We start from the raw sequence: 121,896 nt of genomic DNA, 5'->3' as shown, positions 1-121,896 counted from the left end.
AAAAGGGGCGGAGAAATACGTACGCGCGGGGGTAAAGTGGTTAAAAACAGTTTTCAAAAGTTTGTTTATAAACAAACAAAATGGCCACCAAAACAGGAAGTAGGTTGATGTAAAGTATGTCCACACATAGAAAATACATCCATACACAAGCAGGCTGTATACAGCCTTCCTTTTGAATCTCAAGAGATCATTTGTGTGTTTCTTTCCCCCTGCAGCTTTCATCCACTGAAGTGACAGGCTGTTTCTTCCTGCAGAGTGCAGACAGCTCTACCCGTCTGTAATTCCCCAGTATGTGAAAGCCCAGCCAGCTCAGAGGACGATTTATCCAGCTTGTAAAAGATAAGAGAGCAGAGAGAAGCTGCCCTAATCTAAATAACACACAGGCAGTGTGCATAGAGGGGCCAGGAGGGAAGAGATGCATCACAGAACCACAACACTGAAGAACTTGGCAGCCTTCCAGACACAGGGTGACAAGTCCGACAGGGGAAAGATAAGCTGATTTATTACAGAGATGGTTATAGTAGAAAGTGCTGTAGTAAGCCAGAGCATATTAGGATAGGTTTTGGAACTTGTAGAATGGTAGAAAACAGGATGAAATTTTTGTTACGGAGTCTCTTTAAGGTCGCATAACGTGCCCCTAACGCAACGCCTGGTGGTGTTGGAGCAGGACGCTACCAAGAGCCGCGTTACAAGCAGCTCTTGGTGCGCCTGCTCTGTCGGAGGCACTGCGGAGACCACGTGAGTGGAGCTCTCCGCATCACGTGGTCCCGCCAGCCAATCAGCGGGCGCTCCAAGAAGAAAACACTGCAAGTGCAGTGAATATTAAGTAGCCATGTGCCTAGCTACGTAGCGGCCTCTCCCCGCCTCCTCTCCGCCCCCAAAATAAAAAAACCCACCCGTACTGAGCATGTGCAAACAGTCTAACGTGTAAAGTACAGCATGCAGTACGTTATCAGGATGTGCTGCGTTACAATGTAACGCAACGTGGGCCCTGTGAACAGCCCAATGATTTTTCATTGCTGTGCATTGGGGTGCGTTACAGGCTGCTCTAACGTGCGCCTGTAACGTCCCGATGTGAAACCAGCCTTAAGGGGCTTTGCCCAACATTTACACCTTCTTCGCCCTCCATCTCCCCCCTGCTGTGGTCATATAACAAGTGTGGTCACCATGATTATTGGGGTTGGGTAATTCTAGCCCTCCTGTGGTTGCTCCCTCCCTGTATGAAGCCCCCACCTTTGACAGTAACGCTGTTTTAAAAATGTAGAGTTTCTTCCACTAAAGGTGGCCACTGATGAGCCAATCTTTTTCATCCAATTTTTACCAAATCTGTATAGTGTAAATTGAGTGAATACAATGAATGGATAATTTAGGCAGTTCCCTTATATTACACAGAAATGGTAAGATTGGATGAAAAAGATTGGATCATTACTGGCCACCTAAGGATCTTCTCCCCATCTGGTCTGGATTTTCTTTTGATGGTCTACTGGAAGTTGGAAAGATTTTGCATCCCCTATCAGGTCAGAAAATAGCGGGGGTTGCTGAGAAATAAGTGGACGGAGTCCGCAGTCATTCCCACATTTGCAATAAGAACTTTTCTGTTGCAAAATGCAATAATAAATGCCGCCCTTGTTGTTGGCGCTGCATTAACCTGTAATCGCAGAAAGTCTTAATTGTGTTCTGATATGACCCAATGCAACAAACTTGCTACTTCGATATTTTTGTTTTAACCAACCAGTCCAACATTACTCATGTTGTATTACCTCCTGCAGCTACCAGCAAAAAAAATAAAAAAATAGAATTACAGCTTCAAAGTACTCCTTAAGGGCTCGTTTCCACTATTGCGGTGCGGAATCGCCTGGATTCCACCGCTGACGAAATCGCATGCAGGTGCGTTTTTTACGCGTTATTTTACGCGATTACGCATGCAATTTCGCATAGGTTAGGCTATATGCGTTTTTAACCATGTCACTGCCTGTGTTAATTTACATTGGTTCCTATGCGGAATCGCACGCGTAATCGCGTAAAAAAACGCATGCGATTTCCCTATTAAATACATTGCATGCGATTCGCATGCATTCCACTCTCAGGCGAATTCGTTGGCTCTTTTGTGCGTTTTTTCACCGCTCAAAAAAACGCACATCACCAACGCAACAGTGGAAACAGGCCCATCCACTTGTATACCATGTGCGAATCTGCATGCATTGGACGCATGCGGATTCGCGATAGTGGAAACGAGCCCTTAAGCAGAGTTCCCCACCCTGTCCTCAAGGCCCACCAACAGTGCAGGTTTTGTGGAAATCCACAGAGGTAGTTAATCATCTCTGCTGAGACACTAATTACCTGTGTAGGTTTGTGGTTTCCTGCAAAACGTACTATTGGTGGGCCTTGAGGACAGGGTTGGGGAACTATGCCTTAAAGTACCCCTTACATAGTTACATAGTTATTTGTAACTAAATTGAACCAAGCTCTCAGTTCACATGCTTTTAATAATGTTTTTTGTGCGGTGCTGTGACATATGTCATAGCACCATCCTCACAGTCCAGTGCCCCATGCGGTCCCTACACTGCTCTGCTGTACAATGTAATTCAGAGGTAAGTCTATTATGGGTGGGGATAAAGTATTAGTTCTCCTCCTCGCACTCCATCCTGAGGAACAGGGCACTCACTCCCTGTTTGTGGTTCCCGATATACTGTGAGGCCCCATTCACATTAGAGCATTTGCAGGCGATTTTGGCAAAACGCTCAAGCGCTAGCACTTTTTAAAGCGCTAGTGCAATAATAACCTAAGGGCCTGTTCTCACTTAGGCGATTTGCGTTAATCGCTCCCAAAAATTTTTTATCCTGCACCATTTTCAGGCGATTTCCCGACGATCACATTTAGTGCTATAGAAGCGCTAATCGCCATCGTGGAAAATCGCTCCAAGTGTGAATGGCAATCGCCAAAAAACACCAGAGCAAAACGCTAGAAAAAGCGCTAGCGTTTTATAAGTGTGAATGGGGCCAGACACTCCTCTCTGTGCAGGAGAGCTGTGATGTGTGTGGGTTTGGGGAGATTGAGCTTGGAGGCTGTACACCATCGCTACGAGACTCTAAGCTCAATCTCCCCAAGGCCACACACGTTGCAGCTCCCCTGCGTACCGTGAGCAGTGACGCGGTAATATCGTGAACCATAAACGGGGAGTGAAAGGGGCGTTCCAAGGGACCGACAGAGGAGGAGAACTAATACTTCATCCCCGCCCCATAATGAACATTCCTCTGAGTTGAATATTACGGCAGTGTAGTGCAGGGACCACAACTGGACTGAGAGGAACCATGTTGGTGTTACAGCACCACCCTCAGAGTTCAGTATTACAGCAGAGCAGTGTAGGGACCACATGGGGCACTGGACTGTGAGGATGGTGCTGTGACATAAGTCACAACACTGCACATAAAACATTATTAAAAGCGTGTAAACTGAGAACTAGGTTCAGGGGTATTTTAAGTCAGATGTGGTTTGGCGGCATTATGCATCTTCTGTTGCTGACATTACTCTAGTAAACGGTATATTGCTAGTTTTTTTTTATAGCTTGCAGCTTGGGGCCAGGCTGACTGTGACTAATGTCAATACTACCCACTTCTACAAGAGCCAATCACCGGCCATTTACTGGTTTAGGGCAGTTCAGGACAGAGTTAAAGGATACCCGAAGGGACATGTGACATGATGAGATAGACATGGGTATGTACAGTGCCTAGCACACAAATAACGATGCTGTGTTCCTTTTTTTCTTTCTCTGTCTGAAAGAGTTAAATATCAGGTACGTAAGTGGCTGACTCAGTCCTGACTCAGACAGGAAGTGACTACAGTGTGACCCTCACTGATAAGAAATTCCAACTATAAAATACTTTCCTAGCAGAAAATGGCTACTGAGAGCAAGAAAGAGATAAAAAGGGGAATTTTTTTTTATCAGTGAGGGTCACACTGTAGTCACTTCCTGTTGGAGTCAGGACTGAGTCAGCCACTTACCTACCTGATATTTCACGCTTTCAGGGCTGGTGCACACCGAGCGGCTTTTTGGGCGTTTTCAGATCCGCTTGCGGCTGCGGATCCGCTTGGTCAATGTATCTCAATGGGGTGGTGCACACCGGAGCAGGCGGCGTTTTGCAGAAACGAAAAATGCCTGGGTGAGGCATTTTTTGGATTTCGGATGCGTTTCTGCCTCAATGTTAAGTATAGGAAAAACGCAAACCGCTCTGAAAAACGCCTGTTCAGAGCGGTTTTGCCGGCGTTTTTGTTACAGAAGCTGTTCAGTAACAGCTTTACTGTAACAATATATGAAATCTACTATACTGAAAACCGCAGCAGCAATCCGCAAAACGCTAGCAAAACGCCATAGAAAAATAAAAAAAAGCGTTTAAAAATCTGCTAGCATTTTGCGGATCTGCTTGCGGTTTTTGGTGTGCACCAGCCCTCAGGCAGAGAAAGAAAAAAAGGAACACAGCATAGTTATTTGTGTGCTAGGCACTGTACATACACATGTCTATCTCATCATGTCACATGTCACTTCGGGTATCCTTTAAACGACACCTGAACTGTGAGGTATTGCCATGTATATTTCCTTTTAAACAATATCAGTTCTCTGGCTTTCCTGCTGACCCTCTGCCTCTAATATTTTTAGCCACCCTGAACAAGCATGCAGATCAAAGGTTTCTGCCTAACGTCCGACTTAATCTAGTCTGACTTCAGTTGCGAGCTGCATGCTTGTTTCAGTTGTGTGATTCAGATACTTCTGAGGCTAAACAGATCAGCAGGACTGCCAGGCAACTGTAATTGTTGAAAAGGAAATAAATAAAATAAATCCCTCTCACTTCAGATGTCCTTTAGTGTAAAGGGGAACTGAAGTAAGAGGTATACAGAGGCTGCCATATTTATTTCCTTTTAAGCAATACCAGTTGCCTGGCAGCCCTGCTGGTCTATTTCTCTGCAGTAGTGTCTGAATAACACCAGAACAAGCATGCAGCTAGTCTTGTCAGATCTGACAATGTCAGAAACACCTGATCTGCTGCATGCTTGTTCAGGGGCAATGGCTAATAGTATTAGAGGCAGAATTTCAGCAGGAGGGCCTGGCAACTGGCATTGCTTAGATGGAAATAAATATGGCAGCCTCCATAAACCCCTCACTTCAGTTGTCCTTTAAGTCAGACCTCTGCTGAAGGCAATGGGAAAGTGGAGGCCATCATTGCGGATTGTGTACTTCTTGGCAGGTCTGTAATCTGTATTATTTCTAGAGTATAGACTACCGAGAACAATACCAGATAATTACCTGCATGGAACAGGAGCCCTGTTATCCACACCTGGAATAATCCAGTGATTGGTTGGTGGCTTTAACATGATTTGACAATCTTCGTGGGGAACAACGTGGAATGGCTGTGCTTTGTGCTGTTGCGTTTTTTTTTATCTACAAAAGTGGAAATTGTTTTCAGAGGGACCCTGAGTAGGAGGAAAGTGAGGCGCCGCGGCCATCTTTAGTTCTTTTCATAAAAAGCTGATCCTTTTGGGTGCACATTTTTTCCATTGAATGAAGGACCACATGGTAATGTCTTGTAGCAATTGTGGCCACCAGAGTGCGCTGTTGCTCTGGTCTTGCTCTATCTTGTACACAATTATAGGTTTCTTATTTACTATGGTATCTCCAGTGTTCTTATGCTAGGAACACACCATACAATTTTGTGTTAGATAGATGGTTCGATCGAAAATAATATCAGACATGATGGAAATTATCGTTTTTCTGGTCGATTTTCTCATAGAAGTGAATGGAAATTGATAAGAAAACATAAGAGACTCAAGAGGAAAATCGTATTGAAAATCGGAGGAACCTAAAATCGACCAAAAAAACGCATCGTGTGTTTCTAGCATTAGAGGATTCCCAGTAGATAGGTTTAGTAAAAGCAGTTTCAGCTTACGGTCAGTTTGGGAAATTATCAGCTGGTTGCAAGTTGAAAAGGTGCATTTTAAAAACATCAAATTAAAGACTTGTAAATATCTTTGTTTATAGCAATTGGTACTTTTCCGTTAGCCGGGTGCATCCGCTAGGTGGCAGCAGAGTTACATCACATCTTTCCCTACTATCCATGGTGGCCTGGAGGGAGAATAGTAATGAATGCCATGGATAGTAGGGAAAGATAGCGATCGCTGAGGTGGCGTTAATTACTATTCCCCCTCCAGGCCGCCATGGATAGTAGGGAAAGATGTGATGTAACTCTGCTGCCACCTAGCGGATGCGCCCGGCTAACGGAAAAGTACCTAGCAATTTCAATGATAGCAAACTATTGTTAGGGCTCAATCCCACTAGCAGTCTTTTCTAAGCGCTAGTGATTTGAAAAAGCTCTTGCTAATGCAATGCTATGGGGGATTTTATTTAAAATCACATCCATCTAGCGGAAACACACCGATAGCATTACATTAGCAAGAGCTTTACAAATCACAAGTGCTTAGAAATGGCTTAGTAATGTACTGCTTGTGGGTTCCAGGCCTTAAAGGATACCCGAAGTAACATGTGACAGACATGTGTATGTACAGTGCCTAGCACACAAATAACTATGCTGTGTTCCTTTTTTTCTTTCTCTGCCTGAAAGAGTTAAATATCAGGTATGCAAGTGGCTGACTCAGTCCTGACTCAGACAGGAAGTGACTACAGTGCGACTCTCACTGATAAGAAATTCCCCTTTTTATCTCTTTCTTGCTCTCAGAAGCCATTTTCTGCTAGGCATTTGTATCAGTGAGGGTCACACTGTAGTCACTTCCTGTCTGAGTCAGGACTGAGTCAGCCACTTGCATACCTGATACTTAACTCTTTCAGACAGAGAAAAAAAAAAGGAACACAGCATAGTTATTTGTGTGCTAGGCACTGTACATACCCATGTCTATCTCATCATGTCACATGTCACCTCGGGTATCCTTTAATGATGAATGCAGTTGCTGAATGACGTATGAAATTCCCACTGGAGACATCTTTGGGGAGTGCTCAGTGTGTCTTTTAAAGCAGTAGGATGAGCCATACTATTCCAAGGAAAAAAAAACACATATATAAGTAGATAAATACTTGATCTACTTGCATAACATGTATTATACTGTCTATGTTTTGATTTCAGTGAATGTTATATAGTAAATTACGAGAATTCTGTTACTGGTGGGGGCCATGTCTTTTGCCCACAGTTAAGGCTAACTCGTGATGTCATTTCTGCCCTTTACTTTTTTCTTGTCTCCTCCAATCGCTGAGTCGCCTCAGCCTTGCTTGTAAACAAGTGAGTAGGGGATCAAATTTTAGATAAGAAGCTGGCAGGGAAATAAAGGGAAGAGGAGGAATATATTATAGATAAAAAGAACCCCCAGCATGCAATTCTTTGGCACTGACTACTAAAGAGCCAGTGCTCCTAAGGTATATGATAACTCCAAATCATCACAGCAGAAAACGTTTTGAAAGTTTTGAATGCAGGATTATCATCGTTATCACTTAATACACTCAGACCAGTTGCTGTTGAAATTTGATTTTTATGGTGACGATACCGCTTTAAGCAAGCTGTACACTTATAGATTGCCACCCAATGTGGTAAAATGATCGATCACCCTCCAATAAGAAATCTGATTAGAGAAGAATTTATTCATTCCACATTCCACAGACATCAATATTCAGTAGATTGCAGCAGGAAATCTATGCAAACTCGATCGAACTGCAGCATTGCACTGTTCAATGCAGTGCAACGCCATGGCCTATTGATCAACACCCACTTTCTCTCCTCCCACAATCTAGTTTAAATTGATCAATATTTGATTAACCCCATTATCCCTTTAAGGACCAGAGACTTTCTTTCTCCTTTCACTTGAAAACCAATGAATTTGGCTCCTGACCATGTTACAGAACTCTTTAGACAGCGGAGTTCTGTTCCAGCGGAGCCGCATTATTGCGTCCACTGCACAGGATTGGGTGGCGTTAAAACTATGCTACATCAGGCTTAGGCAGCCACAAGTTTTAACTGCAGCTGGGCCTGTTAATCCGAGCTGGACCTGTTAATCAGATATATTAGGGCAATAGATTTCTGTCCGATTCATTCAGAGACATTGAATCTGCCAGAAATCGGAAAAGAATATTGATGTGTATAGCCACCTTTATGGTCTGCTATTTTGCAGAGACAAATAGGTGCTAGTCTAGTTTAGGGGACCCAGCAGGAAACCTCATAGAAAACAGTTCTCCAACCACAGCATCCTCTGCAGCACAAAGCATTGTGGTTGGCCGAAGAGTGTGGGCGTAGTTTACTACAACCTATATGAAACCTAGCAGTTCCAGAGGGTGCCGTCCACCCAATCACGTTAGCTGAATTTCCCAATTAGATTTCCTGATGGGTCCACTAAACCAGGGATGCTCACCTGAGCGGGTGGGCGAGAGGGAGTTAAACTTACCCAGCAGGCATCTTCTTTAACCCGTCCCACTCTGCGTTCTAAGGTGCGGTCACATGATTACAAACCCTTCCTCCTTCCAGGTTGAAGGAGGAAGCGTAGTAGTCACGTGACGCTGCGTGGAACGACAAACATTTGTGAGGTAGAATGTGGGTGTAAAATCCAATATCATTTTTTTTCTGACAGAGAGAATAAAGTAAACAGTCAGGCTGCACTTACCAGTCATTTAGTTTATTAGAAGGTCTTCAAATAATCCAACACACATTTATTAAACAGGATGCAAGTACAACAAAAACAGAAAATCAGCTTTTATCCCTTTCCCCAAACTTGAAAAATAGGACTGAGTAGCATTTGCCAGCAAAGATGATGAATGAGGTGCAAATAACGCAGAATGGCTAATTCCAAGCTGCATACAAATCTGCATGCAAATCACATGCAGCTCCTCCCATCTAGGCTCAGCTCCAAGCTGCATACAATTTGCAACCAGGAAATATTAGCATTTTGTTGACCACCTCTATTTGCCATTTACAGAGCTACTTTCAAAGGGCCTGAAGAGAGATTTTATAAAAGACTTCCTCCTGCTGGATCAACCTAAGCAGCTGACAAAAAGACAAGGAGATCTCATCCGTACAGACCACTAGTGATGGCTCAGCAACTGACAAGGGGACAGAGCCAGGAGCTATGGCAAGGAGATCTCATCCATGCAGACCCCTAGTGATGGCTCAGCAACTGACAAGGGGACAGCCAGGAGCTATGGCAAGGAGATCTAATCCATGCAGACCCCTAGTGATGGCTCAGCAGCTGACAAAGAGACAGAACAAGGAGCTATGGCAAAGGGATCTCATCCATGCAGACCTCTGGTGATGACTCAGCAGCTGACAAGGGGACAGAGCCATAAGCTATGGCAAGGAAATCTCATCCAAGCAGACCCCTAGTGATGGCATAACAGCTGACAAGGGGACAGAGCCAGGAGCTATGACAAGGAAATCTCATCCATGCAGACCCCTAGTGATGGCTCAGCAGCTGACAAGGGGACTGAGCCATAAGCTATGGCAAGGAAATCTCATCCAAGCAGACCCCTAGTGATGGCTCAGCAGCTGACAAGGGGACAGAGCCAGGAGCTATGACAAGGAAATCTCATCCATGCAGACCCCTAGTGATGGCTCAGCAGCTGACAAGGGGACAGAGCCAGGAGCTATGGCAAGGAGATCTCATCCATGCAGACCCCTAGTGATGGCTCAGCAGCTGACAAGGGGACAGAGCCAGGAGCTATGGCAAGGAGATCTCATCCATGCAGACCCCTAGTGATGGCTCAGCAGCTGACAAGGGGACAGAGCCAGGAGCTATGACAAGGAGATCTCATCCATGCAGACCCCTAGTGATGGCTCAGCAGCTGACAAGGGGACATAACCAGGAGCTATGACAAGGAAATCTTATCCATGCAGACCCCTAGTGATGGCTCAGCAGCTGACAAGGGGACAGAGCCAGGAGCTATGACAAGGAGATCTCATCCATGCAGACCCCTAGTGATGGCTCAGCAGCTGACAAGGGGACCGAGCCAAGAGCTATGACAAAGAGATCTCATCCATGCAGACCCCTAGTAAAGGTTCAGCAGCTGACAAGGGGACAGAGCCAGGAGGAGCTATGGCAAGGAGATCTCATCCATGCAGACCCCTAGTGATGGCTCAGTACCTGACAAGGGGAAAGCCAGGAGCTATGGCAAGGAGATCTAATCCATGCAGACCCCTAGTGATGGAATAACAGCTGACAAGGGGACAGAACCAGGAGCTATGACAAGGAAATCTCATCCAAGCAGACCCCTAGTGATGGCATAACAGCTGACAAGGGGACAGAGCCAGGAGCTATGGCAAGGAGATCTCATCCATGCAGACCTATAGTGATGGCTCAGCAGCTGACAAGGGGACATAACCAGGAGCTATGACAAGGAAATCTCATCCATGCAGACCCCTAGTGATGGCTCAGCAGCTGACAATGGGGCAGAGCCAGGAGCTATGACAAGGAGATCTCATCCATGCAGACCCCTAGTGATGGCTCAGCAGCTGACAAGGGGACAGAGCCAGGAGCTATGGCAAGGAGATCTCATCCATGCAGACCACTAGTGATGGCTCAGCAGCTGACAAGGGGACAGAGCAAGGAGCTATGACAAGGAGATCTCATCCATGCAGACCACTAGTGATGGCTCAGCAGCTGACAAGGGACAGAGCCAAGAGCTATGACAAAGGGATCTCATCCATGCAGACCCCTAGTGATGGCTCAGCAGCTGACAAGGGACAGAGCCAAGAGCTATGACAAAGGGATCTCATCCATGCAGACCCCTAGTGATGGTTCAGCAGCTGACAAGGGGACAGCCAGGAGCTATGACAAGGAGATCTCATCCATGTAGACCCCTAGTGTTGCCTCAGCAGCTGACAAGGGGACAGAGCCAGGAGCTATGGCAAGGAGATCTCATCCATGCAGACCCCTAGTGATGGCTCAGCAGCTGTCAAGGGGACAGAGCAAGGAGCTATGGCAAGGAGATCTGATCCGTGCAGACCCCTAGTGATGGCTCAGCAGCTGTCAAGGGGACAGAGCAAAGAGCTATGACAAGGAGATCTCATCCATGCAGACCCCTAGTAATGGCATAACAGCTGACAAGGGGACAGAGCCAGGAGCTATGACAAGGAGATCTCATCCATGCAGACCCCTAGTGATGGATCAGCAGCTGACAAGGGGACAGAGCCAGGAGCTATGACAAGGAGATCTAATCCGTGCAGACCCCTAGTGATTGCTCAGCAGCTGACAAGGGGACAGAGCCAGGAGCTATAGCAAGGAGATCTAATCCGTGCAGACCCCTAGTGATGGCTCAGCAGCTGTCAAGGGGACAGAGCAAAGCGCTATGACAAGGAGATCTCATCCATGCAGACCCCTAGTAATGGCATAACAGCTGACAAGGGGACAGAGCCAGGAGCTATGACAAGGAGATCTCATCCATGCAGACCCCTAGTGATGGCTCAGCAGCTGACAAGGGGACAGAGCCAGGAGCTATGACAAGGAGATCTCATCCGTGCAGACCCCTAGTGATGGTTCAGCAGCTGACAAGGGGACAGCCAGGAGCTATGGCAAAGAGATCTCATCCATGCAGACCCCTAGTGTTGGCTCAGCAGCTGACAAGGGGACAGAGCCAGGAGCTATGGCAAGGAGATCTCATCCATGCAGACCCCTAGTGATGGCTCAGCAGCTGACAAGGGGACAGAGCCAGGAGCTATGACAAGGAAATCTCATCCAAGCAGACCCCTAGTGATGGCATAACAGCTGACAAGGGGGCAGAGGCAGGAGCTATGGCAAGGAGATCTCATCCATGCAGACCCCTAGTGATGGCTCAGCAGCTGACAAGGGGACAGAGCCAGGAGCTATGACAAGGAAATCTCATCCATGCAGACCCCTAGTGATGGCTCAGCAGCTGACAAGGGGACAGAGCCAGCAGCTATGACAAGGATATCTCATCCATGCAGACCCCTAGTGATGGTTCAGCAGCTGACAAGGGGACAGCCAGGAGCTTTGGCAAAGAGATCTCATCCATGCAGACCCCTAGTGTTGGCTCAGCAGCTGACAAGGGGACAGCCAGGAGCTATGACAAGGAGATCTCATCCATGTAGACCCCTGGTGATGGTTTAGCAGCTGACAAGGGGACAGAGCCAGGAGCTATGGCAAGGAGATCTCATCCATGCAGAACCCTAGTGTTGGCTCAGCAGCTGACAAGGGGACAGCCAGGAGCTATGGCAAGGAGATCTCATCCATGCAGACCCCTAGTGATGGCTCAGCAGCTGTCAAGGGGACAGAGCAAGGAGCTATGACAAACGGATCTCATCCATGCAGACCCCTAGTGATGGCTCAGCAGCTGTCAAGGGGACAGAGCCAGGAGCTATGGCAAGGAGATCTAATCCGTGCAGACCCCTAGTGATGGCTCAGCAGCTGTCAAGGGGACAGAGCAAAGAGCTATGACAAGGAGATCTCATCCATGCAGACCCCTAGTAATGGCATAACAGCTGACAAGGGGCCAGAGCCAGGAGCTATGACAAAGGGATCTCATCCATGCAGACCCCTGGTGGTGATGGCTCAGCAGCTGACAAGGGGACAGAGCCAGGAGCTATGACAAGGAGATCTCATCCATGCAGACCCCTAGTGATGGCTCAGCAGCTGACAAGGGGACAGAGCCAGGAGCTATGGCAAGGAGATCTCATCCATGCAGACCCCCAGTGATGGCTCAGCAGCTGTCAAGGAGACAGAGCAAGGAGCTATGACAAAGGGATCTCATCCATGCAGACCCCTAGTGATGGTTTAGCAGCTGACAAGGGGACAGAGCAAGGAGCTATGACAAAGGTATCTCATCCATGCAGACCCCCAGTGATGGTTTAGCAGCTGACAAGGGGACAAAACCAGGAGCTATGACAAGGAGATCTCATCCACGCAGACCACTAGTGATGGCTCAGCAGCTGACAAGGGGACAGAGCCAGGAGCTATGACAAAGGGATCTCATTCATGCAGACCCCTGGTGATGGCTCAGCAACTGACAAGGGGACAGAGCCAGGAGCTATGACAAGGAGATCTCATCCATGCAGACCACTAGTGATGGCTCAGCAGCTGACAAGGGGACAGAGCCAGGAGCTATAACAAGGAAATCTCATCCAAGCAGACCCCTAGTGATGGAATAACAGCTGACAAGGGGACAGAGCCAGGAGCTATGGCAAGGAAATCTCATCCATGCAGACCCCTAGTGATGGCTCAGCAGCTGACAAGGGGACAGAGCCAGGAGCTATGGCAAGGAGATCTCATCCGTGCAGACCCCTAGTGATAGCTCATTAGGTGACAAGAGGACAGAGCCAGGAGCTATGGCAAGGAGATCTCATCCGTGCAGACCCCTAGTGAAAGCTCCGAGGTGACAAAGGGACAAAGCCAGGAGCTATGGCAAAGAGATCTCATGCATGCAGAACCCTAGTGTTGGCTCAGCCTACCAAGTGTCACCTAGTAGATTGAACCTTTAAGGGTCCTTTGACACTTGAGGCCCATACCCACTACGCAACTTTTCTGACTGGTGATTTTATGGGCGAAGAGCGATAGTTTCCACAATCTCGCGAATTCATGGTCGGATCTTTAAGATCCGACGACTCCTGTACAAAGTACCACGATCGCTTGAACTCTGTTTAGTCGGGGAACGCTTGTCGTGGGACATCGCTAGGATCCATCTTCCTGCACTGTTAGGGGAGTATTCAGCATTACTGCGTTGCGCCACGGTACTCTCTCCTACCGCAGCTCATCGCAATGGCCATTACAAGCAATGGAACATGACACACTGCCTGCATTGTGACAGTAGAGCACAAGCTGCAGTGAGTTATCGTGCGACTTCCATGGTAATCCTGAAAGTTCACTGGAAGTTACAGGTTATTTCCTTGCTTTTTTTTGGGTCGCACCACGGCTATAATGTGTGGTGTGACTTTTTGCATCTGGTGGGGTGCAATTATTCCAAATAGCATCGCACCACTGTAAGAGGAAACGCAAAGACACCTGTATAGATAGATATGATGGTGGCTATCGTTATACAAATGCTACTTGACTGAATAATAGTCAGCCAACCACTATCGTAGTTACCAAGGCTACCCGCTTCATCATCCTATCTCCCCCTCTCTCCACACCAACTCAACAAAATAGACAGCACATATGTATACCAGAGCCAAGGGTAAACTGTCACCAGAAGCACTCACAAAATACGGTGTCAACATTTATCCAGTGTGTAGCTTTATACTGATCCAGAAGCAGTATGCAGATCAGGTGACCGCACATTTGTTCTCAGTGTGACTACGGAAGCCAATAGGTCTGCATGACAGATAGGCAAGAAGGATAGTCAATGAGATGCAAATAGTTCTGAGTTGATGCAGTATAATGCAAATTATGTATGCTGAATTATGCAGCTTTAAATTGGACCAAGTCAAGTCACACCACAGTGGAATTTGATTTTTCCATGCTTCATAAATTTGTATGCAAACTTTGAAAAATCCTGCATCAACCCAGAGCAATCCCATTGACCATGCCTTGTAGGCAACTAGCATGTTTTATAAGGGGGGAATAATAGATATTGTGTCCCTCCATATCCCTCTCACTAAAGTCTTACAGGTTGGTAAAAAATGAAAACTACATTAAGGCTTCTTTTCCACCAGGACGTTGCGTTTTAGGGGACGTTATAGGTCGCATAATGTTCCCCCAACGCAACGGCTGGTGGTGCTGGAGGACGCTGCTACCAAGAGCTGCGTTATGCAGCTCTTGGTGCGCCTTTTTTGTGCTGTGCGATGCGTAGACCACGTGATCCGCATCACGTGGTCCCGCCAGCCAATCGCCGCACAGAGCGGCCGCTCCAGAAAGTAAACACTACACGTCACAGTGCAGTGAAGATTAATTAGCCATGTGGCTGGCTGCGGAGGAGGAGGGGAGACCTCCTCCTCCAACATCACTGAGCATGTGCAAACTGTCTAACACGGCTTATAACGCACAGCATGCAGCACTTTCTTTTAACCTGCTGCGTTACAATGTAACGCAACGTGGGCACTGTGAACAGCCCATTGATTTTTCATTGCTGTGCGTTGGGCTGCGTTACAGGCTGCACTAACGTACGCCTGTAACGTCTTACTATGAAAGCAACCTTAAACCTATAAATTACAGTTGATATGTACATTCCCGCATGAACTGAAAAATACTTTAAAAACATAAATTACAGTTGATATAAACAGTTCCACATATATGTTGATGCTTCTGGGATGCTGTAACTAAAACAGTTTTGGTCCTTGGAAGAAGAAAATTTCCAGCTTACAGCAGACTTCCTGTTCAGCGGTTGCTATGAAACACCCAGCATCACCTTCTCACATCTTCATTGCCAGTTAGGACTGTTGAGTAACCTAGAAACAACCAATAGAAAGTAAAATTGGTGACAGAGCTTTATTATACTAAACTGTATCACTCAGCATCACGCATAGCTCCCAACTGTCCCTCTTTTGGAGGAGGGAACCCAATCCTCCTGTACCTCTTTTTTCCTCATGCGTCCCTCTTTCAGGACTGATATACAGATCTTTGTAAATCTATATATTTTTCTACTGAAAAATATGTTTAATGGACTCTAAACTTTATTCCCATTGCGAAAACCTCTGCTAAAAACTGAAGCTGTACTGGGCAGGGGGGGCATAATCAAATACTTACCGTGCCTCCCATTCCCCTCCACCCCCCGCTGCTCTTCTCCAGTTCGTCTGGTTGTCCCGGGCAACTTCGGCGGCTCCAAACCCGGACATACTCCACCACGTAGTGATGTCACAGGACAGGAGCACACTTGCTCCGGCATCCCAGCGTGAGAACATGATTGGAGACGCAGGGGGAGCGAGCATGCTCCTGTCCTGTGACATCACGTGGCGTGTCCACAGGGGAACAGAACGGATATACTGGACATTCGAGGAGCTGGATGTCCGGGTTTGGAGTCACTGAAGTCGCCCAGGAGGACAACAGAATGGACCAGAGAAGAGCGGAGGTGCGGTGAGTATTTGATTATGTCCTCCTACCCAGTACACCTTCAGTTTTTACCTGAGGCTGTTACATCGGGTATCCTTTAAAATTGATATATTTCTATCTTTCTTTTATCTTCAAAAGTTAATATAAAGGAAAATAAATAGAGTATAGAACGGACCACTTTGGTTTGAATTATAAAACATTTTTCTTATGAAATCTTTATGTTTTGTGTGACTAAGTGTGTGCCAGGGGCGTGTCTTAAGTGTCTCGCTTTCTCATCTCAAAAAGTTTGGGAGGTATGGCATCAGAAATTAAAAGGGCTGGCTATGTGCTAGATTTATACTTTTCACCCTGTGCTAAATTTCTTGCCCGTCGTTCCCTTTCCATGTCCAGACTCCCTTTCACGTATGACAGCATTCCCATGTGCAGCAGAAGCTTCACTTCCAAGTGCTCCCCACAAAAAACTTCCAACACTTTGCGAGGCCGTCCTCTACTGCGCCTGCGCCACTGTCAATCAAGTCTTTTGACTCAGGTTTGAGGTTTGAGCTCTTAGGGAACCAAATCCCTCTTTCCCTCTTTTTTCCCTCATTTGTCCGTCTCTCAGTAGAGAACTGTATAAATAGATGTATTTTTCTCTTGAAAAATCTTTCAAATTGACTCTAAACTTGATTCTCATCGTTTAAATTAATATATCTCTTACTTTTAAATGTTATTATGAAATAAAACTAACCGATGATAGATAGGACCTTCGTGGTTTGAATAATAAAACATCTCTTGCTTTTGTTCTTTGTGATTTGCGTGACTAGGGGTGTGGCTGGGAGGGATTAGAGGTGTGGAATAGGTGTGTCTTAAAGTGCCCCCCCCCCTTCTTTCGTGAATCAAAAAGTTGGGAGGTATGCAGTATGTGCCCCCCCCCCCCCCCCAACAATAGGGATGGTCAGCGAGATGGAAATAAGTGGATTGAGGATTATGCAAATTTTGTATGCAAATATATTCAGCTTGAAAATGGCCTACTTAAATCCTGCTGAGGTAAAACTCGATTGGTCCATTTCCAAGCTGCATAAATTTGCATAATCCTGCATCAACTCAATTTCTTTTTGCATCTCATTGACCATCCCAACCCCCAATACTGTCCATAGTTAAATAAATTCTGTTCCTCTCCAAAAAAAAAAGTAAATGCCATGGGTCCTCGCCTCCACACTCCACAGTACACGCTGCTCTTCTCCTGCTCCCCTCTTTAGTACATTATATGTTGCTAATCCACACACTCCCCTCCCTATAGTAAAGTACATGCTACTCCTCTCCACCCTCCCCTCTTCATTGTATAGTACATGCTACTCCTCTCCACCCTCCCCTCTTCATTGTATAGTACATGCTACTCCTCTCCACCCTCCTTTCTTCATTGTATAGTACATGCTACTCCTCTCCACCCTCCCCTCTCCATTGTATAGTACATGCTACTCCTCTCCACCCTCCCCTCTTCATTGTATAGTACATGCTATTCCTCTCCACCCTCCCCTCTTCATTGTATAGTACATGCTACTCCTCTCCACCCTCCCCTCTTCATTGTATAGTACATGCTACTCCTCTCCACCCTCCCCTCTCCATTGTATAGTACATGCTACTCCTCTCCACCCTCCCCTCTTCATTGTATAGTACATGCTATTCCTCTCCACCCTCCCCTCTTTATTGTATAGTACATGCTACTCCTCTCCACCCTCCCCTCTTCATTGTATAGTACATGCTACTCCTCTCCACCCTCCCCTCTTCATTGTATAGTACATGTTATTCCTCTCCACCCTCCCCTCTTCATTGTATAGTACATGCTACTCCTCTCCACCCTCCCCTCTTCATTGTATAGTACATGCTACTCCTCTCCACCCTCCCCTCTTCATTGTATAGTACATGCTATTCTTCTCCACCCTCCCCTCTTCATTGTATAGTACATGCTACTCCTCTCCACCCTCCCCTCTTCATTGTATAGTACATGCTACTCCTCTCCACCCTCCCCTCTTCATTGTATAGTACATGCTATTCCTCTCCACCCTCCCCTCTTCATTGTATAGTACATGCTACTCCTCTCCACCCTCCCCTCTTCATTGTATAGTACATGCTACTCCTCTCCACGCTCCCCTCTTCATTGTATAGTACATGCTATTCCTCTCCACCCTCCCCTCTTCATTGTATAGTACATGCTACTCCTCTCCACCCTCCCCTCTTCATTGTATAGTACATGCTACTCCTCTCCACCCTCCCCTCTTCATTGTATAGTACATGCTACTCCTCTCCACCCTCCCCTCTTCATTGTATAGTACATGCTACTCCTCTTCACCCTCCCCTCTTCATTGTATAGTACATGCTACTCCTCTCCACCCTCCCCTCTTCATTGTATAGTACATGCTACTCCTCTCCACCCTCCCCTCTTCATTGTATAGTACATGCTACTCCTCTCCACCCTCCCCTCTTCATTGTATAGTACATGCTATTCCTCTCCACCCTCCCCTCTCCATTGTATAGTACATGCTACTCCTCTCCACCCTCCCCTCTTCATTGTATAGTACATGCTACTCCTCTCCACCCTCCCCTCTTCATTGTATAGTACATGCTATTCTTCTCCACCCTCCCCTCTTCATTGTATAGTACATGCTATTCCTCTCCACCCTCCCCTCTTCATTGTATAGTACACGCTACTCCTCTCCACCTACTATATTGCAGTATGTGCTTCTCTCCAATCTCCCCTCACCAGAGAAGGATTTAGGCCTTTTTTCCACAAACTGTTGAGCTATGTGCTCAGCAAGCAGTTACCAGGCAGCAGTGAGCAGTTGAGAGAGTTTGAGAGGCATTTACAGCCTATCAACAGTTCGTGGAAAGGAGGCCTAAGATGTACTGTAGCTCTAGGCAAGGTAGTAGATTTGGCACGCCGTGAGGTCCTTTTGGTACGCGGAAGTGGAGAAAAGTCAGAGAAGGGGGCAGGTGAACCCCTTGATACTAGCTAGGCCCCAGGCATCTGCTTAGGTTGCCTGGTGGATGATCTTGGTCAGCTCTCGCTATGGTTCTCTCCTCCCATAGTACAGTACATGCTGCTCCTTTGTATACATACACTCATACTTGGGCCAGTTTTGGGTAAATGTGGCCCTGGGCAAAAATGAGCGAGGGAGCTTTTCATACTGAAGCTAATGTGAACCTGTGACTTTTACAGTCACTGTCTTGTGGGGCCCCCGACAGCTTGGTTCCCTGAGGAACCGCCCAGTTTGACCGAATGAAAACCCTCTCCGTGACTTGGCCAGAAGCCAACTACTGTAAGTCTCAAGTCTGCACTAAAGTACTACAGAAATATTTACGGACATTTCACACGCAATGCCATAGAAATACTGTAGGTGAATGCTCTAATTCAGTGCAACACCCATTTCTCACCTGTGTTCTTGGGAGATCCGCATACTCCACGGTTTCCTTCTGACCGTGAATTACTAAAATTAAAGCAACAGCAATTACAACACAAAGTGCACAGTTATATCTATAATATAGAGGAAATAATCTATACAAAGAAGCCAGCCATCCTCTCTACTTGTGTGCACACTATTCTGGCAGTTGGACTGAGCAACTCCCATTGAGTAAGCTGGTTTTGAAAGAAACAAAAAAAACCTGAGAATCGTCCCTAAAGGTGGCTCAAGTTAAACATTATATGTAAAGAAAAAGATGAACTTGCCTGCTGTCTTTTTCTGATTTTGTGATCTGTAGATTTTGTAACTTGTGTAATTTTCTAACATTTGTTTATAGGAGCAGAGCACTAAAATAAAAAATCGGCACTTACCTGGGGCTTCCCTCTAGCCCCCTGTAGCCCCTGAGGTCCTTTGGCTTCCCTTCAGGTCTCTTCCGTGGCATCGATAGTGCGGCAACTTCAGACGAAGTTGTCCACAACTGCACATGCTCGGCCCAGTCTGCCCTCCCGGCTCGATCATGCGTACATCACCGTAAGCCTCCGGAGCATGCGCAGTTCAGTCTCTTGAGAACTGCGCATGTGCACGAGGCTTACATTGACGCTCACGTGATCAAGCCGGGACCACAGCTGGGCTGCACATGTGCAGTTGCGGACGACTTTGGTTGAAGTCACCACACTAATGGGGTCGCCAGCGGGACCACGGAGGGGACCTAGAGGAACTTCACGGGCTATGTGAGGCTGGAAGAAGACCCGGGTAAGCGCAGATTTTTATTTGAGTACTGTGCTCAGGGTTCTTTTAAGGAGTCCCTCAGAGCATGTGGAAATCACAGTTGGGAAGCAGCAAAAAGTAATCGGAGGAGCCAACAATCATTGCCGTTTAAAAAACCGTAAAGATTTATTACATTTACCAGCAACAAGATCTCTCTCTAATGCCTAGTACACACCATGCAATTTCCCATCAGATTGACGGTTGAATCAATTTCCAGCAGTTCCGATCCAATCACTTTTTTGATCGATCACCTCTATACAAAATTGAAATTGTAACTGGAAATCAGATCGGACCCGTCGAAAATTATCGATTCGACCACCAATCTGATGAGAAATTGCATGTTGTGTACCAGGCCTCAGCAAACACAAGCTGCCCACAAGCACCATCCGGGAGCAATTAAAATGGCAGCATTTGTAACTCGTCAGTGCTTGATACATCGTTGGCTTTACCCAGCGGCATGGAACCGTGACATTAAAGGGGGAGCGCATGTCCAGCATTGTTACAGACCGCGAGCAAGCACCCGGCTGATGCAAGAGAGCTGACAGGCAATGAATTCACCTCTGTCAGCTGCTCATCTGAAAGAGGCTTAATAATTTTCTATGCATGAGGCCCTAGGTAAGAGTCAATGAACATCTTCATAAAATACTAGCTGCTGGCCCGGCGTTGCCCGGGTATGCATTTGGCTGGTGTTGCTCTGCCCACTTTTTCTAACCCTAACACACAATTACTCAATGACCAGGTTTGTGAGCTTTGGGGTCCTTGGCATCCATAATTTGTATTTTCCCATTGAAATGAAACAAATCTGATTGGCTGTTTGTGGCTCCACCCCCTTTTCTGAATTTGGACCCCAGCCACCCAATGACCAACTGTACCAGGTTTGAGGCTTGTGCCATTAACAGTGCAAGAGTGGCAGCAATTTAAATATTCTCCTTTAAAATCAATATTGATTGGCATCTGTAGGCTCCACCTACTTCTTAATATTAATCCCAGTCACCCAGTGACCAACTGTGCAAACTTTGAGAACCCTGACATTAACAGTGTAAGAATGGCCGCAGTATACATTTTCCCAGTGAAATTTGTATTTGTCTCCAACCACTTTTTGTAACCTTGACACAGTCACTCAATGACCAAGTTTGTAGGCTTTCAGGTTCCTGGCATCAAAATTGTATGAATGGAAGCAGTATATCCAGCAAAGAAATCTGGCTGCTTGTGGCTCCACCGCCTTTAATGAATTTAGTGAACTCAAGTCACATGATTGACTGTAGCAGGTTTGAAGCCTCTGTCTTTGGCTGTTGTAGATATTAATTGTTGATATTAATCCCAGTAACCCAGTGGCCAACTGTGTCAAGTATGAGAAATCTGGCATTAATGTAATAGATAGCGGAGAGGCCGCCGCGGCGGTGAGCGGCATGGCGGCCGTTTCCACGTCTCAGCCGGCGGCCTCCGCCGCGCAGTTACATGTTGGAGTTTTGCCTGGTCCCTCAGTTGCACATAGACTGAGGGCTACGCTCGCGCCAGGCGACAGGACCTTTATGCAATTAGAAGGGGAGTCAGCTGATCAGCCGGTCAGCTGACTCCAGTAGTGCTCCGGATTGGCTGAGTGACTGGGGCGGCACTGTGGAGCGCTCTGAGTATATATAGGACCTGCCTGTCAGTTGCTCCTCGTCTGCTGTTGCAAATGCTACGTGCTAGCACTCAGACCTTAGTCAGATCCCAAAGTGTGCTAGAACCAGCAGGAGCTGGGGATCCACACTTAGCCAGATTCTGTTGATAGCTTAAAGTACTAATTGAATTGTATTATTTGTTATGACCCTCTGCTAGCCTGGACTACTCTTCTGCCTACTGATTCTGTGCCTATGCCTATCTGATCTAGTTGCCGACTCAGCTTATAACTTACTCTGATTCAGTCTTCTGTCTTTGTACCGTATCTGTCCATGTGTTGCCGATCCTGCTTGTCTGACTCTCCTACCCACACCAGTGAGCTTAGTCCTGGTGAGGGATTCTCAGTTTAGTAATCACCTGCTCCTCCGGTTGATAGCTGCAGTACAGTCTTAACCACCTGCTCCTCAGGTTGATAGCTGCAGTACAGTCTTAATCACCTGCTCCTCAGGTGGATAGCTGCAGTACAGTCTTAATCACCTGCTCCTCAGGTAGATAGCTTCAGTATTATCTGAATCACCCGCTCCTCGGGCGATAAGTACCTTCTGTTCTACTGTGCATCACCCGCTCCTTGGGTGAACCGATCACTAATTCATCTGCGTCTCCAGCCTGCTGGAGTACTGATTCCAGTGTTCTATAGAGATACCTCCCTCTACCAGCTCCTCTGGGATAGTGGGTATCTCTAGCTATATTACTGTTGCACCAAACACTTATCTTACACCTGGTTGTCCTGTGTCTTGCTATACTTGCATTATTGGTGATTCTGCAGATCACCACATAATCAGGTATAACATCTGTATTATTGGTGATACTGCAGATCACCAATAATCAGAACATCTGTCCTTGCTGACACCAATCGTTACAATTAACAGTGTAAGAATAGATGCAGTTTATATTTTCCCATGTAAAAAAAACAAAATATTTGTTTGTTCTGCCAACTTTTTCTAACCTTGACACACAGTCACTCAATGACCAAGTTTGTGAGCTTGGGGTCCTTGACATCAATAATTAAAATTTTCCCTCTGAAATGAAACAAATCTGATTGGCTGCTTTTGGTTCCGCCCCTTTTCAGAATGTGAACCCAGTCACCCAATGACAGACTGAACCAGGTTTGAGGCCTCTGCCATTAAGAGTGAAAGAATGGCAGCAGTTAAAATATTCCCCTTGAAAATCAATTGGTTGAATTTTGATTGGACGTTGTAGGCTCCACTTTCCTGAATATTAACCCTAATCACCCAGTGACCAACTGTGTCAAGTTTAAGAATTCCACCATTAACAGTGTAAGAGTGGCTGCAGTTTATATTTTTCCATGTAAAAAATTTAGTTGGCTCCATCCACTTTTTCTAACCTTGACATACAGTCACTCACTGACCAAGTTTATGAGCTTTGGGGTCCTTGGTATCAATGATTTGTATATTGCCATAGAAATTAATCAAATCAGTTTGGCTGTTTGTGGCTCCACCACCCTTTCCAGAATTTGAAACCCAGTCACCCAGTGACTGACTGTACCAGATTTGAGGCATCTGCTATTAGTGTAAAAATTGCAGCAATTTAAATATTCCCCTTGAAAATCAACAGGTGAATTTTGAAGGCTCCACCCACTTTCCTGAATATTAATCACAGTCACCCAGTGACTAACTGGGCAAAGTTTGAGAACTCTGCCATTAACAGTGTGTCAGGATCTCTCCTGTAGCATGTTCTGTCGCTTGCAGTGGAGCTGCAACCGGGCACTTCTGACTTGTCTGTGTAAGGGATTGCGGAGATGCCGCCGCATCAGAGAGTGGCATGGTGGCTATCTCCGCGTCTCAGCCGGCGGTTTCCGCCACGCGGATACATGATGGAAATATGTCTGAGATTGTGGGGAATGAGGAGGAAGCCGCCGCAGCGGCGAGTGGCATGGCGGCTGTCTCCGCGCCTCAGCCAGCGGCTTTCGCCGTATGGTCGCATAGTGGAACTTTGCCTGCTCCTTCAGTCGCACATAGACGGAGGTCTACGCGTGCGCGCACAGACAGGATCTTTATGCAAGCAGAAGGGGAGTCAGCTGATCAGCCGGTCAGCTGACTCCAGCACTGAGCCTGATTGGCTGAGCGACTGGGGCGGTGTTTAGGAGCGCTCCCAGTATATATAGAACAGGCCTGTCAGTTGTTCCTCGTCTGCTGTTGCATATGCTACGTGTTAGCACTCAGACTCATAGTCAGATCCGAAAGTGTGCTAGAACCAGCAGGAGCTGGGGATCCACACTTAGATTCTGTTGATAGCTTAAAGTACTAATTGAATTGTATTATTTGTTATGACCCTCTGCTAGCCTTGACTACTCTTCTGTCTTGTGATTCTGTGCCTTTGCCTATCTGATCCAGTTGCCGACTTGGCTATCCCTCACTCTGATTCTGTCTTCTGCCTCTGTACCGTATCTGTCCGTGTGTTGCCGAACCTGCTTGTCTGACTCTTCTGCCCTCACCAGGGAGCTAGTCCTGGTGAGGGGTTCTCAGTTTAGTTATCACCTGCTCTTCAGGTTGATAGCTGCAGTATAGTCTGAATCACCTGCTCCTCAGGTAGATAGCTGCAGTATAGCCTGAATCACCTGCTCCTCAGGTAGATAGCTGCAGTATAATTTGCATCACCTGCTCCTCAGGTAGATAGCTGCAGTACAGTCTTAATCACCTGCTCCTCAGGTGACTAGCTATCATTATATGCTGTCTGCGTTCCCTGCCTCTCAGGGGGATCACCTGTTGCAGTACATTCTGAATCACTCGCTCTTCGAGTGATCTCGCTACATTGTCTTACTGTGCATCACCCGCTCCTCCGGTAAACCTATCATTACTCCTCTGAGTCTCCAGCTTGCTGGAATACTAATTACTGTGTTGATTAGAGATACCCCTTCACCAGCTCCTCTGGACAGTGGGTATCTCCATCTATATTTACTGTTGCACCAAACACCATCTTACATCTTTGTATCCTGTGTGTCTTGCTTTACTTGTATTATTGGTGATTCTGCAGATCACCACATAATCAGGTATCACATCTGTATTATTGGTGATACTGCAGATCACCAATAATCAGAAAATCTGTTCTGGCTGACACCGATCGTTACAGTCTGCAAATGACAATGATGCTTATTGCGAATGCAAGCAATCACTCTGCAGTTCAGGGCAGCTCAGGATGCTGTCATCATTCCACCAATTGCTTGCTGCAGCTGAACTAAAGCCAGATTACTTTGGACTTCCTGCATGCATGTTGTTGCATAATACTGCATGTATTTGTTATGGAAGTCCTTTGCATTCACAGTCAGCTAGCAGATCAGACCAGCTCAGGATTTAGTAATTACCATTCAGCTCTGTGGGAGTTTGCATGTCTGCTTCCTTTGGCTGATGGCCACATAAAAGTCTGCCTCCCATTTCAGACTCTGCCCGACATAGCGGTCAGTACGCTGGTCTGAATTTTTAAAAACAGAAATCGTACACAAATTCTGTCCTGTGTGGTGCCCAAGAGCCTGTTTTCAGTGGGTGCCGCATCCGTTTCCGAATCGGACGTGAAACCCGTGCTGCTGCGAAGCCACAGCCGTTTCGCTGTAGCTGGCTATAGGGATTCAGTTGTCGTCTGTGTAAGACCACAGGCAGCTCCATTTTTGGTGGCCTCGCGCAATTCAGATGCAGCCTATTGTTTCAGATGCAGATAATGGTCGCGATTCGTAGCTAGAGGAAATAGGCCCTTATTCTCACATTCACTGAAGAACTCTGATGCAGGGTGGTAGTTCCGGTGCTAGTCTACTTTAGGGCAGAGTTTCCCAACCCTGTCCTCAATGCCCACCAACAGTACATGTTTTGCAGGAAACCACAAACATACACAGGTGAGGTAATTAGTGTCTCAGCAGAGCTGATTAACTACCTGTGTGGATTTCTACAAAACATGCACAGTTGGTGGGCCTTGAGGACAGGGTTGGGGAACACTGCTTTAGGGGACCCAGCAGGAAACCTCATAGGGAAATTCCACTAACGTGGTTGGTTGGACGGCACTCTTTTGAACTTGCAAGGTTTCCAATAGGTTGCAGTAAATGATGCCCAAACTATTTGGGCAATCACAATGGTTCGTACTGTAGAGGGTGCTGTGATTGGAGTACAATTCTCTATGAGGTTTTCAGCTGGGTCCACTAAAGTAGACTAGCACCGTAGTTCCTCCTGACAGCGCAGAATTGTGAGAAATATCAAAGAACAATTAAACCAGCTACAGACTGCAATAAATAAATATGAGTAAATAAAAGTCAGCAGTGTTAGCCCTTATTACTCACATCTGTATAGGTATTTAACCTGCAAAATAATTCCTGATTCAGATTTACCAGATTTTACTCCAGATACGAGAAATGCCTTCACCAGAAAGCTAGGTGTTACAGTGTTACAGTGTCTGTTTTTCGCTTACCTCCGTTTCCTTCTTTCAGGACTACTGAACAGTATTGTACATCGTCCTCCTCACTCTGCATTTTTTCTAAACAATTGAAGAGGAGACGTGATCATTAATATTCACCAGTACAGGTCTGTTTTTTTTTTAAGCTTAGCGGCAAATTTTTTAAAGCAAATATTCCGTTTTTTGTTTAATTTAACTTAGTACTAAATATTTTTGAAACTTTTTTATTAGATTTTTTTTTTAATCAACATCAAGGTAAACAACAGCTTAAAATGATGATAAAAAAAATAATAATGTTGTGAGCATTTGCCTTGTGTTTCAGCATTGGTTACTTGTTTTACAAACAGACTGTTGACAGGCGTTTGTCAGCCACTCACAGAAAGATGTAAACTGGGAGGTAAGAGGCACCCCAAAAAGATGATGACTAGGTAAACAATAAAATAGGAACAATAAAAAAGAGGCTTACCCGAGTACAGTGGACCACTAAACCAATAAATTCAATTTTTTAAATTAGCACTGAAAACATCACGTTTCATGGGTCACAGCCCTCTTCATCAGGTTAAAACAGTATCTCTAAAACAAAAGGATCCGTCTGTAGGAACACCTGATGAAGCAGGCTACGACCCGTGAAACCCGTTGTTTTCAGCGCGAAGAAAATTGCATTTATCTTGCACTTATCTTATTTATTTGTCTAGTGGTTTACTGTCCTCAGGCAAGCCCTTTTTTTAATCATACCTATTATGTTGTTTACATAGTTTGGGGCGGACTGGCCTGGGGGGATGGGAGGCGTTTGCCCCCCGGGCCGCCGCCTGCTCACACATGGAGGGCCGGTGGGGCAGCATTAGTCATCACAGCTGCCACTGCCCCCGCTGGTAGTATTTACAATACCAGCGGATCTGCAGCGTCCCTGCTGTTGCGATGGCTACAGAGCAGAGAAGTGTAGGGGGCGGATGCTTCCAGTCGTCCGGGATCACATGGGGCCGGGCAGCCAATGAGGAAGCAGAGCCTCTCATACCACGTGATCAGAGGGCTCCGTAAGCTGGAGTCGATTGGCTTGTGTGCTGTCCTGCTCTCTCTCTCCCTGGCGCGATATTTAACACTGTGGCCTGACAGGGAGAGAATGTGAAGAGCAGCAGCAGCAGCCTCGCAGAGAATTCCTGGCAGCACAGACCACAGAGTGCAGCTTGTGCTGCTGGAGTCAGGCTGGATTGCACAGGGAGACTGCTGTGAATACACAGCACGTCTGAATCCTGTGTGTAGGAGACAGGAGTTCGCTATAACTGCAAGGATGTGCAGTGAAGGCTGGTGATAAAGTTGTCATTCTTCTGCTTTTTTTTCTCCCCCTTTCATCTCCTGCTCTGTCTCTCCACCCCCCTCTGTTTTCATACCCCCCCCCTCCATCTCGTGTTCTCTTTTCCTCCCCCTGTGTTTTCATAGCCCCCCTTTACATCTCTACAGCACACTCTCCCTCCCCCTCTTATCCTATACATAGTAATATGACTCCTTGTCTTCAGAGGAGCTCACACTCTAACCCTACCATAGTCATAGCCTAATGTCCTACCATATTATTATTATGTATTTATACATCACTGACATCTTCTGCAGCACATTACAGAGTACATAGTCATGTCACTGACTGTCCTCAGAGGAGCTCACAATCTAATCCTACCACAGTCATAGTCTAATGTCCTACCATATTATTATTATGTATTTATATAGCACTGCCATCTCCTGCAGCACATTACAGAGTACATAGTCATGTCACTGACTGTCCTCAGAGGAGCTCACACTCTAACCCTACCATAGTCATAGTCTAATGTCCTACCATATTATTATTATGTATTTATATAGCACTGACATCTTCTGCAGCACATTACAGAGTACATAGTCATGTCACTGACTGTCCTCAGAGGAGCTCACACTCTAATCCTACCATAGTCATAGCCTAATGTCCTACCATATTATTATTATGTATTTATACAACAGTGTCATCTTCTGTAGCACTTTACAGAGTACATAGCCATGTCACTGGCTGTCCTCAGAGGAGCTCACACTCTAATCCTACCATAGTCCTAGTCTAATGTCCTCCCATATTATTATGTATTTATACAGCACTGACATCTCCTGCAGCACATTACAGGGTACATAGTCATGTCACTGACTGTCCTCAGAGGGGCTCACAGTCTAATCCTACCATAGTCATAGTGTAATGTCCTACCATATTAATATTATTATGTATTTATACAACAGTGTCATCTTCTGTAGCACTTTACAGAGTACATAGCCATGTCACTGGCTGTCCTCAGAGGAGCTCACACTCTAATCATAGCATAGTCCTAGTCTAATGTCCTACCATATTATTATTATTATGTATTTATATAGCACTGATACCTTCTGCAGCACTTTACAGAGTACATAGTCATGTCACTGACTGTTCGCAGAAGAGCTCACAATCTAATCCTATCATAGCCATAGTCTAATGTCCTACCATATTATTATTATTATTATTATTATGTATTTATATAGCACTGATACCTTCTGCAGCACTTTACAGAGTACATAGTCATGTCACTGACTGTTCGCAGAAGAGCTCACAATCTAATCCTACCATAGCTATAGTCTAACGTCCTACTATATTATTATGTATTTATATAGCACTGATACCTTCTGCAGCACTTTACAGAATACTTAGTCATGTCACTGACTATCCGCAGAGGTGCTCACAATCTAATCCTACCATAGCCATAGTCTAATGTCCTACCATATTATTACTATTATTATGTATTTATATAGCACTGATACCTTCTGCAGCACTTTACAGAATACTTAGTCATGTCACTGACTATCCGCAGAGGTGCTCACAATCTAATCCTACCATAGCCATAGTCTAATGTCCTACCATATTATTACGATGTATTTATATAAATAGCACTGACACCTTCTGCAGACTTTACAGAGTACATAGTCCTGTCACTGACTGACTTTAGTCAATTTAATCTTTGTAATCTTGTAATCAGTAATCGTAACCTGATACTTAATTTCATCCGCTTTTCTATAATTCTGCTCTCAAATTCCTAGCATCACCCTAAGTTGCCCAAAAGCCTAGCCTTTAATCTTTTCTAACCGCCTTTATGTTTCTTTTACCTAACTTTAACTCCCTTTTTTTTTTGTAAATGCCTAACCCTGATCTATCAGTTTCCCTAACCTCCCCCCCCCCCCTTCTGATGACTGTATCCTAACCCTGCTGTTGTCATGGGGTGGCTGGTGATAGTGGTACAAATCTGGCCCTACTGCCGGTAGGCACACAGGGATCCTTCACAGCATGCCAGCAAGCCAGCCCTGAGCCCAGCATCACTGCCAGCTTGGCCTGCATCATTGCAGCATAACCACCAGCCAGGCCGCAGCATAACTGCCAGCCAGGCCAGCACAGCATCACAGCCAGGCCAGGTAGCCCAGCAAGCACAGCATCACCACAAACCTAGCACAGCATAACTGCCAGCCGAGCACAGCGCCCAGGCCAGCTGAGGATAAGACAGAAGCCAGGTGAAAAAAGTCTACCTATTTTAAATACTGCGTATTTATCATATTTAAGTTACACCATTGCTAGGTTCATGTATATTTGACCCCACCCATGACCACTCCCACTTTCTTGCTGCATAACCATGCCCATTTTTTTGGCGCGCCGCACGCTTCCTCTCCCTTCGTGCCCAGGATCTTCCAGGATCCTAGCAACGCCCCAGCAGTGAACCTGGGCACTCTGGCTGTCGCTCAGTTCAATGGGGGGCATAAGGCCACCACCCCTTTTCAAGCAAAATATTTGATTTCACTGGAAATTTTATTTAAAATATGATTGAGCAGCAATGATGGAGCATCAGTTTCCAGCAGATTTGATCACAGTGATCGAATCTGCTGTGGAAAATCAATTAGTGTATGAGCAGTGCACTATATACATTTGGGCTCCAGAAAGATATGGATTGGGGCTGGGACTACCGTGAAAGGGCCTCTAGGTTGTGTTTCCCCCCAGGCCAAAAGGTCCCAGTCCTCCCCTGGGGGCACCTCATGTCTCCCAGTTTATCCCCCACTCCCCAAGTAATTACTTGGAAGGGGTAGTTAAGTCAGAGTCCTTTAGACATCTTAACCATACATTCTTCAAGGTAGCGACCCAATTGTTGACGGACAATTATAAAAGACCCAAGTGAGGAGGGGATCTCTTCACCTGCTTGATACTGTGGCTGCTGGTCTTGCAACACACATTTGTGAGTAATATTTATATATTATGCACACACCTTGTCTTACATGCTACACCATAAGGGCTCCTGTGTTGTCTTTGTGTTTTTCTCTCTGGAAGGTCTTTTGGAACCTCACCAGATGTTCATCAGCATAGAAAGAAGAAGGCTGCTCCAGATTGTGTCACCAAAGTGGATTCCCTAGCGAACACACCTGTATTGCTAGCGCCTAATGCGTATCTGTGCTAAGTTCATACTGTATTTCAGCAGGATAAGAAATTAAAAACAAGCATGAAATGTTAAATCACTGCATATCCAGCAAGGGGTTGCTGAAACTTTTACATCCCCAGGGAACTGTTAATTGCATTTTGGAGCTTCTCAACCCTTTAAAGCAAACTTGAGTGGAGAAAAGGTTTGTTAGATATTTGCCTACGGGATACAGGGACTGGGATAAATGTGTTTATGTTAAGAGACAAAGTTAAGAGACAAAGAACTGGTTAAGACAGAAAGCAAAGAGTGGTGTTAAACAGGTCATATTCAAAATGGGAAACTGTTAGCAGCGGGGCCCTGTAAGGGTTAGTAATAGGTTCCAACCTTTTTACTCCATTAATGATATAGCAGATGGAATACAGACTAATAAACTTTGCAGATTATGCAAAATCATGCAGAATTATAATCACTAGGCAGGATAGTGACATTTTACAACAGGGTCTCAATGGCATGGCTATATGGGCAGAGAGATTATTATTATTATTATTTATTGTATTTATAAACCGCCAACATATTACGCAGCGCTGGACATTAGTTTAGGTTACAGACAATATTTAGGGGTGACATACAGCAATATGACAATACAGGAATACAAGAAAGACCAGATCACACAGCACAGTATGAGTACCAGGTAATGCTTAGTCATTCACTGGAGGGGAGCATGGAGATTAGGCAAGTTAGATGACAGATAAAATTTAATTTGAATAAATTTAAGGTCATGCACCTTGGACGGGTCCAATGGTGGAGCAACATAGAAGATAAAAATGGCATACATTTGGAACATCAGACTTAAGGTCCGTACACACGCCGGACTTTAGGAAATGACGGGTCTGTCGTCACCTCCCGCTGGGCGGGTTTTCAGTAGACAGTCCGGCGTGTGTACAGTCTGTCGGCAGACTGATACGGCTGTTTCTGAGCGCTCCGCCGGGCGGATCGCTCAGAAACAGCCGTATCAGTCTGCAGACAGACTACACACGCCGGACTGTCGCTGGAACGCCCGCCCAACGGGAGGTGACGACGGACCCGTCGTTTCCTAAAGTCCGGCGTGTGTACGGACCTTTAGACTAGATTTGAGAATGCTGGTTGCAGGTATTCAATGCCAAGCAGCAGCTAAAGCAAACACCGGTAAAATTCTAGGATGCATAAAATGAAAAATAAAATCATGAGATGCTAGTATACTATGTCCTGTATTAATCACTTGCAAGGTCACATCAGGAAGGGCACAGTTTTGGGTACCACACTATAGGAAGGACATGGACATACTGTACTAGAGCAGGTACAAAGACGGGCCACTAAATTCATCAGATGAATGAAAGGTCTCACTTGTCAAGAAATGTTAGAAAAAATGAGTTCCTTTAGCTTGGAAAAAACCTCACAGGTTTGTCTAGATAGGAGATTTGTCTTTACCGGTAAGTATTCTCTGGTCTAGAGACAGTGGCTACTGACCTCTTTTTCCTTCTTTCAGAACCACGGAGCAATACTCTACATCTTCTGCCTCATCTTGCATTTTCTCTGAACAGAGCATAAAACAGGCCTATTATTCACCAGCACAATTTATTTTTTATTCATTAGCAGATTTTGTGTTTTAAAAAAGGACATGTACAGAATTTTTTTAATTTGTCTTCATACTAAAAATACTTTTTTTCAATGTGGATTTAAAAAAAATAAAATAAACAAATAACATAAAAATAAACAGCAGTCAAAACTATGGCCCAAGGTGTAAAAACATCCAGCGACCACCAGTGCCCTAAAGGTAATAAACTATGTATTAATAGAATGAAAATAAAGGGGCACGGAAAATGTCTGGAAAGGGGAGGGCCCCAGTGGTGTATGTTGCCCCCCCCCAACACAGGACAAAAGAGCAAGACCACACAGAGGCAGCAGCAGAGCGAGACCCATTAGACGGGCAGAAAATTGGCATCGCTCACTTGCTCATTGAGGCCAGGTGAAGTACAGGCCTTAAAGGAAACATCCAGGCAAAAAAAACAAACAAAAAAAAAACAAAGATCCACTTACCTGGGGCTTCTTCCAGCCCATCGGGGCGGTACTGCGCAGGCGCATAACTACTGCGCCTGCGCAGTACAGTCCCGATGACGTCGGCCGGACCACGTGACCCGCACCGTGGAGCACAGAAGACACCGACCCAGAACCCGACCTGCGCCACAGAAGAAGACCGGGAGCCTCCGGAGCTGCAGCGAGGGCACAGGACGGCTGCCACGGGCTGGAAAAAGCCCCAGGTAAGTGGATCTTTGTTTTTTGTTTTTTTTGCTTGGACACTCCCTTTAGAGGGATATGGGTGCTGCCATATATATTTCCTTGAAAAGAAAGCCAGTTCCCTGGCATCCCTGTTGATCTTCTAGCATAAGCAGTGCCCGAGTCAAAACCCTGTAACAAACTGTCACGGACGGTTGCGGGGCCGCAGACGCGTCCTGGAACCGCCCGTGAAGAAAAAGCGATCACACTCGATTCTCTGCATCGATTGTGCTTCAGATCGATAGAATCTGGATTGATTGTGTAGGAGCAGCTGAGTCTTTTCCCTGCAGGGAGATAGCATCAGCTTAACTCCAGGATGGCTCTTTTGATATGCTAATGAGCCTGGGCCAGGCCTGTGTCCAGGAGGATGTTTGTTCTCAATTACCTCCATTTGGTGATCCTTTTCATACAGGGAGATCCCAGGAAGCTAGTCACAGCTTGACACCAGCCAGCCTGGCTGCAGCCTCACCAGGAAGAAATGAATGTTTTATATAATTTTTTGCCTATTTACAGAATACAGTAAATAGGGTAGTTATGAGAGCGGTATCATTGGATCCGTAGGGTCATGCTGAATCTCTTGATACCAGTCGAGAGGGGCCCGGGGCCCCTACCACCCAGGTATGAATCTTCTCAGGAACCTGATCCGCTGCACTAGCTATGTCTGATGATATATTAATCAGTAGGTTCTGGGGATCGATAATATGTAATTATTATTTGTGTGCCGGCCGCGTAGGTCAACCTAGGGAACATGTCAGGATTATGGGGCTGCTGAAAGCCCCTGCCCAGATGTGATTACCATAATCCGGCCTGGGGGCCGACTCTGGAAGCCCGCCTCTGAACTCCGCTCCATTAAAAGTGAATGAGCTGCCCGGGCAATTCAGTCCTCCAATTCCATCCATATGAGAACATTCTGCTGCCAGCCAGAGGACACATGGCTGGCGGCCATCTTGCTGAACTTTGAATTGCGCTCTGAAACAAAGGGCACATGGCTAGCGGCCATCTTGTCGGAACTGAACAAAGGGCATCTTCCATATTGCTTGGATTTTAAACTTTGCTGAACTGAACAAAAGGAACTCTACAAGTTTTCCCACTAAAGGACATCTTTCCAGGAACTAAGTATTTTTTCTCCCTTCTTTTATTTTTCATACTGGCTATTACTGTTTTAATAATTGTTGATTTGAATAATTGTCTGTATATATTAATTATTTATATTGCTTTCAATAAACCGACGCTATCGTCAGTTGTTGTTCTAGCTCCCCTACTATTCAGCACACACACAGAAACTGATCCCAAGTCTCTGGAGAGACGCTACTACTATTGTTTGTTGCTGGCTAGACAGAATGGAGTGTGTTTAACCGTTTTTATTCGCAGGACTAGTCAGTCAGCGGGCTCCTCGGGCCCATGGTAACCAAGGTGGTGGCAGTTATACCCTGAATCGTGTGTAGGTTGTAATTACCGTACCTCACAGGCTCCCTTCTGGTTTGTCTGCGGCCAATTCCCCAACGGTTCCTGCGCTTTGACTGCGACCAGAGTTCACACGATCCGTGCGCTGACACTGTTTGGAAGGCAATTTGCGGTCTGACCACGAGGGCCTCTTGTGACAGTGTTTGGCAGCGGTTGGGACCTGTGTTGTGCTGAAAGTATCTAAGATAGCGCTAGCGCTATCCAGAAACGAACTAATTTGTTGGTGTAGCTGGAAGGCAATATATTTTTTATCTATACAGAGAGACTGTGTAGCCAGTACCCCTCTCCAAAAGTTTTATCTTATTTGGCATGGAAATGTCAGGGAACTACCAGAACATGTGCCTGTCAGACCTACAAAATCTTTGCCAAGCGAGAGGCATTGACGTCGGCCGCAGGAAACAACAGGACCTGATAGCAGACTTGTCCAGATGGGATACCCAGCAACTGCGGGAGCCGGGAGTGTCCGCTGAAGTGGATACCAGCCCATTTGACAATCGAGGGGAACCAGAGACTGAGAATCCTGACCGTACAGAGGTTGTGCATCCTGAGGGCCCTGCATTAACAGTTACGCAGGAGAATGTCAGTATGGTCCCCAATCCCAGAGTTTCTGAAAGTACTCGCCCGGAACTGGCCAGTACTGGACTGTCCATGGGTGCTGACCCGGTAATGCAGCAGGCATTACGAAAGCTGATGGAGACTGACCTGGAAAAGTACATGCAGTACATGGAAGCATGAGAGGAACGGGAGCGCCAATCTGCAGAACGCAAGGCTGCTGCTGCTGTTGCAGAACGCCACGCGGAGAGGGCTGCTATGGAACGGGAGCTCCAACGACAGCATGAGCTAAACTTGGCAAAAGTGCAACAGGCCAGTCGGAGTTCTTCGCCCAGCCTCCCTGCGGAAGGAGCTGCATCACCCGTAAGTGCAAAATTTAAATTTGCTACTATTGAAAAAGACACAGACATTGACTTGTTTTAGTGATCTTTTGAAAAAGCGTGCCGTCAGTATCGTCTGTCCCAAGACCAGTGGGCCAGACATCTGACACCTTTGCTGCGCTACAAAGCGCTTGATGCTTTCGCAGAATTGCCTGCGGAGAAAGATAATGATTATGCAGCTATAAAAGACGCTATCATTACTAAGTACCAGCTGACGCCAGAAGCCTATCGCAAAAAGTTCAGGGCCTGGCAGAAAAAGTCTTCTGATTCGTACCGAGATGTGGTCAGCAGCTTGTTCACCACACTCCGCCAGTGGACTCTAGGCCTCACCAAAGGGTCTTATGGTGTCCTGGAGGACTTGATAGTCCTGGAACAAATTCTGAACATTTGCCCTGCTGAGGTACGACAGTTTGTGCTAGAGCGCAAGCCGGCGTCAGCAACTGTCGCTACAGACCTCGCTGAGACTTTTGCGACTACCCGGGTGCCTGATGCACGCAGAAACGCACCATCCAGCTGGAGGGGAGGTCAGCCCAATACCTCGGCAGACCCTCCTGCCCCTGTGAGCCATCAGCCACAGAGGCCACTCAGCGCAGCTGCTGCATCCAGGTCTGCAGCCCCTGGAGAGGTCACCTGTCACTACTGCCGCCAGCCCGGACACATGAAATTCGACTGTCCGGAGCGGAGACAGACACCACCAGCACCTGCAGCACCTGTATCCCCTGCACCTCACCCACAGCAGAGGCAACCCGCCAGCGAACCACAGCCTGGATCCTCGGATTTTGTGCTGTTTGCCCGCGGAAAGGAAATCCGCAACCGAACCGACCAGCAGCAACTTGTTAGAGTGAACGACAAAGTTGTCACCGGATTCCGAGACACCGGAGCTGACATCACGTTAGTTCACTCACACCTTGTGCCAAAGGAGAGCATCAGCCCCAGCCGATCCCTTGCCCTTACTGGAGTAGAGGGCACCCTTTTTCACATAGCCCATGCGAGAGTGAAGATGGATTGGGGGGTGGGAATCCAAGAAAGGGTTGTTGGGGTTATGAAGGATCTCCCAGTCCCTGTGTTGCTGGGGACTGATTTGGGCAAGCTTGTGTCCTACTACGAACCTGCCACGACCGCCTTGTCGCTCACGGAAGGAGACGGACTCTCCACCCACCACCAGGTACTTGATACACTTGGGGGAGCACCAGGGGGAGGTGGGTTGAATGTGCCCAGTTCAAGGGTACCCGGTTCAATAGTGCCTGCTTCAAAGGCACCTGACCTGAGTTTGATGTACAGACTGTCTGTTGTGATGATGATGTAACTGTACCTGAGTTTACTGTACAACCTGTCTGTAATGAAAAAATGTCTATACCTGTCAATGTCATTAATGCATGCAACGATGATTTGAGTAATGCCCGTCTGTGCCCTTCTGAAGGTGTACCTGTGCTAGCAGTACCGCGCAGCTGCACTGCTCAGAACCCGAGCTCAGAACAGGTGGAGGGGGTTCCGGCCTCCTCCCCCTCCTCTGACTGCAGGGATGAGACCTTTCAGCCGCTGGCCTCGTGTGACATGAGCAAGTTGGCTGAAACTGACAGTGTCCTCACAGCAGCACTATAAAGCGACCCAAGCCTGGAGGTGCTCAGGCAGCAAGCCTCTGAGTCCCTCGCAGACGGGGCCGCTTTCAAGGTGTAATGGGAAGGTGGGAGACTGTACAGCGAGTCTGTACAGCCCCCTACAGGTAAGCCGCAGGCGAATACCAAATGGCTTGTGGTCCCGAGTGCGTTCAGGGGACATGTGCTGAAATCCGCACATGCTAATCCTCTGACAGGGCACTCGGGTGTCCACAAGACACTTGCCTGTATTCGGAAACAGTTGTATTGGCCCGGGATGAACAGGGATGTAGCCAAATACTGCAAAGCATGTGCCATCTGTCAGGAGCGGGGGAGGTCCAGGGATTCCCGCGGGGTTCCCTTAGGTCCGCAGCCACTTCGCAGGGAACCCCTGCGTGGGCTGGCTGCTGACCTACCCAAACCACTGCCCGTTGTCAGCAGTCCTGGCAGACGCCCCATCCGAACGCAGTGGCGCAAACGCCCTGGCCGGAACGGTCCATGTCGGGTCAAGCCTGAGGGTAGCGGACCACGACCTGTCCAGGAGAACCGAGCCGCCGGTTCCAACGGGTTTTCCCGCCGTACCGGCAACCCGAGACCCGTCAGCCAGGTTAGCGGCGCCGCCACACATCTTGCGGGTGTGTGGCTAAGCCACAGACAAGAGGGGGGGGGGCTGTCCCGGACGGTTGCGGGGCCGCAGACGCGTCCTGGAACCGCCCGTGAAGAAAAAGCGATCGCACTCGATTCTCTGCATCGATTGCGCTTCAGATCGATAGAATCTGGATTGATTGTGTAGGAGCAGCTGAGTCTTTTCCCAGCAGGGAGATAGCATCAGCTTAACTGCAGGATGGCTCTTTTGATATGCTAATGAGCCTGGGCCAGGCCTGTGTCCAGGAGGATGTTTGTTCTCAATTACCTCCATTTGGTGATCCTTTTCATACAGGGAGATCCCAGGAAGCTAGTCGCAGCTTGACACCAGCCAGCCTGGCTGCAGCCTCGCCAGGAAGAAATGAATGTATTATATAATTTTTTGCCTATTTACAGAATACAGTAAATAGGGTAGTTATGAGAGCGGTATCATTGGATCCGTAGGGTCATGCTGAATCTCTTGATACCAGTCGAGAGGGGCCCGGGGCCCCTACCACCCAGGAATGAATCTTCTCAGGAACCTGATCCGCTGCACTAGCCATGTCTGATGATATATTAATCAGTAGGTTCTGGGGATCGATAATATGTAATTATTATTTGTGTGCCGGCCGCGTAAGTCGACCTAGGGAACATGTCAGGATTATGGGGTTGCTGAAAGCCCCTGCCCAGATGTGATTACCATAATCCGGCCTGGGGGCCGACTCTGGAAGCCCGCCTCTGAACTCCGCTCCATTAAAAGTGAATGAGCTGCCCGGGCAATTCAGTCCTCCAATTCCATCCATATGAGAACATTCTGCTGCCAGCCAGAGGACACATGGCTGGCGGCCATCTTGCTGAACTTTGAATTGCGCTCTGAAACAAAGGGCACATGGCTAGCGGCCATCTTGTCGGAACTGAACAAAGGGCATCTTCCATATTGCTTGGATTTTAAACTTTGCTGAACTGAACAAAAGGAACTCTACAAGTTTTCCCACTAAAGGACATCTTTCCAGGAACTAAGTATTTTTTTTCCCTTCTTTTATTTTTCATACTGGCTATTACTGTTTTAATAATTGTTGATTTGAATAATTGTCTGTATATATTAATTATTTATATTGCTTTCAATAAACCGACGCTATCGTCAGTTGTTGTTCTAGCTCCCCTACTATTCAGCACACACACAGAAACTGATCCCAAGTCTCTGGAGAGACGCTACTACTATTGTTTGTTGCTGGCTAGACAGAATGGAGTGTGTTTAACCGTTTTTATTCGCAGGACTAGTCAGTCAGCGGGCTCCTCGGGCCCATGGTAACCGAGGTGGTGGCAGTTATACCCTGGAATCGTGTGTAAGTTGTAATTACCGTACCTCACAGGCTCCCTTCTGGTTTGTCTGCGGCCAATTCCCCAACGGTTCCTGCGCATTGACTGCGACCAGAGTTCGCACGATCCGTGCGCTGGCACCGTTTGGAAGGCAATTTGCGGTCTGACCACGAGGGCCTCTTGTGACACAAACATATGGCTAATCCAGTGAAACCTGGGTCAGCTGAGTCAGACTACCTGATCTGCTGCATGCTTGTTCATGGTCTATGGCTAAAAGTATTAAAGACAAAGGATCAGGAGAACTGCCAGGCAACTGGTATTGTTTGAAAGGAAATAAATATGGCAGCCTCCCTATCCCTCTCACCTCACGTTCCCTTTAAGTTCAAAAAATAAGTGTTATATTCTCTAGTCTAGACAGTGGCTGCTTACCTCTATTTTCTTCTTTTAGAACCACAGAGCAATATTGTACATCTTCCTCCTCACTTTGCATTTTCTCTGAACAAGAGGATAAAATATGCCTATTATTCATAAGCACAGATCATTTTTTTTATTCCTTAGCAGATTGTGTGTTTTAAAAGGACATGTGTTGTATTTTTAAAGTTTAATTTGTCTTCGTACTTAAAATACTTTTTTGAACATTGATATAAAAAAAAAAAAAAAAAGATAGCATAAAAATGAACAGCAGCATAAAAAGATAATAAATAATTTAGTGAACATATGCCTTGTAGCATCTTTACAATCGGTACTTGTGATTAAGTTCAGTTAGCAGTCTAGAGCAGTGTTTACCAATCTGGTTTGCAAGTACCACCACCACTGCATGTTTTGTGGAAATCCACAGTGGTACAGTAGATTAGCAGGACTCCTGACACACCAAACCAATTACCCCACCTGTGAATCCTTGTGGTTATTCTGTAAAAACAAATACTGCTGGTGGAATTTGAAGACAAGGTTGGGTCTCAGTAACCCATAGCAACAAGATGAGTAGAGATAACTGTTTGGTCTGACAACCTTATCTAGTTCCAGAAATATGGTACTTCCTCCCACAGTTTCCTCTTCTTTTTTTTTTTTCAATTAAGATATTATTAAAGCAAGAAGATAAATTTGAACACTGTCAAACAATTTCAAACAAAACGACAATGATGCAAATTCAATGCACATAAACATACACTTAATTCAGTAAATACTGTATGAGGTAGGCAGAAGATAGAATGCTTCTTATTCAATTTCTTGGTACATCATTGTAGTAAAATACAAAAATGCAAGCTATATAACGCTATTAAAGCAGAATATAACCCTGCATTTCAACTTTGCTCTAAAACATTATTTACAGTATATTATATGCAACCAGCATTTTTTTTTTCACTAGACCAGCATTGGAAGGGTTACACAGGCCTTTAAAGTTCCTGGAGATTTCTGCAGACGCATCCGAAGCTAACATAGATACATTTTGTTTACATAAATGTATCTAAGTGTTGAATGTAACTCACTCTCTCTCACTGAGAAGAGCTGGAGGACAGCCAAAGAGTGTGTAACATTTCTCAATAGATACATTTAACTAAATAGAATGTAACAATCTGAACTTCTGCATATCTCTCCACAGAACTTTAAACCTCTGTGTTTAACCCTTCCAATGCTGGTCTAGTAAAAAAAAAAAATGCTTTTTGCATATAATATGCTGTAAATAATATTTTAGAGCAAAGTTGAAATGCAGGGTTATATTCCGCTTTAAGGAGTTTCCTCTCTTCTGCCCCTGGTACTTCCCTTCCTCCCATAGTGCACCCTTTGAGTCTGGTCCTTCCCTTCTATCCACGGCGTACCTTCCTCTACTTCTGGCTCTCTTATCTGACAAGGGTTTCCCCTTTGGCTTTGGTCTCTTTCCTTCCTCCATAGTCTCCAGGGGGAGAAGAAGGCGCACATTTGGCAAGGGGCAGGTGAGGGAACATGGGCCCATATGGTCATGGCTTGAAGACCCTCTCCTAGGCACTGAGGATTGCTACAGTGGTTCCTATGCCACTGACAACAAAAACTACCACTAAAAACAAACAAACAAAACAAAAAACATTCACTCTTACCCATTTCCTTGGCCTGTACAGTCTCATAAATGCATTGTGGTTGTACGGTTGCTTGTTGTTTCGTCGAATAGCACCTTCGTCCTAATGGAAAAACATCAACAGATTATTGCATGGTGGTAGCCAACTGCTAGAGCACATCCCCTACCCATAGCTCCCAACTGTCCCCTTTTCAGAGGGACAGTCCCTCACTGGGAACTAAATCCCTCGGTCCCTCTTTCTTACTCATGTGTCCCTCTTTCAGGACTCATGTACCGCTCTATGTAAATACATGCATTTTTCTACTGAAAATGTGTTTAAAGGGAACCAGATTGATAGCTTGTAAAGAATAAATGCTCTACCCGATAATTTCACCACTCTGGTGTGCCTTTTTGAGTGCTTTTTATCCATTATTGCTCCAGGAAATATCCAATATGGCCGCCGGCTCATATCCCTTCTCCTTCCAGGTTATGAGGTGTTCTGGATGTGCTGTCTAGGCTATATGAGACTATAGACAAGCAGGGCTGCAGCTGCAGCATTCCATCTGTGTGCTTTCAACTTCATATTCTGGTATGCTGTGTGACTGCCTGTAGGAAGTGTCTCTCATAGTAATGAAACTGCATACAGTAGATAATAATGATGACTGGCTGCACAGACAGAGCACACAGATCACACTAGTGATGGGTCGTTCGCGAACGAGCCGGCTCTAAGAGCCGGCTCTTTGCTGTGAACGACAAGAGCCGGCTCTCAGTTTTAAAAGAGCCGATGCCTCAGCCGCCCCACACAGCTCTAATTTGCTATGTAATAAAGGGCGCTGAGGCATGCTGGGAGATGTAGTCCTCCTCTTGCAGCTTGTAGGAGTGTATGGGGCGGAGCAGAGCAGTAGCAGGAGTGATTGCCCCAGTCAGCGAAGCACTCTGGAGTTGTTATGGAGACGGGGGCGGGGCTTTTACTCCGATTCTGAGTGGTGTCCAGTAATATTTAATGAAGAGCCGATTGAGAGCCGTAAGAGCCGGCTCTTTAATGGGAGCCGATTCAGAAGAGCCGATTCTCTGAGAAGAGCCGGAATTCCCATCACTAGATCACACGGCCACACTTGTCTGATAGACAGAGATTTTTCCTGCAGCAGCAGCCCGTCCCATGTCATCAGAGCTCTCAGTATGTAAAGCAGGAAATCTGATCCAGAAGGGGGAAGGCTTGGGCTTGAAAAGACTCCACAAAAGAGAGACTCAGCTATAATGATTCCAGGTCAAACCTCGACTGACTCAGTCAGGGATTCTTATCACAGCGGATTATAGACAGATTAACCAGAGAAGATTTAAACTAAAAGCAGGGTAGGTGTTTACTGTCATGTTCCCACTGATAAATGAGGGTGCTTCCTCTCTGGTTCTCTTTAATAGACTCAATGTTATTTCTGTCATTTAAGTTTATTTATTTTTTATTTTTAAATGTTAAAATGAAAGAGAACTAATGATAATAGAGAGGACTTCCAATGTTCACCTGTCACACACCTTGTTAGGCCTACGTCTAGGCCTCCGTGCCGGTGCTCGCCTCCTGCAGGTACACCACTCCTGCCTCAGTGCAGTACAATCGAACAAACGGAGACAGCACACAAATGGCTTCAGTCAAATAACTGTATTGAATAGCATGCAGAGGCACACATACGACATGTTTCGGGCGGAGCCCTTCCTCAGGTGTGCCACACCCATCATCAGTAACACCTAAATACCCACCCAACAGGAAGTCATGTGACTAACACAATCACATGACCTTAAAGTGCAATTACAATATAATAACATAATACAATATCCTTCTGGGGAACTACACAAACCAGTGTCTACCCCAGCTAACTGAGGAATAGATCACCCAGATACTGTCATAAAAAATATGAGCATATTACATATAAGCAAAATCACATTATTGCATTTCATCTCATAACGATACCAATCTTGCAAAAAGTCCTGTTTCAGATTCACTATGCGGACAGTTTCACCCTAAGAGAGGAAGACATCACAGAAAACATCTTAGGCTCAGGTTTTCATTTAAACCATGCGGGCATACACAATTGAATTTCCTTATCCATTTAGCTTCGCATTGGAGCAACAATTTCTTCCTATTACCACCTCTAGCTAGTTTAGGTACATCTTCAATCACAAACCATCTAAGTTGACTTGCTCTATGGCGAGTTTGCAAAAAATGTCGTGAGACCGATGTTTCATATTCTTTCTTGCCTAGTGCCAAGTTTGTGATATCTCTCTTATGTTCTTGTATTCTTTCTTTTACCTGTCTTTCAGTTTTACCAATGTACACATACCCACAGGGGCACTTGAGCCCGTACACCACATACGTGCTCAAGCAAGTGAACCTGCCCCTAATGGGCATGCTAGCACCAGTAGAGGGATGAGAAATGTTGCTACCCTTTATAATTGCACCACAGCAGTTACAATTTAGGCAAGGAAACGTACCTTTCTTTGTACTAAAAGAGACACCTCTCTTATGGATAGCAATGTCGGACCTGCATACCCAATCCTTTATTGTTTTACCCCTCCGGTATGCAAATACGGGGGGGATATCGTCGGATATTGCGGATTATGATGAAGCAGCCGAAGGTCTGATTCAGAAAATGGTTGATAAGGGTTATGATAGGCATGCTCTTCAAAGGGTGAGTGGGGAAGTGAGATCCCTTACTAGGAAGGAACTGCTGGCACCAAAGGTTAAGCGAGAGTCAAATCGATTACCTTTTGTGTGCAATTATGGGTACATGTCTGAACAGATTCGATCTGTGGTACGGAGACTTTGGCCTGTATTAAAACAAGATAAACAGTTTGGTAAACTATTTGTTGACCCCCCCGTATTTGCATACCGGAGGGGTAAAACAATAAAGGATTGGGTATGCAGGTCCGACATTGCTATCCATAAGAGAGGTGTCTCTTTTAGTACAAAGAAAGGTACGTTTCCTTGCCTAAATTGTAACTGCTGTGGTGCAATTATAAAGGGTAGCAACATTTCTCATCCCTCTACTGGTGCTAGCATGCCCATTAGGGGCAGGTTCACTTGCTTGAGCACGTATGTGGTGTACGGGCTCAAGTGCCCCTGTGGGTATGTGTACATTGGTAAAACTGAAAGACAGGTAAAAGAAAGAATACAAGAACATAAGAGAGATATCACAAACTTGGCACTAGGCAAGAAAGAATATGAAACATCGGTCTCACGACATTTTTTGCAAACTCGCCATAGAGCAAGTCAACTTAGATGGTTTGTGATTGAAGATGTACCTAAACTAGCTAGAGGTGGTAATAGGAAGAAATTGTTGCTCCAATGCGAAGCTAAATGGATAAGGAAATTCAATTGTGTATGCCCGCATGGTTTAAATGAAAACCTGAGCCTAAGATGTTTTCTGTGATGTCTTCCTCTCTTAGGGTGAAACTGTCCGCATAGTGAATCTGAAACAGGACTTTTTGCAAGATTGGTATCGTTATGAGATGAAATGCAATAATGTGATTTTGCTTATATGTAATATGCTCATATTTTTTATGACAGTATCTGGGTGATCTATTCCTCAGTTAGCTGGGGTAGACACTGGTTTGTGTAGTTCCCCAGAAGGATATTGTATTATGTTATTATATTGTAATTGCACTTTAAGGTCATGTGATTGTGTTAGTCACATGACTTCCTGTTGGGTGGGTATTTAGGTGTTACTGATGATGGGTGTGGTACACCTGAGGAAGGGCTCCGCCCGAAACATGTCGTATGTGTGCCTCTGCATGCTATTCAATACAGTTATTTGACTGAAGCCATTTGTGTGCTGTCTCCGTTTGTTCGATAATAGAGAGGACCACTGTGGTCGGAAATATAAAACTGCGTCTTTTGCTTCTGAATTTTTTCTTTTATCAGTGACTAGGGGTGTGATGGGCGTGATTAGGCAAGTCTTAAAGCAGGATTGTCACCTTAAAAATCAAATTTCAAAAGCAACTGGTCTGAGTGTGTTAAAGCGGACCCAAACCAAACATTTTTTTAATTCAAAATCTTTAGTTGCACCACTCTGACACATACAAAGATAAATAAACACTCCTTCAAGCCTATGAGCATTTCAGTGCATGCTTTTCACCCACCTCTTTGCATAACTAGGGTTATACAGGTGGCAGCCATTAGCAATTCCTCCATTGTCGGACACCATCTACTCCACCAGTTTGCCGGATTATTTGCCGGCAATATGAAAGGAAGGGGAGGGATCCTCCAATAAATGTAAAATATTTTATATTTGTCATCATGCAGCTGAAAAAAGGCTGCTATTTATTGTTATAATTTATAAAATAGATTTTATTTCTGAAATCTTGTATTTTTAGTTTGGGTCCACTTTAAGTGATAAAGATGCTAATCCTGAAACTTTCAAAACTTTTTCTACTGTTATGGGTTTGAGGTATCTCATACCTTAGGAGCACTGGTCCTTTAAGTGCCATTGCCAAACAGTTGCATGCTCGGGGGGGGGGGGGGGGGGGGGTCTTTTTATCTATAATATATTCCTCCTCTTCCCTTCATTTCCCCCTCCTTCTAATGATGTAAGACAGTGCACTTCCTAGTATAGACTTCATTGGGAGTATCTGAAGACTCTGGGAGGAGGGCGGGTAACGAATACACAATTAGCAAGAGGAGAAAAAAAGTGAGGGATGAAATGTCAGGAGGGCAAAGGTAACAAAGATGGAAAGTGCCTAGAATAGGATTCTCTGCTTTTCCTTTATAAAATTCACAGGAATCATAACGTGGACAGTACAATACATGTGTAAGTGGAACTAATATTTACCTACTTATGTATGTGTTTTTTTTCCAGGATAGTATGGGTGTCACTTGTTCTTTAAAGTGTCCTTCCTTCAGATCTCAAAAAAAGTTACCTGATACCTTCACAGCTTATGCGTTTGTGTCTAAACACTTCCCCACGTTATCAAGCTAGACAACCGTGAGAGCAGAACAGGGAACCTCCCCCAATGCATCATGGGAGCTGAGCTTATTCTTCTGGTTCAGAGATTAGTTTAGCAAGCAGTTCTAATTTGACTAGCTGCATGGGCGCCCCTCTAGCCATTTTGTCACTCCAGGTGAGAAAACCTTTGGCGCCCTCCTACCTCCCGCCCCTCCCCCCCGCCAGCGTCATACCCAAAAAATAATCGGAATGCGGCAGCGTTTCACCAGAAAATAATTGTAATGCAGCAATGTTTCACCAGAAAATCATAATGTGGCAGTGTTTCACCAGAAATTACACTTATTGCAGCAGCGTTTCACCAGAAAGTTACACAAATTCGACAGAGTTTAACCAGAAAATATGGAATGCGTGCGTTTCACCAGAAAATACACATAGGTAGGGCTCCACTTTCATGAGGCACAAAGGGGGACAGAAGGAGGAAAGGGGGACTGAAGAAGGCACATAGGGGGACACGGAGGCACAGGGGGACAGAAGGAGGCATGAGGGTCAGAAGAAGTAACAAAGGAGGACAGAAGGAAGCACACTGGGGGACAAAAGGAGACAGTGGGGGACAGAATGACACACAGGAGGAGAGGAGGAGGTAAATAGAGGGGCAGTGGGAGGTACAGGGGGACAGAAGAAGGCATGAGGGCCAGAAAAGAGGACAGAAAGTGGCACAGGGGGACTAAAGGAGGCACACAGGGGGACAGAAGGAGGCACAATGGGGGACAGATTGAGGCACAGGGGGAAAGAAGGAGGCACAGGGGGAAAGAAGGAGGCACAGGGGGAAAGAAGGAGGCACAGGGGGAAAGAAGGAGGCACAGGGGGACTGCAGGAGGCACACACGGGACAGAATAAGGCACAAAAGGGGCAGAAGGAGGCACAAAAGGGGCAGAAGGAGGCACAATGGGGAACAGAAAAAAGCACAAAGGGGGCAGAAGGAGGCACAGGGAGACAGTAGGAGGCACACAGGGGACAGAAGAAAACAAAGGGGGGATGTAACGATCGGTATCAGCACGCAGAGAGAATCTGATTATTGGCGATCTGCAGTATCACCAAGAATGCAGATATATACCCGATTATTGATGATCTGCAGTATCACCGATAATCCGATATATTGCTAACCTCTGGGCACCAGCAAAAAGAACACAATAAAGACAGTAATATAAATCACAGGAGTGTGGAAATATCCACCACGCGGCGATTCCTCAGAGGTGTGGTTACTTCTGAATGGGAACCCCATGCGTGAGATCCTCTAACCAGAGTGAGGAATCTCGACCCCTAGCAGTAATCGTCTGCTTGGGGCAGGCGTCTCGGAGAGGCAAGCCTCAGAGATAACCCTCCAGTGGGAGACGTTCCACTGAAGGGAGAATGGTCAGACAGGCAGAGGTTCAGCAACAGAGATGACAGATAAGGTACAAAGACAGAAGGCTGATTCGGTATCCAAGGCAAGCAGGGTCTGGCAACGGTAAATCAGATATGCGAGGTACCGAATCAGAAGACAGAGGGTTAGTCAGAAAAGCAATAAGTCATAACAGATATCAAACAATGCCTAGTCTGAGTGCGAGGTCCTTGGTCTCAGCACCCTGGAACTAATCTGAATAATAACACAGATTAACAGTACAAGTAAACTGGCTAAGTGTGAATTCCCAGGTCCACCTGGTTCTAACACACTGTAGGATCTGACTAAAGGTCTGAGTGCTTCCACATAGTGATCGCAACGGCAGACAACCAGCAACTGACAAGCAAGCTGTACATATAGTTGCAGGACTCTGCCGTCCCCGCCCGAACCACTCAGCCAATCAGGAGTCCAGCAGGAATCAGCTGATCATCCTGATCAGCTGACACATCTCCTGCTGGCATAAAGGTCCTGACTTCTGGCTCGCGCGTGCGTAGCTCTAAACCTGTGTGAACTAACAGGCTCAGCCACACCAGCTGCACGCTGCTGCGTGCAAACCGCCGCGCTGGACGCGGAATCAGCCGCCTGACTGTTGTTGCATGTGGCGGCTTTTCCGCGTCCCGCTCTGCCGCCAGACACACGCTTCCCGCGTGCAAACCGCCGCACTGGACGCGGAATCAGCCGCCCGCTCAGTAGCACTCGCGGCGGCTTTTCCGCGATCTCTCACAGGGGATTTAAGGAGGCACAGGGAGAAAGAAGGAGGCAGAGGGGGACAGACAGAGCCATAGGGAGACAGAAGAAGGCCTGTACTGCCTATGCCTAAAAGCGCCCCTGGCTAGCTGCAGCATGCCAAGGAGGAGTGGCCTCACACATAACTCTTACTTGCTGTAATGATCTGCTCTGCTGTCTACACAGGCAGACAGCTTTTTGACCATTTTTTAGGTCTGAGTGCTGCAGGTCCCTGGAAAAGAGACCTTTCTTCATTCTGCAAGTTTCAGAGTTGCTGTTCTGGTGAGGAATTTGCATCCACTTGTCATGCAAATTGCTTAGCTGCTTCCTTTGATGGCTTGCAGTATAAATACCATTTCCTCCCAGAATTCCTTGCTGGTCATGAAGGTTTGTTCCTGCTAACTTTCCTGGTGTTTCAGCCCCTCTGCTGTTTGTTGGCGAAGTTTCTAGTGTAGTTAATCATTGGGGAGTGCATCTTGCATTCTCTATAGTGCAGTCAGGCTTTGTATTATTTGTACTGTTTATTCCTGTGTTGTTTTGTCTGGTCCCTGCGATTGTACTGTTGTACCCGCGGCGGCTGACAGTAAATCGTTTGGTCTCGTTCCTAGATCGCATTCGCCCTGGCGGTAGTGGCGGTGGATCTCCTTTGTCTCTCTTGGAGTATAACCTTAGCTGCGGTTGCTACTGGTTACTCCTTTAGTCTGTCTTGTCCAGTACGAACGCTTGCTGTTGTCTGGTGGGAGGCAACCGATTAGCAAGCGTTCGCGTTATTTATCTGTCGTCTTTGTTAGGTTCATTTGTTAGTCAGGGTTGGCGTGTTTTGTCTGTTGCGCTTCTCGTGCAGAGACCGCGCCATTAACGTGTTTTATCGCTGTTGCGCTTCTCGTACGGCGACCGCGTTCAGGTAGTTCGTTTGTTATTTTCTTTGACGTTCAGAGTGTGGTTTTTTGCTGTGTCTTCCCTACTCAGTCACGCTCTGTCTCATTCAGTCTTGTGTCTCTAATAGCAATCGCCATTCTGGCGATTGCTTTCTCACTTTGGTTTTCGCTGTTGTATGTCAACCGCCGCCGGGTTATTATAAATATTATTGTTACTTTTTTTTTTTTTTTTTAAACACCGGTTTCTTTAAAAATCTTCGCTCCCCCCCTCCCTCCCCACAGCCAGCCAATTACAGCGATCGGCTGTCATAGGCTTCTGCCTATGAGAGCCGATCGCTCTCTTGTCCCCCAGGGGGACAGCCGTGTGACACGGCTGTCCCCCGTACAGCGCTGCTGCCGATCGCAGCTTTGTACATGGAAATAGACGGCGATCACGCCGTCTAACAGTCTCCCGAGCGGCATTAGCCGCTCGGAGACTGAAGGCGGGGCGGAACTCCGCCCCCCAAGCAGGAGATGTGCACGCAGCCTGCGCACGATCTCCTGCAAAACAGAGCCCCAGGACTTTACGCCAATCGGCGTTAGGCGGTCCTGGGGCTGCTGCCGCCGCGGCAGTCGGCGTGACGCGGTCGGCAAGAGGTTAAAAAAGTAACATAGATAAGATGAAAACATAGAAAAACAGTTGTAAAAGCTTTTTGAATCATGGCCAAATAGATTAGCAGGGCTGCCAGGCTTTTGGTATGGTTTAAAAGGAAATACATATGGCAGCCTCATTTTTCTCACTTCAATTGTCCTTTAACCTCCTTAGCGGTATGCCCGACACTGTGTCGGGCATACTGCTCTGTGGCTCCAGGAGTCCCCCATTATAAAATTATTGTCCCAAATAACTGTAAACCCTTTAGCTAGCACTAGGCTAGCTAGTACAAGTGTCGGGCACCTGCCGCTCCCCTGCAATCCCACCGATCACCCCGTTTATACATTACCCCCCCTGGATCCTTCGATCGCGCAGCCTCCCTGCACAGCTCCAGTCTCTCTATGGGAAGGATCGGGTTTGCGCATGACATCATGTGCAATCCTCCCCATAGAGAAGGCCGGAGCTGTGCGGGGAGGCTGCGCCGATCGCTGGATCCAGGCTGGGTAATGTATAAACTGGGGAGCAGCGGGGATCGAGAATGCAGGACACTTCTACTAGCTAGCCTAGTGCTAGCTATAAGCTTTACAGTCATTTGGGACAATTATTTTGGAATCGGGCAAAAAGTAACAAAACCTCCTGAGCGGCGTAACGCTCAGGAGGTTAAGCCTGTATGAATAGGTGCACAGGCACAGCAAGCACAGCTACACAATGAGCATCTAAACTTAAGAAGTTCAGTTTCCCAAATAATATTTAAAATTTGCATGAATCAATGTGACTGCTTTGAGCTGTTGAAGACACTGCAGTGCTTGTGAGGGACTTACCCTGTTGAATTTTGTATCTACTGATACTTATATCGTGAATATTGCAGCATGAAATGAAAAGGCTAGGAACAGGGCATAACCAAACGCGAGTAGAAATATCCAAAATGCCAAGGTAGGAACTCTAGATACAGGTATAGTGGTGGAAATATCTAATCATTGGAGACCTCAAATTATTATTATTATTATTTAGTATTCATATAGCGCCAACATCTTCCGCAGCGCTGTACAGAGTATATATAGTCTTGTCACTACCTGTCCCTCGAAGAAGCTCACAATCTTGTCCCTACCACAGCCTATATTGTGTAGTGTATGTAACGAAGTCTAGGGCCAATTTAGGGGGGGAAGCCAATTATCTTATCTGTATGTTTTTGGGGTGTGGGAGAAAACCGGAGTGCCCGGAGGAAACTCATGCAGACACGGGGAGAACATACAAACTCCTTGCAGATGTTGACCTGGCTGGGATTTGAACCGGTGACCCAGCACCACAAGGCGAGAGCGCTAACCAATACGCCACTGCGCTGCCCTGTTCAAATAGCCACATGTACTGTAGCCACTGTACTTTACCAGCAGATAGATTATTACATTTCAGTGTGCTGACCCCTTTTGGCACCTTATGACAGGAGGTGACCCTCTAAGAGTAGGTTTACACTTGTCCCCTGCAGATCCGTTTTTGTAAACTATTTTTGTCTCTCAGTTTTGAGAGAATTTTTTTTTTTTTTGCAGGGACGTTTCCAGTCCATGGAAATGTCCCCAGCCCTGGCAGTGGGTGTAAGTGAGGGGGGCCGCCATGCTGGCTTCCCCGCTCCCCCTCCAGCTAGTTTCTGCTTAAAATACTTTAAAAATCAATGTTATAAAGCAAGCGGCGAGAGGGGCAACTACTCACTTCTTTTTCCTCCACCGCTCGCCGCGTCACTTCCTGTAATGCCGCCCTCTGTACTTCATTGGACGACATATAGGAAGTGACACAGCAAGCTGTGGAGCGCAAAGATGTGAGTAGTTCCCTGTAAAGTATTTAAGCAGAAACTAGCTGGAGGGGGAGCGGGGAAGGGGGTGCCCAGGTGAGGTGTGGACAACCCCCCTCCCCGCCGTACGCTGCAAACCCCCCATCCTGGCTGCTACCCCCTCCAACATGGCGGCCCCCGCCCCCTCTGTTTTCCTATTGCCCTTTACTACATTTGTGTGTATCAGGATCCATATGCGGCCCGTGGAAAAGCAGCAAATCTTGACCTTCCGTTCAGGTTTTGAAAAACGGTCCCCGTAAACGCAGATGGATCCGTTTTTTGTTTGCGTAAAGACGGCTGCTATATTTAACATTGCTATCTGCGCTTCCGGTTTTGATCAAGTTTTAAAAACGGAGCCATGGTCAGATACGTTTCCGGACCTAGTGTGAACCAACACTAAAGCACTAGTAGATGTCCTTAGTCATTTTCAGAGTTGCAGAAGTGAAGCTTCTGGGTTGCAATCCTAAAAGCCTAGTGATCGAAATGGAAGCAATCAGAATTGACCAAAAATCTCTCACCAGGCCAGTCATCACTCCCAGATGAGGTAACAAGTGGATCACCTTGTGTGGAGAGTTTTGACCCATTATTTTTGCTGCCCCTTAAAGTAACTAGCTGCCAGGCACAGCTGTCCACATGCCCAACTACAGGTATCTGTGTGCTCTGCTTCACTCACCTCCTTGATGTCTGATAATTCCCCAAGACAAAATGACTACTATTATAACCAATAGGATAAGGAGCACAATCAGCCAGAGTAAAAGCTTCCCACCTTCGTCTGTCTGTTCTGCATAGAAAAAGAACAAAAGCAGCTTAAAAACAACAGTACAACATGGTAATAAAACACTTACATAATCTGCTACATAGGACATTTCCTGGCAGAACATTAGAGCTTGTGTACAGGAAGAGGTTTTTTTTTAAAACACTGGGCCCGTCTCAGCACTAGTACAGGTGTTACCCAAAGTCGACCATGATCACTTTAAAGTGAACCCAAGGCAGATGAAAATAAAAACTTTAGCTACTTATCCATCAAGAAACAAACCTCTGTATTCTCCACAGTTTTCCCAGGCCTTCCTCAAGGACCCTCTTTTATATCGTGACTGTGCTCCCCTTTGTGCACGAGTGTGGCCGTACTGCACCTCCACTAGTACGGCTGCTCCTGCATAGCAACACGTAGCTGCTCTTGTTGGATATGTTCCAAGGGTTCATGCATGGCAACGGTGGAGGCAAAGAGGACAGACGAGGTCTCTGGACTACTCAGAGGCTTCTTTCTACCTAGGCAAGTAGCTAACTTTTTTATCCATCTTGGGTACACTTTAATGAACCAGCATACCAGATCTTTAAGTAACAATCGTTGGCAAAGTCCACTGTTCCCATCCTGCCCCACCCATGGAAGATTCTCTGTCATGTGCCACTCCCTCATCCCTCCTCCCATTCCCATAATGGCAGAATGTGTCTATAGGCAATGGTACAGCACTGGGGCTGCACAATGATACCCGCAGAATTGAGTTCGATCCTGGTGGGCAACAGAAAGTACACACCTTATGCATGGCAAGCATAGATCATACTCAACCATAGTCCCCCTTCTGATATGGTCACTTTATGTAACATGCAGGGCCGGGCCGAGGCATAGGCTGGAGAGGCTCCAGCCTCAGGGCGCAGTCTAGGAGGGGGCGCACAATTCACTCAGCTGTCATTCCTAATTGTGTATGAAGCAGAAAGAAATAAGAAAAGGGAATACATGGCAGTGACTGCAGCCAGATAACTAGATATTAAGGTGTTGGGGAGGTTGTGGGCCCTGTGGCACCTCTTAGTCTAATAGCAATCAGTGTGTGATGGCTGGGGTGGGAGGGATGGGGGGCGCACTTTGGTGTCTCAGCCTTGGGTGCTGGAGGACCTTGTCCCGCCTCTGCATGTCTTCAAGCCATCAATGTCACATCAAAAAAATCACAAACATTTAATGTCTGTCGACCTTTCCTACTCTCCATACATGATCCCTTTCTGCCTTTACATTTTTTTTTGTTAGTGTACTTATTTTGCAGTCTCCAGTGTCTGTCAGCATACCCATCCCCGCTGTTAGCTAACCTTACTCTTACATGGTTACATAGTTTCTTGGGTTGAAAAAAGACATACGTCCATCGAGTTCAACCAGAGAACAAAGTACAACACCAGCCTGCTCCCTCACATATCCCTGTTGATCCAGAGGAAGGCGAAAAACCCTTACAAGGCATGGTCCAATTAGCCCCTAAAGGGAAAAATTCCTTCCTGACTCCAGATGGCAATCAGATAAAATCCCTGGATTAACATCATTGGGCATTACCTAGTAATTGTAGCCATGGATGTCTTTCAAGCAGGTATAGAATTTGCCATAACGACTTCCTGTGGCAATGCATTCCACATCTTAATCACTCTTACTGTAAAGAACCCTTTCTTAAATAAATGGCTAAAACATTTTTCCTCCATGCGCAGATCATGTCCTCTAGTCCTTTGAGAAGGCCTAGGGATGCTCATTCGGATTCCGCGGAAATGCAATTTCTAAAATTCAGAACGGAAATTGCATTTCTGCATCGGAATGCGGAAATCGGTAATGCAAATGCGGTAGGCGGATTTCCGCCGGAAATCGCGGAAATTTCCGCCGTAAATCGCGGAAATTTCGACCGAATTTAACATCGATTTTTTCAAAAACTATAAGGTCTTTTTGAAAACTTTGTTTTGCATCTTGTTCACTAGATTCTGTTTAACCTCCCTGGCGGTAAGCCCGAGCTGAGCTCGGGCTAGGCCGCGCAGGAGGATTTCTCCGGCTCTACTGGGGCGATTCGCCCCATTCAAAGTGCTGTGCGCGCAGCCAGCACTTTGCTAGCCGCGCGCACAGCTTGATCGCCGCCGCTCTGCGGCGATCGGCCGCGCGCAGCGGCGAAAGAGGGCCCCCCCCGCCAGAGCCCTGCGCTGCCCGGACCAATGAGTTCCGGGCAGCGCTATGGGCTGGATCGGGTGCGCCTGACGTCAGGACGTCCATGACGTCATCCCGATCGTCGCCATGGCGACAGGAGAAGCCAAACAACAGAATGCGTTATATACGCGCTCCCCTGTTTGCTATTAGTGCCGGCGACGATCGCACTAGAGGGACACATGCGCCCTCTAGTGGTGTTTCATGTAGCTACCACTCTGGTAGCTTTACATGAAACAAAAAAAAAAAAAAAAAAAAAAAGGATTTTTGCCAATTTGGCAAAAAAAAATTAACCGCCAGGGTTAGAGGTTAATAAACTCTTAAAATTTGGTGTTTCTAGGACTTAAGGGGGCTTTGCTATTAACCACTAAAGTCGGCGGAATTTTGCTGTAATGTAAAATGCAGAAAATCTGCATCTGCCTATTTTCTGCATTTTACATTACAGTAAAAATCCGCCGAATTTAGTGGTTAATACCAAAGCCCCCGTAAGTCCTAGAAACACAAAACTTTCAGGGTTTATTAAACGAAATCTTGTGGAAAAGATGCAAAAAAAAAAGTTTTCAAAAAGACCTTATAGCTTTTGAGAAAATCAATGTTAAATTCGGGCGGAATTTCCACGATTTCCGGCGGAATTTCCGCAATGGAATGCGGAAATTGGTAGCAGAAAGCGGAATCGGTAATTGGCAATGGCGGAATGCGAATTTACCACGGAATTGGAAATTGGCATTTCCGACCATCCCTGCTAGGGACAAAAAGCTCATCCGCCAAGCTTTTGTATTGCCCTTTGATGTATTTACACAGGTTACTTAGATCCCCTCTAATGCGTCTTTTCTCCAGACTAAATAAACCCAGTTTATCTAACCTTTCTTGGTAAGTGAGACCTTCCATCCCACGTATCAACCTGACCTACTCTGTACTCTGATCTACACAGTGACCAACGGGAACCAATTTACTACTTTATAGAGAATCCTCAGTCATCATCAGTTCCACCTTATGACCAATGAAAGAGGGATGCTCACATGGTCAGGTTTGGTCTCTGTGAACATGCCGTCTTCTAACCAACAACAGGCAATTATTGTGGTAATTCCACCATTTATAAAATGAGGAGTGCAAAACGTATTCCAAAATTAGAGAGTGGTCACTTGGGAGACAATGAAAAGGAAGTCCTCCGAACTCTAAGCCATCCAGAAGTTTGTATTAAACACACACACTGTCACCACCTGGGGCAAACATCCCCCCTCACAACAGCTAGTATTCCTCCTCACAACAGCTAGTATTCCTCCTCACAACAGCTAATATTCCCCCTCACAACAGCTAGTATTCTTCCTCACAACAGCTAGTATTCCTCCTCACAACAGCTAGTATTCCTAGTCACAACAGCTAGTATTCCTCGTCACAACAGCTAGTATTCCTCCTCACAACAGCTAGTATTCCTCCTCACAACAGCTAGTATTCCTTCTCACAACAGCTAGTATTCCTCCTCACAACAGCTAGTATTCCTCCTCACAACAGCTAATATTCCCCCTCACAACAGCTAGTATTCCTCCTCACAACAGCTAGTATTCCTCCTCACAACAGCTAGTATTCCTCCTCACAACAGCTAGTATTCCTCCTCACAACAGCTAATATTCCCCCTCACAACAGCTAGTATTCCTCCTCACAACAGCTAGTATTCCTTCTTACAACAGCTAGTATTCCCCCTCACAACAGCTAGTATTCCTCCTCACAACAGCTAGTATTCCTCCTCACAACAGCTAGTATTCCTCCTCACAACAGCTAGTATTCCTCCTCACAACAGCTAGTATTCCTCCTCACAACAGCTAGTATTCCTCCTCACAACAGCTAGTATTCGTCCTTACAACAGCTAGTATTCCCCCTCACAACAGCTAGTATTCCTCCTCACAACAGCTAGTATTCCTCCTCACAACAGCTAGTATTCCTCCTCACAACAGCTAGTATTCCTCCTCACAACAGCTAGTATTCCTCCTCACAACAGCTAGTATTCCTCCTCACAACAGCTAGTATTCCTCCACACAACAGCTAGTATTCCTCCTCACAACAGCTAGTATTCCTCCTCACAACAGCTAGTATTCCTCCTCACAACAGCTAGTATTCCTCCTCACAACAGCTAGTATTCCTCCTCACAACAGCTAGTATTCTTCCTCACAACAGCTAGTATTCTTCCTCACAACAGCTAGTATTCCTCCTCACAACAGCTAGTATTCCTCCTCACAACAGCTAGTATTTCAATTCAATCTATTCAATCAAATATATGGATTCACCCTATGTGAGGTCCTTATAGAAACAGTTACCCTTTTGATGTTCCTCACCTTGAAGAGCAAAGTTGACTGCTTTGCTGTATACAAAGTAGGTGCTGCAATTGGCTCTACACTTATACGGCCCCAGATGGGTGTGATCAACAATGGTAACATTAAAGGAGACATTTCGATCCATAGACTCCGTTAGTTTTCCTTTAGTGGTCTGGTTATGGAACAGTATGTAATTGATGGGGAATGATCCATTTCCGAGGGAGCAGTGCATGGCCACGGTGTCCCCGATCCTGACTCTGTCGCCTTCAGCAGTCAGCTCTGGTATTTCATTACAATCTGTAGATATGGAATGGAATATGGCTTAGAATATTGCAAGCGGAGGGGTTCCTTGTTAGCAATCAGTTAATATCAAAAATAATTAAAGTGAACCTACAATCTACGGTTTTATGCAAACCTAAAAAAAAAAAAAAATCACATATACATTTAGATACCTTCATAGTGGGAGCCACTGGATGTTTCAAAAGGCTTCCTAGATCCTCCTACAGCCCACCTTTCTAGCACTGGACCCCCTAAACATACTCACAAGAGCTTGTCGAACAGATTTCTTCTAGGGCATGCAGGAGTAAGGTAGTGCATGCCCAGTAGAACAAAGTGCTCATGCATAGAGGAAAGAAACCGCACCTAGGACATAAGATCAAACTTCTACGAGGAAAGACCAGCACCAGGGCCTGATTTACCATAAGGCACCGTAGACACATGCCTACAGGCGTCAGATTATGGAAAGGTGGCTTACTCCCCTAGTGCCTCCCTCCTTCCCTATGCAGAGTACCGAGCATAAATGAGAGGTTACTCATCCAGCTCTCAGCATTCCACTGATGAGATCTCCTTCCAGTGGAGGGCACCACTAGCTACTTGTATCTATTTTCCTTCTCCTAAAAATAACGGTCATAGACCGCACGGGCCGGTTCTTTGATCGGGTCAATCACTCAGAGTCAGAAACTCGGTCTCGCTGTCGTTTTGCGCATAGATGCCCATATGTGGATTCGCAGTCTATGAACCGACTAGCCGAGAAGAGCGTCCTGACCCCAAAGGATTCACCACACACACACGTACAATTCAAAAGCTTGCCACCACATGTGAGTCAGCACATGACTATAAATATATTAGCACACTGCGAACACTGTAAGTTAACCCTTAGCTGTATGCAGGGATCGGCGCCAGATCTGTCTATCTGTGCCCGATTCAAGCATACGGTTATAAATACAAGATACTCTAGAACACAAGGTAACGTTTTCGGAAGAGTAAGTACGATTGTGTATTCTCAGGAACAGGTCATAACCGTAAAACGATTTTTAAACGTTTTAATAACAAAAATGCATTACACATATTTATACACTAATCAACATATACACACAAAGCTTAAAATAAAAAGGGAATAATTGTGAAAGGTTTACTTAGCCGAAATGCAGTCTGTGTGGGGATATTTCCTTCTGGGAAAAGAAATGCAAAGTCCTTGGTTTCAGAATCATAGGCCTTTAGGTATATTTTGTAATCCAAGCAGATGTTACAGTTCCAAGATGGCCGCTAACCATATGGTCCTCTGGTTAGCAGCAACAGGCTCTTGTGAAGATAGGATCTGGAGGACTGAAGTCCGCCTGCTGGCAATGTGCTTTTGATGAAGCTGGTTTGGGGGTGTGGCAATGCCTGCCCCCTCTGAATTACCCACCAATGACAGTCCACCTCCTCCTAGGAGGATTTTGAGCTTAAATTGTAAACCACTGTAACTCATAAACTATACATGTCATATTTAGGTGGATAGTAGATTCATACTTGTCAGAAAATACTGATTAATATGACATCTTGCATGAGTGCGTTAAGCTGTCCTGTCCCCGAGAAGGGTCGTACACCAATAACCGGATGGGTTATGGTTATGATTTTTATATCAGCACATTGGGCAGATTTTAACGAACAAGACTATATTCATTTCATAGCTGTGCACGGTTTTCATTGAACAGACCAAAATAAAAAAACATATGCATTTAAACTTGTTCCCCAGCGGTGCCGCTTCGGCTGGACTCCTGCTGGGAAAGCTGCCTTAGCCTTTCCTGTGATGAAAGGAACTTTTGGTGCTCAATTAGCATCTAAGTGTGACCAGCTGGAACAGCCTTTGACATATCACACCCGGATTCTAGCTAGGTTTCACACCCCTTGGCTAACTAACAAGTCACTGGCCAGCAAGGAATTCTGTTTGAACAAGGTAATCAAACCCCCATGCCTTCATTAAAAATAAAAAAATGTCATTTTGCGCTACTTTGCGGAACAATACAGAATCGCCAATAGTCTCGACATCTATATCATTCATGACAATGACCTTTTAAGATATTCCACAGTTTTATTTTATATTTAAATCTACTTTAAGTCTTTACTGTTTTATTGTTTTGTTCAATAACACAATCATTTAAGTATGCCAGAGCTAAAATCAATTAACTATTGACCCTTTTTATCACTTTCCTGCTCTCAGAAGCCATTTTCTGCTAGGATAGTGTTTTATAGTTGGAATTTCTTGTCAGTGAGGGTCACACTGTAGTCTGACCGAGTCGTGACTCAGACAGGAACTGCCACTTATATACCTGATGTTTAACTCTTTCAGGCAGAGAAAGGAAAAAAGAAACACAACAGTTATTTGTGTGCTTGGCACTGTAAATACACTTGTCTATTCACCATGTCTCATGTCACCGTGGGTATCCTTTAATACTGAGAGTACCTCTGGCTATCTAATGCTAAGGAGCACCTGTAGCTACCTATGCCAGACAAGGGAAGAAAGAGAGAAGTGACAGTTGGGCCAGCCAGCACATTTGCGGTGTGGGGGATTGTAGGTTTATGGAGAGCCAAGTCTAGGGTGCAAGAACATCTATGCCCATAGGCTCCTGTGATGTAAATCCAGGCCTGACCAGCGCCATCTTGTGGTAATATCGACTTTAGTATCATGCTCTTTTATTCACAGTATCATGAAGCTTACATCGATGTTTCACGGTAGCAACCGCTTTTCCAATTTGTCAAGTTGCTTCTGACATGTACAAAGACTTAGTGACATAAGCAGGTTTATATCACAGAAGCAGTTGGAAATTGAATCAATCACAATGTCAGAACACTTCTGCTTTGCCATTGGACCCTGCATACACGCACCTGATAAGGAACTGTCTTTTTATTCAAATGAGGACGACAGTCCTCTGCCTTCTGTTTCTGCCCCTCCACCAACGATTGGAAGTCGTAATGTGAATTTCCGCTACTGATATGGAAGGGGGAGGTGTTTGTACACTGAACCCGCCTGATTGGTAGAGAGACACTGGGGTATGTGGCTACACGGTGGCTGCCTCCTTGCAGCAGCAAGAGAGAGTCAGTTCCCCATCAAATCTGCAAGTTGGTGGGCAGAAGAGGGTGGTAACATCTGAGTGACGTCATCTCTCTTCTGGGAAAACAATTGGCGCAGCCCTACCTCCCCAAGCACTGCTTGAGTCTATATTGGTGCTGTTGGTGAAGGGGTGGGAAGGTACAGGACTGCCCTCCTCATTTGAATATTAAGATAGTTCTCCATCAGGTCCGCGCATGCAGGAAGGGATGCTCACCGAGAACTCGTGATCGCGGAATTGCTGTGAATCATGAGCATTTTTCCAGTTTTCGGCTTCGAAATCCGAAGCCGTGGATTGATTTTGATCCACGGAACATGGCCACAACAGGTCGTGATTTTTTTATATCCGGATGCATTCACGATCGTGAACACGGTGGGGAACGCCATGGTTAGGTCATGATTGGCGGAAATGACTTCCCTGGGCCAATCAGAGGCCCCCAGCCAGGCCCAGGCAACCAATCATAGGAGGGGAGGCTATGCCCTCCTCTATAAAAAGCGGCGGCCATGATGAAAAGCTCCGTCCTTGCTAGACTGTGGCACTGAGAGGATCATCTCCAGGCCATTGTTGCTTCAGCAAGCACTTTTTTTTTTGTTAAAAACTTAGCGTTTTTACTCCTAACTCCTTACTCTTAAGCTCTGATACTGTACTTGTCAGTTGTATTTAGCTAGCTAGCTCGTTAGCAGGGCCCCCAACCGTCCCGTTTTTGGCTGGACGGTCCCGATTTTGGGGGCCTGTCCCGCTGTCCCGCGCTGCCCCCCCCTTTGTCCCGGCCGCTGGGGAGAGAGGGGGGGAGGGAAAAACCCCGATCGAGGCACCAGCCCGGGGATGTGTATGCGGCATGGATGCCCGCCGCTATTAAGCTTCTCCCTCCCTCCCTCCTAATGTGCCCCCAGTGTCCCCTTCCCCTCCGCAGAGTAAACAAATGTGCAGCGGAGCAGACTGTAACTTTACCGTTGCCTCTCCGCTGCGTACTGGGATCCCATCTGCTCTTCTCGCGGCTTCCTGTCAGGTTTAGCCAATCCTGTCAGGTTTAGCCAGGATGCAGCGTCTTCCTGTCAGGAAGCCGCGAGAAGAGCAGATGGGATCCCAGTACGCAGCGGAGAGGCAACGGTAAAGTTACAGCCTGCTCCGCTGCACATTTGTTTACTCTGCAGAGGGGAAGGGGACACTGGGGGCACATTAGGAGGGAGGGAGAAGCTTAATAGCGGCGGGCATCCATGCCGCATACGCATCCCCGGGCTGGTGCCTCGATTGGGTTTTCTTTTCCCCCCTCTCTGCCCACCCACGGCCACCCTCACCACCCTCCTCCCCCTCCCCCCACCCACTGGCACCCTCCCTTTCGGGAGTAATTAATTAAAAAAAATGTAAAAAAAAAAAAAAAAAAAAAAAAAAAAAAAAAAGTGGGCGTGACTAGGGGTTGGGGGTGTGGCCTAAGTGTCCCGCTTTCTACACTTAAAATGTTGGGAGGTATGCCGTTAGTGATTTATTACTTCAGTTAGTTGTAGTCAGTGTAGTCATAGTAAGAGTGTACTGATTACTGTGCTTAGTGCAGGCAGGTTCAGACTGATTATACTGCTGTATTTATTTATTTATTGTATTTATAAAGCGCCAACATATTACGCAGCGCTGGGCATTAGTTTAGGTTACAGACAATATTTAGGGGTGACATACAGCAATATGACAATACAGGAATACATGCAAACCAGATCACACAGCACAGTATGAGTACCAGGTAATGCTTAGTCAGTCACTGGAGGGGAGCATGGAGATTAGGCAAGTTAGGTCACTCAGATGCATAGCATGGGTTCACAGTAATGGAGGTGCATGATCAGGTAGGACACAAAAGGAGGAGGACCCTGTCCAAAGGCTTACAATCTAGAGGGAGAGGTAAGGACACGAAAGGTAGGGGACCAGAGTTCAGCTGTGGGTTTAGAGCACTTGTGAGGGGTAGTAGGCCAGAGTGAAAAGGTGAGTTTTGAGGGCTTTCTTGAAGATGTTGAAGGAGGGGGTACCCTAATGGGTGGAGGTAGGGAGTTCCATAGTGTTGGAGTAGCTCTTGAGAAGTCCTGGAGGTGTGCATGGGACTGGGTGATGCGGGGGGCAGTTAGGCGAAGTTCATTAGAAGAGCGGAGTGGGCGGCTAGGTGTGAACCTCTAAGTAAGATCGGAAATGTAGGTTGGACAGGTTTTGTGGACAGATTTGTAGGTCAGACACAGTATCTTGAATCTGATACAGGACTGGATAGAAAGCCAGTGGTGGGATTCTAGGAGGGGATCTGCCGTGGTGGAGCGATGGGAGCAGTGGATAATTCTGGCTGCCATATTCATGATGGGCTGCAGTGGGGCTGTTCGGGTCATAGGGAGACCAGACAGCAGGGCATTGCAGTATTCAAGGCGGGAAATTATGAGGGCATGGATGAGGAATTTGGTGGTGGCAGAGGTCAGGAAAGGGCGAATCTGACAGATGTTACGAAGGTGGAAGTTGCAGGACTTTGTGAGGTTTTGGATGTGGGGAGTGAAGGAGAGTGCGGAGTCCAGGGTGACACCCAGACCGCGGGCTTGAGAGGTAGGGCGAGTGGTAGTGTGGTTAACAGTGACATGCACATCTGGGAGGTTCATGGATGGCCGGGGTGGGAAGATCATAAATTCCGTTTTGTCTAGATTTAGTTTCAGGAACCTAGCAGACATCCAGGAGGAGATGGCTGATAGGCAGGAGGAGACCTTGTCCATGGTAGTGGTGGATATGTCAGGGGTGTGGAGGTAGATCTGGGTATCACCTGCATACAGATGATAGTTAAAACCCATGGAGGAGATAGCCTTGCCAATGGAGGATGTGTATAGGGTGAACAGTAGGGGGTCAAGGACCGAACCTCGGGGGACTCCCACCGAGAGGTGGTTGGGGGTGGACGAGGACTTATTTAAGGCGTGAAGGAGCGGTTGGAGAGGTAGGATGAAAGCCAGGACAGGGCGAGATCGTGAATGCCCATGGGCTGGAGGGACTGGAGGAGTAGGGGATCATCTACTGTGTCAAAAGCTGCTAAAAGGTCAAGGAGGAGGAGAATGGAGTATTTACCCTCAGCTTTAGCTAAGGCAAGGTCATTGACCACTTTGGTGAGAGCAGTTTCGGTTGAGTGGGCAGGCCGAAATCCAGATTGCAGTGGGTCTAGCAGTGAGTTGACATTGAGGTACTGGGTCAAGCGTTTGTGAACACGACGCTCAAGGAGCTTTGAGGCAAAGGGGAGGAGGGAGATAGGGCGGTAGTTGGAGGGTAGCGAGGGGTCGAGGGAGGGTTTCTTGAGCAGGGGTAGTACAGTGGCCTGCTTGAAGTCTGAGGAGAAGGTGCCTGTGGATAGGGAGAGGTTGAACAGGGTAGTGAGGACTGGGGCTAATTCCGTGAAGTGAGGCTGGAGTAAATCAGAAGGGATGGGGTCAAGGGGGGAAGTAGTGGTATGGGAAGTCTGCAGTAGGTGGTTGACTTCCTCGGTGGTAGTAGGAGTGAAGGATGTGAGCGGAGGATAGGGTGGAGGAGGAGCTGGTTGGGGGGGGGGGGGGGGGGGGGCTGGAGGTGAAGATTGGAGATTGGAGATTTCCTGGCGGATGGAGACAATTTTGTTGGTGAAGTGGGTGGCTAAATCTGTGGCAGAGAGGGAGGAAATGGAGGGTGGGGTGTGGGTTTAAGCAGGGAGTTGAAAGTGGCAAAAAGACGCAGGGGGTTGGAAGCTTGTGCTCCGATGAGCTTGGTAAAGTATTCCTGCTTCGCATGAGCAAGTGTGGAACTGCAGCTGGTTGGTCTTGTACTGTAGGAAATCCTGGTTAAGTCTAGTTTACCTCCATTTCCATTCAGTGGCCCGTGTTTTCCTCTGGAGGTTGCGAGTATGGGTAGTGCACCAGGGCTGGGGGTTGTGGCGAAACATTGGTGGAGCAGCTTTCTCTAGGGCTGATGAGAGAGTTTGGCGATACTGAGCTGCAGCAAGATTAGAACAGGTTAGGGTGGGGAAAGTGGAGGAGAGGGCATGGAGGGGGTCAGCAAGGACACTAGGGTTGAGCTTGCGTAGGTCTCGCTGCCATCGACCAGGTGGGTGGGCGGGTAGATTGGAGGTGCCTTCCGTGAGGAGGTTGAAGGTGAAAAGGTGATGGTCTGAGGGTGGAAAGGGTGCGATGTCAAGGTCTGCAATGGTGGTGGATTTAGTGAATATAAGGTCAAGAGTGTGACCTGCAGTGTGAGTGGGGGTGTTGTCGTGTTGTACTAGTCCAAGTGAGTTGGCAATGGTGAGTAGCCGGGTCACAGCGGAGTTCTTGGCTTCATCGATGGGAATATTGAAATCCCCAAGGATGATGGTGGGGAGGTCAGAGGAGAGGATGTGAGGGAGCCAGGAGGCAAGGTCATCGAGAAATTGTGGGGTGGAGCCCAGAGGGTGGTATAAGACCGCAATAATGGCAGGGAGGGGGTGGTAGAGGCGGATGGTGTGGGTCTCGAATTATGTGAATTGTAGGGAGGTAGGTTGGGTGAGGACACGGAAGGTGCAAGATGGGGAGAGGAGCAGACCCACCCCTCCACCGGTCCTGTTGTCTGGTCTGGGGGTGTGACTGAGGTGAAGCCCCCCGTAGGAGAGGGCAGCCTCTGCGGCAGAGTCAGAGGGGGTGAGCCATGTCTCAGCGAGTGCGAGGATGGTGAGGGATTTGGAGAGGAAGAGGTCGTAGACTGCTCTAAGTTTATTGCGGACGGATCTGGCATTCCAGAGACCACAGGGTAGGGGGAGCATGTGTTTGTGCGTGGGATGGATGGAAATAAGGTTGGAGCGAGGATGGATGATTAGGTTATATGTGGACAGATACTGTAATACTGTATACTTGTTATCTAGCTGAGCCAGCCAGCGATCAACTTCAGTTGCTGTCACTGGTCAGTTACTAGTACGTTTACTCAGTGAGTGATATTGTACTGTTCTATTAGTGCGCTGCAGGCAGACCGCTGTCCACTCATTTTTGTGTTCTATATTATTTTACTGTATCACTTGTATTCAGTTCATAGCCAGTGATCAACATCAGTTACTTGCAGTCACTGCCACTGGTCAGTCCCTAAGTTTACTCAGTGACCTTATACTGTGCTAGCAGCGTGCAGCCCGTTACGTCTAGGGAGAGGGCGGGGTTTACGGGGTCAGGGTGCAGCAGAGCCTGGGCCGTGTCAGCCGACACCGGTGTCACAAATTTTCAAACCTTTTCAAACCTGTGGTGGTTGACCAGATTGAACCTGACGTATTGATGGACATGATGAGTATATCCCAGCCCTCCGCTATGAGCAGCACTCCCAGCAGCAGCCAACACCCCACGCTTGCTGTGACATCCACCCCAGCAGCAAGTGGTCACCAGCCCTCCCCCTGACGAGAGTGTTCTGTCCCTCAGTCCGGCATCTGGGAACATGTTAATGGCTGACGCTCAGGACATACTGGGGACTGATGTGGAGGAGATTGTGCTCGGGCCAGGATCAGAAGTCTTTTTTGAGGATGAAGAGGGGTCTGCGTCTGGGGAGGAAGAGGAGGTGTGGGAGTCAGAAGAGTCCTGATGAGGATGATGATGATGTTGGGGACCGTCTGCATGTGCAGCCTCAGTCCGCAGAAGAAAGCTCGGAGCAGGATGATGAGTCACCTGGGCAAGTACATAAGTCAGGCAGGGGCAGGTCCAGCAGCGGACGTGGAAGAAGACAGGCCACGGCTTCAGCCAACACCACCACCAGCAGTAGTACCACCACGCAAACCCCAACCACAGAGATTGCAGCTGCACCCTCTGCTTGCCGTAGCGGCCAGGGCCTCAGGTCATGAAAGTCCCCGATATGGAACTTTTTTGTAGTATCAAGCCAGGACAAAATGTATGCATTTGAGCCATGGGTGCAACGTGTCCAAAATGGATACCTCATCCCTCCAGGGCCACCTGAAGAGCTCCCACTGCAATGAGTATGCTGAGTTTAAGAGGATGCAGGTGCTGCAAGCAGGGGGTGCTCAGAGCACAAGGCCCACCACCGCAGAAGCATTATCCCTCCCTCAGGGTCGTGAATCCCCCGCCGCAGCATGCAATCAGACTACACCCTCCAGTGCGGCCTCGGCAGGTGACACAGAAATTGATGCTGGTGAGGCCAGCCAGTCCTCCTCCTTGGCCTCGATTTCCCCTGCAGCACAACATCGGCGTCAGACCCTGCTGAGCAACACCTTTCCGGGTCTGACCAAGCCTCTGCCTCCTAATCACAGGCGCATCAGAAAACTAAATGTATTGCTGGCCCAGGCCATGGCATCACAGCTGCTTCCCTACTCCCTGGTGCAGGAGGGGAGAGATATCCGCAGGCTGCTCCAGTTTGGCATCCCCAAGTGACAAATCCCCAGCCGCCACTATTTCTCGAGGAACGCCATCCTAGCACTCCACAAGTTCGTGGTGGCAAATGTGGCCCATTTGCTGGACTAAGCTGTGGGTGAGCGGGTCCACATAACAATGGACTAGCGGAGCAGCCAATTTGGGGCAGGTCACTACCTGTCCTTTACGGCGCACTTGGTGACATTGGTGGAGGGGGGGGGAGAGAGAACAAGAGCGCAGCAGCAGGCCACTTGGTGGTGCCACCACTCAGGATCAGGGGAGATGCAGCAGGCTCCTCTGATCCCAGTCCCTCCACACCCCACAGCAAGCAAGCCCACCTCAGCAGCAGCAGCGCCAGGCCTCGCCACTGCCAAGCACTGCTGAAATTGGTCAGCCAGCCTGGGGAAGGACAAATTGACAGCCGCCCACACTCTGGCCGCCCTCAGGGTGCAGGAGGACAGGTGGCTGACCCCCAGAGGCCTGAAAGTAGCTTATGTGGCAGCCGATAATGGGGCTGTTGCCGTTGAATGGGTATGGCGGCTTGGGGAGGAGGACACAGCACAGGAAGAGGACAGGCATGTCATATGCATATGGGACATCGACGACGATGAAAATGTTGTTGCCAATGCCCACTTGTTCCCCATGGCTGCGCACATGTTGTGCTGCCTTCGCAGGGACCCCTGGGTGATCCAGATGCAGCAAAGGGAGGACATCTGGATCACCTTGATGCTGGACCCATGTCTGAAGGGGAAGGTGGGCGAGTTCATGACGCCATCCACCACCGAGCAACGCACAAGGGAGTTGCATGAGGCCTTTGTGCGCAGACTCTTGGAAGCATTCCCCCAGCCTTCCACCCCCACTGTTGCTGTTCCGCCAACCCAGCAACAGGTGGCTGCGGCCACCACCATCAGCAGCATCAGCAGCCGGTGCCCTGAAGACCTGCTAAGCCTAAGCAAGAGCCTGTAGGCAGTACAGCTGCCCAGAGCAGCGGTGCCAGCAGATACAGCATCCTTCTCCAACCAGCACCAGCAGCGACTGACCAGCATGGTGTGACTACATGGGGTCATTCAGCAGGCTTAATGACACCAACAGCCCCGTGGACCCCTTGGAGTACTGGGTCAAGAGACTGGACATCTGGAGGGAGCTTGCCCAGTACACCCCGGAAGTCCTGTCCTGCCACCCTTCCAGTGTCCTCTCCGAGAGATGCTTCAGTGCGGCCGGTGGCGTGGTCACCGAGAAGCGCTCTCGGCTGTCTCACACCTCTGTGAACAAACTCACTTCCTCAAAATAAATCAGACTTGGGTGCAATAGATGACTTCCTGGCCCCTATTGTCAGCCACAGAGGGACATGAAGTGGCTGTTGCAATTTGTTAACCATGCCTACCTTTGCAAAGCAAGTTAGAACCTGCCTGCCTTGGTTCCTTTTTTTTGCTGTTGTACCACCAGTGAGGTGCCATGGTCGTTCTGTGCTGCCGCACTGACCGCTTAGTCCTCCTCCTGCTGCCGCTGATGTTCCTCTAACTACTAAAGTCTGCGTTCCCAACGCCAGGGTCCAAGGAATGCATCTAATTTTTGGGCAGCATCATCATGCTGTGGTACTACCAGTGTGGTGACATGGTCGTTTGTTCTGTGCTGCCATGCTGACTGCTGCTGCTTAGTCCTCCTTCTCCTCCTCCTGCTGCCGTTGATGTTCCTCTAACTACTAAAGTCTGCGTTCCCAATGCTAGGGTCCACGGAATGCATCTAATTTTTTGGGCAGCATTATCATGCTGTGGTACTACCAGTGAAGTGCCATGGTCGTTCTGTGCTGCTGCACTGACCGCTTAGTCCTCCTGACTCTCTACTAAAGTCTGCACTCCCAAAGCCAGGGTCCACTGACAACTCTGCTGTATCATGTCATTGCTATCGCTTCAAAAAAAAAAAAAAAAAACTAAAAAAAACCCAAAACATTGACAAAAACCTGTTTTTTTTGGGCGTCGCCCACTTGTCTCATCCCCCTCCCTCCAGTGTTACCACTACCGCCAGGTGCCACTGGGACTCGCCATTACCTCTGCAATTGCTTAAAGTGTATCTTCCGGTTTAAAAACAATTATTACCAATTAATCGCCACATTTTAAAGAGAAACTCTGACCAAGAATTGAACTTTATCCCAATCAGTAGCTGATACCCCCTTTTACATGAAAAATCTATTCCTTTTCACAAACAGACCATCAGGGGGCGCTGTATGACTGATATTGTGGTGAAACCCCTCCCACAAGAAACTCTGAGGATGGTGGTACTCCTGGCAGTTTCCTGTCTGTGAACCTTGCTGCATTGTGGGAAATAGCTGTTTACAGCTGTTTCCAACTGCCAAACAAACATGCAGCAGTTACATAACCTGCCCACGGTAAAAATGTCACCATGTAATAAATGTCAGAATGCAAATCAGGGATTTAAAAGATTTTACAATGAGCAAACACTGACTAAATCATTTACACATAATTATTGTAAAAATGAAGCACTTTTTTTATTACATTATTTTCACTGGAGTTCCGCTTTAAGTGTTGATTTCACTTTAAAATCCATTTTCTCAAAAACGATAAGTTCTTTTTGATTTTTTTTTAAGTTGTAGCCCCTTATCGCCATTATAAATAATCCATCTTATTTTGGAGATGGTAGCATGTATGCGGGCTTTGCTATTAACATTAAAAGAAAATCCGGATCACGGGCCGTGGATAGCTGTAATTGACTCATTCACAGCGAAAATCCAGTTTGAATTCGTGATTCAGTTTAAAATCCGGATTTTAATTACCACAGTTCCGGACTTTTTTTTAGCCTCGCCTGGGTTTGTCGAATCCGTGGATGAGGGAATCCGGGATTTACTCGAATTCGTGGATGGGGTATCCGAGCACCACTACATGCAGGACCATGCAGAGACAAATGGTCTCTCCTTTTTAGGCAGATAATGAATTGACTGGACCCTTTATGATAAACACCAGTACACCTAGTTATTCATGCAGTTATCTAATCTGTAAGTTTTTGTAACAGCAGCACAATGCATAGAATTGTGCAGATACAAGTCAGCAGTTTAAATTATTCACATCAAACACCAAAATGGGGTAAAAACCACACCTCCACCCATGCAACTGGTCACCCGTGTGTTGATAATATACACACCACACTCCCAGTGCGTACAATTGTTATAGCTGCGGGCTCACCAGATGTAGATGCTGACCATATGATAGACCAGCTCTCAGCGCATAAACAATCAATTCCCCTCCTCTCTCTGGCAAAGTTATCTGCCTTAATAGACTCAAAACAAAGCCTCTATAGTGTAGTAACGTTTATTAAAACGGGTGACCAGTTGCATGGGTGGAGGTGTGGTTTACCCGCTCTGAAACAGTATTACGCTATGTATTGTTTTTTGCTCTGAGGTACATACAGGAAGAAGGCTAAAGGAGTGTGAGGTGCCATTTACCATATGCGATTTACGCTGATCATAATCAATCAACCATCAAATTTGGTGAGCGTGATACTTACTATTTGTGTGGAGGCCTGAGACTGTGGACTTTAAAGTGGACTCTTTTATTTAGCTCATGCCAAGGAACTGTGTTGTGGGAGTTTTGGACTGTGTTTTGGCTGGTGCAGAGCGCTGTACTCAAATAGCTACATAGGATCACCAAACCTGGCCAGCTAAAAGACTGGAAAAATTGTCCATGGCCTGATGAATTTTCTCCTGAGGGCTCAGGCACATGTATGATGGGTCAGAAGTCAGTGAAGAGAGATTGAATCTATGGAGCCCAACCTGTCCTGTGGCAACAGGCTAGTGGTGGTGGTTAGCATGTGTTAAAAAATGAGATAGTACAGCTAACAATTCTTCAGAAATTTTCGGATGGAATCATATTCCATTGCAATTCTTCAACATCTTATGGAATCCATGCCAAGAAAACAGATTTATGTTGAGGGCAAATGGAGACCCTATCTAGTATTAGCAGTATGTTCCGGACAGAGAGCCCAGTAAGTTTATGTTGTGACATGAAAACACTTTCCGGATGTAAACACAGAATGTAGGCAATGGATACCAACATCAAGCTAAGCAGTGGAAAGCAACGAAACACCTATAAAAGCAAATACAAACTGGATGCATAAAATTGAAAATAAAACATGTTTTCCTTATACATGACGTGATTAGCTATCACTTACAATGCGAGGGACAGTTCTAGCCATTGAACTGAAAGGACAGAGGAAATCTGGAAAGAGTATGGAGATTGCTACTAAAGTGAAGCCAAGCTAGGAACTGTTATACCAGTTTTCAATATACTGAAAAAAAAGGTTAGATCCAGCCTTGGATTTTTAGTAAGGTATGTGTCCCTCATCTAGTAGAATTTCCGTAAGTTTTTGAGTAAGCTGTTAAACTTTTTCAGCAGCAACAGAGCACCAGTACCAAATATTTACCAAAATACATTTTAAATATATTATATAGCAATAAAAATGTGATTATTTGTAAATACTCATCCACGAGGGAAGCAGGTGGCTCGATTTCCAAAGTATTTTTTAGAGCTGGATCCATGTTTAGGTGCTGATGATCCATTAACTTGAATGAAATGTCAAAACTAATTGTATCTAAATTACATCGGTGCTAAAACAGCAGCATCAGCAGCAACCACACAACAACTTCCCTGGTGAAACGACAGACGGTACAGAGATTACACTAGCTAGTTACTATTAGCTAGTTTTGAAGTAAATATTGGATGATCTCAGCAGAGATTGTAACCCTTTTGTACTATAGTGAGTTTTTAGGACATGACACGAGGGAATATGGCTAGGTAGTGTAAAGGCCCTTTCACACCGATGCAGTATTTTTACCCACCCCACCACCGGGCAATGAAAGTCTATGGAGACTTTTATACTTGCGCAGTACAATGTTGCGGTAGTGACGTTTTCACTCCATCCATGACGCAGGTGAAGAATTACATTAACGCTGCGGCGCTGCATTCTTCGTCAGCCCTGAAGTCATGTTAGTCTATGGCGACACGCGGAGTAGAAAAAATTATGATGTGACGTCACAGTGCGCTTGACCGGAAGCGTATTTTAATAATACGCTTCCATGCACTTCGGCGTGCCCGAAACAGGAAGTGTCGGCAAACGCACATTACACGCTCGTCACTTTCTGCTTGGCCGGTGGCCAGACAGGGAACACCACACAAAAGCGCAGTGTTTCCTGAAGGCCTGTTTTTGACTGCGTGATGCGTTGGGGTGCGACGCACCACATCGCTAACACTGGTTTCTGGTGTGAAACCAGCCTAAGGGATGACAGGTCCAGATCCACAATATCTCATACAGAGCTACAGATATCAAAGCTGTACTTATTGAGGGAATAAAGGTGAGATCCCCAGCTACATTACCATCACGATGGCAAGTTACCGTATTTTTGGGGTTATAAGACGCTCCTGACCATAAGACGCACCTAGGTTTAGAGGACAAAAAATGGGAAAATAATATATACTAAACATGTTGCATCCAAGGTGAAGGGGCATCGTGTAGATTATGTCCCGTTGTACCTTTTGTCTCCCCCTTGTGTCCTCATGTGTCCTTCTCTAGGCCTCTTTGTCCCCCTTGTGTCCTCCTTTATGCCCCTTTTGTGAGACAAATTCCAAGACAAATTCCTTGTAAGTGCAATCGTACTTGGCGATTCTGATTTATCATTCAGTCTTGTGCCTGTTCTGGTCTTCTGATTGTTGCTACAAAGAATCTGCCCTCCCTAGAGTCATACTACCGCATTGTTTATTAGTTCCTTATAAAATGTTGATTTGCTAGCTAGGTTGTAAATAACAATTTCTTCCTTCTAGGATTAGCTAGTGTTTCGATTTCCTGTGCAAAATCGATAACTTTGGTTTATCGATTGTACATACAATCGAGATTGCATCATATATGGACCCAGTAACCTATCTTTAACGTCACATTGCTCACAGTCCTCAAGCCTTTGGAAGTGACTATTCCCCGAACGTTGACTGGAGCATGTTGGACGTGATTGGGCTGGATGCCATATTATGATAGCGTTGGGGTCTCTTTGCCCTTTCAATTTTGAGAGTGTTGGCAGTGAAATTACCTGATTTCCAGCGTGAAATCGATATTTTTAGTTGTACATGTATGGGCACCTCCAACCAATCTTAACCATTTACTGCGCACACAGTGAATTTGCCTCCAGAAGTCTCTAGTGCATGAGAACTGCATGGCAATCGTGGCCTAGTAATACGGGATTGGTGAGTGATTGTCACATTACATATTGTCGACATCGTTGCGACAATCTTTAGCATTAGTCTGTTCACCGTACTTCCAACCATCGGAGGTGACTATTCCCCAAATAGTAACGGGAGCAGATTAGATGGGATTGGCACGCTCTGTCACATTACTACCTTCTGACGATCCAGCAACCGGTCTTTTAACGTCGTTTAGACGGGATCGCTGGGCTGGATTGTCACATGCTCCTTTGTGGTTTTCGATTTATATTTTCAAGAAAATATCCTGGAAATGGAGTAACATGAGGTAACATTAACTTTGTTGTAACTTACCTGTACTGCTGCTCACTATTGCTGTCTAACTTGATCATCTCTGCCCTTAATTCTGAATTCTGAACTGCACAGCCTACAAGCCACCCCACCAAATAAAAATAAACTGCACTGATAAACGACTAAACGTTGCTCCATTGCCCTAGGTAAGCCCACCACCAAGTATCCTCCAACCTCTGCTACACCATTTTCCCTACCTATTTTCACCACCACTCCCAGTGCAACAGTATGTATCCCCAACACATCATTATGCGTACCCCCCTCATACCTCCTCCTCTTTCCCTTAATCACCCGCCCTATTGGTGCCTCATGTTCTGGCTCCATCTGCTCCTCCCCCTGGTCCCTTGTCCACTGCTCACCACACATCCTAACTCCAGGCCCACTCCGGTCTCCCAGCCCCCCCGTTCCCCTCCTCATACTTCCCACCTCACCCACCACAACCAAATTTACCCACCTAGCCCCTCTCCCCGCCGCACCTCCCACCCTCCCCATACCCACGAACATTCTCGCCCCAATCTCATTCCCATCCGCCCCATACTCAGACAATCTCTCCCTCTATCTGGCGCTCTCTGGAATGCCAGATCTATCCGCAACAAGCTTACAACTATCCACGACCTCTTTATCTCAAAAACCCTCACCTTTCTTGCCCTTACTGAGACCTGGCTCACCCCCTCTGACCTGCCTGCAGCTGCAGCCCTATCCTACGGGGGTCTACACCTCAGCCATACCCCAAGACCAGATAACAGGCCTGGGGGAGGGGTGGGCCTACTCCTCTCCCCATCCTGCACCTTCCGTGTCCTTACCCCTCCCCCTTCTCTTTACTTTACCTCCTTTGAGGCCCATGTTATCCGCCTCTACCATCCCCTCCCAGCCATTATTGCAGTCCTATACCGCCCCCCCTCCAGTACTATATCGCACTTCCTAGAAAACCTTGCCTCCTGGCTCCCACACATCCTGTCCTCCGACCTCCCAACAATCATCCTCGGAGACTTTAACATTCCAATTGATGAGCCTACCACCTCTGCTGCCACTCAGCTTCTCTCGCTCACCAACTCCCTTGGTCTCACTCAGCATACTAACGCCACAACCCACAGTGCTGGTAATACCTTGGACCTAATTTTCTCCAAAGCCATCGCACTTACCACCCTGGACATTACACCATTCCCCATCTCCGACCACCACCTCATCACCTTCACCCTCACTCCATCCAGCACCCCCTGTCCCCCTCCCCAAACTGGACGTTGGCTGAGAGATCTGCGCAACCTTGACCCCAATGTACTAGCCACACCCCTCCACTCTCTCTCCTCCTCCCTCCCCAGCCTAACCTGCCCCAACGAAGCGGCAGCTCAATACAACAGTAACCTCTCTGCAGCCTTAGACCATGCGGCTCCCCTGACCTTTCGTACCAACAGTCGCCCCAACCCCCAACCTTGGCACACTGCCCTCACAAGAAAACTACAAAATGAGACACGAGCTGCAGAACGCAAATGGAGGAAATCCCGCAACAACAATGATTTCCTGGGATACAAGACCAAGTTGCAGACGTACCATGCTGCCCTCGCTGATAGTAAACAGATATACTTCACTCACTTGATCGCTACCCAAGCCTCCAACCCACGTCGTCTTTTTGCCACCTTCAATGCCCTACTTAACCCCACACCTCCCCCCCCAACCTCCACCCTCTCAGCCACTGACCTATCAAATTACTTTATCAACAAAATTACAACCATCCGGAGGGATATTTCTCTCCTCCACTCTATCGCCCCCGCCTCCCCAGCACATCCGACTCCTTCCTCTTTCTCCTCCCTTACCTCCTTCAATCCTGTCACGGTGGAGGAAGTCAACCAGCTGCTGGCAACTTCACCTGCCACTTCCTGCCCCCTAGATCCGGTCCAATCTGATTCTCTGCGCCCACATTTTTCTGATCTGGCCCCTGTCCTCACCCATCTGTTCAACCTCTCCTTCTCCACCGGCATCTTCCCCTCCGTATTCAAACAGGCCACTGTGCTTCCCCTACTAAAGAAATCTTCACTTGACCCTGCTCTGCCATCCAACTACCGCCCAATCTCTCTCCTCCCTTTTGCCTCAAAAATTCTTGAACGCCTGGCCCACCAACGCCTGACCAACTTCCTTAACTCCAACTCCCTTCTCGATCCCCTGCAATCTGGTTTTCGCACAGCCCATTCTACAGAAACCGCCCTCACCAAAGTGGTAAATGACCTCGCCCTTGCCAAAGCCGAAGGTAAATACTCCATCCTGCTCCTCCTGGACCTCTCCTCGGCATTTGACACTGTCGACCACTCCCTCCTCCTCCACTCCCTGCAGCTAATGGGCATTCAGGACCTAGCCTTAGCCTGGATCTCCTCCTACCTCTCCAACCGCTCCTTTACAACATTTTTCAATGGCTCCTCATCCACTCCTACACCCCTCTCAGTTGGTGTTCCTCAAGGTTCCGTCCTAGGACCCCTACTGTTCTCACTCTATACTGCCTCAATTGGCAAAATCATCTCCTCCATGGGCTTCAATTACCACCTGTATGCCGACGACACCCAGATATATCTCCACACCCCAGACCTCTCCTCCTCTACCATGGACAAAGTCTCTGACTGCCTCACATCCATTTCCTCCTGGATGGCTGCCAGGTACCTGAAGCTTAATTTGGACAAGACTGAGCTTCTAATATTCCCACCCCGCACAGCTGCACCCCTCCCAGATCTGCACGTCACTATTGAAAATACTATAATCCACCCTACCTCCCAAGCCCGCTGTCTAGGCGTTACTCTGGACTCTGAACTTTCCTTTACCGCCCACATCCAAGGTATTGCCAGATCCTGCAACTTCCACCTCCGCAACATCTCCAAGATCCGCTCCTACCTGTCCCCTGACACCACTAAACTCCTTATCCACGCCCTTGTCATCTCCCGCCTAGACTACTGCAATTCTCTTTTATCTGGCCTCCCCTCTAACCGTACTGACCCACTTAAATTGGTAATGAATGCGGCAGCCAGACTGATACATTCTTCTCACCGCAGCGCCTCTACAACTCCGCTCTGTAAAGCACTACACTGGCTCCCCATCAGCTTTAGGATCAATTTCAAAATCCTGTGCTTTGCCTACAAATCAGTGCACAAGACCTGCCCAACCTACATCTCTGATCTGGTCCACAGGCACATACCAGCCCGCCCCCTCCGATCCTCCAATGACCTGCGCCTAGTCGCACCACGCATAACTCAGTCACACGCTCGATTGCAGGACTTCACCAGGGCCGCCCCTACTCTCTGGAACTCTCTCCCACCAGCCGTCAGACTCGCCCCCACCTTTAATTCCTTCAAACAAGCTCTCAAGACTCACCTCTTCACGCTCGCATACCCCCCTACACCAGCACTATAATATGTTCTGTTAGACCCCCTCTCAAAAGACGCACCTATTGTCTCCACCCCACCCTTTAGATTGTAAGCCTCCGGCAGGGCCCTCCTCCATAACGTATCCAGCTTGATTATGCAATCTTACTCGCAACCACCCCTCTTGTAGACTCGAACAGTCTCTATTTTGACCTATGACACTGTATTGTTATTAAATCATTTGCATGATCTTGTTTTGTTGTGAGTTTCCGTATGTTCTACCTGTATGTTAACCCATTTATCTATTGTGCAGCGCTGCGTAAGATGTTGGCGCTTTATAAATACAATAAATAATAATAATATTAAATGGCTGAGGATGGATTATAATAATAATAATAATAATAATAATAATAATGTTACAGGAAAGGTCTTATTACCGGTCTGCTTGGTTGACATATTCTTATGACTGCTGTTATTGTAGATCGTTCCTTGTTCTGTTAAAGACGCATTTCCGTCTAATAAAAAAAAAATATATATATTGATTAAAATTACAGAAGTCAAATGTTTTGTTTTAGTTTTTAGACTGGAAAAGGCTTCCGGACACTCACATACACGGCTAACAGTCCTACTTTAGATTGACTCAGATCTTACTACCATAATATAAACACAGTGGTGAGTTAAAGCAGAGTTCCCCAACCCTGTCCTCAAGGCCCACCAACAGTACATGTTTTCCAGGAAACCACAAACCTGCACAGGTGGGGTAATTAGTGTCTCAGGAGAGCTGACCTGTGTGGATTTCCACAAATCATGTACGGTTGGTGGGCCCTGAGGACAGGATTGGGGAACTCTGAGTTAAAGGAGTGGTCCAAGGTAATTAAAAAACTAAATTCTACTTACCTGGGGCTTCCTCCAGCCCCTGGCAGCAGTCCTGTGCCCTCACCGCAGCTCCATTCCCAGCCGGTGGCTCGGGGTTCCCCCTGGTGTAGAAGCTGACCTCACCAGGTAATGCCCATGTAATCTTTTTCAGAATGCACTGCTATGAAAAAACACATACTAACGCATTAAGTGTAAAAGGACACTTAGTTTCCCCATCAGATTCCGCTTATCTCCCTCCCCCCCCCTTCATGATTGGTTACTAGTCGCCCTAGTGGGCATGGTTTTAGGGTATATATTGAATTTGGCTGCACATTGTCTTTTGTAACAAACACAGACAACAAACACAGAACATTTATATCGCGCTTTTCTCCTGGCGGACTCAAAACGCCGTAGCTGTGCACAGGGCCGGATTTGAACTTTTTGCCGCCCAAGGCCCACTATGACCAGCTGCACCCGGACCACCCGCATCCTAAACTCCCCCCCCCCCCCACATGGCAGGGATTAGATTGTAGGGTCCTCTAAGGACAGTTAGTGACATGATGGAAGGGATTCAATTGTAAACTCCTCGGCGGGCGGCACATTTGGTGAGTGACAGGCGGCTCAGAGAACACTAGTGCCTGTTTGCTGCCCTTTCATCCCCTGAGTGCCAGATCCGGCTGTCGGTAGACGCCCACTGCCATGTTTAAACTCTGTGTTGCAGGACAAATGTTCAGCACACTAACTGCTAATGCCATCCTGCTGCCCTCAGCCCGCCCCTTGCTTTCCTGGTGCCCTAGGCCATGGCCTATGTGGCCTTGCCAGAAATCCGGCCATGCCTGTGCACCCTCATCTCCTCTCTGTCTTACTGGCATGGGCAGGAGACTCTATTCCACTGAGCTCTCTGTTTGGCGAGTTGACAAAGACCTATAGGGCCGAAAGAGCGGGCTGCTTTTTTGGATACTTTAATAAAAGTAATTGGGCTATAATTTCATTGTGTGGTGCCAATCCTTTGGGGTTTTCGATTTATATTTTCAAAAAAAAAAAACATGGATTATAATAATAAATAAAATAATGTTACAGGAAATTTCTTATTACCGGTCTGCTTGGTTGACATATTCATATGACTGCTGTTCTTGTAGATCGTTCCTTGTTCTGTTAAAGATGCATTCCCAGCTAATAAAAAAAAAATATATATTGTTTAAAATTACAGAAGTCAAATGTTTTGTTTTAGTTTTTAGACTGGGAAAGGCTTCCAGACACTCACATACACGGCTAACAGTCCTACACGGCTAACAGTCCTAAGGCTAACAGTCCTAAGGCTAACAGTCCTAAGGCTAACAGTCCTAAGGCTAACAGGCTAACAGTCCTAAGGCTAACAGGCTAACAGTCCTAAGGCTAACAGGCTAACAGTCCTAAGGCTAACAGGCTAACAGTCCTAAGGCTAACAGGCTAACAGTCCTACACGGCTAACAGTCCTAACTTAGGACTGTTAGCCGTGTAGGACTGTTAGCCTGTTAGCCTTAGGACTGTTAGCCTTAGGACTCCTAAGGCTAACAGTCCTAAGGCTAACAGTCCTAAGGCTAACAGTCCTAAGGCTAACAGTCCTAGTCCAAGGTAATTAAAAAATTAGTAAGAATTATACTTACCTGGGGCTTCCTCCAGCCCCTGGCAGCAGTCCTGTGCCCTCACCGCAGCGCCATTCCCAGACGGTGGCCCAGGGTCCCTTCTGGTGTAGAAGCTGACCTCACCAGGTCATCATCTACTGAGCCTGCGCAAGCGTCGCTGTCAATCATGCTGACATCGTCTGGGCTGTACTGCGCAGGCGCAGTAGTTCTGCGCCTGCGCAGAATACTCCAGATGACGTCAGCGCGACTGAGGGAGGCTCTTGCACAGGCGCAGTAGATGCTCGTCGGCATCTACACTGTAGGGGACCCCGGGCCATCGGATGGAAGCGGGGCTGCGGCGTGGGACATATTGGCTGCCAGGGATTGCAGGAAGCCCCGGGTAAGTAGATTTTTGTTTTTAATTCACCTTGCATCTGTCCTTTAAAGGATACATGAGGTGACATAAGCAGATGTGTACGTACAGTGCCAAGCATATAAATAACTATGCTGTGTTCCTTTTTTTCTTATTATGCCTGGAAGAGTTAAACATCAGGCATGCAAGTGGCAGTTTCTTTCCAGTCTGGAGCCGCATACACATGCTGAACCATTGGATTGGACTTCTTATCAGTATTATCAGCTCTTTGAACAATAGCAAAAGTTGTGAAAGCATAAAAGACCGCTGTTGAGCTTGTGTATGGGGCTTGAGTCTGGGTCAGACTATAATTATGTAACCATCACTGATAAGGAATTACAACTATAAAACACTTTCCACTTTCTGAGAGCAGCAAAGAGATAAAAATCGTTTATAGATTTTAGCTCTAGCATACTTCAATGAATGTGCCATTGGGCAGTGACAATGAAACAGTAAAAATGTAAAAAGTAGATTTAAATATAAAATAAAACTGGAAAATCATTTTTAGGAGTAAGGGCCCATTTTCGCTGAGCCGCATGCATCTGCAAGACGCGCGGCGGCACTTCCGGGTCTGCGGGGACGCAGACAAATTCCATCAGCTGTGCCATGCATTCACAGGCTCCACCACCATTTTGAAATGCCAGCCGAATTGCTAGCGCCGGCGGCGCTATTGTTCCCTATGGCAGAGTTTTGCGCGATTTGCCTGCGGGGATACCCTGCGGTTTGAAACGTGCCCCAAGTGGATAGATACAATTGTTTATTTCATCAACTTATTTTCACCTCAGGTTTCCTTTAACTGGTTCCATTCTAAGGTTGTGTATATAATCACCAGTCTGTTACTATACTGTTCCCCCCGAGGCCCCCCTGTGTTCTGCTGTCCCCCATAAATCAAACTGCCATGCTAGCGACACGCAGCATGTCGCTAGCAGGCTGTTTACATGTTGACTGTCACTCTCCGCCGCTCCCCTGCCTCCTCTATAGCGCCGCTCCCGCCTGCGTCCCTTCCCTCCAATCAGCTGACAGGCATGCAGCTAAGGTTTTTGTGACCCCAAGCAGTCCATAACTTGAGGCCTCCATCCGGCAAAAGATGGATAGCCACACCTCAAAACAAAGCGGGGCGCACCGCTGTGAAAAATGGGCGTGGCGAAAACATGATGTGGATGTAGCAAAATACTAGCAGATTTTAGGCTAAATTGCCCCCAGGGCGAGGGCGTAAAATGCACCCCCAACGTGGAGACAGGTATAGGTGCCCACAGTATAGGTAGCCAGCTATAGGTCCCCCCAGTATAGGTAGCCCATATCATTGCCCCCAGTATAGGTTAGATAGGTAGGTGCACACAGTATAGGTTAGATAGGTAGGTACCCCTCAGTATAGGTTAGATAGGTAGATGCCCCAGTATAGGTTAGATAGGTAGATGCCCCCAGTATAGACAGGAGGGGGGGAGCGGGCAGAGAGAAGTTTCCACTTACCTGCCTCATTCCTGCACACAGCTTCCATCCTCTTCCTGTCCCGGCGCGCGTCGCATCGGTAAGAGCTCCTCCTGTGATGACATGCGGTTACGTCATCACAGGGGGCGCTGTTAGCAACAGACGCTGCACGCAGGGACAGGAAGTATATAGAAGCTGTGTTCAGAATCCAGGCAGGTAAGTGGAGACTTCTCTCTGCCCGCTCCCCCGCCACTATGCCCACCCTCCTGCCACTCCGCTTGGCGCCCCCACCTGCACCCTAGCCGCTAGCAGCTGAGTGAGACTCCCCGCAGTGTGAGGCCCCAAGCGGGGGCATGGCTCGCCTGTATGCTGGCGGTGCCCCTGTCAGCTTGCAGAGGCGGGGAGGGAAGGGACGCAGGCGGGGAGCTGCGCTATAGAGGAGGCGGGGGAGCGGCAGAGAGTGACAATCTACATATAAACAGCCTGCTAGCGACACGCTGTGTGTCGCTAGCATGGCAGTTTGATTTATGGGGGACAGAAGAGCGCAGGGGGGGCCTGGGGGGGGGGGGACAGTATAGTAACAGAGGCTGGCGATTATATGCAGAGCTAGCCTCTGTGTGCGAATAGGATTCTTAAAACCCACCTCGGCTTCTCTTTAAGGTTCCTCACATTTTTGACACTTGCGCTGTGCGCTTTTGATACAGTAACTTTTTAATTACTTTACCTTTTTTTTTTTTGTAGTACAATCTAGTCTTTCACTGGGTAATGTTATAATTTAAGTAGGCCTCAGTTATTTGGACTGAGTTAGTTAAAAAGGCTTGGGGAGCAGACCTGCCCTTTAAGGGGATTTTCTCATAGAGAGAAAATCTTCAGTTCTGTCAGAACTAGAACATACCAAGAAGCTGTTCTATGGACAAGGCCACAGGTCTCCCTGACCTGTGCATGTACACCACTAGAACAGTAAACATCAGCCATATTTACCAAACACCAAATTCTTGTATGCATGTCAAAGGCCTCATTGAATATTAATCGAGTAGGTGTGTATGATGACACCATGAGGGGGTCCACCAATAGTCTGATTTAGGGGATGGCGAAGATGATGTCATATTTAACTCTTTCCTAGTCGGTATTAAACCCCGAGTGAGCGATGGGAGCTCATTCTGCTTCTTACTTTCACACTAGCTCTCAATGCTGACTGGAACCTCTGAGTATTTTTCATTCTATATGTAATCTGATATAATGTATGCTGTACATAGGTAGGCTAGTGTAACGTAGGTTAGAAAGAAGGTACCTGGTTGACTTCAGCAGGAAGTTTAATCAAGAAGCTTGTAACGCAACATGAAGATTGGCGTGGCTAGGATATGATGAACTGTATCTATCTGTATTTCTGTTTCCTGAATAAATAACGTAAATATTGAAGAAGCCTGAGGAAAGTCCATCTCCTGCTTGCTGTGTTGAGAGTCCAGTTATCTCACAGTCCGTGAGACGCAACTATAAGAAGTTGCTGGTGCCGGAAAAAGGTGATTAGAACAGTTTATAACAATGGTGCCGATTAAACCCTCCAATGTCTAGCAATAAAAGCAGACAGGGGCCCGGGGCCGAAGAAGTTTTCAAGATATTCCACAGCGACACAAGCGGAATAGACGCGGACTGGAAAAGCTTATCAACCTGATAAGTGGTGTGCGTGAGCCAAGCACACGGGCTGCAATTCGAGGATATCAGCGGCGAAACTCTTGGACGTTACACTTTAACTGCATGTGCACAGCAGTTAAGCCTAAATTGGATCGCAACGGGACACTCCGGGGCCAGCTTGCAACTTGCTGCGGGAGATCGATCCGCTGAGCCAGTCCAGTGTGGGGACGGAGATAACAGGGGAACGGAGATAACAGAGATAACACGCTCAGAAAGTTCTGGGGTCCAAACAGTTTCGCGGAGAAGTTGCGGAAAGCTGATGAATTGCCACGAGTCCGCTGATCAGGCATGTATGATTTACGTTGTTATATGGCGTTATCTGTGTTGTATTTGGTGTTGTGCAAGGAGTTGTTAATGTGTACATTCTGTGTTAATTGCAGTTTGGAGTCTGCATATTTCTTTACTTTTGGTGTAAAGCGTACATAGTACGGGCTTTAATGTTTCTGTAATGTATGTTACGGTTTAGAATGTGGTTACATCCACATTTGTCACCGGCATGTTTTTTTCTGCTGGTGGTATTTGCTGGGTTTGTTTTGTTTTGTTTTTTGTTTTTCTCTCTCCCTGTCCAGAGACTGGGAAGGATGCCAGATGTGTGTGTGTGTGTGTGTGTGTAGGGGGTTCCCCCGCGGCAGAGAGAAGCCAGCAGTGTTTCAGTCTGTTAGTAGTGGATGAGGGGGAGAGGGACGGGAGAGAAGAGAGGAAAGCGAGTGAGAGACAGTGGTAAGCTGGGTTTTTTTTTTCTCTTTTTTTCGGTGAGCTGGGTAGACAGGAATGCACAGCCCATGTCTCTGGGTCACTTTAAAGGTGGGAAACAGTTTAGAGCTACAGCTGAGATAATGGGTGAGTGGTTTTTTTGTTTGTCTTTCCTCGGTGCGTTTCCAGTCAGTGCTGCTAAAATGTTTCTAAATGTCTGCATATGTGTAATGTTGTTGGGTCAGCTCCGGCTGATAAATGTTCATCTCAGAAGAAGTTTCTAGCTGGGATGGTAACAGTTAAAGTGGTTTGGAGTTGTATAGCGCACTCGGGCAGTTCTGAGTTATGTCTGCAATGTAGAGAGAGAGATTTCCACGTCACTGGGTGATACTAAGGTATATAGCATTTAGAATTGCAGCTGGGACAAGGTTTTTTTTCTCCGGTTGTGAAGGCAGTGTGTGTGGCGGAATGCTGATCTTTTTGCACTGTGTATCGATGCTATGTGTAACTATGCAGGAAATGTTTGTTCTGTTGCTTTTGTTTTTCTCCTAATGTGTATAGGATTAAGAGGTTGCTATGGGAGCAGCCATCTTAGCTGGCAGTCCAGGACTCAAAATGGCGGCAGTGGGGAGGGCCCGCCCCCAAGAGTCATGGCCCCCACACGTCCGCCCCCAAGAGTCATGGCCCCCACACGTCATGGCAGGGGGGAGGAGGGGCTGGGGGATCCACGGCACGTCAGGCTGTGCTCGCGGCTCCGGGCAGAGCAGCTGAAAGGAATGGGGGTAGAAATACAGAGACATTCTACTGAGTATCTCGGATCCTGAAGTATTTCCCCATAACCTGGGTCCATGGAAAGGAATGCCAGAATACGTGCACCAAGCTATTACTGTAAGACTAGCATGGTCACGGATAGGAAGTGTTTCCCAGCTAGGTGCAGGGAGACACGTAGCAGCGCAGATCAGGAAAGTATCTGTACTGAGTTGCTTACGGGATTATTCCAGTAAGTGGGGCACCTTAATGGGTGGTGCAGCATGAGTTCCCAATAGATAAAAGGGGGGACAGTGCATCGGGGGGGGTGCCGGAGTTGGAAAAAAAGGGAGTTGACCAATCCAGGTATCCGTCGCCGCTGCTGCAGAGCGGTAACGTTTTTTTCCGTTTTTTGTCGTGGACAGGTCCGGAGTTTGACTAAGAGGTCTATGCTGGGCTGTGGCTGGTTTTTGTGCGTTTTTTCCGTCCACTGATTGGTCAAATATGTTTTTTCCAGCTCCTATCAAGTGTAGCACAAAGAACAAGAACTGACAGCAGTTCATGGGGCAATTATACAAATGAAAGAATTGCCATTTACAGAGTGACAGTGTATCAGGACAGGTTTGCCATACGACTACCTACCAAGTGGGCATTCAGGGATCTGCATACAGGCATTTGATGCTGGAATGCTTAGCCCTGCACCCTGTGTAGTTTAAGTGCAAAGTGCTCCTTCCTACAGGGAGGCAGCCATTTTTTTTTGTAGTATGGGGGTAGTAGCACGGCAAACATTGGTCAGAGGGTACAACACACAGAACTTCTAGCAGAGCTGGTATCGCAATGAGGTTCTAGATAAGTAAATGCGATAATGAGTAAGAGCATTGCAGGCTCACCTGCAAAGCAATAACAGGTGTGGCATCCGTAATCTGTGCATGCGACGGCCGCGCATGTACAGATAGGGGGGCGGGGGATGTGGAGGGAGCTTGCAATGAGGTGAGAGCTTCCAAAGGTGAAGTCCACGGGAGCATATTTTACACAGATAAGTACTTTGGATAGTACTTAGGTAGGGGAGAGAGGTTTAACTCCAATCTACCAAAAAGAGTAAACAGAGTTCATGAGAACCATAAAGCAACGAGATCAATTACGGTATATATTGATCAATTTAAAGTGTACAGAGTACAAGCCGCAGGTCGAATCCCAAATCATTAATAAGAATTGATTTGTTTGTATTTCGATTTCAGGAGTTTGGCAATATGGACTCGAGACAACTGCAGTGCTGGCAGCAAAGATGGAGATGTCAGTCGGATAAGCGAAAGGTTCCAGATGCCAATCTGAGGTTGGAGAACAGCGAGACTCCTGAAATTGGAAAGAGACTAAAACACGAGATTCCTGAAATTGGAAAGAGACTAAAACACGAGATTCCTGAGATCGGAAAACGACTAAAAAAACTGACTGAGCAAAGCATAGTGCAAATTGCTAATGTTGTTCTTTCCCAAGGTGGTGCTTTTATAATGAAGAGTACCGTGCTGATGGTGATCCTAGGTTGCCATTTCGTCCTAGGAAAACGAAGAGAGGACATTCTCATGAATAATAAGGCGTTAATGAGAATACAAGGCCCAAACATGTTGATGTTGGGTGACAAAGGTACTGATCCTTTCACTCCTCCCTCCGCTTGGCACAGATGGACCAAGCAGGGATGGAGGAAAAGAGCACTTGTGCCAGGAGAAGACAAATTTCATGGCACAATGTGGGTGAAAGGTCTGAAGGGTCAGGTGTGCGGGCAGTGGGAATTAAATGGCAGTGTAAATCTGCTATTGAATGCCACACTCCCAGAATCGATGCACCGATCCAAAGGTTTGTTAAAAGGTACATTGCAGTACAATGGGTACATGCAAAAGGTGGAGTGTGTGATTCAGGGGTACCTTGTCTTGGTTATCCAGAGTGAGATGGTTCCAGATTGGAGAGGAACGAGCAGGAGGGGTCAATTCTCCTACCAGAGAGATGCAGGGGACAACATCACACTCTGGAACTACCAACAGAGAGTGCCTCTGAAACAACTATACACACGTAAAGGCTGGAAAGCCGAGGGGTTGTAGTTCTCGAAACCAGAAGTAAAAATCGAGATCGAGCCACATTTCCAGGTGTCAAAGAGGGTGGGGAGAGCGATCCCGGGGGAGGGAAAACCAACACAGGGAACCCCATTCACATTACACGGGTCACAACAGGGGACGATATTACACAGTCCATATGCAGCCGCTTATCCTCATGCTAGTTGGGTAAGTGAAGAGGTACTCTTAATTGAAAGATGGCAGAGAGTACAGTCTTCCCGACCTCAGGTACATATTGTGCCTCAGGACATAAGGGGGAAAGAGGCCCAATCAGGACAGTTGGGGACATATTTTGTCAGGGAGATGCTTAAAGATCCTGTCCAACTGAGATTGGACAAGGGGAGGTATATCGATTTTTCTGGAGAAGGATCTTTTACATGGAAGCTTCAAGATGTTTGGGTGAACAAATGGAAACGGTGCAACATTCCTTTAGGCACCGCCACTTCCTTAGTTCCCACCTCAACACATGTCTTACACCATGACCTGAGAGGTCAAACTTTTTTTGGTGCTAGACGGGGAGGTGAAACGAGTAGAGTTGTCCTCATGCGGGCAATTCTCCCAGAGGTACCTGTGTTTGCCGGGGCAAGTCAAATTTAGTGAAGAAGCCTGCGGGCTCAATAACACAGAATGCGAGGCTACCATTCAAAAGATCCACCCTGAAGCCAAACCGATAGTTCTGGTGGCTGAAGGAAAGGTTTGTTTTTTTAGCATCATGTCTAAGGACACATTCAAGGTACATTTTCATAATTGTTCCGATAAGGGGGATCTGTCAAGGGGAACATATTGGGTGAGCGGAGATCCCATATGGATCCAGTCATCCAGGTTTGATGACGTTATTTCTCAAATTGTTAAGAGAACTCTAAAGTTCAAAGTTTCACTGGAAGTTCCCCTCCTGAAGGAGAACACGACATGGGACAAAGGGGAACAGGGTTTGATCCAAGACGACCACACTTTGTTACAACGGTTAAACAAACAGTACACTAAGTTAGAGGTAAGATTTCACCATGATCCAGGTGATCTTAACGAGGTAGAACACAAAAATAAGCAGGTGAGTTCCAGTCTGACCTGGTGGAAAAGGTTTCCGGGGATGTTCCAGGGATACTCGGACTGGGCCTCTGCAGGTCAAAAGTTCTTCCTACACCCACTGGTCGTCTGGATGGGGATGACAACTTTAGGCATCATTATCCAGGTGAGGTTGTGTGTTAGAATTACGTAGAACAAATTAACCTGGTCAAGAGATTGGTGCCTCATAAACAATCTCATGAACCAATATTTTTAAATTAAGGGATATACAGGGTTACGGGTATAGGTTTAGTAGTACCGGTGATGGAACTGATTGTATAAAGGCGCTCTTTTAGAAGGCACCTGGCACTGCTCCGTTGTGTAACAACCAAACGAGTTTCACTTTTCTGTGGTCATGCAAGTTTGTGAGTGATACGCAAGTGACGCAAATGCTGAGCATGTGGTATAGAGGGACTTAGAAGTAAGGCCTCCCCAGAGGGCCTGGTTACAGGAAGACCAAGAGGTCTTGCTCTCTCTCTTCCAGGGATAACCGCCTAGAGCCGAGAAGTTGTGTGAGCACGAACATCGAAAAGTGAAACCTAAAGAAAAGAAACCAGGTACTGGTGGGTTCAGAAGCTGGGATCTGCGAGTCAAGCCTTTTTAGGGGGGATTGTTATAATTTAAGTAGGCCTCAGTTATTTGGACTGAGTTAGTTAAAAAGGCTTGGGGAGCAGACCTGCCCTTTAAGGGGATTTTCTCTTAGAGAGAAAATCTTCAGTTCTGTCAGAACTAGAACATACCAAGAAGCTGTTCTATGGACAAGGCCACAGGTCTCCCTGACCTGTGCATGTACACCACTAGAACAGTAAACATCAGCCATATTTACCAAACATCAAATTCTTGTATGTATGTCAAAGGCCTCATTGAATATTAATCGAATAGGTGTGTATGATGACACCACGAGGGAGTCCACCAATAGTCTGATTTAGGGGATGGCGAAGATGATGTCATATTTAACTCTTTCCTAGTCGGTATTAAACCCAGAGTAAGCGATGGGAGCTCACTCTGCTTCTTACTTTCACACTAGCTCTCAATGCTGACTGGAACCTCTAAGTATTTTTCATTCTATATGTAATCTGATATAATGTATGCTATACATAGGTAGGCTAGTGTAACGTAGGTTAGAAAGAAGGTACCTGGTTGACTTCAGCAGGAAGTTTAATCAAGAAGCTTGTAACGCAACATGAAGATTGGCGTGGCTAGGATATGATGAACTGTATCTATCTGTATTTCTGTTTCCTGAATAAATAACGTAAATTTTGAAGAAGCCTGAGGAAAGTCTATCTCCTGCTTGCTGTGTTGAGAGTCCAGTTATCTCACAGTCCGTGAGACGCAACTATAAGAAGTTGCTGGTGCCGAAAAAAGGTGATTAAAACAGTTTATAACAGGTAATATTTTTTTCAAAAATCAATATATTTTATAGTCATTTTATGGGGAAAAAATTAAGCCTAAATGCAAGAAATACAATTTTTTTTCATATTTCACCCTTCCCGATTTCCCCATGACAAGTCTCATGGTTACAAAACACATAAAATATATATGATTTAGCCCTTCCCGGTTAAAATGATACCACATGCCATATTTTATTACAAAGTGGGCATGTGGCGGACCCTTATCCCCAGCCTGTACATCTGTAGCCATCGGACAGGGTGACAGTTTGGGAGCCCTAATGTTGTACAGTTGCATCACTAGGCAATGGCAGAGCAATGCATCTTTAGAGCACTGGGGCCCCAAACTGTCACCCTAGTGACCACATCTGATCACTACAGGCGGCAGTATTTAAAAATGTATAAACAGGGGTTAGGGGGTAAATAGGCTAGGATAGGTAGGGGTTAAAACTAACTTGGGAAAGGGAGAACACTTATTTTATTGAGACCTGTCTCAAACTTGTAAACTTTTATTTTTTGCCAAACTTTATTAAATAATTGCTGCTATAGCAAATAGTAACAATCGTTCACTATTAGAAAGGACCGTGAGCGTGCATGTGCGGCAGTTTGTAATTGTAGACGCTACATCCTAGAACTTGCAGCAGCACTAATCAGGATGTAGAATCTCCGTCCTACAACTTAAAGGGATACTGTAGGGGGGTCGGGGAAAAATGAGTTGAGCTTACCCAGGGCTTCTTATGGTCCCCACAGACATCTTGTGCCCGTGCAGCCACTCACCGATGCTCTGGCCCCGCCTCCAGTTCCCTTCTGGAATTTCAGACTTTAAAGTCTGAAAACCACTGCGCCTACTCTGCAGAGTCCTCACTTCCCCTGATGTCACCAGGAGCACACGGCGCAGGCACAGACCATACCGGGCCTACGCAGTACGCTCCTGGTGACATCAGCGTGAACGAGGACATGGCAACGCAGGCGCAGTGGTTTTCAGACTTTAAAGTCTGAAATTCCAGACGTGAACCAGAGGCGGGGCCGGAGCATCGGTGAGTGGCTGCGCGGGCACAGGATGTCTGTGGGGACCATTAGAAGCCCCGGGTAACTTCAACTCATTTTCCCCTGACGCACCTACAGTATCCCTTTAAAGCAGTTAAAGCGGAATATAACCCTGCATTTCAACTTTGCTCTAAAATATTATTTACAGCATATTATATGCAAAAAGCATTTTTTTTTACTAGACCAGCATTGGAAGGGTTAAACACAGAGGTTTAAAGGTCCTGGAGAGATATGCAGAAGTTCAGATAGATACATTCTATTTAGTTACATGTATCTATTGATAAACAGTTACACACTCTTTGGCTGTCGTCCAAGCTCCTTCTCCTCAGTGAGAGAGATGAGTCACATTCAACACTTAGATACATTATGTAAACAAAATGTATCTATATTAGCTTCGGATGCGTCTGCAGAAATCTAAAGGAACTTTAAAGCCCTGTGTAACCCTTCCAATGCTGGTCTAGTAAAAAAAAAAAATGCTGGTTGCATATAATATACTGTAAATAATGTTTTAGAGCAAAGTTGAAATGCAGGGTTATATTCCGCTTAAAGCATCGCACACACGCTAGATAAAATTAAGAATGTCACTACCACGCTGCCCCATTGGCCCTCCACATGGCAACAGTACATGTTCCTAGTGTACAGTCTCAGCCCTGCAATGTCACCGGAGCGATCCAGTCTAGATCCCTACAGTGTGACATGCCTTGTACTTGTACATGTGTAAAAGGCTTTAGTTTCCTCTATCTTAGCTTGGTTACTGCAGAGAAAAAAACAGATCCCCAACGTCCAAATGTGTGGGTAGTCCATACAACATATTACACATTCTGAAATGCTAAACATTCCACAAATCTGACATCAGCAAAGAAAAACTATTACAAAAAGAGTAAAAGCATACATGCTTCAACCTCCTAAAGCCATAAATACATAGGGGTTGATTAATCAAGTCGCAGTAATATTACCATGCATGCACAGCGCATGGCAATATTAGCGTTACTTACTTACGTGCATAAGTACTGCAAGATATGCTAGTAGTTCAACTCACAGTACTCCAGTATATGCATGGTTTGTTTTGGGTGTAAGACACCCTATGGAAAAATACACAGGAGACAAAAAAAGGGAGGGAGCCCAATGGTGTAATACGTAAAGATTATGTGGTAAATGTGGAAGTAAAAAGAACTACTCACAAAGGAGGGTTGCAAGGGGCAACCGACCGCAGGAAGCAGGTAAGACAATGAACCCGACTCCACTCGGGGGGGTCACCAGGGACCTGGATGTGGTCACACTCCATAGGAAAAGGAAGGAGACAGATCACGGATGCTCTGCCTCCGCCCCTCAGACAGATAACGTGCGAGAGGCTCCCTAAGCCAAACATTTCATTTAGTTTGGCACTGCTATTGTCCTGAGGAAGCGGGCTCAGACCCGCAAAACGCGTTGCCTGTGCTATCACTAATAAAATCTTTTGTTGTTACAAAGATTTTGTCATCATTGAGATAAGCTACCTCATTACCTTTTCGTTTTTAAACTGTTTTTAAATGCTTTTATCATATACCAGGGCACCTCTTTTACCCAAATAGTGCAGTATATGCAGCACAACTTGCTACATACCATATGACTCAAATATGCATGCAAAACACACACAATGTATTTCAATGGAGATGCAGAGGACTACGTTTTTACATGTGTTTTTTGGTACATTTTTGGTACAATGTGCTCCTAGCCTGAAGGGAGGCACAGGTTTCCTAATTTTTCATCATATACTTCATTTTCTGTTTCTCAAACTTGCGAGATGTTTGCTTTAAAGCCAAGTAAAAAACAACGTAATTCATTAAAATTCCATTTGCTTCCAACTCATGGAGCTATTTGTATAGATGATCTTTATGCTCCTCACCTAGTAGAGTAAACGTGAACTCGTTGCTGTATGTGGCAGAGGTGAGGCTGTTGGCTTTACACTTGTAAGGTCCCAGACTGGAGAGATCAGAGATAGTAATGGTGAATGTGGCACCTCTCTTCCTCCCAGATGTAGTTTCTGCGCCTCTGAATGACATGTTGTGGAATAATGTGTATGTGACTGGGAGAGGTCCACTTCTGGAGAGGCAGCGAATGGTTACAGTATCTCCAATTGTGACATTTGGAGGTGTCGGGGTCAGCTCTGGGTTTGCTGGTGGGATTGGTGGTGTTGATACAGAACCTGAAACAAACAAATGAACAGCAAAATGTAGAAGTAGGGATGGTCACTGTGATGGAAAAACGGTAGCATGTATGACTGACAAATGAGACCAGGAGCCAAATGGTGCAGTAACACAGGATACTGGATAGTGGTCAAGTAACAAAAGTAATTATACTCAAGGTGGGTTGCAGAACCTGCAACCACCATATCGTCCCCGCTCGGTACTCCAGATCCTGCCGGAACTGGGCGGTCGCACTCCAGGGGTTATTACTGGCTGTGGATGGCACCACACCAGTGAGAGGGACAGCTCCAAGGAGATAAAAACAAGGAACACCAAGAGCCCCAATAGTGTAATATGTACTGGTAAATGGTTACTAGATAGAGTAAATATTAATACTCACAAACCAGGGTTACCATTAGGCAACCACTGTAAAAGCAGGTGGGGAGATTTTCCTGACCCCACTCAGGAATAAGAAGTCGCTCTCTGTAGATGAGAAAAACGGGGTACAACCCTCCACCCAGGGTGGACTCAATATGCAGGAGAACAGAGGCGCCAAAAGGATAAAAGGAAGCTAAATGAGCTTAAAAACCAAATTCTTGGTAAATAGAGGAGGTAGTGGTGAACTTTCCTCCTCCAAGTAGACACACAACGACTGTAGTAAAGACCGTCAATATATTTTATTTATGAACTCCAAAAAGGCAACGTTTCGCAGGTTTGATCCCGCTTCATCAGGCAATAACAACGGAGCAATAGCATATGTGGTCAGTAGAAGAGCCAGGCACCTCTGTCACATTTTTGGAGTTCATAAATAAAATATATTGACGGTCTTCACTACAGTCGTTGTGTGTCTACTTGGAGGAGGTAAGTCCACCACTGCCTCCTCTATTTACCAAGAATTTGTTTTTTTAGAGTTGTCTTATCTCTCGAGATGACATAACCCAGACATAAAAAAATTGGGTTTATAAATTAGGTAAGTTTTATTCAAGCATGATTTAAAAGGCACCTTTTTTTTAAATATTAATTTTAACGCATAAGGGGAAAACTTTGCACATCAGCGGGGAGGGGGGACAGTCCCCCCCGATTCACCTCGGGCTCTCCCCTCTGCGCTCCCCCTCCTGCGTCTATCTAAGGGGCAGCAGCAGCGGCAGCAGCAGCTATAATTGCCTCCATTCACCACGGAAGTCACCGATCTGCAAGGGCTTCACATTACTTCCTTCTCCGATCTGCAAGGGCTTCACATTACTTCCTGTTAAAACAGGAAGTATTGTGAAGCCCTTGCAGATCGGAGAAGCCCTTGCAGATCGGAGACCTGGAGTGGAGGTAATTATAGCTGCCGCAGCTGCTGCCACTTAGATAGATGCAGGAGGGGGAGCGCAGAGGGGAGAGCCCGAGATGAGGGGGGGGGGGGACTGTCCCTCCTCCCCGCTGATGTGCAAAGCTTTCCCCTCATGCTGCGACCCCTCCTGCCCACCCAAAACGGCCATGAGCGGGCCCTAGGGGGGGGCGCTCAAATTCTCGCAGGGGGGCCGCAGAGCAGGGACAATGTCATCCAGCACCCAAGGCTGAGACACCAAAGTGTGCCCCTCCATCCCTCCCACCTCAGCTGTCACACACGGATTGCTATTAGACTAAGAGGGCCACAGGGCCCACAACCTCCCCAACACCTTAATATCTAGTTATCTGGCTTGCAGTCACTGCTATGTATCCCCTTTTCTTATTTCTTTCTGCTTCATACACAATTAGGAATGACAACTGATTGAATTGTGCACACCCTCTTACACTGCACCCTGAGGCTGGAGCCTCTCCAGCCTATGCCTCGGCCCGGCCCTGGGCCCGGGGACTTCTAGTTACGTCCCTGCCCCCACCTCTATCATAACCTCTCTCACCTCTTAAAGTATACCGAGATTAAATAAAAAGAAAAATTCATACATACCTAGGGCTTCCTCCAGCCCCCTGGCTTAATCACTCCATTGCCTTCACCTCCTGGATCCTCGGTTATTGATTCTGGTAACTTTAGCCAGTAAGGCCAGTCGACGAAGGTGCAATGCGCCCTCCTGCGTCCGAGAGCGTTCTGGGCCTTTCCAGTATTACTGCGCAGGCCCACAATGCTCCTGGCCAGGGTTGCCAAGCGTCCGTAAAAAGACGGACTGTCAGTAAAAAACCTCTCAAAAACCAGCTGTCCGTACTGCCCGTATTTCCTGCCTGCTCGTCCGTCAAAATGCCCATAAATTCTTATAATCTCTTTTGCACATGCGCGTCATGCTCCCTCTCTTCCCCAATCCCAGATCCCCCTCGCTCCGGCTCTCCCTCAGCTTCCTTCCTCCCCCGACCCATATCCCGTCCAATCACAGTCAGATCCTTTTTGGCGCCGGCGCATCTGCTGCCCAATAAGGGAGAGGCATGTAAGTGATGCACGCGAAGAGGACAGTGCAGTCACGGACACACGCGACACAGAAGGATGGAGCAGAGGTCGCATCAGCGCCAGTTGGCCAGCAGCAGCAAGCAGCCCAGACCCCAGAGGACATACGCAACACACACGGACGGAACGGAGGTTGCATCAGCACCAGGCGGCCAGCAGCAGCAAGCAGCCCAGACCCCAGAGCCCACTGACTTCAGCCCAGCACAGTATCGGCTGCCACCCGGAGCTAGGCGCCGCCAGCCAGGACACTGTGGACAATCAGCCGGCAGCTGCCAAAGTCTGGAGAGAGGTGCAGCCTCTCCTACAGCAAGCCCACTAGGTCCCAGCCTCAGGCCCACCAGCTGCCCAGCAAGGGAAACGGTCGCCGAACTGCCACCGCCATAGACCATCCATCCACCATCTGTCTGTGGGTGAGTTCTGTTCTGAATTCTGAACTGTGAGGGGAGTCAGGGGACAATGAGTGCACTGCAGGGGGAGGGGGAAGTCAGGTAGTAGTGGGACTGAGTGTCACTGGGAGACTGCCCACAGTGTACTATTTACTGGTCTAATCTGCCCACAGTAAGATTTACTGGTCTAATCTGCCCACATTGTACGATTTACTGGTCTAATTTGCCCACAGTGTACGATTTACTGGTCTAATCTGCCCACAGTGTACGATTTACTGGTCTAATTTGCCCACATTGTATGATTTACTGGTCTAATCTGCCCACAGTGTACAATTTACTGGTCTAATCTGCCCACATTGTACGATTTACTGGTCTAATTTGCCCACAGTGTACGATTTATTGGTCTAATCTGCCCACAGTGTACGATTTACTGGTCTAATCTGCCCACATTGTACGGTTTACTGGTCTAATTGCCCTCAGTGTGCGATTTACTGGTTTAATTTGCCCACAGTGTACGATTTACTGGTCTAATTTGCCCACATTGTACGATTTACTGGTCTAATTTGCCCACATTGTACGATTTACTGGTCTAATCTGCCCACATTGTATGATTTACTGGTCCAATCTGGCCACAGTGTACGATTTACTGGTCCAATCTGGCCACAGTGTACGATTTACTGGTCCAATCTGGCCACAGTGTACGATTTACTGGTCCAATCTGGCCACAGTGTATGATTTACTGGTCCAATCTGGCTACAGTGTATGATTTACTCGTCCAATCTGGCCACAGTGTACATTTTACTGGTCCAATCTGGCCACAGTGTACGATTTACTGGTCCAATCTGGCTACAGTGTACGATTTACTGGTCCAATCTGGCCACAGTGTACGATTTACTGGTCTAATCTGCCCACAGTGTATGATTTACTGGTCCAATATGGCCACAGTGTATGATTTACTGGTCTAATCTGCCCACAGTGTACGATTTACTGGTCCAATCTGCCCACAGTGTACGATTTACTGGTCTAATCTGCCAACATTAGTGTATTTACTGGTCGAATCTGCAGCATTGTGTGTCAGTTTAGTATGACTGTTACACATGAGCCTTATCTTATGCGATAATCACCTGCTTCACCTCCTCCCGAAATTCGCAAGAAGTTTCCTAAAAAGCCTGCTACTGACTCCGCCCCCGACTCCGCCCCCTGTCTGTCCAAAACTTGGTGTGTCCAGATTTTTTGACCATTTTGTCCAGGAAAAATAAGAAATCGGGTTGGCAACCCTGCTCCTGGCCTCAGGAGCGCGCATGCACAGTAAGCCTCGACTCCCAAAGTTACCAGGAGCAATAATGGAGGATACAGGAGGCGGAGGATGGCAGTAAGGGAACGGATCAGGATGAAGGGGATCTGGCTGAAGGAAACCCCAGGTATGTATGAATTTTTTTTTTTTTTTACTCTTAAGTGGAGCATAACTTCTAAATGACTGTGCATGCTGACCTATGTCACTTTTCATGAAGTGGCCTTGAACTGGGCCTTAACCTCCCTGGCGGTAAGCCCAAGCTGAGCTCGGACTATGCCGCGCAGGAGGATTTCTCAGGCCCTGCTGGGCCGATTTACCTAATTTTTTTTTTTGCAACACGCAGCTAGCACTTTGCTAGCTGCGTGTGCACTACGATCCCCGCCGTTACCCGCCGATTGTCCGCGCTCACTGCGCCGCCCCCCCAGACCCCGTGCGCTGCCTGGCCAATCAGTGCCAGGCAGCACTGAGGGGTAGCTCGGGACTCCCAATGACGTCACAACGTCGATGACGTCATGCCGCCCGTCGCCATAGCAACGGGGGAAGCCCTCCGGGAAATCCCGTTCTTTGAACGGGATTTCCTGATCAGAGATCGCCGGAGGCGATCGAAGAGGGTGGGGGGATGCTGCTGCACAGCGGCTATCATGTAGCGAGCCGTGGGCTCGCTACATGACTTAAAAAATTATTTTTTTTAAAAACTGCTCTGCTGCCCCCTGGCGGTTTTTAATAGACCGTCAGGGAGGTTAAAGAGGGATATCGCCAGCAATTTTACTTTGTCTACACATTTAATTTTGTCCTTTTAAATAAATAACTGTAATACTCTCCCAGCTGCTTGTCTAGTTGACTTTTAAATAATTTCCTGGAAAATTCATACTTCGAAGCACACCTGGAAAGACGCATGGCATGATGAGATAAACAGGTGTACATATAGTACCAATACTTAGAACTTGCCAGTGTTTAGGAATGGTGGATGACATGCAATTGATTTAACCCTTTGCATGCCAGTCGATTTGTCCTAAACACGAACATCTACTGACAAGACATTTAGACATTTTGCACTCATTAGGTTTACTTAGGATTTTTTCACACAAAAACCTACATGAAATAGGACATATTGGGCTTGATTTACTAAGACAAATAGCATGCCTTATCAGAGTTAACACACCTTATCAGAGTAGCATAACAAGTGCTACAAACTCATGTCTGCCAATTGGCTTTGGCGAGATGCTACTCTGATAAGGCGTGTTAACTTTGATAAGGTGTGTTAACGCTGATAAGGCATGCTATTTGTCTTAGTGAATCAAGTCCATTATTTTTTTTTCCATAACCAATACGGTTTGAACATTGAAATTAAATTTTTGAGTGAAATGTTAAAAAGTGAATAAACAAACAAACAAACAAACAAACAAAAAAATAAATTTTATTTTGTATTTCAAAGAATAATTACATTTACTGACAAAAATGTTACTGTTTGCAAAAGCCCTGATTCTGCTGAATCCAGCGATACCAGATATGTATTGGTATCCCACTTTTCCTGTCCACATCACACCCCAATAATAAAACAGGACTTTGCACAATTTTACATTTGAACAGATAAGGGTTTCTACAGATTAACCTCCTTGGCGGTCTGATTCTTTCCAGATTTTAGGGTCTAAAAGCGGTGCAATTTTTTTTCACTCTTTCAGACCCTAAAACCTGAAAAAAATCATTCTGGCAGGGAGATCTGCAGCAAAATAAAAAAAAAATTTACCTTCCTGGGCTCCTGGGCTGCAGTTTTCTCTTTGCCCACAAGATGGCGCTAATATACATATAAGCGAACTTCTCTATATTTCTCTAATATAGAGAAGTTCGTTTTCAATGTTAGCCCCGCCCCCGATGACGTCACGCTGCCACCACCGCTCTGCTGCCACCACCACGGCTGCGCTGCTCCAACTGGCTGCCGGGTCCCCGGAAGAATAGCGGGGACATGGGGGATCCCGGCGGCCAGGGAAAGACCCCACACTGCCGGGGAGAGAGGCTGGAGTCCCGCTGCGCAGCGAGATCGCGCGCGGGACTCCACAACTACAGGTAAAGCTCTGCAATGCCTACCCCGACCTGAGCTCGGGATCACCGATAGCAGCTGCTTTTTTCTACACCGAGCTCAGGTCGGGAAAACCGGCAAGGAGGTTAACGTGCCATATCTAATGATAGAAGTGAAATACCCAATTAAGTTAGGTATTTTTAGAAAATGCATACCGCTAGGTTTTTATCTGTGGTGTAGTTTGTGCTCTAAGGGCTGGTTCACACGGGCGTCTGCTGAGCTTTCGCTTGGCATTGCGTTCAAACGCCAGCGTTTAAAAGCTAGCTTTTAAAGGCTTTTAGGAAGCGTTCAAGGCTAGCAGTTCTGGTCTCTGCTATAGTTTCCTGGCGTTTACCGCCTCTGAAAGCAGCATGTTGCTTTTGAGACTAGACGCAACGCTGGGATCTACTGCCAGGCTTTCATGAAAGCCTGCAAAAGCCAGCTCTAAACGCTCCCATTCACTTGCATGGGATGGCAGTAGATCCCCAAAAACGCTGCGTCTGAAACGCTGCGTTAAACGCCACAAAAACACCCGTCTGAACCAGCCCTAAATGTAGCGGCGGTCATACAGATCACCCTAAAACAAACAACTTTTTTTCCTTTCTAGCCCGACGCACATCCAGCCCAACCGAGAGAGAGCCGTTAGTGTACAGCATTGCATATAGGCAGTGCTGGGACAAGGTCCTCTAGCTCCCAAGGACACTAATGTGCACCCCTCCACCCCTCCACCCCCCCACCCGTCACACACTGATTGCTATTGGACTAAGAGGCCCCCCACACCTTAATCTCTAGTTATCTGGCTTGCAGTCACTGCCATGTATCCCCTTTTCTTATTTATCTCTGCTTCAAACACAATAGGGGAATGATAGCTGAGTGAGTTGTGTGCCACCTCCTACACTGCGCCCTGAGGCTGGAGCCTCTCTCGCCTCTGCCTTGGCCTGGCCCGGCATATAGGTTCCCCCAGAATAGGAAGCCAGATATGGGTGCCCCCAGTATAGGTAGCCAGGTATAGGTGTCCACAATATATAAAGCCAGGTATAGGCACCCCCAGTATAAGTTGCCAAGAATAGGTGCCCCCAGTATTGCTAGCCAAGTATTGGTTCCCCCAGTATAGCTAAGCAGGTATAGGTGCCCCAGTATAGTTAGTCAGGTATAGTCCCAACAGTATAGGTGCCCTCACTATAGGTAGCTAGGTATAGGTGCCCTCAGTACAGGTAGCCAGATGTAGGTGCAGCCAGTATAGGTAGCCAGATGTAGGTGCCGCCAGTATAGGTAGCCAGATGTAGGCGACACTGGGGGAGTGGGGCCGACATCATCCTCCCCCTCCATAGGTCCCCCTCCTGTGCCCTCCCCCCCCTGCAGAGTTGGAGCGCAGCAGTCCAGTGTGTAATTAACTCATCTGCTCGCTTCCCTCCATTGGGTTAAAGTCAATAGGTGCACAAGAAAACGGCATACCAAAACACAGTCCAATGCAATCTTCTTGTGATTTCCTCATTTCAATCCAATTCCCCACTATCCCCCCCCCCCCCCCACCCCATGAATAATCAGAAAAAGGCAAACACAGTTAGATTGTGAAACCGAACAATTACAGAAAAAACATGAGAAAAATGCATATGGCATATATTGGAAAAATTTCTGATCACCTTTCAGTGCGTTTGTGACTGCGATCTAAATTTTCAGTGGGCAGAGGCTCTTAACTTGAAGCCATGAGACACACATTTTAAGAGCATTTTTTATTTTTTATTAAATCAGATATGGGATAATCCCCCATGATTCTTTCATTCCAGGTTTTACTTTAACCAGTACTAGGTAGAAGGGTAGCTTGTTCCCCAAGTTGCACCATTTAAAGAGACACTGAAGCGAAAAAAAAATATGATATAGTGAATTGGTTGTGTACTATGAATAATTACTAGAAGATTAGCAGCAAAGAAAATATTCTCATACTTTTATTTTCAGGTATATAGTGTTTTTCTAACATTGCATCATTCTATAATATGTGCAGATTACACAACACTCAGCATTCAAAATGATTCTTTCAGAGCAGTCTGTGAAGTAATGACCTCTCCTCTGGCAGAGGAAAAGTAAACAGTTCACTTACAGTTGAGATAATAAAAGTCAGATAACAGCCCTCTCCATGACTTAAGGTAGCCATACACTGGTCGATTTGCCATCAGATTCGACCAACTGACAGATCCCTATCTGATCGAATCTTATCAGAGAGGGATCGTATGGCTACCTTTACTGCAAACAGATTGTGAACCGATTTCAGCCTGAAACCGTTCACAATCTGTTGTGGTGCTGCCGCCGCTTCCCCCGCCCGCATACATTACCTGCTCCGCCGGCGCGACTCCAGTCCCCAGGTCACCGCTGCTCCGTCTCCGCTCTGGTCTCCGGCCCCGGCATGCTTTACTTCTTCCTGCCCGGCAGGAAGTTTAAACAGTAGAGCGCCCTCTACTGTTTAAACTTCCTGCCGGGCCGGAGGAACTGAAGCATGCCGGAGACCAGCGCGGACACGGAGCAGCGGTGACCGGGTGTAGACGTGCTGGCGGAGCAGGTAATGTATGCGGCTCTATTGCGTCGGTCGTCGGGTACTCGAACGCCGCTAGCGACGCGCTCCCTACCCGCGGGCGATCGACGCTAATTTTCCGCACGGAGCGATCGACGGGATCGGACGAAAAGGATCGAAATTCGGCGTGTAGCGCGAACGATTGGCAGCAGATTCGATCCCAGTGATCGAATCTGCTGTCGAAACGGAGGCGAATCGGGCCAGTGTATGGCCACCTTAAGACTTAGTCGGAGAGTTAATGGCTTGTTTGCATAGAGATAACAACTGGAGTTTCTTAACTCTTCCTTTACTGGAAACAATTAGACTGATGTATCTGATATTAATGTTTTATTTCTTAGCTGTACTACACATACAAATCATAATATAATTTTTTTTTCGCTTCAGTGTCTCTTTAAGGGCTTTGTGGCAAATTAGGTCATAAAAGAAGTGACTACAGACAAAACAGAAGTTTGCCTTCTTAAAACAGAAGGTATTTGTGATTATTCAGGTTGGAGTGAGCATATGAGGTTTCCTACAATGCATCACTGCTGAATATACAAATCCTTTCTTTGGTGTTCCTAATAGCTAAACACCTCCACAACCACCAGAATGCAATGATGAATGCAATGATGTGTCAGCTCGTTAATATTACAGAGCCAAACTAATCCAACATGCATAAAGACTGTTTCGGATTGGCAAACCTCTGTTTTGCATAGTTATTTTAGAAATGAGGTTTTTTGGTCTCTTTCAGCTCCCACACAACCTACTAGGACGTCTGGTTCATCACCACGAGCTTGCTGGGCAACTTTGATTATAGACAAATATTGTAAGGATCGGTGTCAGCACGCAGAGAAAATCTGATTATTGGTGATCTGCAGTATCGCCAATAATACAGATGTCACCTGATCATTGATGATCTGCAGAATCACCAATAATACAAGTGTAACTAACTTCCGGACACCTAATACAGTAATAGACAATAACGGCAATAAATGATTCACACGATCGTGGAAAAATCCACCACACGGTGATTCCTCAGAGGTGTGGTTACCTCTGAATGGGAACCCCGTGTGTGAGATCCTCAACCCAGGCAAAGAGAGGAATCTCGGCTCCTGGCAGTAATCGTCTGCTAGGGCAGGCGTCTCGGAGAGGCAAGCCTCAGAGATAACCCTACAGTGGGAGACGTTCCACTGAAGGGAGAAAGGTCAGACAAGCAGAGGTTCGGCAACAGAGAAGGCGGCAGCAGTACAGAAACAGAAGGCTGATTCAGAGTCGGTAAACAGGCAGGGTCGGCAACTTGAATCAGGCAGAAGTACAAGAGCGATTAGAGAAGAGAGTAGTCAGGGATAGCCAGAGTCAAAACATAGGTAAATATACAATTACAATCCTAATCTAAGGTGTGACGTCCTTGGTATCAACACCTAGGGAACTGGACTAAGGTCTGAGAGCTAACACGAATGTGTTCACGACAGCAGACAAGGAGCAACTGAAGCCTAGCTCCTTATATGCTGGGAGCGCATCTACAGCGCCACCCAGCCGCCCAGCCAATCCAAGAGCTAGTTGGAGTCAGCTGACCTGCAAGTCAGCTGACTCCCCGTCTAGCTGCATAAAGGTCCTGCCGCCGGGCGCGCGCACGCGTAATGCGTGCCCTGTTTGCGGCCGAAGGACCTGCGTGTGGCAGCGAGGCGGGGACAGCCGCCGGCTGACTCGTGGAGACGGCGTCCATGCCGCTCTCCACCGCGGCGGTATCCCCGCCGGCTGTTACAAATATTATAGGAAATCATTATAGTTTACAACACCTAAGGTGGGTTTTTCCCTTGGCACTATGCCACCTCTCCCCTCCACCACACATATAGAATAAAGTGAGGTGTCCCATGTAAGGTGGTCTTACCTGAGGCGGTCAGGACGGAGAGCAGAGAGATAAGGCAGAGAGTGTACATATTTCCTGATAGTGCGGGCAATGACACTAAAATTGTAGAAACTAAACTTGAGGAGAAAGAGGAAGGAGACTTGACAGAGGAAGTTACATTTTGTCACAAAGAATAAAAAAAAAACACGTAGGTTTACAGTCAGAGAAGAGTTGTTTTCACAAGTACAAATCCAGAAACCACACTGCCGCACTAGTGAGACTTGTTTCCAGTGACAAGAGAGTCAAGTAAAGTCTGTAATTACTCTTAACGGTAATTTGATTACCACGACGTCATCCATGACAGGTACTAGGAGATAGCGCTGCCAATCAGAAGGGACAGGAAGTACAAAATAGGAATACATTTATATTACTCCCTCTTACAATAAACCTGAAGGGAAAAAGTGCCCCAAGTGGGTACTTGCCTTAGTAGATATTTTAACAGGATGAAGTCGTTTCTTTTCACATAGAAACGTGAGTGATTTAACCCCCATGTCAGTGGATAAGTCGTGTACTCTAGTTAGTTTTGCTTGAGACCACCATTGATACATTTTGGGAGTCTCCAGAGCCGCTGGGAATGTGGGATTGCCAATAAAGGATGCAAGCGGTCTATGAGGGGACATCAATCTACCTGAGTATTTACATTTATCCCAAATTGTGAGTGAGTGTCTCATTACTGGATTATAATTCTTGTTTCGCTGGGTGGGAGTTACCCATATTAGGTTAAGTGTTTTGATTGGATGGATTATGTGGTTTTCTATGTCAACCCAGATGGGACGTTCTTCCTCTAAGTGCCAGCTTGTGCTATTTGGGCTGCTTGGTAGTAGGGTTTTAGGTTAGGGACACAAAAACCTCTATCAGATTTCAAATGAAATAAGTCCGTTGAGTCTAGGTTTCTTGGAACACTTTTCACTGTGAGATACCTAGAATTTGTATTGTGAAAAATAAAATAAAAGATATCTAGAGTTGTGGTTAGAAGTGGAATTGGAAGTGTTCTAAAAATATATAAGAACTTAGGGAGATAGGTCATCTTGATGGCTGCAATTCTGCCCTGCCAAGATATGGAATATCTCTTCCGTATAAGACGCACTTTTGCTCCCCAAAAAGTGTGAAGAAAACGTCATCAGTTCAAGCCGGTCACTAGAGCGAGAAGTGCCTGGAAGACGGACGTCTGCAGTCATCGCGGGCGCACTGCGGAGGTAAGCTACCGCTACTTATTCCTACACCCGGGGGGGGGGGGGCCAGATAAGCAGGGGGGAGGCAGAGGAGGCTAGCGGGGAGCAGCGCAATGATCTAGGATCAGCGCAGGAGCCTGCCAAAGGTAAGCTGCCGCCACTATTGACACTCCACAAGGGGGACCAGGAGACTCAGGCGGGAGGGAGGAAGGCAGGCACAGAAAGGCAGGGAATCCCCGACGGCGGCGGGTCAGCGGTTCTGTATCGGCGGGCGTTATTAAGTCGGGGATTCCCTGCCTTTGCCGTATAAGACGCAGGGACTTTTTCTTCCCACTTTTTGGGGAGCAAAAGTGCGTCTTATACGGCAGCAAATACGATATATATATATATATATATATATATATATATATATATATATATATAGATAGATAGATAGATAGATAGATAGATAGATATAGATATATATATACACATACATACATACATACATACATACATACATACATACATACATGTGCATGTGTGTGTGTGTGTATGTGTGTACATATTATACATATATATATATATATATATGTGCACGCACGCACGCACACACACACACACACGATAGTGGCTGGATAGTGTAATGGTTAAGGGCTCTGCCTCTGATACAGGAGACCTGGGTTCGAATCTCGGCTCTTCCTGTTCAGTAAGCCAGTACCTATTCAGTAGGAGACCTTGGGCAAGTCTCCCTTACACTGCTATTGCCTATAGAGCGCGTCCTAGTGGCTGCAGCTTTGGCGCTTTGAGTCCGCCAGGAGAAAAGCGCGATATAAATGTTCTGTGTTTGTTGATATATATATATAATTTTGGTTTGTGCTGCTCACCCCTTGGTAATTTATTTATAATTTTCCCCTGTGAGCCTGCATGACCACGCCCACCTCTAGCACAGTTAAGTATATAAATGAGTGCTTTGCACATGTTAAGAGAGTTCGTTTGGTAGCTAGGTGAAGGGTGAGGTGTTTTTAATTTCCTTTTTTCCCATCTAGTTGACATTTTAGGGTTTTTGGTTTAGTTCCCACTAGACTGCTTATAAAAACTGGCATTTTGCATGGTAGAGTAGGACTCACCAGATTGGGGACACTTTGGCGCAGTTGGTGAGCTTAAGCGCGTTAAAGCGTAACCAAGAGCCCCTGTCACTGTTTTCCTGTTGTGTGCTGCAGCCCCTCTGTACTTATATATTTCTTATGGAGTCTGGGGACCTCCAGCGCTGCGTGCATGCTTTGCATAGAATTGCATAAAAAAATTTGGTTTGTGCTGCTCACCCCTTGGTAATTTATTTATAATTTTCCCCTGTGAGCCTGCATGACCACGCCCACCTCTAGCACAGTTAAGTATATAAATGAGTGCTTTGCACATGTTAAGAGAGTTCGTTTGGTAGCTAGGTGAAGGGTGAGGTGTTTTTAATTTCCTTTTTTCCCATCTAGTTGACATTTTAGGGTTTTTGGTTTAGTTCCCACTAGACTGCTTATAAAAACTGGCATTTTGCATGGTAGAGTAGGACTCACCAGATTGGGGACACTTTGGCGCAGTTGATGGTGAGCTTAAGCGCGTTAAAGCGTAACCAAGAGCCCCTGTCACTGTTTTCCTGTTGTGTGCTGCAGCCCCTCTGTACTTATATATATATATATATATATATATATATATATATATATATATATATATACATACATGCAAAAGTATTCAGCCCCCTTGAAGTTCTCCACATTTTGTCACATTACTGCCCCAAACATGAATCAATTGTATTGAAATTCCACGTGAAAGACCAACACAAAGTGGTGTACACGTGACAAGTGGAGCGAAAATCATACATGATTCCAAACATTTTTTACAAATAAATAACTGCAAAGTGGTGTGTGCGTAATTATTCGGCCCCCTTTGATCTGAGTGCAGTCAGTTGCCTATAGACATTGCCTGATGAGTGCTAATGACTAGAGTGCACCTGTGTAATCTAATGTCAGTACAAATACAGCTGCTGTGTGACGGCCTAAGAGAATATTGGGAGCAATAACACCATGAAGTCCAACAGGCACGTGCACAGGGGGGTGCTCTGGGTGCCCAGGCCCCTCTCGCCGGAGAAAATGAGCTCTGCCCCAGACCGTGATAAATCCCGCCTACCCGCATCAAGCTCCGCCCCCGCCTGGGACACTTTCAAGTGAAGAGGCCCAGACAGGAATCCTTGTGTGGCATACTGACCTCTCCCTCCACCTAGGACCCATACTGACCTCTACCTCCCCCAGCACCCATAGTGACCTCTCCCTCCACCTAGTACCCAGTGACCACTCCCTCCCCTAGCACTCACAGTGCCCTCTCCCTCCACCTAGGACCCATACTGGACCCATACTAACCTCTCCCTACCCAGTACCCACAGTGACATCTCCCTTCACCTAGTACCCACAGTGACCTCTCTCTTACCCAGCACCCACAGTGACCTCTCCCTCCACCTAGCACCCACAGTGACCTCTCCCTCCACCTAGGGCCCATACTGACCTCTCCCTACCCAGCACCCACAGTGACCTCTCCCTCCACCTAGCACCCACAGTGACCTCTCCCTCCACCTAGTACCCACAGTGACCTCTCTCTTACCCAGCACCCACAGTGACCTCTCCCTCCCCAGCTCTAGTAGTGATCCTGCCTACCCCAGCACCCACACTGACCTACACCCACATGGCACAGTGCTCACGTCACCAAGTTCCAAAGCAATTATATGCACCTAGTACCTGTCCATTGCCAGCATCCAAATAGCACCCAGTACCCATCCTTGGTCCGAACCCATATGAGACACAGTACGCTCCCATGGCACACATCCAGACCTCACATGGCACTCCCTACTCACTCATGTCCAACACTCACATGGCTCCCTGTACCAATTAGCACTTACATGGCACCCACTATTGTTTATCACCATCTGCTACTCATGCAGCACCCAATACTGCATAGCACCCACTGCAAATAAACACCCAATACAAACTGGACCTTGGTACCCCCACTGCAGCTTGACACAGACTGTACTTTACCCACTGCAACTTAGCACCAAGTGAACCTTTGTGTCTTACCATCTACTGCATCTGGGCACCCACTGCACCTTTGCACTTACTGCAGTTTTGCATCTATTAATGCTTAGCAACCACTGCATATTGGTAACCACTTATTTGCCTGGAAAGAGGCTTGGGTGCTCATCAAGAGGGACAGAGGTCCCAGTAATGAAAGGTGAGTCTGGGCTCCACTGTGCCCACTCTAACCCATTAACAGTGGGCACCTATCACTGCTGATTTGAGGGTGGTAGCACCAAAAGAGTTGGTTGGAAGGAAACACAAAGTCTGCCTAATACTGGCATAAAGGTGTGTGTGTGTGTGTGTGTGTGTGTGTGTGTGTGTGTGTGTGTGTGTGTGTGTGTGTGCGTGCGTGCGTGCGTGCGTGCGTGCGTGTGTGTGCGTGCGTGTTTTTAGACTGCCTTATGCTTTCTGGAGAGGGGGTATTACATACACAATTTAGCACGATTTATGATTAAAATTGCACCTAGTACTCACACCTGCACACAACTTCCACATGGCCCCCACTATCTGCACCAAGCACCCACTTAACCCGTACCCGCACCCAAAGTACCTGCATTCAAAACCCATGTGATGCCCAAAGCCCACCCATAGCCAGCACCCAGTACAGACATGGCGCCAAGTATTCACACCCATGTCACATCCAGTACCTGCACCCAGCACCCACATAACATCCAGTACATGCACCAGATCTCACACGGCACCAAGTACTTGTAATCAACACCCGCATGACACTCGATACCCAACCATAGCCAGAAGAACCCACATGACACTCAGTACTTACACCCAGAACCCACATGGCACCCATCATCTGCATTCAGCAGCATGACAATCAATACCCCCTAGCCAGAAACAAGGAGGGGGGGGGGGGGGCATGTGGGGGAAGGCATTGCCAGGCCCCTTTTTGAAATTTGAGAACCCCCCACTTAAGGACCCTCTGAACTGCCCTGAAGTCCAAAGAACACACCAGGCAGGTCAGGGATAAAGTTATTGAGAAATTTAAAGCAGGCTTACGCTACAAAAAGATTTCCAAAGCCTTGAACATCCCACAGAGCACTGTTCAAGCGATCATTCAGAAATGGAAGGAGTATGGCACAACTGTAAACCTTCCAACACAAGGCCGTCCTCCTAAACTCACAAGCCGAACAAGGAGAGCGCTGATCAGAAATGCAGTCAAGAGGCCCATGGTGACTATGGACGAGCTGCAGAGATCTACAGCTCAGGTGGGGGAAACTGTCCATAGGACAACTATTAGTCGTGCACTGCACAAAGTTGGCCTTTATGGAAGAGTGGCAAGAAGAAAGCCATTGTTAACAGAAAAGCATAAGAAGTCCTGTTTGCAGTTTGCCACAAGCCATGTGGGGGACACAGTAAACATGTGGAAGAAGGTGCTCTGGTCAGATGAGACCAAAATTGAATTGAAATTGAACTTTTTGGCCAAAATGCAAAACACTGTGTGGTGGAAAATTAACACTGCACATCACTCTGAACACACCATCCCTCCTGTCAAAAATGGTGGTGGCAGCATCATGCTCTGGGGGTGCTTCTCTTCAGCAGGGACAGGGAAGCTGGTCAGAGTTGATGGGAAGATGGATGGAGCCAAATACAGGGCAATCTTGGAAGAAAACCTCTTGGAGTCTGCAAAAGACTTGAGACTGGGGCGGAGGTTCACCTTCCTGCAGGACAACGACCCTAAACCAGGGGCAAACGCAGGATTTTTAAGGGGGGGGTTCCTGAAAGGTCCAGAAGCACGTATGTCCCGAGTGCTTCCGAATACAGGTGGCTCCATACTGCCCATGCACAAAAGTGCGCTGGCGTATTACGGAGCTGCCTATCTTTGGAAGTACTCAAGGACACTAGTGTTTCTGAGGGCTTCTGGTAGCAGCAAATGTGAACGGGGTACAGCGCTGGAACAACTCCCCAAGAGAGGAACAGGAGATAGACTTAGTTTGGACAATTCAGTGGAATATGCTACATAGTTTCACATAGCGCAAGCGATACTCATATGATGCAGGGATATATGCATCTGCGGAAGATGTCGGCGCTACATAAATACTAAATAATAATATTTTGCCTCACCAGGATTGCACTTTTATTTAGCTTTCCTGTATGACAAGAACACACAGCCAGCTCTAGGGGAAGAGGGAAACAAAGGTGAATGAAGGAGGCTGGTGCACACCAAGAGGGCTTCTGAGCGTTTTTCAAATCAACAGTGATTTGAAAAGTGCTTGGCTAATGTTACCCTATGTGGGTGTTCCCACAGCAGCGTTGTGATTTTTTCAAAATCGCAGGTATACTGCATGTAGCATGTTTTTGAGCAATTCATTCAAAAATCGCTCTGAAAATCACTTCACAAAATCACACTCACAAATTGCTAGCGATTGCTATTGTCATTTTGGCGTTGCACTAGCCCAGAGAGAGGAGTGGAGAAATTGAGAATAGCCTGAGATGGAGCCAGGGCCGGGCCGAGGCATAGGCTGGAGAGGCTCCAGCCTCAGGGCGCAGTGTAGGAGGGAGCGCACAATTCATTCAGCTGTCATTCCTAATTGTGTTTGAAGCAGAAAGAAATAAGAAAAGGGGATACATAGCAGCGACTGCAAGCCAGATAACTAGATATTAAGGTATTGGGGAGGTTGTGGGCCCTGTGGCCCTCTTAGTCTAATAGCAATCTGTGTGTGACAGTTGAGGTGGGAGGGATGGAGGGGCGCACTTTGGTGTCTCAGCCTTGGGTGCTGGAGGACCTTGTCCCAGCTCTGGATGGAGCAGAGAACTTATCTGTATTGAAGTCCCACATCAGACAGGCTACTTGCCTGTAATCGGACTCCTGTCCCTGTCAGTCTCTCACACAAGTCAGAAAGAAGCCCTCCTGGAGTCTAGGGACTGTCAAAAACTTTTCAGCTTGTTATCCACACCTTACCCACACATGCAGTCATTATAACAATGGGGAGAGACCAGACAGATGTTTGCCCACAGACCCTGAGTCCAGGCAAGCTCTGCATCATGCTGTGCATATTTACCAGCTTGCCTGCACTCCAATTTCATCATGTCTGACACTTCTGTGCTGTGGAGAGTCCAGGACTCCATAATCAACATTCTCTCACTGCAGGCTGCATCTTCTTGTGAGGGTTGTGAGGGAAGCTCGGCTGCCTCTCTCATTCTATTAGCTGGAGGGAGGCACCAGAAGTAAGAAGGGAGGGAGAATGAGGCTGTTTATATTATGCGGGCTTCCCTGGCTGAATACACAGCTCAGTGCAGGGGGGAGGTTCCAGACACCCGGAATAGCCCCCTGAGTTCGCCAGTGTAAACATAACGCCAGGGCAACAATGGAATGGATTAAAACAAAACATATCCATGTGTTAGAATGGCCAAGTCAAAGTCCAGATCTAAATCCAATCGAGAATCTGTGGCAAGATCTGAAAACTGCTGTTCACAAACGCTGTCCATCTAATCTGACTGATTTTAGCTCTGGCATACTTCAATGAATGTGTCATTGAGCAAAAACAATAAAACCGTTAAAACTTAAAAAGTAGATGTAAACCTAAAATAAAACTGTGGAATATACTTCAAAAAGTCATTTTTAGGAGAAGGAAGATAGATACTGTCACAAGCCCCCTAGTGGCCGGACCTCAGAATGCCGTCCAATCTGTTTCAGCACACAGACCATGCAATCTGTGGTCGCAATAGGTGCACAGAAACTGCTGGGATTTTGGCAGCAGACCGACTAGAGTTAGAGCTTGCGAGTTACGGTAATACAAATTACACACTATTTCAGGGTATAACTGCCACCACTCCTACAGAAGGGTAGGAGTCCTAACTATACTGTGACACTCTAATTTATCTAGCTATCAACAGTAGCAGCGACTCTTCAGAAGCTAGGGTTCAGTTTGTGCGGCTAAATAGCAAGGGTAGCTGAACAAACTTTTTAGTTGGACCAGGTGATGGTACACAAGGGAGGACTGCACCTCCTTGTATGCATCCTGGTTTTCTGGAAGCTAGTTTTGGGGTGGGACCAAGCCCGCCCCTCTGGTTGACAAGCTAATCACAGTTCAAGTCCTTGGAGGGAGATTTAGGTTTAAACTTATAAAACGCTGTAATTCAAAACCGATAAATGCCACATTTGTGCTGATACAGGGGCGTAGCAATAGGGGGTGCAGCAGGAGCGACCGCATTGGGGCCCTTGGGCCAGAGGGGCCCCGAATGGCCCTCCCTCAACTACAGTTTTAGCTCTATATTGGTCCTGTGCTCATAATAATCATTTATATATATACTTTGAATAGGGGTAATCATTAACAAACTATTCTCCATCCCATTCTTGCACCTCTGACATTGTAGTTGCCATTGGCAGCTTTTAGTGCGCCGTTTCAATTGCTATGTATAGAGTGCATGGGGGGCCCCATTGTAAAACTTGCATCGGGGCCCACAGCTCCTTAGCTACGCCACTGCGCTGATAACAGATTAATACACAGTGGATTCGGGGAATCATACAGAGACCAAGAATCCTGAGTCTAGCCCAAGTGGTTGCACCAAAAGTAATAGCTCTGCTTAGGAATGGGCTACGAACTCCCACGATCTCTTAAAACGTGCACAATTTTAAATGTGTCATTTTAGTAGAGATCATCAGTGGCATTTTGCTACAATCTTACCAAAAAATGACTGGCTATATTTTCACTTTGGGCTGTCGAAGCCATGCTGTGTCGCTGCCGTTCTGTCTATGGGACTGCGGTTTCTGAATAGGCACCCTACTGTGGGTTTTCCTGACTATTCCTGTGTATGCTGTCGTTCACAGGTAAGGCCTCGTTCACATCTGCTGCGCTGAAAAACGTGTTAAAGCGCATGGTAAAAAACGCATGCGCTTTTGCGCGCTTTGGTCAGCGTTTCTGTGCGTTGCGCTGCACTTCTTTAAAGCACGTTTTGCTTACTGTAGCAGCAGCAGTTGTCAATAAAACTTTGTTTTTGTATGTAAATGTATTTTTTTCTCCAATTAGGGGTAAAAAACGCATGCGCTTCTATGCGCTTGTACGCGCTTCTATGCGCTAAAAAAGCGGACCCATTCACTTGCATTGCTGTGCGCTTTCCAGCTCAACGCACAGAAATGCCTGCAACACTACGTTTCTGTAACGCTGCTCAGCGCAGCGCATAGATGTGAACCAGCTACATTTAGTTACATGGAAAAATCAATACCTTGCTGAACGCACAGGGCAGTGCGCTGTGGAAAGCGCACAGAAACGGCCCTGATGTGAACGAGGCCTAACTGTGAGGAGGTTAATTACCTGGTCAGAGCTGTGACCGGTACTTGTGAACTGTCTTCTGGGCTCCCTGCATTCTAAAGTAGGTTTGGCCAAATGGTGCTGAAACACACTCAGCTGTAAGTTTCTTTTGAACCAGCTAATTACATAAACATTGACTTCACTGGTCAACAAACATACTTCAGGAAAAGAAAAAATGTCATACGGATTGCTGCAATGACTGCGCAAATCTAACCGGGAAGCAATGAGAAACAGACTGCGCGAATCTTCCCGATTCGCCTGCGTTTCTTACGGCTGTTCCGTGACAGATACAATCATTTATTTCATTAGTTTATCTTTGTCTCAGGTGTCCTTTAACATACCCTGCAAATTGTGTTTCTAGCACGTACTGGGGCTTTGCTATTAACCGTTATAGTCGGCGGGTTCGAACTCATGATCACGGATGTAATTACGGATGTAATGCGTCATTTCGACTCGTGACCGCAAATTCTGAATTCCGTTTCCATCTGTAATTACGATTGTGGCCAATCCGGAAGTGTGTAGAGCCGTGATCAAAACCACACGAATCCGGGATCGGAGGTATCCAAGCATCACTGCAGGCAAAGATGTTCCCCCAGTGTTAGGTAGCTGCCTCCCCAATATAGATGGACAAATGTACCCCAGTGTTAGGGCTGGTTCAGACGGACGTCTGCGTAGCGTCGCGTCTGGGGGCGTTGCGGCGGCTGCGCAGTCAGGCTTTCAGTAGCCTTCGGTCGCGTTCCGATGAGGTCGCGTTTTTTTCCCCCTAGGGGAACATTACCCGTCGCGGTTGGCCGCTCACTGGAAGCTACATGTTGCTTCCAGGGGCAGCCCGAACGCTCGCGAAAATCGGGACCCGAACGCCGCGTTTGGGTAAAAGCGCGCAAAAGCTCGGTGTAAACGCTCCCATTCACTTGAATGGAGCGTTTACCGCGACGTTCCGAGCGCTTGCGGTAAAAGCTCCGCAAGCGTCCGTCTGAACCAGCCCTTATGTAGCTCCCCCTCCCCAGTATAGATATCCAGATGTGCCCCCAGCTAAAGTCAGCTATACCACTGCTTTGTGGGCCTGGCCTCTCTATTTTCTTCTAGCAGAGCAGCAGGGTGTCAGCAGGTGGCGCCCTCCTCTCATTACAGCATCAGCTGTGCTGCAACATACTCTGTGTACAGCTCCGATGTGTGTTAGCATGGGGGCTGTACAGAGGAAGGAGCAACACCACTGATGCTGTAATGAGAGGACAGCACCACTTGCTGACACTCTATCACATGTTAATCTGGTAGAAGAAAATAGAGAGACCTGGCCCAAGACTCATCCAGAACTGCATATGGTCCTGCCCTGGGCTGAAAGAGAAAATATAAGCTTTCCAAGCCTAGCAGTAATTCTGTCATCAGTCACAGACGTATAGGGGTTTAAGGCTGCTTACACACCAAGACGTTACAGGCGCCTGTAACGCTCCCCCAACGCACAGCAATGTAACACAAGTGGGCTGTTCACACAGCCCACGTTGCGTTACATGTAACGCTGCACGTTCTGTGCAAAGTGCAGCATGCTACGGCGTTGGAGCGGCTATAGCCGCGTTAGACTGTTTGCACATGCGCAGTGGGGGGCGGAGAGGAGGCGGGGAGAGCCAGCTATAGTAGCCGCGCACATGGCTACTTAATATTCACTGCACTGGCGGGTGCTGATTGGCCGGCGGGACCACGTGATGCGGAGTGTCTTGCTCCGCATCACGTGGACCCGCTGGCCAATCAGCGCCACTCTGGGAGACATTATAGGACTCGAGCCGCCTAACGCGGCTCACTCTACCGTCGGCTCTTGCAGCACCATACGTTGTGTTAGGTGCACGTTATGCGACCTTAACATGGCACCTAATGCAACGTCTTGGTGTGCAAGAAGCCTAAAAGTAACCTGAAGCGAGAGGGATATGGAGGCTGCCATATTTATTTCCTTTTAAAGAAAATCCGCAATTAAAAAAAGCTCCCCTGGGAGGTACTCACCTCAGGTGGGGGAAGCCTCCGGATCCTATCGAGGCTTCCCCTGTCCTCCTGTGTCCCACGATGGCAGTGATAAAGCTCCCAGAATGGCGGGGATGTAAAGATTTACCTTCCTGGCTCCAGTGTAGGCGCAGTGTCGGCTCTCCGCTCAGAGATAGGCGGGAATAGCTGATCTCCGACGGTCCACTCTACTGCGCAGGCCCAAGTCTCCTGCGCCTGAGTAGTAGAGTGGACTCAACAGAGATCGGCTATTTCCGAGTGGAGAGCTGCAACAGCGCCCCCGCTGGAGCCAGAAAAGGTAATTATTGCACAGCCTAACAAATTGTCGGCTGTGCGTTCCGTGGGCTGCAGCGAGACCAACATAGGACACAGGAGGACGGAGGAAGCCTCGATAGGACAGAGAGGCTTCCTCTTACCAAGGTACCCCCAGGGGAACTTTTATCATTAAGGAGTCTCTTTAAGCTACAGTGACCAGATTTTTCTGGGTTAAACCTGGGACAAGGGGGGGAGGGGGATTTGGGAACGGGAAGGGGGGGGGGGTGATCGCGGCAAAAAATTGGGCGTGGCCATGACATTGTATGGGCGAAGCGTAGCTTCCAGTATAGGTAACCCAGGCATAGGTGCCCCCAGGCTAGCATTAAAGTGCAGGAGGGGGGGGGGGCAGCAGGCACACTAATACAGCCTAGCTCCACCTTCCCTCTCCTCAGCCCCCCCTTCTGTGCTTCCCTCTCCCATTACAGAGTTTCAGCAGTGGGCGTGGGTGACCAGGAACACTTACCCACCTCTTCCTTGCTTCATGCAATAGAGCTCCACCTGCCATCGGGCTTCTCGGTCTCCAGCACCGCTCACTCTACTCCCTGATTAGAGGATAATCACTGCACTCCATCAGTAGCAGTGACCTATCAGATGTCTGACAGAGTGCAGTGATTGGCCCAATAACAGAGCCGTGGTCCCACTCACGATACCATCAGCACGAGTTAGAAAAAGGAGCAGCAGGTGGCTGTCATTGGCTGGTCTGGTGCTAGCACCACCACCTGATTGGTCATGGATGGTGCCACTGGTCGATTGAGGACATGGATTCGGGGATTCATGGATTAGGAGGGTAGTGTGTGTGCCAGGAAGGGGGTGGGAGAGCAAAAGAGGAGGCAGGTGCCAGGTGGCCCACAGAGTTTGTCCAAACTCCGCCTCTAGATTTTGCTGCCCAACTCAGGTGATTCATGTAGCTTCATGGTAGGTCCGTCACTGTACTTACAATCACATTGTTGGAACTGTTTGTAAGTTTAATTTGTCTGCAAGTCAAGTCCGATGTTAAACGTGGTGAAATGTGAATAATTTACTTTCGGACAACTTTGAATTTAAACATATAGTGATTTTCAACACGCTTATTTTTTTTCCAACTACTTACAACAGCTGATACAAATATAGTAACATGTAACAGCAGAAATAGGCAAATACACAAACAGTGTTGTATATTTTGTACATGAAGACAACGTTTTATTTATGAAACATTGTAACTTTGCAAGTAGGGGACTGTCGCGGATTCGCCTGCGCCACCTGCGCAATCGCACAAAATCAAGCACACATTTACAATACACCTTTTGAGAGGTTAATGGTTTGGCTAGCTGGTTCACAACCTGAGATATAAATTCCCTAGACAGGGAAGGTGATAAATTAAATTGTTAGATTGTAAGCCTTTGGCAGGGTCCCCCCAATACGAATGCTAATACGAATTGGTGGAAGCAACCCAATCTCTATAGGAGTTTGCAGATTGTACCAAATTGTACTTGCAATCAAAATTGTATTTTGTGTGGACTCACCAACCAATCCAAAAGGTTACTTTGCCTGCAGTGCTGAATGCCTTCAGGATTCCCTCAGGGTCTGAGGCTGAATGGTAAACTGCGGCAAAGGGAACAGGAATTGGAAGGTGACATCACAGGGACTGCCTGTACTGAGTACTGTACTTGGTGATTTCTGTTCCTCTGACTGGAACTATAAGCAGAAAAACATTAAGAAGTTGGAAGGCTACAATATACACATGAACATTTCCTTCTCATTACCTTATTGTCTTCTGTGTTCTTGGCAGGGGCTGGAGACACTACATGTCCTGGACAAGGTGTCTCAGCCCTGGGTGATGTCACTAGGGCCGGGCGGAGTTCCCATTTTCTGTACTGTTATTGCAGAGTTATTGCCGCGGTTTCATCATACAGCACAAGGTCATGGCTGGAGCTGATCTCACTTCTGGTTACTCTGAGCTGTGGTAGGAGGCCATTGTTCTAACTGTAGTCTAAACTATGCACTCCAGTGCTATTATATCAATACTCCTACAGTGATTTCCCCCCCCAAAAAAACATCTGCTATTGAGTGATAAATGCACAGAAATCCAGGAAAAACTGAACTGAATGTAGATGGGGTTAAATACCGATAACATAACCCTACTCCCACACAGATCTCCCCCACCCCCAACACCTAACCCTTAACCCTCACCCCCCCCCCCCCCCCCCGCGCCAAAGTCCCGGACCGCTCCCGAGATATTCAGGGTGGCCTGAGAGTGTGGGGCCTGGCTGGGGATCTCCTCTACAGAGCGGCTTCGGGAGCGGAGAGCTGTGGCGGCATGTTCTCCAATGGCCCCTGGTCGGTGCCAACTTCCCCTGCCTGGGGGTACCTGGTCAGAGTGGAGGAGGAGGCATTTACCCCAGCTGGGCCCCTGACGTCTCCCCGGCCCCTGCTGGAGGGGATGTCCGAACCATGCCCGCCCGTGTCCAACCATCCAAAGCCGGGTTGCTGCTCTGCCGTCCGCCCATCCCCAGTGCAACTCTGGCCTTGTCACCAGGCATCTACGCTTGCGGCAAGTCGACTACATGGGTGTCGCCATAGGCGACAATAGAAAATTGCGGAATTTGGGCACCCACAATGCACGATATATAGCATTGTCTCAGGTTTACTTTAAAAAAGAAAAAAAAAAGCGATAGCAACTGTAGATTGGCATCAACGAATAATGATTTAATTTCATTTAGCTACCAACAAGCTGTGTAGCAATAAAGTGATTTACATTCTTGTACTGAAGTAGAGTAACCTATTAGCAAACTCCTCCCATTCCCTGCGGAAGGGAAATATAAGTGAAACAAGAGACGTGAGAGGGGAAAGGAACACATCCCACAGGAAGCTGGCTATGCAGGACAAATATTCCTCCCCAGATAAGAGCAGACAGGATTATTACACAGTTTACACATAGCAGCCATAGACTGACATATTTATACGTAGGGTCAGGAAAAACAAAACAAAATAAAAAACATCCTACATATTGAGAAGTCAGGACAGTAATATGGCTAGGCTTATACCAAATGCTTGTGGCAGAAAACTAAACAGGAAACAGGAACTTGCAGGGGCTTAAGAGTAAAGCCTGCCCCCATGGAATGAGATCTGAGCGCTGCCGCAGGTGTCAATAAAACCAACATGTGTGCCAATTTATCAGCTGCTTAATAACTAACTAGCACCCCCTTGCTTTGATTTGGGCTATGTCACACGATTTTCCTGATGAGCAGGTGCTGTCAATAAACGGACATCCCAGGGTGCTCTAACAAACTGACATCTCAGGGTGCCCTAACAAACTGACATCTCAGGGTGCTCTAACAAACGGACATCTCAGGGTGCTCTAACAAACGGACATCTCAGGGTGCTCTAACAAACGGACATCTCAGGGTGCTCTAACAAACGGACATCCCAGGGTGCTCTAACAAACGGACATCTCAGGGTGCTCTAACAAACGGACATCTCAGGGTGCTCTAACAAACGGACATCTCAGGGTGCTCTAACAAACTGACATCTCAGGGTGCTCTAACAAACGGACATCTCAGGGTGCTCTAACAAACTGACATCCCAGGGTGCTCTAACAAACGGACATCCCAGGGTGCTCTAACAAACTGACATCTCAGGGTGCTCTAAAAAACTGACACCCCAGGGTGCTGGGATGTGTTTTACAGACAGGAAGTTTTGAATCAGTATAATCCTGATTTAAAACTTCCTGTCTGTAAAATACAATCTCTAGTCTCCAGCAATGCTAATAGCTACTAAGATAAGTAAGAACACATACATTGTTTTTCTCCCTCCTGCCTCTCTCCACTTGCTTCTAGAGTCGTCAGACACAGGCTGGGGGCTGCAATGATTTGTCTGTGATCTGTCCACACAGGAGCAGCTTGTTAGCAAGTATGGATTAAAGCATGCCAGCAAACTAGCCAAGTACATATGTAGGTAATAGCACCATCATTTAGACAATCTGCTCTGCTGAGCTGTTTGTGATGTTTACATTTGGTTCCTATCATTGCTGAACTAGTTAGCCTTAAAGCGGAATATAACTCTGCATTTCCACTTTGCTCTAATTTATTATTTACAGCATACTATATGCCACCAGCATTTTTTTTTACTAGACCAGCATTGGAAGGGTTACACACAGAGCTTTAAAGTTCCGTGGAGAGAACTGCTCCCCGCAGCCGAAGTTTAGATAGATACATTTAAGTAAACAGAATGTAACAAGTGTGGAATCCGACTGTGCAGGAGCTGGAGGACAGCCAAAGAGTGTGCAACATTCCCCACTTGATACATTCTGTTTACTTAAATGTATCTATCTAAACTTCGGCTGCGGGGAGCAGTTCTCTCCACAGAACTTTAAAGCTCTGTGTGTAACCCTTCCAATGCTGGTCTAGTAAAAAAAAAAATGCTGGTTGCATACAATATGCTGTAAATAATGTTTTAGAGCAAAGTTGAAATGCAGGGTTATATTCCGCTTTAATTTTATCATTGGAGTTAGGAACAAAATATCTAAAGCTCGCCATACAATCATCGATTTTGATCAACCAAATGGGCCCTACCAGCCAACCATCGTGCCACCCAAAAATTTGAATCAGGTGCAATTTAAATGATGCTGAATGGCTGCGGTTGTAATACCACGCGTGTCAAGCGTTCAGATGCAACTGCGCGCGGGGCGCCTGTCCACCGCCTGTGCCAAACGCTAGCAAGTGCCTGGCTGGTGGACTGGAGCGGTTGACAGGTGGTTAATTTACTGCCTGTCAGATGCTCAGGTATTTCTGACATTATTGTCAGATCTGACTAGATTAGCTGCATGTTTGTTTATGGTGTTATTCAGACACTACTGCAGCCAAATCAGTAGGACTGCCAGGCAACTGGTATTATTTAACAGGAGATAAATATAGCAGCCTCCATATTTTTCTCACTTCAGTTCTTTAAAGGAATCATCAGCCAAAAACAGCCTCCACACGATCTACTTACCCGGGGCTTCCTCCAGCCCCTTGCCAACAACCCATCGCACAGCTCCGCTCCCTGACCTTGAGGTCATCCTCTACTGCGCCTGCGTGAGTGCAGCTGTCAATCAAGTCCACTCTGTCTGGGGTGTACTGTGCAGATGCAGTAGTTCTGCTGGCTGGCAGGCTGATCATGGAGCTCCACTCCATGTCTCGGCAGGGAACGATCACACATGCGCACGTGTGTCCCCTGCTAATGTCAGCCCCTCGAACTTGATGCCAAACGGCGCTAGGAGATCCTGGGGGAAGCACTCTGCGGTCGCCAGATGACGTTAGGTGGTCGCAGAGTGGTTAAGAATTGGGGGGGGGGGGGGGGGAGAAATCGTGCTCATCAGGGGTGCTCGGATACCTCTTTTTAAAAGCCGAATTGATTCAGATCCGGATACCCAGATATCCGGATCAGATATCCGAATCCCAACGTTCTGATTTCCACGTACATACGGATATCCAAACGCATTATCCGGGATATCCGGGCGGATTCGGATATCCAGATAGAAAATAGAGTTGGGCCGAACCTCCGATTTTCGGTTCGCGAACTTCCGCGGAAGGTTCGGTTCGCGTAAACGTTCGTGAACTGCAATAGACTTCAATGGGGATGCGAACTTTGAAAAAAAAAAATTATGCTGGCCACAAAAGTGATGGAAAAGATGTTTCAAGGGGTCTAACACCTGGACCCCCAGGTGGAGGAGTGGGATACATGCCAAAAGTCCCCGGGAAAATCTGGATTTGATGCAAAGCAGCGTTTTAAAGGCAGAAATCACATTGAATGCTAAATGACAGGCCTAAAGTGCTTTAAAACATCTTGCATGTGTATACATCAATCAGGTAGTGTAATTAAGGTACTGCTTCACACTGACACACCAAACTCACCGTGTAACGCACCGCAAACAGCTGTTTGTGTAGTGACGGCCGTGCTGGACTGGTGCGCACCATGGCGAGAGTGCAGGTTTTGGTGGCTTTACAGCCCATATGGTCGCCTGGCTGATGTAGCTGAATGACAGAACAGTGACTGTCCAGCTGATAAAATTTGGTCTGACCACAATGAGGCAACGACCTTATTATCTTTTGTGTGCCCCCCGAGACACTCATCTAGGCGCCGGTCATTGCTTCATTGTGATACGCAAGCCCCTTCACCACGGCAAGGTAATGATCACGAAGGGGAATGGGCGCATGTACATGCCTTTTCTTTTGTTGTTGCAGCTGCCCGCAGTGCAGCCAGAAAAATTAGGCAGTCATGTACACGCACCAGAAAAATTATTACAGCAGCCGCTGCTAGCAGCGGCCTAAAAAATTCAGCAATCCGCCTGGAGTCCCGGACCCTGTTGGTGGTGGAGGAGAAGGTAGTCAAGCGGCCTGCAGGCAGACATGCTGTGTGGAGGGACTGGGAGCGACTTAGTCTTCTTGGGGCAGGCCAGGCAGCCAGTCACACGGCATGCAGGCAGAGATGCTGTGTGTGCGGGGACTGACTTAGTCTTGGGGCGGGCAGCAGCCCTCCGGGATCCATGCCTCATTCATTATGATAAAGGTAAGGTACTTAACAGTTTTGTGACTTAGGCGACTTCTCTTCTCAGTGACAATGCCTCCAGCTGCGCTGAAGGTCCTTTCTGACAGGACGCTTGCGGCAGGGCAGGAGAGAAGTTGGATGGCAAATTGGGACAGCTCTGGCCACAGGTCAAGCCTGCGCACCCAGTAGTTCAAGGGTTCCTCATCGCTGTTCACAGCAGTGTCTACATCCACACTTAAGGCCAGGTAGTCGGCTACCTGCCGTTCCAGGCGTTGGTGGAGGGTGGATCCGGAAGAGCTACGGCGAGGTGTTGGACTAAAGAACGTCCGCATGTCCGACATCACCATGAGATCGCTGGCGCGTCCTGTCTTTGACTGCGTGCACACGGGAGGAGGATTAGTGGCAGTGGTACCTTGCTGGCGTTGTGCTGTCACATCACACTTAAAGGCATTGCAAAGCATAGTTGACAGCTTGTTCTGCATGTGCTGCATCCTTTCCACCTTCAGGTGAGTTGGTAACAGGTCAGCCACTTTGTGCCTGTACCGAGGGTCTAGTAGTGTGGCCACCCAGTACAGCTCATTCCCCTTGAGGTTTTTTTATACGGGGGTCCCTCAACAGGCACGACAGCATAAAAGACGACATCTGCACAAAGTCGGATCCAGATGTACCATGCATCTCCTCTTGCTCTTCCTCAGTGACGTCACGTAAGTCAACCTCCTCCCCCCAGCCGCGAACAATACCACGGGAAGGTTGAGCAGCACAAGCCCCCTGCGACGCCTGCTGCGGTTGTTCTCCTGCCGCCGTCCCCTCCTCCTCCTCCTCCTCCCCCAAAGAAACACCTTGCTCATCATCCTCTGACTCTGACTCGTCTTCTGCACACGACTTCTCTTCTTCCTCCTCCTCCCCCCTCTGTGCTGCCGCAGGTGTTGAGGAAACAGCTGGGTCTGATGAAAATTGGTCCCATGCCTGTTCCTGCCGTAACTGTTCCTGGTCACGCTCATTCGCAGCTTCATCCGCCACTCTACGCACAGCACGCTCCAAGAAGTAAGCGTAGGGAATCAAGTCGCTGATGGTGCCTTCACTGCGGCTCACCAGGTTGGTCACCTCCTCAAACGGCCGCATGAGCCTGCATGCATTTCTCATCAGTGTCCAGTTGTCGGGCCAGAACATCCCCATCTTCCCAGACTGTTTCATTCTACTGTAGTTGTAGAGGTACTGGGTGACGGCTTTCTTCTGTTCTAGCAGGCGGGAGAACATAAGCAGGGTCGAATTCCAGCGAGTCGGGCTATCGCAAATCAGGCGTCTCACCGGCAAGTTGTTTTTCCGCTGAATTTCCGCAAAGCGTGCCATGGCTGTGTAAGACCGCCTCAAATGCCCACAGAACTTCCTGGCCTGCTTCAGGAAATCCGCTAAGCCAGGGTACTTTGACACAAATCTTTGAACAACTAGATTCATGACATGTGCCATGCAGGGTATGTGTGTCAGCTTCCCCATATGCAAAGCGGCAAGCAGATTGCTGC

At 47.1% G+C, this 121,896-nt stretch overlaps 1 protein-coding gene across 4 annotated transcripts; it reads right to left on the bottom strand.

Annotated features, from left to right (window-relative positions):
* Positions 1-9,768: 9,768 nt before the first annotated feature.
* LOC137541434 (allergin-1-like) lies at positions 9,769-102,073 on the bottom strand. 4 transcript variants are annotated; one of them, XM_068262718.1, is made up of 12 exons: positions 102,020-102,073; positions 91,149-91,448; positions 78,181-78,258; positions 76,668-76,745; positions 56,654-56,929; positions 52,056-52,163; positions 40,994-41,074; positions 39,351-39,416; positions 32,180-32,245; positions 26,253-26,318; positions 19,387-19,439; positions 9,769-15,374 (listed from the first exon to the last, which is right to left on the bottom strand). In XM_068262718.1, exons 1-12 carry the CDS (start codon positions 102,066-102,068, stop codon positions 15,357-15,359), a joined length of 1,239 nt encoding a protein of 412 aa, XP_068118819.1. In that variant the 5' UTR covers positions 102,069-102,073; the 3' UTR covers positions 9,769-15,356. The 4 variants fall into 4 exon arrangements, with proteins under 4 accessions (XP_068118819.1, XP_068118820.1, XP_068118822.1 ...); XM_068262719.1 differs by lacking the exon at positions 76,668-76,745; XM_068262721.1 differs by lacking the exons at positions 91,149-91,448; positions 102,020-102,073 and adding an exon at positions 78,350-78,385.
* Positions 102,074-121,896: the final 19,823 nt, after the last annotated feature.

This window comes from Hyperolius riggenbachi, chromosome 12 (genome assembly GCF_040937935.1).
Source record: "Hyperolius riggenbachi isolate aHypRig1 chromosome 12, aHypRig1.pri, whole genome shotgun sequence".
In the NCBI taxonomy this organism is placed as follows: domain Eukaryota; kingdom Metazoa; phylum Chordata; class Amphibia; order Anura; family Hyperoliidae; genus Hyperolius; species Hyperolius riggenbachi.
The sequence above is the reverse complement of the archived record's forward strand: the minus strand, read 5'-3'. Positions and strand labels throughout refer to the sequence as shown.

What these genes read in the sequence shown, in the direction of transcription:
- LOC137541434 (XM_068262718.1), bottom strand. Translation starts at nt 102,068, where the DNA reads ATGTACACTCTCTGCCTTATCTCTCTGCTCTCCGTCCTGACCGCCTCA. An exon ending in CTCCGTCCTGACCGCCTCAG is followed by an intron (nt 91,449 to 102,019) that starts GTAAGACCACCT and finishes TGTTTGTTTCAG; the next exon opens with GTTCTGTATCAACACCACCA. An exon ending in GTTCACGTTTACTCTACTAG is followed by an intron (nt 78,259 to 91,148) that starts GTGAGGAGCATA and finishes TTTTTTTATTAG; the next exon opens with CTGGGAATGCATCTTTAACA.